The following is a 144,179-nucleotide window of genomic DNA, read 5'->3' as shown; positions in this document are numbered from 1 at the left end:
TTTTGCAGCAGCGCTATAGTGAATACCATTTTAACGCTAGTTAGCACGCGGTGCTATAGTAAATGACCCTCATCGCATTTAAAAAACAATCTATACTTTATGCAAAACAAACTAATAAAGGAAAACTGCAATGAAACAAATGCGGAGACTGCAACTGTTGCAACCTTTTGAAAAATGCTAGCTTCATGGCTGTCATATGGATCCTCTGATTAAATGACCTGCAATAAGCATACATAACTACTCATTGCATTTTTGTTCTAAGAAAGTGATGATGAAAGTAACCATGACAGACAGGCAAGTGGCATTTTTAAAAGGGGAAATAAGCAATAGTTTCTCTTAAATATATATATATTGCCATCAATGAAAATGGGGACTATTTTCAAGTACACACAGCATGAATTCATAGCATTTCACTTACATTCAGTAACTAGTTACAGTGCTATTTGACTGATAACCACTGCATGCAATTAAGATACATTAGGTCCCAGGGTATATACAGGGTTGCTGTTAGGAACCAGGGGCCCCGTACAGCCTACCTGACAGAACCCCATCCCCCACCCCCCTCACATATCAAAACAATATTTTCACTTAGAATACACTAAAATCATTATTAGCAGGTGCTGTGGCCTGTGCAGTGTGAATCAGTGTTTTTTATTTTTTTTATTGTGGCTATTGCTGTGTGCAGGCAGCCTATGTTACGCTATGGGGATGCAGCAGCTGTGCGAACACAGCTTCGGTTCCTCATTTGACAGGCGTATGGAAGCAGGTGTATGGCCCCCGAACATTGAGAGTGTGCATTCGGGGCCACTCACTCACACCTGCACACCTTTTAAATTAGGACCTGTGGCTGCTGCCGCACAAACAAACTGCTCATTTTTTTTTTTCTTTTTTTTTTTTTTAAATGTATAATTTTTTTTACAAAATTATAAATTTTAAAAATTACATTTTTTTTTACATTTATTTTCTTTTTACAATGCTGTGTGTGTGTGTGTGTGTGTGTGGGGGGGGGGGGGGTTGAGTTCTAAATAGACAGACCCCTGACATCTCTCCTTTGAAACAGAGAATGAAATTGATGACCCAGATTCTTCCATTCATTTCTCTGTAGGCTCAGCTACACTGAAGATGAATGAACAGGACACAGAGGCTCCTGTTCATTCATGAACTGAAGCATAGTAAACACAGTTTACTATGTTCAGTTATCAATGGACACAGGACTGATCAGTAACGATCACTCACTTTGTGCATTCAAAAAAGGAAGAGGCCGGTAAATTACATATTTACTGGTTCCCTCCTCCGCTCTCCATCCTGACATATACCCTGCAGAAGAGAAGCTGACAGCGCCGCAGGAAGGTACGGGAGGGGGGCCCGCACAGTGACAGGGGGGCACACAGGGGAATCAGAAGCAAGCAGAACAGAGAGGGGGATCAGTGCAGGGGAAGAAATTACAGGAACAATGCCCTGTGTCTCCCTGCAGCAGCTGAAAACCGGCGGGAGGGAGAGAAACTGTCTTTCAGCTGCTGCAGAGAGCCGCAAAGGGCATCCTCCTGTAATTGCCCCACCGCTCCGCCGCACTGATTCCCCCTGCTGTTTTGGCCCCTCTGTGTGCCCAGGAGGACCGATGGCCTCCCCTATCAGCGGCCCTGGCTATATATAAGGCGAGCTTGTAAAATTGTTTTTTCTCAAACCAAACGAGGCTCACCTAGACAATCCTTGTGACCCCAAGCCATTTTCAGAATTCAAAATGAAATGAATTTTAAAACAAACAGCTGAAGACAACATTGAAATACAATCATATAAACTGTCTTACCCGTGAAAAACTTTTTGAAGTGGTTCTAAAGGCTGAAGGTTTTTTATTTACCTTAATGCATTCTCTGCATTAAGGTAAAAAACCTGCTGAAAGCAGATAACCTACAGTCCCCTTTTACTTACCTTAGCCCGATCTTGATCCAGCGCTGTGTATGAGAGCAGAAGCTTGCACCTCTCTCCCTCCTCATAGGCTCCTGCTGCTGTCAATCAGAGCCAATGAGGAGGGAGCGGGGCGTAGGGCGTAGGGCACAGCGCAATTACTCCCATAACAATTTGCTTGCTATGGTAGGCACTCAGCAGGGGGAGGAGCAGAGAGCAACTGCAGGGGACTTGAGAAGAGGATGAGATGGAGATTCTGCAGAAGGAGATAGCTAGGCACAAGGCACTCTATTTTGTGCCAGGGTCCCTATTATAGGGCCCACTGCAATACAGAATCTTCTCAGGAACTGGGCCTGGAACCACGTGAATACTGGGCTCTGTGAGTATTGCGGAGGCTCCACTAATTGCATTTAAGACTGGACAGCAGTAAATGTATAGTGATTGTTCTGAAGAACTGGTGGAGGATGATATATGTTTACCACAGTGTAGCACCCTCTACTTAGGTAGGTGCTAGAGTTGAGATTTTTGTCAGTGCAGGTAATATTAGGCAGGCCTAGCTGAAAGCCTTTTTGTTTTGATCTGTGGCTGGGAGTGGCTTAGAGTAGGCTGGTGACTCACAGCTTGTTTCATCTTTTCGTTACCTCCCTTCTGCTTTTAGAGGCTTCTAGAAGGAAGGTGGGGAAGAGAGGTGGATCTGTCTGGGGTGTTTATTTATTTATTTCAGGTACTTATATAGCGCCGTCAATTTACGCAGCGCTTTACATATACATTGTACATTCACATCAGTCCCTACCCTCAAGGAGCTTACAATCTAAGGTCCCTAACTCACATTCATACATACTAGGGACAATTTTAGACAGGATCCAATTAACCTACCAGCATGTCTTTGGAGTGTGGGAGGAAACCGGAGTACCCGGAGGAAACCCACGCAGGCACAGGGAGAACATGCAAACTCCAGACAGGTAGTGTCGTAGTTGGGATTCGAACCAGCGACCCTTCTTACTGCTAGGCGAGAGTGCTACCCACTACACCACTGTGCCACCCACAGGTGTTCTGGGCAGGCCTCTTTAAATACCTAGAGTCAGCCCAGCTGGGGAGTTGTTCGGATGAAAGAACTGGAGATGGAGTGTTAGGCTGGCGGGGCCTTGGAGGGAGCCCCCTAGTCTGGGGGGGGGTGACCTTGGGCCAGGGGCTCGGAGCTGTGAAGGAACCCCGCACAACCCAAGGGGTGTCATGAACAGGAGCAGGAGAGGACAGCGGGGAACACTGCCGGGCAAGTCTTCAGGAGGGATCCATTAGGTGTTGGTGAGTGACAGGTACAGTCGGGAGATCTGGGAGAGGCATGCCGGAGCGGACTGGGAGGCAGTCTGAGATGTAGAGCCAGCGGGAGAGACTGTGATGTTACTGGCAGAGAAGTCGGGTGGCTACAGCCAGGAGGGTTGTCAGAGCTTGCACAGGACTGACTGGGATCAGTACTCCATCTTAATACAGCTGGCACTAAAGATTTTCCTTTCACCATTGTTGCTACACCAAGGGGCCTGCAGTCCCTGTCAGCAAATGGCAGTTTCTAAGGTCTGACTGTGTTAGTGCTAGCTGTGCTGCTAGCTGTGCTGCTGCTGCAGGACCTGGGCACATGAAGTCTGTCTCCTTCTGGTCAGGTAGGTCAGTCAGTGTGTGTATGTCAGGTACCAGGTCAGTGTATGTATATCAGGTAGGTCAGTGTATGTAGGTCAGTGTGGGTGAGGTAGGTCAGTGTGGGTCAGGTAGGTCAGTGTGGGTCAAGTAGGTCAGTGTGTGTGGGTCAGTGTATGTAGGTCACTGTGGGTCAGGTAGGTCAGTGTGGGTGGGTCAGTGTATGTAGGTCAGTGTAGGTCAGTGTGGGTCATGTAGGTCAGTGTATGACAGGTAGGTCAGTGCATGTCAGGTAGGTCAGTGCATGTCAGGTAGGTCAGTTTGGGTCAGGTAGGCCAGTGTGGATCAGGTAGGTCAGTGTGGGTGGGTCAGTGTATGTCAGGTAGGGCAGTGTATGTCAGGTAGGTCAGTGTTTGTAGTCAGTGTAAGTCAGGTAGGTCAGTGTGGGTCAGGTAAGTCAGTGTGGGTCAGTGTAGGTCAGGTAGGTCAGTGTATGTCAGGTAGGTCAGTGTATATCAGGTAGATTAGTGTATGTAGGTCGGTGTATGTCAGGTAGGTCAGTGTGGGTCAGGTAGGTCAGTGTATGTCAGGTAGATCAGTGTGTGTCAGGTAGGTCACTGTATGTAGGTGAGTGTATGTCAGGTAGGTCAGTGTGTGTAGGTCAGTGTATGTCAGGTAGGTCAGGTAGGTCAGTGTGTGTAGATCAGTGTATGTAGGTCAGTGTAGGTCAGTGTATGTCAGGTATGTCAGTGTGTGTAGGTCAGTGTATGTCAGGTAGGTCAGTGTATGTAGGTCAGTGTATGTCAGGTAGGTCATTGTATGTCAGGTAGGTCAGTGTGGGTCAGGTAGGTCAGTGTAGGTCAGTGTGGGTCAGTGTATGTCAGGTAGGTCAGTGTAGGTCAGTGTGTGTCAGATAGGTCAGTGTATGTAGGTCAGTGTATGTCAGGTAGGTCTGTGTGTCAGGTAGGTCAGTGTATGTAGGTCAGTATGTTTCAGGTAGGTCAGTGTAGGTAGGTCAGTGTATGTCAGGTAGGTCAGTGTAGGTCAGTGTATGTCAGGTAGGTCAGTGTGTGTAGGTCAGTGTATGTCAGGTAGGCCAGTGTGGGTCAGGTAGGTCAGTGTGTGTAGGTCAGTGTATGTAGGTCAGTGTAGGTCAGTGTATGTCAGGTAGGTCAGTATGTGTAGGTCAGTGTATGTCAGGTAGGTCAGTGTGGGTCAGGTAGGTCAGTGCATGTCAGGTAGGTCAGTGTATGTAGGTCAGTGTATGTCAGGTAGGTCAGTGTGTATCAGGTAGGTCAGTGTATGTAGGTCAGTGTATGTCAGGTAGGTCAGTGTATGTCAGGTAGGTCAGTGTATGTAGGTCAGTGTATGTCAGGTAGGTCAGTGTTTGTCAGGTAGGTCAGTGTATGTAGGTCAGTGTATGTCAGGTAGGTCAGTGTATGTCAGGTAGGTCAGTGTATGTAGGTCAGTGTATGTCAGGTAGGTCAGTGTTTGTCAGGTAGGTCAGTGTATGTAGGTCAGTATGGGTCGGGTAGTTCAGTGTGGGTCAGTGTAGGTCAGTGTGTGTCAGGTAGGTCAGTGTATGTCAGGTAGGTCAGTGTAGGTCAGTGTATGTAGGTCAGTGTAGGTCAGTGTATGTCAGGTAGGTCCGTGTGTGTAGGTCAGTGTATGTCAGGTAGGTCAATGTATGTCAAGTAGGTCAGTGTGGGTCAGGTAGGTCAGTGTATGTAGGTCAGTGTGGGTCAGGTAGGTCAGTGTATGTAGGTCAGTGTATGTCAGGTAGGTCAGTGCATGTCAGGTAGGTCAGTGTATGTAGGTCAGTGTATGTCAGGTAGGTCAGTGCATGTCAGGTAGGTCAGTGTATGTAGGTCAGTGTATGTCAGGTAGGTCAGTGCATGTCAGGTAGGTCAGTGTATGTAGGTCAGTGCATGTCAGGTAGGTCAGTGCATGTCAGGTAGGTCAGTGTATGTAGGTCAGTGTATGTAGGTCAGTGTGGGTCAGGTAGGTCAGTGTGTGTAGGTCAGTGTTTGTCAGGTAGGTCAGTGTATGTAGGTCAGTATATGTCAGGTAGGTAGGTCAGTGTGTGTATGTCAGGTAGGTCAGTGTGTGTGTCAGGTAGGTCAGTGTATGTCAGGTAGGTAGGTCAGTTTAGGTAGGTCACGGAGGTGAATTCTACAAACTTTTTACAACGATTGGATTTGAGGCTGAAATGACAAGTCAGAGTCTAGGATTACACCTAGTACCCTGGCGTGAGGGGAGGCACTGATGGTTGTATTGTTGATTTTGATGGAAAAGTCAGGGAGGGGGCACGGGCGGGGGGGAATATTAATAGCTCAGTTTTAGAGAGATTTAGTTCTGTAGTGCTGGGACAGGACTCACTAGCAGGGTATCTGATGTTATTTTTCTGTGTCTGGAGCCTGGTGAAGTAATATGGCTTCCAGCCCAAAGATGGTGCTAACCCACACAAGAGATGGTACCGCACACTGTTAGCTGCATACAGTTTCCCCATGCGGCCACATGCCAACAAGTGGGTTGATGAGGTTATCCCTGTCATCTCTTCTGTAAACACGTTTACTGTGTTTGACAGCATTGTGCTAAGCAAAAAAGTTCTGATTGGCTTAGACTGCTGACACTGTTGTGCATATAATTATTGAAGAATTAAAAAAAAAAAAACTATTTCGGTACTAAAAACATTTAATGATTTGAATCAGTCTTGTACCTTAAATGTGCTGTGTACAGCCAAAACAGTATCCAGTGCAAACTTAACACACCCTGTATATCATCTGAGATGGAAGCCAATACTTCTAGCCAGAAAAGACCCACTTTCAAATCAATGGAGTAAGTACAGGCTTTTAGGCAAAGATATCCAACCAGGGGTGAATGATCTGTAAAACCTCATGGGGCAAAACAATGTGTTTCCTGTCTATGGCAATATAAGGCTTTTACCAATTGCAGGCAGGGCCGTCTTTAAGGCAGGGAAAAAGGGGCCCTGTCATTAATGTGGGGCCCAAAGCAGCTGCCTTATACTTGCCAACAATCCCAGTTTAAATTCCCTCGTCCCTTGAGGTTTTAGTCCCATGCTGTGTCCTGTTATCTCAGCGTGAAGTTCTGTTTCTGATGCTGTCCAGCTCTGCCCTATTGTTGTGTACAGGTGACTCACCTGCAGACCCTGTGTTTACATGTAAACACTGACATTGATATGTAAATAGCAGCGGCATTCATATGTAGATAGCGGCAGACCGGCAGCATTCATATGTGAAGAGAGGCGGTATTCATATGTATATCATGCCTCCCTGAGGTCATATCCACCATCACCTATACTGAATGCTGCCCACTGGGGAGATAAAGGGGCATGCTTGAAAGTCCTGCCTACAACTGTGGTCATTAAGCCTACTATCAGCCTGTTCTGAAAAAGTAAGAAAATTAGTGTGGGGGGGAGGGTAGTGTGGGGTGAGCAGAGGTAGGCAGAGAAGGAAATACAGTTTGGGGGTGCACAGGTGAGCAAGGAGGGGATGTATAGAGGTAAGGAAGGTGGGTGCAAAGATTAGCAGAGGAGGCAGGTAGAGTTAAAGGGGAGGGGGATTAGAGTGGAGAGGATGGGGGATATTTGGGGTGCAGAGGTTAGCATAGCTTTTAGAATGCAAAGGTGTACTGACAGGGTGGATAAAGATGCAGGTCACAATGGACTGCTCTATGTGCTACAAATGCACAAGAAAATCCGCTTTTTCAAAATCACACGCTGCCAAGGCACATCTCAGCAGATGCGTGAGGGTGTCATTAACAATTTAAGTACGTTCTGTGGTGTCAGGAAAGCGATTTTGCATGCGTTCCTGACACACAAATGTGAACGCAGGCTAAACGTCTCAGTCACATTGATGGCCAGTGTAAATCTTCTCATTACATTGGTGCTTGGTGTAGAATCCTTTCATTCACACTAGTGGCCAGTGTGAATGTCCCCCTTACATTGGTGGTCAGTGTAAATACCTCCTTACATTGGTGGTTACTGTGAATGCTTCTATTACATTAGTGGCCTGTGTTAACCCCTATTACATTGGTGACCAGTGTTAACCCCTATTACATTGGTGGCCAGTGTTAACCCCTATTACATTGGTGGTCAGTGTTGAAACTCCTCTTTATATTGGTAGTTATAATTAAGGCAATAGAAAAGTATTAAATAAATAAAGTCTTTCAATATTGCAGCAGCGCTTTGTGTCCAGCTCACCGGGACACGGTTTCATATATAGTTCATTCTATAAAATTATGGTGAAGATCCTATACTGGCTACTATTGTGTTCTGTGAGAGGAGGTATTTCTTCCACCAAGCGTTACACCACGTGCGGAGAACCCCTAATGAAATTGCACTCACCAGAAATCCAGCAAACATCAGCTTTGAATGGTAGTAGCAGGTCTGCACCAATTTCTAAACGACCACCAGATGTCAGTATTACCCTTGGCAGCTCCAATATAATATGTGGGAGAAATGGAATGTCCACATAGTGTGATATTGCTAAAACACTTTATTTAAAACATCCAAATATCCCTCCATGAGTATGAGCGTACCAGAGAATATTAATAAAAGAGCAAATAAGAAAGTGCACTGTGCCTGTTGCGTCTTCCAACCGGAAATCTATTGGGAGCGTTCGCTGTATGCAGCTACAACCATACGCTTTCTGATTTCTCCCTGGTCTGTGGAGCGCACACGTCACTTCCGGTCATGTCCTGACAAGTTTAATTTTTTTTGAGCTGCCAAGGGTAATACTGACATCTGGTGGTCGTTTAGAAATTGGTGCAGACCTGCTAATACCATTCAAAGCTGATGTTTGCTGGATTTCTGGTGAGTGCAATTTCATTAGGGGTTCTCCGCACGTGGTGTAACGCTTGGTGGAAGAAATACCTCCTCTCACAGAACACAATAGTAGCCACTATAGGATCTTCACCAAAATTTTATAGAATGAACTATATATGAATACGTGTCCCGGTGATCTGGACACAAAGCGCTGCTGCAATATTGAAAGACTTTATTTAATACTTTTCCATTGCCTTTAATTATAATCAACTATTTAAGTAGCTGCTTTTATTGATTATTTGTGCTTCTTATGTACCGTTGGTGATTGAGTACTAGGCGCGGAGTGATGTTTTGATAAGGCGGGCATCTATAACATCTATATTGGTAGTTGGTAAAAAAAAATCAGTATTGCCATTGATCACACCCTCCCCTCCCCCAGCACTGCCACTAATCCCAAGAGTCCTAGGATTCCTAGGAGTTTTCTGTCTATCAATGGTTCCCCTCACCTCCCCAGTCCAAAGTGAGCAGGTAGTGAGGAGATGATGTGCTGTAACCTCTAGCAACAAATCAGTAAGCAGTAATGATGTGCAGTAACCTTTAGCAACCAATCAGTGAGCAGTATTGATGTACAGTAAACGCTAGCAACCAATCAACAAGCATAAATCATGTGATGTAGCCTCTAGCAACCAGTCAGTGAGCGGCAATGATACACTGTAACCTCTGGCAACCAATCGCAATCGCTGCCTGATCTGATTCAGTAAATGGATTTTGAGTCTAGCTGCTATTTATTGTATGTCTCCGAGCAGATGGAGAGCAAAACTGCATTGGGGGAGGGGGGGGGAGACATTTTTTGTCCAGGGTCCAATCAATATTAAAGATGGCCCTGATTGCAGGTCTATTCTTGAGAGGGACTGGTGTGAACTCGAGAAGCAGAAAAACTGTCTTTCTCCAGGGTGCTTTAGTCGTGACTACCTCCAGCGAACAGGTTTTGGACCTGACACCAGCAGTTAACTAAGTGGAGTATCCATTCTAATTAGGGTCAAAAACAGTGTTAAAATCCCAAATAATGAGCACAGGAACATCTGGTTTATCTGAGACAAAATGGATTAAATGTTTTAAAACTTCCATAGAGAAAGGAGGAGGAACACACCAGCCAAAAAACAAAGTGCATCAGCTTCACAAAATAGAAAGTCATATGTGACAATGCATCAGCCATAAGTATATTCGCATCCCAGGGATAGCATGTATAGATTGGGTGAAATTACCAGCAGAAAGTGCAGGGAGAATTTAAAGATCACCATGGTATTAGAGACAGCACTGCTTTTAATCAGATCCACCGAACCCCATACATTCTATTCTATGCTACAATTACAGTTGAGTTCAGTGATCAGGTGGAATAGAGTTTTTTAAGACATTGTAAAAAGTATATCTAGGTGTTGTAAAAAGTGGGTTGTAGTAAATTTCCAATCAACCCACAGAGAAAGAACCAAAGGCCTCCAGACAGACAGTCATCTACAAGGCCAGACATGGAAACCCACAGTGTCAAGAACAGATATGACAAAGAGAGAAAAGTAAAACTTCTATTTAGTGCTTCATTAACTTTAGCCAAACAGCGCATAGCTCCCAACTGTCCCTGATTTGGAGCAATGTCCCTCTGTCCCTCTTTCCTCCTCATGTGTCCCTCATTTTGATCTGACCTATATAATTGTATATAAAATGCACTTTTTATCTTTCAAAAAGTGTTTCCCAGTACTAAACCTTTTATCCAATTTCTAAATTGCTGCATTTGTAAATTCCAAAACCCAATATAAAGGAATAGTAGTGGTTAAAAAAAAAAAAAAAGCACTTGTGGGTTTATCTAATTTTTTTTTGGTATAATTCTCCTTTAAGAGGGCGTGTTTCCTATGCATTTATACTTTTGCTTATAGGTGTCCCTCGTTCCCATCTCAGAAAGTTGGGAGGTATGCAGTGGCTTAACTCGAAGTTGCACACTTGGGCTGTCAAATTTACTCCCTGCAGGAAATTGGTGGAGGAACCAGGAATAGCCTGGAAAGCACCCAGTGAGCAAAAAGAACCATGTGCAAACACACAACTATGTATATCTACTACAGATCTCTAGGGGCTAGGGGGTCAGTTGGTCAATTTATAACAGAATAGTTTGACGACTGAAAACCAGGAAGCTCTCATCACTTTAGACTGGGGAGCTAGTAAACATGCTGTTGCTGGCATAGAAGAATACATACACACTATTAGACTTTCTGCAGATGTTTGTCTTCAGATTTACCAAAACTATATAATATGAGCTCAAACCTTAAGCGTTTCAATTTGTATGCAATCAGGCAGGCCCTTGCACTGCACGGTTTTGGTAAACCTGAAGACAAAAATGTGCAGGAAATCTAATAGTGTGTATGGGGCCTAACATTACTCTAAAATAGATTAGCTGGTGAAGTACTGATTGTGACCAAAAGATGGCAACATAAAACTGATGTATTACTCGTGTTTTGTTTTTTTTCCCATAATCTTTTAGGCATTTTAATTGTGTATAGCACACTCTGCAAGTACTGTACATATAAGCTTTTCCTCTGCAGTTAGTCATTTTGATTTTCAAGCTATTAGTTCAAAGAAAACAGGTAAAGGCTTTTGAATAATTTGTGTATCTCTGCTTTAGGCTTCATGTACACTTGAACTACCTTGACCACGGTCGCGGGAAAACGCATGGCAAACAGGCTCATGCACACTGCAGCTCAAAAAAAGCTGCTTTTACAGGTATTTGAGCTTTTATTTCAGCTTGACAAAGCTTGTACTATTGTGGGCTCTTTTGCACATTTTTATTGAGCTTCTTTGAGCTTTTTTGAGCATAACCATTTTTTTTTCCACAAACCCTCCCTCAGCTCATGTTTTCTATTTTTTTGCGTGTTTTAGAGCTTCTTTGACCTTTTTCATACTTTTTCATGCTCCTTTGCGCCTTTATGCACCTTTTTGGGCACTTAGGCGTCTTTTCTGCTCGAAAGCTCCTCTCAAAAACACAAGTTTGATGGGGGATTGTATCTGCCTGTAAGAGCATATGCCTGTAAACTCCTAAACAAGCTAAAGTGTGCACTTTACATTATACAGCCCCGCACCTTTGGACCCCTTTACATTACACAGCCTCTGTACCTCTGGACCTCTTTACATTACATCACACATCACCCCCTACCCAACCCCACCTGCATATTAGACAGCCGCCCCTGCATATTACACAGCCCCCCTAAGCAGCACAGTGGTGTAGTGGTTAGCACTTTCACCTAGCAGCAATAGGGTCGCTGGTTCAAACACCGACCACGACACCATCTGCCTGGAGTTTGCATGCTCTCCCTGTGCCTGTGTGGGTTTCCTCCGGGTACTCCGGTTTCCTCCCACACTCCAAAGACATGCTGGTAGGTTAATTAGATCCTGTCGAAAAAATTGGCCAAATATGTGTATGTTGTATGTGTATGTGTTTGTAAATGCATCGGGACCCCATGGGGCAAAGGACCGCGCTATACCGCAGATGGACACCGGCGGCAAAAAGCTCCCTGAGGCGATTCAGTTCGCATAGGTAGCGCTATACAAGTCATTCATTCATTCATTCATACATTCGCACCCCCCGCATATTACACAGCCCTTTCCTACCTTACCCCATTCAGAGAGGGAGAAAGAGCAGAGCGGAGCAGGGAGCTGATTGAGAACACGGGAGAGACACACACAGCAGCGCTGATAAGACAGCGGGAGCATCCAGGGTTAATTTTTCATATTAACAAACTGGTGATTGGTTGCTAGGACCCCCAAGCAACCAATCACATTTAAAGTTAACTCCGGAAGCTTCCACTGTCTTATCAGTGCCGCTGTGTGTCTCTCCCATGTTCTCATTCAGCTTTCTGCTCCTTGCCCTGCTCTTACTTATAATGTCCATGGGCCGGGTGGACGTGAATTCATCACATGTACTGTCGGATCGGACATTTAGCAGCGGCGGGCCGGGTGCAGCCCACAGGCCGTAGGTTTCCAACCCCTGGATAGAAGGAGCCACAGTTGCCATAAAGCAGTGGTCTCCAAACTGTGGCCCTTTGCCTGCCTCTATCTGGCACTTGGGGCATTATTTTTATCCACTAATACCAACAATGGGGAATAATTCCTCCCCCCACCACCACAATGACACCAATGAAGGTGCATAGTTCCTCCCAATGACACCAACAATGGGGCCCAATAACACCAACAATGGGGCATAATTCCTCCCAGTGACACCAATGATGGGGCATTGTTTATTCACACTGACATCTGGACATTTTCTAGTCCCAATGCCCAAAGTCTGGCTCCCCTCAAGTCTGAAGGACAGTAAACTGATACTTTGTTTAGAAAGTTTGGAGACTCCTGCTATAAAGGGTCAGTGTTATTTCATCAGGACACTTTTCTAATGTGCTAGACAATCTGAAGAAAATAGTATATGATATCTTTCTATTAACGGGGAGAAAGAAAATGTTGTTTTTTTAGTGTTAAAGAAGTGTTAAACCCTCAGTGTTTTTATTTAGCCTAACACAATGAGCACAAAAAAATTAACACCCAACAAAGTATTGCAACTTTCAGTGTTGCTGGCTTCTGCTCTCTCAGTGCTGTTTCCCTGAACTTTCAGTGTTTACAGGAAAGAGTTAACATTAGACAGTACAACCTGGAGTCAGAATGTTAGTTTGAAGAAAGGAGGGGGTGGAAGAAGGAGCAGGGGAGTGCCTTGCCACCCAAAGCTACATGGCTGTGTGTTTCTATTGATGCACACAGTGTAGAGAGACACAACTCTAGTCCGTGCATGCAAGAGGGACTCCATAGGATGCTGCAGGAGAAAAGAGCCACCCAAAACAGGAAACGTGGAGCAGCAGTCATGGCACCAGCTTAAACAGGAGCATACGGAAGGATCATAAGAAACTGCATACTAGATTTAATATCACTTTAATAAATGAACATGTAATTATAAGGCATTTGCACATTCAGTAGATACTGATTAAAAGTTATGTGCGTTGTCCCATAGTGAAAATGCTTCTGGAATATGTTTTAATAACCTACTGGACCACATGATTGCTTTAGTGCTCACAGGAAAGACTAAAGGGATTCTTCAGCAGCTAGTGGTAAAAATGTCCCTCAGAAACCATCAACAATTTGCTGCTATAAAACTGAAACAAACCCTAAATCCTACATGTGACTTGTATGATAGCAGTGGGGGAATAATCATACAGTTCTGGCTGGTGACTGCAGCTCAGAAACATTGTGACATCACTGTGATTTCATATGAAGGAAAGTTTCCAAACTGGTTTACATCTTGCTTCATTTACATACAGTATAATTCAGTTATTTCATTATACTGCCTTCCTGCTACAAAATAATACACTTAGTATGACCTTGGAAACACGAACAATTCAATATCATTATTAAGGCCTCAAGGGGCTAATGTACAGTATTTAGTTTTAGTTCTAGATGTTCTGTCACATAATAGATTATTCCTTAAAGTGACTGTAAAGGGTTTTTTTTTGGTTTTTTTTTTAAATAACAAACTTATTTATGTCATACTTACCTGCTCTGTGCAAGGGATTTTCACAGAGCGGCCCCAATCCTCCTTTCCTGGCACCTCCTCTTCATCCAGTACCCCAACGGAGAGTCGATTTCCATGGGGGCACACGTGCGGGTGCACTGCCAAGTCCCGCTTCTGCTTCCATTGATACAAAAAGCAGGACTTGGCCCTGCCCCAACTCCATGTCACTGGAGTCATATCTCCCAACTGTCCCTGATTTCAAGGGAATGTCCCTGATTTGGAGCAATGTCCCTCTGTCCCTCATTCCTCCTGATTTGTTCCTCATTTTGGTCTGATCTATATAGATGTATATAAAATGCACTTTTTATCTATCAAAAAGTGTTTCCCAGTGCTAAACCTTTCATCTGATTTCTAAATTGCTGCATTTGTAGATTCCAAAAGCCAATATAAAGGAATAGTATTGGTAAAAAAAGCATTTGTGGGTTTAACCAATCTTCTTTTTTTGTACAATTCTCCTTTAAGGGGGTGTGGCAGGGGGTGTGTCCTATGCCTGCATACTTTTGCTGATAGGTGTCCCTCATTCCCATCTCAAAAAGTTGGGAGGTATGCTGGATTTGATTGACAGCAGCGGGAGCCAATGGCTCCTGCTACTTTAAATCTGTCCAATGAGGACCCGAGACAGCGCCTGGAGCTGTCGGGCTCATACTCGCCACTGGAACAATCAGGTTCAGGTAAGTAAAAGGGAGGCTTGAGAGGGCTGCTGCACTACAGAAGGTTTTTCACCTCAATGCATAGAATGCATAAGGCCCCTTTCACACGGGACGGATCCGTGTTGATCCGCCCCGTGTTTATCCGCTGCTCAGCGGGGATCGCTCCGTTTTCCCCAGCTGAGCAGGCAGATGACAGGGCGGGACCCGCACACTGTGCAGGGACCGCCCTGCCAGATCTCCGCTCTCCCCTATGGGGGTGTTAGGTACCTGGTAGTAGAGCCTGACTTGTAGGAGAAGACCTCTCATACAACGCTGGTTCAGGAGCCACTGGAGTGGGGACAGTGGTCTCCTGAGCACAGTGGGGTAGGAGTGCCTGTTGAGCTGAGTCTCTGATGCTGAAGTGATGAGAGATCCCACAGGGATGGCTGGACTGCAGATCAGGTGAGACTGGAGGCAGCAAACTGGAACACTTGGAGATGCAGAGGTCTCTGGAGCTGAGGCTGAAGGTGCAACAGCAAGGACTAAACAGGAACAAGCAGGGTCAGACGGTCCGGGTCAGCAAGGATATGAGACAGGCAAAAACAGCAGGCAGAGGCAAATCGGTAGGCAGGCAGAGATCGGCAACGGTATCAGGCAGGTAGTAGAAGAATAGTCGGACAGGCCGGGTCGGATTGGAGCAGGACGGATGGTCAGACAAGCCGGGTCAGATAGGTAGCAAGCAATCAGGTTCAAATACAAGAATCACGAAGCTGAGACGAAGCAGCAATGTGCCAGAGGCACAGGGGGACTTTTATGTGCACTTTGGCGCCAAGCCGGCGCTATCGCGAACGCGCGCACGCCCGTACGCGCGCACGTGCACGCGCGCGCACGCACAAGCGCCGCGTACCCGCGCGCGCCCTAGCCCCGCGCCGACGCCCGGGAACAACAGGGATTTGCTGAACAGCGCGTAACGGAGCGCGCCGGCGCATAGGCGTACTCCGACGCCCCGGTTCGGTGCCAATGGTACCCTGACAGGGGGATCGGAGGAACACGGACCGTCTGTCCGTGTTCATCCGATCCGCTCTGCAGACGGATAGAAAAATAGGATTTTCTTCCGTCCGCAGAATCGGACGAGAGCGGAGCCGGACAACATCGGGTGTTAGCGGATGTACATCCGCTGACACCCGCTATCCCATAGGGATGCATGTATGTCCGTATTTCATCCGAAAACGGATGGATGAAATACGGACATACTGTCCGCATGTGTGAAAGGGGCCTTAAGGTGAAAAACCATGAGACTTTACAACTCCTTTAAGTGCTCTATACATGTCAGTGAGTGTGATCAACTCTCTGTCATACAACTACTTCATTAGTTCATTAGGTAAAAGTATGATTAACTTACTGTATCTGATAAATACAGCAACACAGTAAATCACTTTTTGAGGTCTTGTTAAAGTGGAGTTCCACCCACTTTTACAACTCTTCAGCATCCCTCACTAAACTGTGCACTGTAAACGAATTGGATATTTTTACATTTTTTTTCTCAGCACTTACTGGATATCTGCTGTATTCATTTTTCACTTCCTCCTCCCTGGCCGTGGCCCATCGCATCATTTCCTGTTTGCAATGCCTTCTGGGAAGGGGCGGCAGCGTCCTCTGACGCTGCAGTTGCTATGGAAACCTGACCTGAAACCTATTACACTGCTTGTGCTGCACTGAGCATGTGCAAGATCTGCAAGGATGAGATCCAGGAAGAAATACAGTCTGGCTTCAGATGCCCACACTTAAGATGGCCACGGCCTGCTGTAAGTTTATAAAATAACAAACTACTGCTATAAACTAACAAAACAGACCTTAGTTTACAGACTAACTTTACTAGAATACATTAGGCTTGTGTATTATAGGGGTATTTTTATTTAAAAAGTATAATTTCGGCCGGAATACCACTTTAAGCAGAAAGCATGCCCTGCATGTAAAGAGACTGATTTATTAAAATAGTTGAGAATATTCACTCAAAAAAATTATGATTCACTTTAACTATGATGTGCAAAAGAAAGAGACAGAAATTTTCTTTTCACATGATTGGATAATTAAAGTGAATCTTATTTTCTTTTGTGAAGTTTCTCAGTGGCTTTAGGGCTTGCGTCAACAGGCTTTTGTTCACTTCGGATGAGGCTTGTTTTCCAATACAAGACTATAGGAATGCAAAACCTGTTTGAAGCACCTCAAATGGAGGTCAGAAGGAGGTAAACTGCAAGCCAAATGCATCTGTCAAAGAATGTCAAACTGATGCCATTGACACAAAATCAAAATTCTCCAACACAGGCCGTTAGTACATCAGCCTCATGATTAGCAAATGTGGTTGTCATTGCAGACTTGGGTCACAAGGGGTGCCTTTGGGTTCCTCAGTGCCTGGAGAGCAGGGGGTGCCCAGTCATCACCACAGATACCTGCAATTAGATTTGGCTTTTACTGCAGGAAGCTTCCATGACACAGCTCACAGTTTTTTGTACCATCAGCAATTAAAGTGTTTGCTATCTCAATATTTCATATTCCTGATATGTGCCTGCTGTCCTATGTATACTTGTATTAAAAAGTATCCTGTTCTCTTTGTATTGCTTCCTTTGTGTGAAATCCCTGGTGTTCCTGCCAGTCCTTCTGCTCTCCTATTAAAAACTGACCACACTAAGCAGGACAACACATCGTGGTCAGTTCTCTAGCTATACTGGGAACTCAGCCTGCTCTCCTCCAACAATCAGACTTATCCTGACACTTCTTCCCCACATACACACAGATTTTCACTGGGAAGGTCAGTTTTAGGGAATGTGATCACTAAAAAAGGGGAAAAAAGGTATTTATAATGTGTTTCTTTTTCATTTCTATACACAAATGTTTTGCCTTTCATTTCTATTTTAAACTAAATGGGTTGTTTTACAAGGTGATTGTTTACAATCACTTTAATGTTCTAACAGGCAAATGAATTGAGTAATGAATCATCAGGAAAGAGCACAGTGCAATACAGTATCAGGCAGAAATTAGGTAAGGCACCATTCAGGTTGAGAAATTAGACAGACATATAAAGACTGGCAGCAGACATAGGGGTTATTTACTAAATGCAACTCCACTTTGCACTACAAATGCAGTGGAAGTGCAAAGCAATCCGGCTTTGCACTACAAGTGCACTGCAAGTGCACTTGAAAGTGCACTGAAAGTACACTTGGAAGTGCAGTCACTCAGATCTGAGGGGGACATGCAAGGAAAATAAAAAACAGCATTTTAGCTTGTACATGATTGGATGATAAAATCAGCAGAGTTTCCCCTCATTTCAGATAATCCCCTCAGATCTACAGCGACTGCACTTCCAAGTGTACTTTCAGTGCACTTCCAAGTGCACTTGCAGTGCACTTGTAGTGCAAAGCCGGATTGCTTTAGTACATAACCCCCATAGTGTGTTCAACTACTATAGGAGGAGAGATCAAATAGCATATACCTGGAAGCAGAGGACATGCCAAAATCATAACCAGGATAGCAGAGCAAGAATTACAGATTGAGACTAAACAGAAGCAAGAATGCAAGCTTAGTGTCTGGTAGCATCCCAGGCATGACTACAGCACTATTTCATGAAGTTCCATATTTTGGATAACAAATGGCAGCGACACATATAAGAAGACCATGGCTGACCAGATGGGAAATATGTTGGCATGGGGTCCAGCTGGATGAATGGAGAACCAGTGGCATTCCAGGGGGGTAACATGTACATTTAAAAAATATCTATAAAAATTATACAGTATATTTACTTTAATTAACAACCTAGTCATGATTCTGACCTTATTAGAAGGGTGCACTCCAATATAATCATGTATGACCTTCAGTGCTCCACAAGATCACTTGGTATTGCCTATAAAAACATTCCAAATGGCCTTTTTGTGTCTGCGTATTCATACGTAAATAATACGTAAATATATATTTTTTGTATATATATATATATATATATATATATATTTGAACATAACGGAGCCTTTTAATGTATATAATTATTTGCTTGTTTGCTTCCTCCTCAGGTGATTGAAACTTTAAATGAACAGCAATTAGCTGGCCAATTGCAAGCTGCCATGTAGATTGTACTTTCCCAGTGCTCCCATTTCACACCCTGCTTGTCATTTAATGGAAAAAAATATACTGCATATATTCAATCATCCAATACCAGAGGTTCACGTGTAGCTCTCTTGGGCAATCATACCCAGGGGCTGTTTTTCATGAATGAATCTCTGCAGGGACAACGATTATGAATTAACATCTGATCCTACTTGTGACAAACTGGCTATATAATGTATGCATTATGATATGCTCATATCTTTAACCTCTTCAGTAACTTCTTAGAACCATTGAATGAAAACAGGATCACTATTCACTAATGACATTTTCACCTTTGCTAGAAGTCATCTGATAATAAAGATTTGCACATGATTTTATATCAATAATCTTTACATTCTATTCAAAATTAATATTACATAATGATTGGCAGTCCAATAAAACTTCATATATTCACCAGCACACGGGGTAGTTGATACGTATATACATACATACACACATTGCAGTTAATACTTTTGCAGGCTGTTGACCTGATTATATTTCTAATAATAGAGATTAAAAAAAAGATGGAATATAATAGAAAAACGTCCATAAAAAATGTATTGAAAAAATTAAATCATACAAAAGTCTTATCGGCCGATAATTAGTACTGGATATGGTAGTTGTTAGCTCAATGCTTTTCGCGGCCTTATAGCCACTCATCAGGAGCAGAACCGTAGTAATTATCTATAAATAAAAAAGACAATCATGTCTAAATGATCTAGCAAAATCAGAAAAATGAAAAGGCGCTAAAAAGTTGAAAAAAGTTGTAAAAAATATTGTAATATATATAGGGTAGGAAAACCCCCTTTGTTGCAAAAAACTTACAGACTCATCTGCGTATTGGTGGTGTGGTATGAGGATTGCAAACCACCCAAAGACATCCTTTTCGGAAGCTGAGGGGGCTTGTAGGGTGACAACAACCAACACAAACAACATCCAAAGCATGTCAAAATATATGAAGTGACCCTGGTGCATACTTAAAATGGTGACCCCAAAAAGGGACCTCTGTGAAAAAAGTGTATAATAGGAAAAAGGTGTAAAAATATGATCAGTGTAAATGAAGTGTAATGCCCCGTACACACGATCGGACATTGAACGGACATTCCGACAACAAAATCCTAGGATTTTGGCTCAATGTTGGCTCAAACTTGTCTTGCATACACATGGTCACACAAAGTTGTCGGAAAATCCGATCATTCTGAACGCGTGACGTAAAACACGTACGTCGGGACTATAAACGGGGCAGTAGCCAATAGCTTTCATCTCTTTATTTATTCTGAGCATGCGTGGCACTTTGTGCGTCGGATTTGTGTACACATGATCGGAAATTCCGACAACGGATTTTATAGCCTGCTCTCAAACTTTGTGTGTCGGAAAATCCGATGGAAAATGTGTGATGGAACCTACACATGGTCGGAATTTCCGACAACAAGGTCCTATCACACATTTTCCGTCTGAAAATCCGACCGTGTGTACGGGGCATAAGAGTGAAATGTTCAGTGCAGAAAAAGGAAAGAAAGAAAGAAAAGAGAAAGAGAAGACTAAAAGAAAAAAAAGAGAATAGTTTAAAGAAAGGAAAAGAAGTAGGGAAGGAAATAAAAAATAATGAAAGCGAGTCAGAAAATGTTATCACCAAGAAAGGTTGAAAGGCTAGAAAAAGCAAAAAGTGAGGAAACACCGAACTAAAGGTGAATGGTAGGGGTAAGTTTATACCTGTTACTGAATGAATGGGCGCGATGGTCCAATGGTGCATAGTGTACTAAGGTGAGAAAGAAAATAACTTGTTCTGTGTGTGTGACCCAGCTAGGGGTGAGGCCCATAGATTTCATTTACACTGCTCATATTTTTACACATTTTTTCCGTTATACGCTTTTTTTCTCAGAGGTCCTGTCATGGACTGGTGCAACCAGAACTGTGTGGACTGCAGCACAGTGAACCAAACAAGTGTAAAGCGAAAATAAAATAATTTATTATAAGAAAAGTAAATAAACAAAAGTAAACGCACCTCCAATATGACAAACAGTGATTAACCAGCAACCAACCAGTGACATACAATAAATAACTACCTAAACCAAAAATATATACAGGAGTAAGATGCAATTGTAATCATAAACAAGCCAGGGTCATACACGGGAGATCAAGCAGAGAGGGCTGGGAACAAGACAGGACAGGGAGAGGGTAACAGGTGACAGGGGGAACAGGCGGAAGGGATCAGGCTACAGGGCAGGGGTCCAGGAACAGATACAGGGTCACAGGATAACAGGATACAGGATCACAGGCTAGCGAACACAAGTCAGGGCTCAAGGAACAACACCAAGTCAAATGTGTGCAGCATCTGCCAGGTATATATACACCTCCAATCAGTCTTGGGTGATGCCTGATTGCAGGAGATGATGTCAGCTCCAAACTGCAGGGAGACCCCCGCTGGTGGACACCAGTACTGCGACCCATAGATCTGACAGTGCCACCAGCAGGTGAAATCTTTCCAGATAGTACCCCCCTCGAAGCAGCGACCTCCGGACTCTCCAACTAGTCGTAGCTGCAAAAAGTCCATGACATCAAGCCAATCTTTGGTTAAAGGATCATCAGAGGCGGGCTGGAACGCAGGCATTGGATTATCAGGCTGGGCGATGGGCAGAGGCACATCAAACTGGGCAGCGGGCAGAGGCACATTAAGCTGGGCAGCGGGCAGAGGCACATCGAGCTGGGCAGCGGGCAGAGGCACATCAAGCTGGGCAATGGGCAGAAGCACATCAAGCTGTTCAGCGGGCAGAGGCACATCAAGCTGGGCAGCGGACAGAGGCACATCAAGCTGGGCAGAGGCACATCAAGCTGGGCAGTGGGCAGAGGCACATCAAGCTGGGCAGCAGGCAGAGGCACATCAAGCTGAGCAGAGGCACATCAAGCTGGGCAGTGGGCAGAGGCACATCAGACTGGAGGGCAGGCAGAGGCACTGGGACATCAGGTCAGACAGGGGGTACTGGAACATCAGGCCGGACAGGGGGTACTGGACATCAGGCCAGACAGTGGGCAGTGGAACATCAGGCCAGACGATGGGCACTGGAACATCAAGCTGGACATGGAAGGAGCGACCTCCAGACTCTCCAACTAGTCGTAGCTGCAAAAAGTCCATGACATCAAGCCAATCTTTGGTTAAAAGGATCATTAGAGGCAGGCTGGAACGCAGGCATTGGATTATCAGGCTGGGCGACAGGTAGAGGCACATCAAGCTGGGCAGCGGGCAGAGGCACATCAAGCTGGGCAGTGGGCAGAGGCACATAAAGCTAAACAGAGGCATATCAAACTGGGCAGCGGGCAGAGGCACATCAGACTGGAGGGCAGACAGAGGCACAGGAACATCAGGCCGGACAGGGAGTACTGGAACATCAGGCCGGACGGCGGGCACTGGAACATCAGACCGGACGGCGGGCACTGGAACATCAAGTTGGATGATCGGATCATTAGACTGGAGAGCGGGCACTGAAACATCAGGCAAAAACAAAAATTAAAACCGCACTAAAGAATTAAATATATCCAAGACTATAGCTGCACGGATGAAACACCAATATCTGTGTAAAGTAAACCAAATAAAACAAGTAAATGTGCGCTCATAATCTGTGTACAAAGCGGATCATATTAAAGCGATCCAAATCAATACAAGTGCATTAGTGTGCAAAACGGATCGTGTTGAAGCGATCCAAATCAATACAAAATAAATTAAAATAAAATATTTAGAACAAACATCGATCAAAATGCCATCAATGGATGATCTAAAATTAAATGTGTACTGGTGTGCTTAAAACCATATATCTATAAACAGCTTAAAACTTCCCACACTGAATAAGTTATTACATTAACCAGTCCTCAGCAGTGAAAAGAGTGGAGGTAGTCCATAGAATGGATGACAGAAGGAAAAGTTCCATAAGTAAGTATCCGCTTCATGAAAGCAGAGGAAGGTATCCACGATCCATCAGGTCAAAAGCCACACAGATAGATAGAGAGGGAGGGAGTGTACAGACGAAACTCTCACAGAATCCAAAGATATTAGAAGATGGACCCTTACCCTCAATGGTGGACCTCCCTTCTGGCGAGGTCTTACGTGCAAGCAGACTTAGCGCTCTGCGGGGACTTTGGGTAGATGGTATCCAAATCCGCTGATGTGCCCTGCGTCTCCGACCTGGTGTAAACCAACTCGTCCACCTGAGGAGGGGTGATAAGCCCACTGTGGTCCCTGGAAGAGTCTGGTCTTGACAAGTGGTGTATTTTGGTTTTACACCACTTGTCAAGACCAGACTCTTCCAGGGACCACAGTGGGCTTATCACCCCTCCTCAGGTGGACGAGTTGGTTTACGCCAGGTCGGAGGCGCAGGGCACATCAGCGGATTTGCCTAGGACAACACAAAACCAAAATACACCACTTGTCAAGACCAGACTCTTCCAGGGACCACAGTGGGCTTATCACCCCTCCTCAGGTGGACGAGTTGGTTTACGCCAGGTCGGAGACACAGGGCACATCAGCGGATTTGCCTAGGACAACACAAAACCAAAATACACCACTTGTCAAGACCTGACTCTTCCAGGGACCACAGTGGGCTTATCACCCCTCCTCAGGTGGACGAGTTGGTTTACGCCAGGTCGGAGACGCAGGGCACATCAGCGGATTTGGATACCATCTACCCACAGTCCCCGCAGAGGGCTAAGTCTGCTTGCACGTAAGACCTCGCCAGAAGGGAGGTCCACCATTGAGGGTAAGGGTCCATCTTCTAATATCTTTGGATTCTGTGAGAGTTTCGTCTGTACACTCCCTCTCCACCTATCTGTGTGGCTTTTGACCTGATGGATCGTGGATGCCTTCCTCTGCTTTCATGAAGCGGATACTTACTTATGGAACTTTTCCTTATGTCATCCATTCTATGGACTACCTCCACTCTTTTCACTGCTAAGAAGCTTTTTTACATTTGAGGACTGGTTAATGTAATAACTTATTCAGTGTGGGAAGTTTTAAGCTGTTTATAGATATATGGTTTTAAGCACACCAGTACACATTTAATTTTAGATCATCCATTGATGGCATTTTGATCGATGTTTGTTCTAAGTACCGTATCTATCGGCGTATAACATGCACTTTTTTCCCCTTAAAATCAGGGGAAAATCACGGGTGTGTGTTATACGCCGATCCCCTGCGATCCTGAGCTGACGGATCTAAAAAATCGCCGACCGCGATTTGAAAATGGCGCAGCCGGCGCCGAAATACACAGAGCCGGTCCTCGGCTCTTCTCGGCCACTTTCAGCTTCACTCGACGACGCCCGAACCTAGCCGAGTGTACTCGGCTAGGTTCGGATAGCTACAGTCACGCCCATCCCGGGCGGGACTACGAGTGGAGCCGAAAGTGAACGAGAGCCGCCGAGAAGAGCCGAGGACCGGCTCTGTGTATTTCGGCGCCGGTGGCGCCATTTTGAAATCGTGGTCGGCGATTTTGAAGCTCAGGATCACAGGGGATCAAATTGCGAGCTGCAAGGCTGCACTGGGGTAAGGCTGCACTGGGGCAATGCTGCACTGGAATAAGGCTGCAATGGACACTGGGGAAGGCTGCACTGACACGGCTGCACTGAAAAGGCTGCACTGACATGGCTGCACTGACATGGCTGCACTGGGGCAAGGCTACACTGACAAGGCTGCACTGACAAGGCTGCCTTAACATGGCTGCACTGGGGCAAGGCTGCACTGAGAAGGCTGCAATGATGGGCATTTAAATGTAAGTTTTTTCCCTTCAACTTCCCTCCTAAAAGTTTTTTTTTTCCTTAAAATTCCCTCCTAAATTGGGGTGCGTGTTATAAGCCGATGCGTGTTATACACCGATAAGTTATTTTAATTTATTTTGTATTGATTTGGATCGCTTAAACACGATCCGTTTTGCACACTAATGCACTTGTATTGATTTGGATCGCTTTAATACGATCCGCTTTGTACACAGATTATGAGTGCACGTTTTCTTGTTTTAACTGGAACATCAGGCCAGACGGAGGCACATCAGACTGGAGGGCAGGCAGAGGCACAGGAACATCAGGCCGGACAGGGAGTACTGGAACATCAGGCCGGAAGGCGGGCACTGGAACATCAAGCTGGACATCGGGCATCGGATCATTAGACTGGAGAGCAGACACTGGAACATCAGGCTGGACAGCGGGCAATGGAACATTAGGCTGGGCATCAGGAACTGGATCATCAAGCTGGACATCGGGCATCGGATCATCAAACTGGAGAGCAGGCACTGGAACATTAGGCCGGGCATCAGGAACTGGATCATCAAGCCGGGCATCAGACTGGACAGCAGGCACTAGAACATCAGGCTGGGTGGCGGGCATTGGAACATTAGGCTGGGTATCAGGAACGAGATCATCAAGCTAGGTATCGGGCATTGAATCATCAGACTAGATAGTGGGCACTGGAGCAGCAGGCTGGAGAGCAGCAGAGGCAAGCTGGTCATCAGGAACCGATTTAGCAAGCAACGTATCAGCAGGGTGGGTAACGGGCACCGGCTCAACAGGCTGGGTAATAGGCACCAGCCCTGTAGGCTGGGTAACGGCCCCCGGCTCATCAAGCTGGGTGACGGGCACCAGCCCAGAAGGCTGGGTGATGGGCACCAGCTTAACAGGCTGGGTGACGAGCACCGGCTCAACAGGCTGGGTAATGGCTACTGGCTCAAGAGGCTGGGTGACTGGCACTGGCCCAGCAGGCTGGGTAACTGGTACCGGCCCAGCAGGCTAGGTGACGGGCACCAGCTCAACAGGCTGGGTGATGGGTATGGCTCAACAGGCTGGGTGACGGGCACTGGCTCAGCAGGCTGGGTCCCGAGCACCAACCCAACAGACTGGGTAACGGGCACTGGCACATCAGGCTGGGAAACGGGCATCAGCTCAGCAGGCTGGGAAACAGGCACCGGAACATCATGCTGGACCGTGGGCCCCAGAACATCGGGATAGACCGTGGTCACGGAACATCAGGCTGAACTGTGGGCACTGGAACATCAGGCTGGACCGCGGGCACTGGAACATTAGGCTGGACCATGGGCACCAGAACATCAGGCTTGACAGCAAACTCTGGAGCATCAGGCTGGACAGCAGGCAGAGGGTTGGCAGGGTTAGGTGGGTCATCAGGTTCAGGACTTTTAGAGGCTAGGCTAACCCCATTGGCAATCATGAAGGCAGGCTGGTGTGGAAGCAGGCTGGAGCAGATTGGCTGGTGTGGAAGCAGGCTGGAGCAGATCGGCTGGTGTGGAAGCAGGCTGGAGCAAATTGACTGGTGTGGAAGCAGGCTGGAGCAGATTGACTGGCGTGGAAGCAGGCTGGAGCAGATTGGCTGGTGTGGAAGCAGGCTGGAGCAGATCGGCTGGTGTGGAAGCAGGCTGGAGCAAACTGACTGGTGTGGAAGCAGGCTGGAGCAGGTTGATTCGCGTGGAAGCAGGCTGGAGCAGATTGGCTGGTGTGGAGGCAGGATTGGATAATGGCAGGATTGTACGGGTTGGGAAAAACTTCCGTTTCTTTTTGGGTTTAGCTACTGAAGTTTTGTAAGTGACTGTAGGGCTGTAAGAAAAGAAAAAGTAAAAAAGAGGGAGATGTTACTAAGGGGGATCTTTGTGGAGTTGTTGCAGGCAGAAGAGAGAAGGCAGATGGGTTAAAGGCAGGATAGGTGCAGCAAGTGGAAACAGTATACTGATATTTAGTTGGTAGCAGGGTATATTGGGCTGCGACTTTGGTTGCCGTGGGTGATGGAGAAAGAGACCACTGAGCAGGCAGGTCTCTGGCAGCAGGAATGGGCTGTTGCAATCTGACTGAGGCTGAGTGTAATAGATCTGACCATGCCCTTAGTAAAGGTTGAACAAAGTTTGGCTTATTGTCTGTCTAACCAGAGACTGCACTACGTTAATACACTCTACCAACACCTGCTGAGAACATGAGGAATAGTGCTCAAAGAAATAAACCGGGTCATCCTTCAATAACCACACCAAAGATTCAACCTGCTCAAAACTGAGGGGGGGAGAAAAATCATCACTGCCTTTTCGAATACTGGACAAGGCTAGCTCTGCACGCACCTGAATCAAATGCTGAACATCTCCAAATGACATACTGCTCTAATCCACTAGGGAATGAGCCAGTCGGATACATTCTAGTAGCTGGTTACTGGTCCACTCTTTCAATCAATAGATGAGTCAGATGAGTCTGTAAGCTTTATGCAACAAAGTGGGTCTTCCTACTATATATATATATATATATATATATCTAGATATATATATATATATCTAGATATATATATATATATATCTATATATATAAATAGATATCTATTTATATATATAGATATATATACATTGCAATATTTTATAACTTTTTGAGCGTCTTTTCATTTTTCTGATTTTGTTAGATCATTTTGGCATGATTGTCTTTTTTATTTATAGATAATTACTATGGTTCTGCTCCTGATGAGTGGTTATAAAGCCTCGAAACGCATTGAGCTAACATATCCAGTACTAATTATGGGCCGATAAGACTCCCTTATGATTTAATATATGTTTACATTAATTCATTTTTTATAGACATTTTTCTATTAAATTCCATCTTTTTTTACATCTATTATAGAAATCTAATTAGGTCAACAGGCTGCACAGGTATTAACTGCAATGTGTGTATGTATGTATATATGTATCAACTACCCCATGTGCTTGTGAATTTATGAATTTTTATTGGACTGTCAATCATTATGTAATATTAATTTTGAATGGAATGTAAAGATTCTTAATATAAAATAATGTGCAAAAATTTAGATATGAAGTTATATAGCATTGTGAACCAATAAAGTTATGTTTCTATATATCCAACTCATTTATCTGCTCCCGTTCCCGTATGCTTCATATAAAGTCCCACTTCTCACCTCTTCTTAATAATGTTAGTAAAGCTGTTTCTTAACCACTTCCCGCCCAAGGTAACTCATTTGACATCCTGGACTTTGAGTGTGGATATCTGAATGATGCCTGCAGCTACAGACATCATCTAGATATTAACTTTTTCATCTGGCGATTCTGTGCAACGTAAGAACATTCATAGTGGCAGTTCAGCCCTCCCGCCGCCCTCCGGTGCTTCTCCCGGCTCACCGCTGCGATCGGCGAGCTGGAGAATGAACCATGATGTTTCTGGTGACCAGATGGTCCCCAGTCATCTCTATGACCCTCGGAGGCCCGGGCACGACGTTATGATGTCACGACGTCCGGCTGTCAGAAGTAAACAAAACCGAGGACGGAAGGCTGGAAAGTTTATTTTTTTTCTCTCCATAAAGAGGACCTGTCACACACTATTCCTATTGCAAGGGATGTTTACGTTCCTTGTAATAGGAATAAAAGTGATCAAAACATTTTTTTTAACCATTAGGTGTCCACACTATAGCCGAAAGACGGCTACAGCGCGGATTTCAATTGCCGGGAGGACGTCCCTGGACGTCCTCCTGTTTACTTCTGCATGCGCATCGGGGAAATTCTGTGTTGGCCGTGTCCCTTGGACACAGCCAATCACAGATCATGCTAAATGGCCAATCACAGCGGCCATTTAGCACTCGATCTGAGTGTCCAATGAGAGATGATCTCATATGTAAACATATGAGATCATCTCTCATGGCCGGCTCTCTCTCCTCACACAGAGACAGAGTGACACGTACCTTGGAGGTGAGCCTGATGTGCAGAGGGAGACCTCTCGTACGGCTCTGGTTCCAGGATCACTGGAGTGGGAACAGTGACCCTCGGAGCACAGTGGGGTAGGAGAACCTGCAGGGTCCACTTGACTGGAGATGATGTCCGCTTGGCGGAGACAGGAACGGGCTTGATTGCTGCGGATGCAGGAATGTTGAGAAGTAACAGGCAGGTGTGCACAGATTCAGGACTGTAAGCAGGTGCACACGGATGCAGGACTTGTAGGCAGATGCACATGGATGCAGGACTTGTAGGCAGGTGCACGTGGATGCAGGACTGGTAGGCAGATGCACACGGTTGCAGGACTTGTAGGCAGATGCACATGGATGCAGGACTTGTAGGCAGGTGCACGTGGATGCAGGACTGGTAGGCAGATGCACACGGATGCAGGACTTGTAGGCAGATGCACACTGATGCAGGACTGGTAGGCAGATGCAGGGTCAGACAAGCCAGGTCACAGGAGCGGATCAATCAGACAGAAGCAGCAGGCAGAGAATGGTCAAGGTCCAGGCAGCAATCGGCAACTGGAGACAGCAGCGAGGTCAGGAGAAGCCAGGTAACACTGGACCAGATGCAGGTTCAGGATCAGGTACAGGATGAGCTGCAGATCAGACAGCAAGGATGCATTCTGAAGAGGCCCCTTTTAAGGATCACTGGGCGCCAAAGCTGCGTTACTGTGCGTGCGTCTATTCACTGCTGAATGCCTATGGACTGGAACACATCCCAATGGACCCATGCGCCCACGGCCAGTTCAGAGCCATGCGCAGTACGTCCATGACACAGCGTGTGAGGAGGGAGAGCGAACAGCTGCAGCGTGAGTGAAAAAAAATAGAAAATACAGTGCCCACAGTACCTGTCAGTGCCATCTGTCCCCAGTGCCAACTGTCCGGAGTGCCTCCTGTCCCCAGTGCCACCTGTCAGTGCCACCTGTCCCCAGTGCCAGCTGTCAGTGGCATCTGTCCCCAGTGCCATTTGTCATCAGTGCCACATCAGTGTCACGTGTCATCAGTGCCACCTATTAGTGCCATAGGTCATCAGTGCCACGTATTAGTTCCATCTGTCATCAGTGCCACGTATTAGTGCCATCTGTCATCAGTGTCACGTGTCATCAGTGCCACATATTAGTGCCATCTGTCATCGGTGTCATGTGTCATCAGTGCCACGTATCAGTGCCATCTGTCATCAGTGCCACCTGTCAGTGTCACCTTTAATCAGTGTCACGTGTCATCAGTGCCACGTATCAGTGCCATCTGTCATCAGTGTCACGTGTCATCAGTGCCACGTATTAGTGCCATCTGTCATCAGTGCCACGCATTAGTGCCATCTGTCATCAGTGCCACATATTAGGGCCATGTGTCATGGCCTATATTAGTGCCATCTGTCATCAGTGCCACGTGTCAACAGTGCCACATATTAGTGACATCTGCCATCAGTGTCACGTGTCATCAGTGCCACGTATTAGTGCCATCTGTCATCAGTGCCACATCAGTGTCATGTGCCATCAGTGCCACGTATCAGTGCCATCTGTCATCAGTGCCACAACAGTGTCACCTGTCATTGTTCTGGTACTCCAGGGCCTTCAAAAGTGTAATAGGTAGTCAACAAGTTAGATGTGTCATTTATGCTCCTAGAACACCTGATGGTGCTCCCTGCATGTTGGGCCTCTCTAAGTGGCTAGGCTGTGAAAAAGTCCCACACATGTGGTATCGTAATACTCAGGAGGAGTAGCAGAATCTATTTTGGGGTGTCTTTTGTGGTATACACATGCCATGTGAGAGAAATGACCTATTACAATGATTATACATTTTATACATTTTGCAAAGAATTGTGGGAAAAAAATGACAACATCAAAAACCTCACCATGCATCTTACTAAATACCTTGGAATGTCTACTTTCAAAAAAGGGGTCATTTTGGGGGGTTGTACTTTCCTGGCTTGTTCGGGTCGCAAGAAATGAGATAGGCCACCAGTACATCAGGTGTGATCAATTTTTTATGATTTGCACCACAACTTGTAGACTCTCTAACTTTCACAAAGACCAAATAATATCCACTAATTTCGGTTATTTTTACCAAAGATATGTAGCAGTATAAATTGTGGCCAAAATTTATGAAGAAAAATTAATAATTTGCAAAATTTTATCCAAGAAACTAAGAAAAATGTGTTTTTTTCTCAAAATTTTCGGTCTTTTTTCATTTATAGCGCAAAAAATAAAAAACCCAGAGGTGATAAAATACCATCAAAAGAAAACTTTATTTGTATGACAAAAAGGACAAAAAATTATTTTGGGTACAGTATTACATGACTGAGTAATTGTCATTCAAAGTGTGAGAGCACTGAAAGCTGAAAATTGGTCTGGTCACGAGGGGGGTTTAAGTGCCCAGTTGTCACGTGGTTAAAGAGAAAGTGTAAAAAAATAAACGTAAAATAAAGAAAAAAAAGATGTAAAAAGCGTCCCCGTCCCCGCTCGCTCGCGCATAGAAGCGAACACATACATAAGTCACGCCCACATATGTAAACATCGTTCAAATAACACATGTGAGGTATCGCCGCGTGCATTAGAGCAAAAGCAACAATTTTAGCCCAAGACCTCCTCTGTAACTCTAAACATGTAACCTGTAAAAAAATTTAAAGCGTCGCCTATGGAGATTTTTAAGTACCAAAGTTTGGCGCCATTCCATGAGTGTGCGCAATTTTAAAAAGTGACATGTTAGATATCTATTTACTCACCGTAACATCATCTTTCACATTATACAAAAAATTGGGCTAACTTTACTGTTTTTTTTTTTTCAATCATGAAACTGTTTTATTAAAAAAAAACGTGTTTGAAAAAAATACTGTTTGACTTAAAAAGTTGCAAAAACCGCCATTTTATTCCCTAGGGTCTCTGCTAAAAAAACATATATAATGTTTGGAGGTTCTGAGTAATTTTCTAGAAAAAAAACTATGATTTTTACATGTAGGAGCGAAGTGCCAGAATTGGCCCGGATGGGAAGTGGACAATGAGCAGACCTTCCATAGACTTAAAGAATAAATTCACTTTTCATAACATGTTACATGTTACACCCATATTCAGTGTGTAACATGTATGAAAGGACCAGCCCCCCACTCCCCTCCTTTGACAGCTAGTGGGGGGTCTTCTCCCCCCGCTAGCTGTCACAATTTAAAAAAAAAACACAGCCGCGCGGAGCTCAGCCTGCCCAACTGCGTCACTCATTTGCAGTGTTTTGTGAATGGCAAACTACAAGTTCTGACGGCCTTAGAGGCTGTCGGTTTGTATTTCTCAATGAACTACCATGGTACTGTGAGCACTGTGGTAGTTCACTGATTCTTATTGTCAACATGTATGGGCTCGTACGAGGTATGAGCACACAGATACACTGACAGGTGTGCAGGAGTCCTGCATGGCATCAGTGATCTGCTGATGGTGGGTGCAATGCTTTACAGGGTTCTGCAACAAAAGATAGTAAATGCACATTTTTTACCTGCAAAAAAATAGCATTTATTGTTTTTTTGTGAGAAAGTTAAGAAACATTATCTGTTAAAGAGGATCTGAACTCCGTAAACTGTACCCATCGCTATTGTCATCGCTATTGTCTATACTCACTGCAGCTGATCTTTTCACCCATTACTGATTTACCATACCTTTTTCTGCACCATTTCTGTGTTTCATCTTGGTAAATGAACAGGGCTTTCTTGTGCAGCATTTTACAATTTAGAGGAGGGACAGTACAATACAGTTCAATACAATAGGAATAGGAGGGCCCTGCTTATGGAGCTTACAGTCTAAAGGGAGGGGGAGGTGGTACAAAAGGTAATAGCTGCGGGGATGATCTAATGGTGGGTACAGTTCTTAGGTGGGGGTGGGGATGGGGTAGGCTTCCCTGAATAACTGAGTTTTCAGTGAACGCCTAAAGGCAGACCAGGTGTAGGCTGACCAGACATACTGAGGCTGGGAGTTCCAGAGGCGGGTAGAGGCTCTGGAGAAGTCCTGGAGGGGAGCATGGAGGGAGGTAACAAGGGAGCTAGAGAGCAGGAGGTCTTGGGAGGAGTGGAGAGGATGATATCTGCAGATGAGGCTGTTGATGTAGCTGGGGGTGATGCTGTGGACGGCCTTGTATGTTATGGTTAGTATTTTGAATTTTATACGGTGGGGTAGGAGAAGCCAGTGACGGGATTGGCAGAGAGGAACAGTGGTCACGGATTGGTTATTAAGGTGTATTAGTCTAGCAGCAGCATTCATAATAGTCTGAAAGGGGAATGCCCTGTGTAAAGGTAGGCCAGTGAGGAGAGCGTTGCAGTAGTCCAGGCAGGAAATAACCAAGGAGTGAATAAGTTGTTTTGTGGTGTCGTTAGTCAGGAAGGGGTGAATTCTGGAAATGTTGCTGTGGTTAAGGAGGCAAGATTTAGCCAGTGATTGGATGTGGGAGCTAAAGGAGAGGTCAGAGCCCAGGATTACACCCAGCACCTTAGCATGTGTGGAGGGACCAATGGTTGTGCCATTCATCTCAAAGGTAAAGTCATGGGGAGGGGATCTGGGAGGAGGAAATATTACAAGCTCACTTTTAGAAAGATTGAGTTTGAGGAAGTGGTGTGTCATCCATACTGATATGTCACTCAGTAAGTATGTGATACACGAGGAGATTGAAGGAGTGAGTTGAGGAGTGGAGAGATAGATCTGGGTGTCGTCAGCATAGAGGTGGTATTGGAAGCCATGGGAGGTTATCAACTGGCCCAGGGAAGAGATATAAAGACAGAATAGAAGAGGTCCAAAGATGGAGCCTTGGGGTGCCCCAACAAAAAGATGAAAAGGAGTGAAGGAGATGGTGTTGTATGTGACAATGAAAGTGTGCTGAGAAAGGTAGGAGGAGAACCATGAAAGAGAAGAATCACAGAGGCCAGGGGAGTGGAGTTTGTTGAGGAGGAGTGGGTGGTCAACTGTGTCGAAGGCAGCAGAAAGGTCCAAGAGTATGAGTATGGAGTACTGGCCATTGGTTTTAGCATCATTGGCATCAAGAGGATAAAATAAGTCTCATCTTTAGTGTTAATGAAATAAGCCCCATCGTAGTGACAGTGGAAGAATAAAGCCCCAATGTTGGTGTCAGTGGGAGCAAAATAATCCATTGTTTGTATCAGTGAGATTTAAGCCCCATCATTGGTATCAGAGGGATAAAATAAGTCCTATTATTGGTAGCAGTAGGCTAAAGTAAGTCCCATTGTTGGTATCAGTGGGACAACATAAGTCCCATTGCTGGTATCAGTGGAATAACATAAGTCCCATTGTTGCTATCAGTGAGATGAAATACAGTAAGTCCCATTGTTGCTATCAGTGGGATAAATGAGTCTTATTGTGAAATAAGTTCCTTAGTGAAACTTTACTTCTCTCAGACCACATTTTAGATAAGTATATGCCTTACTTGTTTCTTGGTGATTTTTCGCTCAATTTAGTGTCGAAGGAGGAATCCCCCCTGTGTAGCCATTGTGTTCTCCCAGCGGGAGGGCAGGGGGGAGCCTTTCCCACCGGGAGAACACAGTGATTACTGCTAGTGGCTAATATAGCCTCTAGCAATAATTGCATGTAAAATCCAAAAGGCTAATTGTACACAAGTTGATCAACTTGGGTACATTCAGCCATCCTGTACAGGGTTAAATTTCTCGGCCGGTCCCTGCTAAACTGGCTGAGATTCGAACCATCTATGGCTGGCTTTAGAGACTAATGGTTTCTGAGGCACTGGATTTTGTGAGAATTGTATGACTGCAACATGTAGTTTTGTGCCCATTTGTCTGCCATGTAGTAGTTCAGTTGATGATTCTTCTGTAGTTGCATATATAGTCACTCTGCAGACCTGTCATATCTCTGTGGCTTGTCAATAAATATTACACTTTTTAAGAGCAATCACTGGATCAACTTTTCCTCATTTCCCTACTCAGCCAGCGACTGTGGATCGAGCACTCGGGATCTCTGCTTTCTATGTAATGCATGGGTAGTAGCACTGAATTTTTTGTTTATTTTCTGTCATATCTCTACTTTTACAGTACAATGTCCTTGCAATAGAGAGATGTGCAATGTGACTGGAGCCAAGGAAGAGCTTCCTCGCTTTACTAATAAATAATTTACAGGGGGGTTTGCATATGAATGAACTGGACAATCTCAATCTTTTGCAAATCCTAAACTGGCTCATTCATATGCAAATCATGCAGTGATTTACATATGAATATGTTGTGGGAACATTATACAGGGACAGAGCCTTTGTGTTTAGAGTGAGTAGAGTGAAAAAGCGGGACAGTCCCACACAATCTTGGACTGCTGGGATGTATAAATACAATGGAGATTCAGCTAAACTTTTGAGCTGCACATACACAAAACAAGTACTGCTTCAGGTGTGGCTCAACACATTAAAAAAATTATAAATAAGTGCAGCGCTGATATATCATCTTAGAATAAACCAAGACTGAATATTTGTGCAAGGTGTACACTATATGTGAACCCCTTATATGGTAAAAATATGGTAAAAAAAGTAAATATTAACACATCCATTAACACCACACAGCTGTATCTCGTTATGGGGGACACATTACTCTATTTAAACGCAGTGGCCACAGCGGACCAGCACCTCAGATGATGTCTTATTAGACCAAACGCTTCGGGACGGGCTCTGCTGATGCCACTGTGTCATATTTTATACCAAGCGCTTTTTTATCTTCACAAATGTGAGTGTTCCTTTTATACAATAAATACCATTTTTTCTTAAATGGAATCACACTATGTGGCACTTTTTCTTTTTTCCTTATAACTACATCACACGGGAGTGATTATTCATCTGGCTCTCTGTCTCAATCCACCTGGCTCTCCGTCTCAATCCTTTTGGAGGGCTATCCTTTTGGAGTGTCATTGTGAGGGACCATTGTAGTTTATACCCCTAACGGAAGGTTGTGTGTGTTGAGGCCGTTATCCCCTGATGTGTCACAACACAAGTCTGATTGACTCATTATGCCGCGTACACACGGTCGGACTTTTCGTCTACAAAAGTCCAACGGACGCTGACGGACTAAAGCTGGCTGGTAATCCGATCGTGTGTGGGCTTCTCCGGACTTTCAACGGACTTTTTTAGCCTCAAATCCGACGGACTTTAGATTTGAAACATGCTTCAAATCTTTACGTCGTAAGTACGACGGACCCCGAAATCCGCTCGTCTGTGTGCTAGTCCGACAGACAAAAACCCATGCTAGGGCAGCTATTGGCTACTGGCTATGAACTTCCTTATTTTAGTCCGGTGTACGTCATCACGTACGAATCCGTCGGACTTTTGTGTGGTCGTGTGTAGGCAAGTCCGTTCGTAAGAAAGTCTGCCGCAAGTCCGCCGAAGGTACGTCGGAAGTCTGTCGGACAGGCTGTCGGACTTTTGTAGACGAAAAGTCCGACCGTGTGTACGCGGCATTAGGCGTACGCCTGTTTGAGTTCAATCTTTTCAGTAAGCCTTTTACTTATTGGTGGTGGATCGTCTATTGGCAACTTTTCTGCACAACTCCATATTTGAAGTCACAATGATGTTTTACCCATCCATTTATGGACTCTAAATTACTTTTGGATTTTTGCTTCATTGTCATTATGTTCATTTGTTTTATTTTATTAATTTATCTGTGTATAGATTAGAGATATATCACTCTTATGCCGCGTACACACGGTCGGACTTTTCATCTACAAAAGTCCAACGGACGCCGACGGACTAAAGCTGGCTGGTAATCCGATCGTGTGTGGGCTTCTCCGGACTTTCAGCAGACTTTTTCAGCCTCAAATCCGACGGACTTTAGATTTGAAACATGCTTCAAATCTTTACGTCGTAACTACGACGGACCCCGAAATCCGCTCGTCTGTGTGCTAGTCCGATGGACAAAAACCCATGCTAGGGCAGCTATTGGCTACTGGCTATGAACTTCCTTATTTTAGTCCGGTGTACGTCATCACGTACGAATCCGTCGGACTTTTGTGTGGTCGTGTGTAGGCAAGTCCGTTCGTTAGAAAGTCTGCTGCAAGTCCGCCGAAAGTCCGCCGGAAGTCCGCCGGAAGTCTGTCGGACAGGCTGTCGGACTTTTGTAGACGAAAAGTCCGACCGTGTGTACGCGGCATAAGTATTACATTGAGTGCCATGTCCCTTTAAGATTTGTTCTCACCAATTAGCCTTGTATATTGTGTACATTTAACTTGTATGCAATCACATTTATTTCATCCTGAGTTTTTTACCATATAAGGGGTTCACATATAGTGTACACCTTTCACAAATATTCAGTTTTGGTTTATTCTAAGACAGTTAATCAGTGCTGCACTTATTTTGTATCAAGCCCCCTGCAACCATACTATCCCTTTCATGACTAAGCCTATTTTTGAAATTTGGTGTTTACAAGTTAAAATCCATGTTTTTTGCTAGAAAATTACTTAGAACCCCCAAACATTATATATATTTTTTTATCAGAGAATCTAGAGAATAAAATGGCGATTGTTGCAATATTTTTTATCACACGGTATTTGTGCAGCGGTGTTTTAAACGCAAATTTTTGGAAAAGTGACACTTTCATGAATTTTAAAAAATCCAAACAGTAAAGTTACCCCAATTTTTTTGTATAATGTGAAAGATGATGTTACGCCGAGTAAATAGATACCAAACATGTCACCCTTTATAATTGCACGCACTCGTGGAATGGCGATGAACTACGGTACGTTTGAATTTCCATAGGCGACGCTTTAAAAATGTTTTACGGTTACCAGGTTTGAGCTACAGAGGAGGTCTAGGGCTAGAATTATTGCTCTCGCTCTGACGATCGCGGCGATACCTCACATGTGTGGTTTGAACACCGTTTACATATGCGGGCGCGACTTCCGTATGCGTTTTCTTCGCTGCGCGAGCTCGCGGGGACAGGGGCACTTTAAAAATTTTTTTTTTTTTAATTTAATTTATTTATTTTTGTACTTTATAAATTGTGTTTAAAATTTTTTTTTTTTTTTTTTTTTACTTTTATTGCTGTCACAAGCAATGTAAACATCCCTTGTGACAGTAATATGTGGTGACAGGTACTCTTTATGGAGGGATGGGGGGTCTAAAAGACCCCCCATCCCTCCTTTACACTTCAAAGTATTCAGATCGCCGAAAACGGCGATTCTGAATACTGTGTACTTTTTTAAATTCGGCGTCATTGGCAGCCGAGTAAACGGGAAGTGACGTCATGACGTCGCTTCCGTGTTTACAACAAGAAGGCTGGAACGAAGCCGCTCGCAGCTTCGTTCCAGCCCGCCCCCAGCCGCCGAAGGCAGCCGAACGGACACCGGGCCTCCTGATCGCACGGGAGGCCCGGTAACAGCGGCGGGAGGCGGCGGGAGGGGGGGGATGTCCCCTCCCGCTCCTCCGGTATAACAGCCGAGCGGCTTTTAGCCGCATCGGTTGTTATACACGGGTAGCCGATCGCCCGCTGTAAACAACGGTACCGGGATGATGCCTGCAGCTGCGGGCATCATCCCGGTATAACCCCGGAAAGCCGAGTACGCATATCTGCGTACGGTCGGCGGGAAGGGGCTATAGGCAGTGAAGGGCGACCATTCCCCTGACGCTGGATTGTGTCCATCCCGCCCTGCTGGGCTCCGTGGGTATGCTGTGATGATGTTTGCTTGACTTGGTGTCCATCGGATGGTTTTCCATCTGGGGGAGGGTTAATTGTGTGGGGGGGGACCGCACCTGTATAGCCCCTTTGTACAGTCACCCATTGACATACACAGTGTTGTTCATTTTTTATATTATAAATGTCCAGTGTGCATGAGGCCTAAAAGATGCACGGTGATGTAAATGCAATAAAAAGGACCACAATTTGCTTTATCTGAGCTTGAATCCTTTTGGAGGGAGAGAATTACTCTGCTTAGTTATCTGTTTATTACCCAAAGCAAATAATAAAAGAGACTGAGAAATTCAACAGAAGTCACCTGCTCAGTCACAGGGAAAGCAAGGGAAGCTTCTCCTCAGCTCCAGCCTCCAGTCACACTGCAAGCAGAGGGAAGGACTTCCTGCTGCTGGTGAGAAGGAAAGAGGTCTGTACTGTTGGGGCTGAGTAGTGGGAGAGCATGTTTTTTTGGCTCCTTTTCCAGTGACATACATAGGGCAGCCCGTTGATTCCAATGAGCTGCACTACACGCAGCAAAGTAGCTCATGGGACATTTTGGCATGGTGCGAGTTGCACGTTTTCTACTGTGTTTGTCACCTGTTTTTTCATGTGGCAAAATGTGTGTTTGCTTCTGTGTTTGGTGTGCCACTAACAATTAATGACACTGAAAGCGCAACTAGGTAAGTTTAGTTGTATAAATGTGGCCATACACTATACGATCTGATTGTACAATCTTTGTGCAGTCTCCCTTAGATTTACCAAAACTGAATAACAGGAGGACACACCATCTAACCGATCACTCTGTATCCAATCAGGCAGGCCCTTGCACTACATCAGGGCTGTCTTTTGGGCTGCATGCGGCCCCGGGGAGTTTAGCATGCAGCCTGAGCCCATCTGAAGGAATGCTGGGGATGCCAGGCAAATGCGTGAGTGGACAAATGCCAGAGATGCTGTGAGAACTTAGTTGATGGGTGAAGGTGTGCTAATGAGGTCAGCTGGTAAACTCCTCCCTGTGTTTTACTGGTTTATCTGTCTCTGTCTGTATACTAGGGAGTCTCTGATGCTTTCTAAGAAATATAGCAAGGGCTAAGGTAAGGTCTTGTTCTCAAAATCAAAGAGCGCTTGCATTATTCTGCAACCGAGCTACATTAAAGTGGAACTTCACTCTCTCAATCAAAACAACATTGACTATTTTTACTTTCAAAATATTTTATTTTCAAATAATATAGAACAGAGTAACTTTTACAACATAAAACTAGCAAGGTATTGCAGTGGTACAAAGAGTTAGGCGGGTTACAATCCTTGTCGGTATAAAACATTAATCTGATATGGAGAAATGAATACAAACCAAACAACATAATATTTATTTTTCAATTCTCCTACTGGTGGAGATGGTCTTAAAAGGGAACCACCTCCCGGGCTATCGTTTTTCTCCTATGTAGGAGATCCAGAGATTATCCTAAAGGCCCCACTGACCCAGATAGAGAGGGGGGAAGTGGGTCCCACCTCCCCGGGACCCCTGATGGGAGCATACTGTGCCGGGACCCCTCCCACCCTGGGGGAAACCTCTAATTAAGACTTTCTGTCTCTAGAGCGGAACCCTGATAAGGTACCAATCATGTAGGTCAGAAACCCTGAGATAAAAAGGGATAGACCCCCAAGAAGAAGGAAGGAGGAGAGGACAGAGGAAGGAAGAGGGGAGGGGTAGGAGGTAAGGTTCTTGCATCTCAATTTTGGTCCTGGCTTTGGTTGGAGAGAATTTCTGGGGAGATGGCTATACCCATGAATTGAGTCCAAGGTTCCCAGATCATCTCAAATTTATGTTATGCATCGTTGAAGATGCTCGCCACTTTTTCCTGGGGCATAATCCAGAAAAGTTTCCTGATGGCTGCCCTTGTTGAGACTGTGGGTTGCTTCCAAGCCTTAGCCAGTGTTATTTTAGCTCCTAAAAATATAAAGTGGATCAGTTTACGATTGTATTTGGAGAGACTTGGGAAATGTGCATTAAGTAGAGCGAGTTCTGGAGACCTGGGAATCTCGCAACTGGTAACTCTTTTGGTGAGGTTAAATGTCTTTTTCCAGAAAGGCCTGATTCTGGGGCATTCCCACCACACGTGAGTGATTGTGCCTAAAAGTTGGCATTCCCTAAAACATAGGGGTTCGACTGATGGGAACATTTTTGCCAGTCTAGCTGGTGTCATGTACCACCTGGTCATAATTTTTATATTCGCTCCAAAAAGGAAGTATTGATAATTCCTTTGTATGCAGAGGCTAGTGCCGACTGCCAGGTCTCCAGGCTCCACTGGATTTGGAGGTCCTCCTCCCAAGCCAACATGTATGAAGATTTACCAAGGGGTTGGGAGAGTGACGCATAGACGACTGAAATGCCTCCTCTCTGCTCCATGGCCTGACAACACCAGAGTTCGTAGTTGGAGAATTTTGGAGGATTTGGTGGATGAGGTTTTTTTTTTTAGCCGACCATATGCTATGAAATGGTTCATTTGGTTAAACCGAAACTATTCCGATTACGGAAGGTCTAGATTGCTGACGCATTGTGCAAGGGATAGGGGACCTCTAGACATGAAGAGATGACCTATACAGTACAGCCCCTTGTCAAGCCACCACTGGAAGGCCTTTATGTCTAACCCAGGTGGAAATTTTAGGTTATGGAACAGATGTGACAGGGGTTTCATTTCCGAGGAGAGGTTTGGGTTTGATTTTAATTTGTCCCACATCGTGAAGGAGTGTGAGAGTGTAGGGGCCAAGATAGGGAGTCTATTTTTGGGGAGAATCCAGAGTAAAAAATCTAGGGTGTGTTGAGGTACAGCTTGACGTTCTATCTGTATCCAGTCTGGTTTTTCTCTTTTAGAGTAAATCACAGAGAATTGGGCTAGTCTGGAAGCTAGGTAGTATCTATGAAGATGTGGGAGGCCCAGCCCGCCTTTTTTTCGTGAAAGTTAAAGGGTCTGTTGTTTTATCCTGGAACCTGAGCCCCCCCAAATAAATTTTAGAATTTTGCTCTGGAAGGACTGGAGGTGGTCCCTCCTCAGTGGGATGGGGAGGGCTCGGAAATGGTAGAGCAGCCTGGGCATCAGAGTAATCTTAACTGCATTTACTCTTTCAGGATACATTTTGTTTGGACCAGGATTTTATGGCTTGTTTTAGTTTATGGTACATGGGAAGGAAGGTTTTAGTGTAAAGAGATTCAAATTTGGGAGTCAGAGAAATGCCTAGGTATTTGATAGCTGAGTCATTCCAGTCGAATTGAAAATTTAGTTTAAGCAGGGAGACCATCTCGGGGGTGAGAGAGATGTTGAGGGCTTGGGACTTGGAGTAGTTTACTTGGAGGCTAGAGATGTTCGTGAAGGAGGATAATGTCTTGCATAGATTGGGGAGGGATGTAAGGGGAGAGGTGATAAAGAGTATTAGGTCATCAGCGAACAGACCACATTTGTGCTCCTGGGCTCCACAGGTTACCCATTTGATGTCGGGATTCTCTCGAATCGCTATCGCTAGCGTCTCTATGACTATGGAAAATATTAGGGGGTATAAAGGGCAGCCCTGCTCCATGCCTCTAGCAATGTGGATCGGGGAGGAGTGGTACCCTTGTAATCTGATAGAAAAAAGATTTAGAAACAAGGATTTTGGGACTTTAAATGAGGTTCGATGGGGCCATTCATATCCCCACCTCCATCCCGGTTAATTGTATGTAAAAAAAGGGAAAGAAAGACTTTGTCGAGGCACATGGGAGCAACAAAAGAAAATGGTTGAAAATAAATATTATTCATTGGTTCAAATTATCATAAAAAATTTTTATATCAAAATATTTAATGCATTTTGCTTTATATAAATATCTGTATATTTTATTACAATTCAACAGAACCAAGTAATGTACATACATAGACATTCCAACAATAAGTTGGTGCAGATTATAAAATGAGACATAATTATTTGGACAAAAATAGCCATATCAATTATCACAATGGAGTAAAACTGGTATGGAAAACAAATTAAAATTGAAATTAAAATAAAAAATAAATATAGACAAGGAACGGCCATACAAAGTATTACAGAAATGTATACATATCGGTTGATGTTAGCTGTACGCGTTTCAAGGCCTTATAGCCTATCGTCAGGAGAAAAACCTTGGTAATAGTCTATGAATAGAAAAAACAAAATAAAATTGTAAAAATATGAAAAATGAAAAATGAAAATATTCTGAGCTAAATCAGAGAGTGGGAGGATGAACCCAGGACATGGGGGTATCCCCATGGCCTGAGTTATCCCACGCACTTACATGTGTAACCCTGCAGAGGTGGTGCAGGCATGGAACCTCCAAGACCAGCCATATAGGGCCCCAAACGGGAGCTGAGGGGACGCCCTGCCGCCGGCACAGCCAAACATGAACCACGCCCCACGTGGGTATGGGTGTGTGTAGTCATAATGTTGTGGGGGGTAATCACCTTTGTGGAGGACCTCTGTGATAAATGTGACAAAGAGAAAAATATTAAAACAGTGAGGTAAGAAAAGAAACAAAAGGGGTAAAATCAAAAGCAAAGTGCAAAGTGAAATGGAATATGTCAGTGAAATTACCTGATTGTCAGTGTCTGGGATAATTGATAATTGATATGGCTATTTTTGTCCAAATAATTATGTCTCATTTTATAATCTGCACCAACTTATTGTTGGAATGTCTATGTATGTACATTACTTGGTTCTGTTGAATTGTAATAAAATATACAGATATTTATATAAAGCAAAATGCATTAAATATTTTGATGTGAAAAAAATGTTATGATAATTTGAACCAATTAATAATATTTATTTTCAACCATTTTCTTTTATTGCTCCTGTGTGCCTCGACAAAGTCCCGCCATCTTTCTTTCCCTTTTTTTACATACTTGTAATCTGATAATTGCTGTTGGCGTGGAGTATAGAGCTTTTATAATTCCTACAAAGCGATTACCAAACCCTCAGTGATCTAATAGCAAGAATATATACTGCCAGGACACTGAGTCAAACACTTTTTGTATATCCAGAGAGAGCAGCATTCCCTATTGTCTGGTGCCCCCAGGCCAGTTAGACTGTAAGATTGAGACTATGTCTATGGTTCGTCTGGTTTGGTCTGGTCCCTGTCTGCCTGGAATGAATCCCACCTGATCTTTGTGGATATGGGTGCTGATAAAGGAGTTTAGGCTATTTGCAAGGATTTTAGTGAGGATTTTCAAGTCATTGTTTATTAATGAAATTGGCCTGTAATTCCCTGCTTCTTCGGGATTTTTATCTGGTTTCGGGTTAACGGTGATGAAAGCCGTGTTTAGGTCAGGATTGAGGGGAGTGCCGGTTGCTTTTTAATTGAAGAATTTAGTCAGATAGGGGGCTAAGGTCTCTGAGAATGTTTTAAAGCAGGGCACTGATAGCCCGTCAGGTCCTGGAGCCGATCCCCTCCTTAGATTTTTAATGACCTCTAAAGTTTCCTCTACTGAAATTTGGTCCTCCATGATAGTTTTGTGTTTTTCAGAAAGTGTGGGGATGGGGAGGGTGTCAAGGAATTGCAAGATGAAGCTATTGGTGCCCTGCTGGTTGTCGCTATAGAGTTTATTATAGAAGTTCCTGAATGCTGAGAGGATTTTGGTGGGTTCAGAGGTTGTAATCTGGTTATGTGTCCGGATCCTAGGGAGTGCGCTAAACCTCATCCTGGGGGATAGTTTGTTGGCTAGCATTGTGCCTAATTTATCCTTCTAAGAATAAAATTTTGCACTGCTCCATCGTATCAGTTTCTCAGCTCGTGCTGTGAAGGCTAGGTTCAGTTCTAATCTGGCGGTGTCTAGTTGTGAGGTAGTGACTCTGGTCGGGTCCCTTTTATGCTGGGCTATGATTTTGGAACTGGCAACATTGGGTAGGTAGTGTGTGGACATGAGGATGAGATGAATCCTAGCGTAGGATTGATGGGGGCTAGAAAAGAGGGTGTAGCCCCTTTTCGTTGGGTTGGATTTGCGCCATACTTCCGCCATTCCATATGCATGGATCAGTCTAGCAAATTTAAAGCTTGCTCTGGTAGGGTGAGTTAATGTGATTTTGGTTGGGTTGGATTTGTCTAACCCTTGGTCTAACGCTATATTGGAGTCTCCTCAGAGTATAGGAGTCCCCTCCAAGAGAGGATTTAGGGTTGACATCATTGCTTGAAAAAATTTGTGTTGACCCTTATTTGGGGCGTAGTAAGATATAAAGGAGAATAATTGGCCGTCTTTTAACCCTTTAACCAGGATGAATCTCCCTTTCGGGTCTTTGTAATCTGCCTGCCAGGCAAAGTTGCAAGTTTTAGAGAATAGGATTGCTACCCCTTTCGACTTGCTCTCTGCCTTTGCAAGGTAAAACAGGGGGAATTGATGATGCAAGTAGTTGGGGCTGTACCGTTTAGGGAAGTGAGTTTCTTGTATCATAACCACATCTAGTTTGAGGGATTTGTAGCTGTCAAACAACTTTCTCCTTTTGAGGGGAGAATGCAGTCCCTGAGCGTTGTGGGTAGCTATTTTAAGTGTGGGTTAACCATGGAGAAGAGGAGGGAGGTTGCTGTCAAACTCTGCCTCACTTACTGTTAGGAAAGCCAGTCGACGGATTTTCAAACTGATGGGCCTTCTGTGTAAGCACACTGTGCGTTTAGGAGCCTTGTTATGAGCCTGGATGGATATTGAGAGATAATTGATTATTGAGTGTCCCAGATAGTGGGAGGGGTAGGGAGAGAAGAGGGGAGGGTAGAGAGCAAGGTAGAAAAAAGGAGAAAAGAGAGATGAAGAGGCCATAGAGAGTCTCTTCAGTAGTTTTGGACTAGCTCCCTGGGGACAAAACTGCCCCCGGGGTCTATTCCCACAAAATACATCTGCTCGACTAGGGGCAGACAACCTATCCCACAGAGCCTAGGGAGTCTGAGGGGTAGGTGGAGGCATATACTCAGCACCCAGCCCCTTGGCGCCTGTATATAAAAGAAAAAAAAGAAAAAAGAAACACACAAACAAATAACTTTTTAGGAAAATGCAACACAGACAGTTTGCCTTTCTAAATAGGGAATTGTTTCATTCCCCCTTAGAGAAACCTTATGGCAAAGTCCCCTCCCCCCCCCCTAGGAGTGTGGATAATGTTCCACCTTCTTGGCCTAGTCTCTGTTGGAGCAAAAAAACGAGCTCGTAAAAAGAAATGTTCTGGGCGTCTATTGTCAGTGAGACTCTTCTAAGTCAGATCGAAAAAATTAGTATTATTAACTGGTTTTCTATTAGACCATGCTCCCTCAGAGTCTGACCAAACAGTATTCAGGGGAGGATAAGGGTGGACTATAGGAGGAACAGTTACTAACTAAGTAAGGGGAGAGAAAACTTGGGGAAAATTGGAGGAGATATGGCTCCTTTCGGTAGGGAAGGAAGTCCCTGGTGTTTACTCCCTCTTGGAGTAAAGAAAAAGAAGAACAACATTGAAGAGTGCAGGCAACATTTCTGTGCTTCAGGTCGGGTTATTGTCCTTTTTGGGCCAGAACTGATAGTAGGGGTTTCAGGGCCTGTCTTCTCTGGATTGTGGATAGGGACAGGTCGGCAAAAATTTGTATAGGCTGGCCTTGACATGAAATATGTTTCATCGCTCTGGACTGCTTCATTAACTCCTCCTTGACCAGGTAGAAGTGTGGCTTTGCGATGATGTCCCTGGGTGAGCCGTCCTTTCTGGGGGGGCCCAGGGCTTTGTGGACTCTGTACAATTCCAGACAATGCTGCGGTATGTTCGGGATTAGGGATTTAATTATTTCCTGGGTTGCTTGTGATACATCAACAATGGACTTCGGGAGACCTCTGATCCTAAAATTGTATTGTCTGAATCTGTTTTCTAGTTCATCGATTCTGAATAGGGCCAAATCAAGCCTGTCTTGAAGTGTCTGAATGTGATCCGAAGTTTGATTAGTGGTTGTTACTGTCATGTCAAGTTTATGCTCCAAGGCTTCCATCCTGGATCTCAGATTCTGGAAATCTGCCTTTATGTCCCCTGTTATCTTCGCTGCATTGGAGGCTAGACCTCTTCCCAATAATGCTGACAGTTTCATGAGGAGATCATCTGAATGGAGGCCTGCCTCTGGGGATGGGTATGTAGGGAAGGGGCCCCCCTGTTGTGGCGTTAAGGTAGGCCCAGCTGGTGAGAAAGTGAAGTCCCCATAGTGCCTGCTGAGAAGCAATTCAGTGTACGCTGGGGAGGGTGCCATTTGCTGCAGGAGCGTGCTCTGGTTAGCTGGGGTGTATGTTAGAGAAGCTGGGGCTATCACTTGCCTCTGTTCAGCGTGGTTCTCCTTGCCTGAGGTATGCTGCTGGGCCATGGCAGCCATCTTGGTACACCCGGGAAGCAAAGCCTGGTCAAATTGTGGCCCGAGGTCTCTGCGGACTTGGTTTCTACTCATGCGTGGGATTCCCTGCACGATCGGGACTCCGTATCGCCCGCTGTAGCTCCTTAGGGACCAGTCTGTGTTGTGCTGTGAGCACCACTGGGGCTGGGTGTGACGGAGCTCCGGCTTAAGCGGCCATCTTGGAGACTCTGCGCATGCGCACTCCAACATTGAGTATTTTTAATCCTTATGCTGCTAGCATTAGTAAATAGATAGGTAGGTATATTATATTTACTTGTATTAAACCATATTTTTACATTTCTTCAATTACTTTCTGGTTTCTTGCCTAGGGAAATGATGTCATACATCCCAGTAGTCTTCTGGAGGGGTTTTCTCAGTTAAGCAAACCCTCCTGCCTATATGCCTGAACTAAGAGCAGATGGATTTCAGGAAGTAAATGCTACATGAATCATCTGCCCTTACTTAAGATGGCTACGACCAGAAATTCTAGGAGGTGTTTTTCACAGTGATTTCTCAGCAAAATAAAGCATGGACACATGGATGGATGGGCGAGTTTGGTTTGAATATTAATAAAGAATTGAATAACATTTTTGCTTTGCGGTGCTCAGATGCTGTGTAGTTCCGCTTTAAGGCTTGGTTCAAACGAATGCGAATTGGATGCGGGTTTCACCACATCCAATACGCATGTCAGGATATTGTGACTGGCTCTCAATGGGGCTGGTTCACAGGTTCATCTCCTGAGTGGCTCCAGAGTGAATTTCACAAGAGTCCTGTGCGTCTTCTGGTCTGTTTCAGGTCCGAATTCAGCCAAAAATTAGCACCAAAAACGGACCTGAAATGGTGAACAGGGATGCACCGGACCCCTGCTGTGAGCAGCTCCGTGTGGCAGCGTGAACCCAGCCTTAAGGTATATTAGTACATAGGGAAGCTAGATGTTAGAAAAGAAAAAGGTGAACTTAGCCGTTAGTCTTGACCGTTGCACTCTACAATTTACAATTTCCTAATCTATAACAGCAGAGGCTCAGGTTTTGTTTCCCATATCCACTTAAGCCCTGTTCTCTGTTACCAAAATGTACAAAACAGATTACAGCGCACACATACAAAAATGACATTTAAATCATACAAGGCTATTTAAAAACACCTGAACATATTAAAAAAAATGGGGATTTGGTCACACTATATGGTCCTATAGTGCTAAGCCCACTTACTGCGTCAAAGTACCCCATTATCAGTGCCCCGTTGTAATCTATTTTGTACTGTTTGTTGGTTTTATAGCAGCACCATCTTGAATGTAAACGCATTTTTAGGGTATGCCCCCCAAGTATGATTTTGTTACCACAATGTGGCCACACTCTTCATTCCTCTTCTTGTGTATGGCTACAAATGAGGGCACGGCTTAAATTGGGTGTTAAGTAAGGATTTCATTTTGAAAATCTGGAAACGTTAACTTGTACTGGTATAGCGACATTTAATCCCTATATTATATTATATAGCTTATGCTGTATTCCTAAGAACAACTCAAGGAAACGCAAATTATTTGACAAATTTGGAAACTTTATTTTATCCATTTCATCACAGACAAACATTATTGTTTATAGAGACTTTATTCAACTCAAAACCCATCCAAAAACACAATTTGTTAAAATAATGTACAATAGTGTCATGAGAAACAATTAGAGACAATAAGAAGTAACATTTTGTGTGATGGAAGAACCAGATTACATTTTGTACCCGAACATGCATCCTGTGCATCATGCATTACTGACAGTTTTCTATGTTTTCTTCATCATTCAGAACCGTGACATACCATGCGCAAGCTTAGGGGTGGTTACCCCACTCAATGGCCACAAGGGCTTAATAAGAACTGGGATTTTAGGCTGCACTTTATACAGCCTACACATATATAATGAAGCAGGGTTTTCTGTGACCACTGCTGCTCCATAGGATATGGCTTTTTTTACAGCCACCAAGACAAGGGTTCAAAAATATGCTACTTGTAATTAAGACTGGATTGTAAGCCTGCATTATACAATCAATGTGATGTTAAATATCCTTTAATTAAAAAAATAAATGTAATTACATGTTGTATTACTATCCAACCAGTCCTATTTAAGAATCTTAACAATAATATTTTTGTAACTCCTAACAGAGCTGCTGAATTCTGTCTCCCAAAACCTACAATTTTAGACATCTTTACAGTATACAGTTTCTTGAAATATGCAGATTAAATATTGTGGTCCAAAGGTGGTAGTGGCCAACCTGAATGATCCTTGTACGGGGCCAACTTAAGTTAAGAGGAATCTATAAGGAGCAAAGGTGGCCATACTGGCAGTGTCTGTGCTCAGGTTGTTGGTTTTGGAAGTTCTAGGTTTAGATCAGAGGCAGCCCATCCATTAAGGGCGCATGGGCACTGCCCCCCATCCATACGTCCGCCCCCTTTCAGGATGCCGGCGCATGGATTCCAATGCAGGGTGGGTGTTTTTTTGAAGCACCTGATTAGAGCCAGAGGCTCTAATAGGCTTCAAAATAGGGTGGGCTCAGGGCGCATAGAATGCGAACGGAGCCCACCCAGGTGTGTTACAACAGCAAACGAATATTCACTGTTGTAACATTGATCCTCCTCCCAGCCAATCAAGAAGCAGATTTTGAGACCTGTCACCCGATTGGCTGAAAGGACAAGCGATTCTATTGGACGCCTAGCAGGAGGGGAGGAGACACCCGGCCGCCGAGATGAAGGAATGGAGGAGATGCCCGCTGCCGCTGCCCGATCCTACTGCCGATGCCTGATCCCACTGCCAATGCCCGATCTTGATATCGATCGATCCCACTGCAGATGCCCGCTGGCCGATACCCACCACCTGCCACCTAGATGGGGTAAGACAGCGAATGGGCGTGGGGCTGGGGGGTTTTAGGTGCTGCCAGCCGCCGGGGGGTGGTTGTAGGCCCCCCCAAAAGAAACCCACCAGCCGCAACTGGTTTATATTAAAAGAAAAGTAGGTTTTGTTTGTTTTTTTAGAATCATACTTACCCAGGTGGATGCAGCATCTAGCACCTCTAACACTGAGAACCAAGCAATGGAACACCAATGATTGCTCAGTTCTCACAGCTCTGTTCTGCCCCTCCAGTGCTCACCGGAGCCCTGGGCTGTGGAGGGGGCAGGAGTGGCCGGCTCAGCCTCTCAGCGGCTCGCTGAGAGGCTGAGCTGGGTGCCGGTCCAGGCATGTGGTTGGATCTTGACTCCATTGTCGCAATCTTGCCCGAGCCTGGACCGACTCTGTGATGTCAGTCGACAGTGGGCTTCAGCTTGCTGTCTGCTGAAAACGGGTCACAGGAGTGCAGAGCGAACTGCACTCCTGTGATCCATAGGAGAAGTAAAGCCAAACGAGCTTTGGCTGAATTTCTCATTTAAATGCAATAACATTAAAGAAAACCTGACCTTAAAGTGCATCTTTAGATTAAATAAAACTCCTCCTATGCACTGGGTTTGCCCCTGCACTGCAGGGATTAAATGCTCATTTAGGTCTAGGTGACAGGAAAAGCAGTTTTAATTGACCAATCAATATGAAAAAAATTAAAAGAAGTATGGTGTCATTTGATAAATGCTCATTCCCCAGTCTGGGGTGATCCTATGACTGGACAACTATACTATTAAACACTGGCAGAAGAGACCACAAAAAGACAGTCACTGAAAAGGACCACGAAGCTTTGTATTAAATCAATGCTTTATTCAAAAATATCAAACATTTTTAAAATGATGAAAATAGTACAAAATATAACATTGAACCATCACTTTTCCCCCTTGGATAAAACATGACAACGTTGTCAAGTTTAAAACATCCCCATACACATCTCTCACACGTCCATACACAGTCATAGATTGGTTTAGCTCTGGCTCATACAGTATACTCCAGTTGTTGCACTGCATGTGCATACAACTTGAATCACTTGAGCACTGCTGCAGACTAGTCAAACCCGAATGTGTTATTGCGTGGCTTTTTTCAAAATTTTGATATTTTTGAATAAAGTATTGATTTACTACAAAGCTCTGTGGTCATTTTTAGTGACTGTCTTTTTTTGGTCTCTTCTGCAAGTGTTTAATAGTTTACTTGCCCAATCCTCTGATCCCCTGGCAGCTAGCACTCTCCTCTACTCCCCTATGCTCTGGCAGTTCACATGGAGTTCATGGAGGCTGCAGGCACTGGTCTAACTGCTTTTTACAGCTTCCTAGACCTAAGCAAGCATTTAGTATTTAGTCCAAATGTAAGGGAGGATTTTTACTTTCCTTGGAGTTCAGCTGTAACTGGTTAAAACAAACCTTAAAGTGGAAGTCCATGCAAAATCTAAAATCCCTGCATCTATAGACATCAGGGATCTGACACTAACCTCTCTATCAATGTAAAAAAAAGTGAGTATACATACCTTTTTGGAAGCCGATCTGACCCACTCCGACCACATCCCACACTGAGCTGTCAGCCGCGGCTTCTCTGGCGGGTGCAGAGGCGACGAAGTACAACGGAAGACCCATAGTAACTCTATGGGTGACGTCACTTCCCATTAATTTCACAGCTATTGTCATCCGTGTCCTCTGCAGAGCTTTCAGCATTGGAGATTGGATTGGAGCTGTTCGGATCGGCTTCCAATGTATACTTATCTTTTCTTTACAGGGATAGAGAGGTTAGTGTTAGATACCTGGTGTCTATAGATGCAGGGGTTTTTGCATGGGCTTCCACTTTAACAGTGGCTATTTTGTGGTATCTTTTGTCTTCAAAGTGATCCCTGTGTTGTTTTTCGATTCTCCTTGGATTATAGGTTAAACCTGTACATAGGTTCTTGACTTCTGTCCAAGGTGATTCAAAACAACAAAGCACTTCAAAACATTTGTTATCTTAGAAATGTTTTAAACTGGGTCATGTTCACTTTAGCACAACAGATTTTCTTGTAGACTATTGAGAGCATGGTATCTTGGGGTCATTATTTCCATTATAAAAATGTACAACGCACATCCAACCTTCATAGGTATTGCTGTATAATGATCAGTAGAATCTCTACGTATACAGAATTTGTCCCAAATCAACTTCAACTGATCACAGAACAATATGTGTCATAATGTGTATTAGACCCCTTTCACACTGAGGCTCTTGTCAGGCATTTTAGCGCTAAAAATAGCGACTGCAAAGCACCTGAAAAACACTTCTCATGCCTGCCCAGTGTGAAAGCCCGAATGCTTTCACACTGGGGCAGTGCGCTTGCGCGATGGAAAAAAAGTCCTGCAAGTAGCGTCCTTGGGGGGGTGGGAGCGCTGTATACAGCGCTCCTACAATGCCCCTGCCAATTGAAATGAATTGGCAGCACTTCCGAAGTGCCTGAAAAGCGCTTCGGAAGCTCCGGAATGAGGAACCCTTTCTTTGGCCGCTAGCGAGGGTTAACAGCACCCCGCTAGCAGTCGAAAAGCGCAGCTAAAACGACGGTAAAGCGCTGCTAGATTTACCTTTACAGCTAATGGACCTGCCACCCCAGTGTGAAAGGGGTCTTATAGTGTTATTTTCATATAATGAACATTTATACACATAGTTTTATCGCTGGAAAAAAAAATTTGATGAATGATACAAATGGCAGTAGGGTTGATTTACTAAAACTGGGGAGTGCAAAATCTGATGCAGCTGTGCATAGAAACCAATCAGCTTCCAGGTTTTATTATCAAAGCTTAATTGAACAACGGAAGTTAGAAGCTGGTTGGCTACCCTGCACAGTTGCACAAGATTCTGCACTCTCCAGTTTTAGTAAATCTCCCCCAGTGCGTCATCAACACTCGTTAAAATGTTAAAAATTATTTCATTTCAATTCTTCTCTCTATCTAGTTAAAGCCTAAAATATAAAAAGACGTATACTTATTGTTACCTAACCAAATTGCTGACTATCCACAAAAATAAAGTATTGGATGTTATAGTTAATTACATCAAAAATGTATTTGGATCTAATCTGATACAAATCCTAAGAATGAAAAATAAATGTGCATTTAACCTGTTCTGAGAAATACAGGGCGGTCACTGATGAATTCCTAAGAAAACAAGTTGCCTGCTTGTCTTCAGTACTTTTACACTTATTGACCTGAAACAACCATATGGATTAAAAAGCCAGAACTTCTGATCTGCATACTTTTTCCAAGCCAGTGCTTCAAATTATTGAAGCCAAAGTGTCAGCATTGGAGCATTTTTAGAAAGAGATGTCAGCAATACAGTGCAGGTTGCTTTTAAATGGGATAAATACACTTACACTACAATTATACTTTATCAAACACCTCCCTGCTTGATTCTGAAGGGGAACAAATCGAAAACTAAGCCTTAAAACATTTGTATATTTCAATTATAGCACAAACACATGTAGAACATGCCTTCTTTTAAATGTTATTAAAAAGGCCCAAGCATTTCAATAAAAGGGGAGGTTACATATACTGTATTTGCTTGTTCATACTTATACCTTACTGATCTCAATAACGCACGCAGTGACATTTAAAAAAGATTAGTGCTAGGTGTGCACTGCTACTGCTTTTTATTTTAAATTTAATTTCCCCTTATATTTCTGTAAAATATATTTTTTATGCTTTCATTTTTATTTCCAAAATCAGACCTGAATAAAAGTAAATATTTGAGAAAAAAGTTGTTCTTATGTTACAAAAACTTTAAAATTTCATTACTTCTGTATCTTCAATGGATAGAAATATGTGTAATAAAATGACAAAGGAAATCATTTTCAGTAAGTCACAGCAGCCAATAAGAAATCAGCTCTCATTACTTCAGCAACATTTATCAGCCTAAAGGTAAAATATAATGGTTTTGGATCAATTTTATTTTTGATTTTGTTAAATTTATATACAGCAGGGCATACGTGCTTTGCAGCTCTGTTAGTCTGACTGAAATCTCAGACTTATCATGATTATGAAGGTAAAGAGGAATTTCTACTCTGACAACTCATTAGAGTTCTGTAAACAATGGGCTATTATCAGCACAGCTGAAAGGTAATCATGGTACACACTATAAGTTTTTTTTTTTTGTTCAACCCAGCAGGCTGTTGCCCGCTGATGCCGCCCGATATTCGACCCGTGTGTACGGCCCTTTATGTTGTGAAAAGAAGGCCAGAGCTCCAGGTTCTGGCTAGACAGACTACGTAATTGTAACTTAATATTCATGTTTATGTGACCAATAAGGAAAACATTATTTAAAATTTTTTTAGCCCTGGACATAATAAGCAAAAAAAGAAAATGTGTAAAAACCACTATACCTTCCTGTCCTTGATACATGGTCTCTGTGGATTACTGTATGTTACCACTGTTTTCATTGTTATTAAGTATGCCTGGTACCATTTAGGTAAACGTATCAAATACACATACACATGCCTTTAATCATTAATTTAATCATCAAGCACAACTGTGGACACTGTTGTACTGTTGATCTCGCTAGTAATGGAAGCTGAAGTTGCTGGTGCACTCTTATCATTAGTAGGGCCTTTACCACCAACAATTTCTTCTGTGTTTCTTTCTGGTTTTATGAGAATTATATACCCTTTGGGGACATAAATACAACCGAGCAAACCAAAACTAGATGCTAAAATGGCAAAGATTTCAACAGCTACTTTGAATTTCCCTCGTGTGCTAAGGTAAGCTGGAACAAAAGAGATCCAAACAATAAAGAACACTAGCATTCCAAATGTGATAAATTTAGCTTCGTTGAAATTGTCTGGAAGTTTTCGAGCTACGAAGGAAGTTATAAAGCAAAGGATAGCAAGAAAAACATCAAACCCAAACATAGAGCACAGGAATTCAATGGAACCTTCGTTACACTCAAGGATTATCTTAATGTTTTGGGATTCCATATTTTTATAAACCCAAGGTGGCTTCAGGATCAAATAAGCCGTACATATCCCAACTTCGATAATTAAACCAGTTACTGCAACTATTCTTTGATACAGTGGTTTCATGACTATCTGAAAGCTCTTATCAGTCTTATCCCCCTTATCACCCTTATCACCTTTGTCACCCTTATCACCCTTATCGCCCTTTTCGCCCTTACCGCCTTTTTTGCCCTTCTTAGCTTTAGCAGCTCGCTTGGCTAACATCAGAACAATAGTCTTGCCAAGTATACTTGAGAGGCATAATGAAAATCCAATAGCCAGAGTAGTTTGTCGGGCCATACATGACCATGCCACTGGTTTGCCTACAAAAAGGATAGATGTCATAAATGTACATACCAGTGAGAATTGAATTAGAAAACTCAAAGTGCGGTCATTAGCCTTGACTAATGCCGTATCCCTATAAATTGTATAGATAATAGTAAAAGCAATAACCAACGAAGCACCAAACACAGCCAAGAATATCAGAGTGATCCCCAAAGCTTCATCTGTGTTCAGGAACTCCACTTCTTTCAAGACACACTCATTCTTTGGTGCGTTAGACCAGAAGTCTGGAAGGCATGCTATGCATTCTCTTGCATCTATGAAAAAACAGTAATGAAAATGTAATTACTGAAAGCATTTTATGTAGTTATTTTAATCAGTTGAGCTAGGTGATATTTCTATTTTTATATTATAAAAGTATAAGTACTCAGTAATGTGTATTAGTAAGAGTTCTTTAAGTTAGAATAGCTAACTATAGTTTGATTTGACTTAGTGTCTGTCTTTTGAAATCCCCTATGCACCCATGCTCACAATGAGAGTGGGAGAAGCAGCACAAGGAGCCAATCAGCTGAACATGCTGATAGGAGGAGAGAGCAAAATGACAAAGAGATGAGCACATCAGCATGCTGATTCTGCTTTTATTGTCCAGTCACAGGCTGGAGAGGGGACAGCACCTGTAAATGTTACGAAAGAACAGCAGATATTAATCGGGGCTTAGGTCTGGGTTATGTCTCAGAACTAGATAGACAGAAATACAAAACCAACTGACAGGTAAAACAGTTCCAACATATGTTTTTAGTTGTTTGACTGGAGTTCAGTTTTAAAGTGAACCAGTTGCTTTTCCTGTGGAGGACAAACCAACAGATTTACATAAAGGAGAAGTGAAGGCTAAACAATAATGCATTTTTAAATATTGCATCCCCATTGTTTTTATATTCAATGCACACTTTTTCTAGTAAATCACAAGGTGCATACCTTTTTTATAGTTTTTCTATGCAGTTACTTGAACACAAAGCCGGTATGTCCGTCTGTGCAGATGCTGTGTGGGAACACTCTCCCAACCCATGGAAGCCAAAGGGATGGCATCATAGCACTTGGAATACTGTAGCCTTGTTGGCCCTTCACAGACAGACACACAAGCCTGTGCTATGTGGTCATGTAAGCACATAGAAAAACTTTACATACCTTCCATTTAGACGGCTGCAAAGAGAGGAAGCCATGCATTTCATGACTGAAGCTTACGCAGGTTTTAAGACTCCATACCTGCCCCTTGAATGGTCAAGAGCCAGTGTTGTAATATGGGAAGTAAGACACATGTTCCCCATAACGTGAAGTACTGGATATCTCTTCAATTCTGGCAGCTGAACAGAGAAGTGGGGCATTGAAAAGAGGGAATGTAAGTAAAGCTGGGGCTTGGGAGAAAGGCAGTTAAGTGAACCTTTAACTTTGCCCTACATAAGACTAATGGATAAACCTTTTGGAAAGCTCTTTAGAAACCTCCTCCTTTAAAAGGTCAAATGCTATAAAGGTTGCTTCCATTTCTCTATTTTCACAATTGTTATATCAGAATATGTGTTAATATTCATCTCTATATTTGCAATACCTCACACTGAGAGCAGACCATCTAGGGACTGTAAACTACCAACCCTCCATCTTGGATAGTTTTGTCCATTATTATTGCCTGAATGTCCCACCACCCTCTAATGTCTATGGTCACTCTTAAATTAGAACTCCAGGCACACAGTTAAATACACAGCATTCAATACACAATGTATATTTGTTACCAATGTTTTATTTGCCAAAGAATATGTAATTCTATAAAGTTAATCTTGTTATTTACACACATCTGCCACACTACAAAACCAGAAGAAGTAACACACTTGTTCCTCAATTTAGCAACACTGCCTCGTATACAATATCTGCCTCCAGTCTACTACCAGTAAGCAAAATCACCATTGTCCAGTTAGCAGAGAAGTAATTCAGAAAGTATTAAGCCTGAATAAGTTAATAGTAGTGTGATCCTCCTAGAGCTGCAGTGTGGCAAAGGCAGGTAAATTACAAGATTGGTGGTGTACACTAGGGGGCGCTAGAGACCTGAGAACATATGTATCTGTCACTAGATACACACACAATCCACATCAACCGCAGTGGATTATATAATACTGTTTGTGCTAAAATAAAAATATACAAATATATACCAAATACATAATATGTAATAAAAATATACAAATATATAAAATAAAAGTGAAGAGTGATATTAAGATCAAAAAAGTTCTTAGTGCAAGTGTGATAGATGAATTCGTGATATTTGATTGTCCCAATCCATTGAAAAGATCAGAGCAAACAGTTAGTTGAAACCAACATTAAAGCTGACACATAGATCTTCAAAGATGCAACTAATCTTGCGATGATATATAGATTCCGTCACCCAAGAGGAAAAAAACACCTGAAGATAATAGATATCTGCTTACCAGATACCAATGACTCCTTTAACTAAAAAGAGAGTCATTAGCGCTTGTACAGGATTGTGCCTGTTCACATGAAGGCTGGAAGGCTGGATGGTACTTTAGGCATAGATCCCTCCCGTCCCATTCATTCAGGATAGGAAATATGAGAAACACAAAAGGGAATCTCCATAGCGTAAAACCGTTTAATGTATAAAAATAAAGAACAATAAAATAGCCAAATGGCCTCTTACATTGATCGGTGCCTACCCGGCACTGGGACTGCTTGCATGTCAGGGTGAATGGTGTCAAAAACCCTTCGCATCACATCGCACATGCGGCATGCGTTCCACCCCGTGCGTCTAGCTAACCAGATGATCCGGAAGTAGGTGGGACGATTCTGGACATGTGACCACGTACCGTACGTGGTCACATGTCCAGAATCGTCCCACCTACTTCCGGATCATCTGGTTAGCTAGACGCACGGGGTGGAACGCACGCCGCATGTGCGATGTGATGCGAAGGGTTTTTGACACCATTCACCCTGACATGCAAGCAGTCCCAGTGCCGGGTAGGCACCGATCAATGTAAGAGGCCATTTGGCTATTTTATTGTTCTTTATTTTTATACATTAAACGGTTTTACGCTATGGAGATTCCCTTTTGTGTTTCTCATATTTCCTATCCTGAATGAATGGGACGGGAGGGATCTATGCCTAAAGTACCATCCAGCCTTCCAGCCTTCATGTGAACAGGCACAATCCTGTACAAGCGCTAATGACTCTCTTTTTAGTTAAAGGAGTCATTGGTATCTGGTAAGCAGATATCTATTATCTTCAGGTGTTTTTTTCCTCTTGGGTGACGGAATCTATATATCATCGCAAGATTAGTTGCATCTTTGAAGATCTATGTGTCAGCTTTAATGTTGGTTTCAACTAACTGTTTGCTCTGATCTTTTCAATGGATTGGGACAATCAAATATCACGAATTCATCTATCACACTTGCACTAAGAACTTTTTTAATCTTAATATCACTCTTCACTTTTATTTTATATATTTGTATATTTTTATTACATATTATGTATTTGGTATATATTTGTATATTTTTATTTTAGCACAAACAGTATTATATAATTCACTGCGGTTGATGTGGATTGTGTGTGTATCTAGTGACAGATACATATGTTCTCAGGTCTCTAGCGCCCCCTACTGTACACCACTACTTATTTGATTGTTTCATTCAAAATTAGGGGAGCAGCTTGCATTTGTGATTTTTTGTTTGTTTTTTTGTTTTTTGTTTTTTATACACTTATTAATACAATTATTAATTTTTCATATTTACTACTATCACGGGCGCGAAAGTATTGTTTACCAAATTACAAGATTGGCTGGAGAAAATGACAAAATCTTTGTAAAGAAAAAATCCAGAAGTGCATTTGTGAGGTCAGGCACTGATGTTGGCTGAGAAGGCCTGGCTCACAGTCTCCGCTCTAATTCATCCCAAAGGTGTTCTATCAGGTTGAGGCCTGGGCTCTGTGCAGGCCAGTCAAGTTCCTCCACCACAAACTCACTCATCCATGTCTTTATGGACCTTGCTTTGTGCACTGGTGTGCTGTCATTATGGAACAGGAAGGGGCTATCCCCAAATTGTTCCCACAAAGTTGGGAGCATGAAATTGTCCAAAATGTCTTGGTATGCTGATGCTTTATAAGTTACCTTCACTGGAACAAAGGGGCCAAAACAATCCTGGAAAAACAACCCCACACCATAATGTCCCTCCACCTAAATGATTTAGAGGGGTGGCCCAATACTGTTGGCAATAATAGGATTTTTATCTATTCTTTACCTGTAAAATCCTTTTCTTTGAAGTACATCACGGGACACAGAGCCATAGTAGTTACTATGTGGGTTATAGGCCACCTTCAGGTGATGGACACTGGCACACCCTAAGACAGGAAGTCCACTCCCTATATAACCCCTCCCACTATTAGGAGTACCTCGCTTTTTGTAGCAAAGCAATACATGTGTATACTAGAAAGAGGGGAGGGACCTCTGTGTCCCGTGATGTACTTCAAAGAAAAGGATTTTACAGGTAAGCCGTTATAAAAATCTTATTTTATTATCGTACATCACGGGACACAGAGCCATAGTAGTTACTATGTGGGATGTCCCATAGCAATGCCAACTGAGGGGAGGGAGACACAACAGAATTAGGGCAACACGAGACTAGAGGAGTTATACTGCTGCCTGCAGCACACTATGCCCAAAGGCGATATCCTCATGCCTTTTTACATTCACCTGATAAAATCTGGTAAATGTATGGACTGAAGACCAAGTTGAGGCCTTGTCGATTTGAACCATGGAAGCTTGGTGATGCACCCCCATGAAGCACTAACAGCCCTAGTTGGGGTGTGCTTTAATATGAAAAGGTGAAACTTTCCTCCTTAAACCATAAGCTTGAACAATCACTTGTCAAATCCATTTAGAAATAGTAGATTTCGATGCTGCCTGTCCTCATTTAGGACCTTAAGGCAACACAAACAAAACATCAGTTTTTCAAATCTGAACAGTTGTTCTTAAATAGATTTTGACTGCTCTCACCAATTCAAGAGAATGTAGTGACTTTTCTTCCGCAGAACGGGGTTCTGGTAAAAAATGAAGGTAGAACAATATCCTGGTTTGAATGAAAACCTGAGACTACCCTAGGTAGAAAATTAGGATAAGGACACAATGCAACCTTATCCTTGTGAATAATTAAATATGGCTCTTTACAAGAAAGAGCAGCCAACTCTGATACCGTTCTTGCAGAAGATATGGCTACCAGCAAAACTAGTTTCCTTGTCAAAAAGGATCAAGGGAATATGTCATATTGGCTCAAAAGGCTGTTTCTGTAATGCCGACAGGACTAAATTCAAGTCCAAGGGGTTCAGGGGTGACTTAACCAGAGGTTTTACCCCCTGAATAAAGCTACGAACCAAAGAGTGTGAAGCAAGTGGTTGCTGAAAAAAAAATACCAATAAGGCCAAAACTTGGTCCTTGATAGTACTCAAGACCGGCTTTATTTCTAATCCCATCTGTAGAAAGTCAAGGATTCTACCTATGATAAATTTCCTGGGGTGCCAACCCCTGGATTCACACCAGGAGACATATGCCTTCCAGACTCTATAATATATGACTCTGGAGGCTGGGTTCCTTGCATTAACCAGAGTACACTCCACTGAACCTGACAGCCCACACTTCTCCAGAATGTGGGTCTCGATAGCCAAACCGGTAAATTTAGCGTTTGTAAAGTAGGATGGAATACCGGACCTTGCGAGAGAAGGTCTGGCCATGGCAGTAGGGTCCATGGGTCCCCTACCACCATCTTTATGATCTTTGCATACCAAGATTTCCTCGGCCACGCTGGGGGCCACAAGAATCACAAACTTCCCTTCCTGCTTGATCCTGCGAAGAAGTCGTGGATGCAGGCAGAATAGGAGGGAATGCATAAATCAGTGAGAACCGACCCCACGGGAATAGCAAGGCATCTGTTCCGCATGCTAGCAGATCCTTTGTTCTTGGCACAAAGTTGTCGATTGATTTGTTAAACCTGGACGCAAACAGATCTACGTCTGGAATCCCCCATCTTTGACATATTGACATGAAGATATCGGGGTGAAGGAACCATTCTCCCGGGAACAACTGCTGTCGACATAAGTAGTCCGCCTGCCAATTTTCTATTCCTAGAATGAAGACTGCCGATAGGCAAAGTACATTGTTTTCTGCCAAAGATAGGATATGATTCACCTTTCTCTGGGCCGCACAACTTCTTGTGCCCCCTTGGTGATTAATATAGGCCATTGCTGTGGCATTGTCAGATTGAATCCTGGCAGGACAATTCTGTAAACTGAACATTCAGGCCCTCAGGACCAAGTGCTCTGCCTGAATTTCTAGATTGTTAATGGGCAAGGTTGGCATATGTTGTTACCACTTCCCAGGTAACTGAAGGAAGGATTTTATTTTTCTCCTTTGCGGATTTTTGGTTATTAACCATAAACTGAGGCTCCGGTGCACCCAGCCTACAGCACCTGGTATTTCCAGGCGGTCTCCCATCCAGGCACTAACCAGGCCTGACCCTGCTTAGCCTCCAAGATCTGACGAGATCGGGCACTTTCAGGGTAATGGAGTCAGACACATTGGGAATCTAGAGCTTGAACCCTTTGTTCCAAGCAGATAGGATACTGTTTTGCAGCAGTCTCAAATGAATCTGAGCATGGCCTCGAATGAAGCCACCATCTTTCCCAACAACCTCATGCAATGATGAATAGAAGAATTTATCTTGCTTTGACCACCTGAATCAGTTCCTTTTATGGCGCTGATCTTTGCCTGGGGCAAGAATACCCTTTTCTGGATGTATCTATGATCAGACCCAAGTATTTTAGCATTCTTTATGGTTTTAAAGAAGATTTCTTCTAGGTTAAGAATTCGACCTAGTTATTCTAGGTAGTTGAATGTGGTGACCATACTTTGGTCTTAGCGGGCTACCGACTGGTCTATCAAGAACAGATCGTCTAGGTAAACCATAATTGTTATACCTTGGGCCCTTAATCTGGCTAGAAGAGGGGCTAGAACCTTTGTAAACACTCAAGGTGCAGTAGCTAGACCGAAAAGCAGAGCTACACACGGAAAATGAAGATTTTCCACCTTGAAAAGTAGATATTACTAGTGAGCGAGGAAATAGGCACATAGAGGTATGCATCTTTGATGTCGATTGACGCCAGAAGTTCTCCTCCTTGTAGGATGGAGATAACTGATTGTATTCACTCCGTGCGAAAAAAGAGTGGTTATATTCAGGAATTGAATTTAGATTTTTGAGATCCAGAATGTCCATTCGGTTTTGGAAAAAAGGGTTTGAACCAAACCCCAACCTCTGCTCTAACATGGGGACCACCATGATCATTTTTTGCCAAAAGATGGTCCAATGCTTGAGAGAAAGACCTCTTTTTCTCTGGATCCTTAGGAACGTTTGATCTGAGAAAACAAGGAGACGGGAACTCTCGGAACTCCAGTTTGTACCTTGGAGCTATTGAGGAAGTCCCCCATCTGTCTCGACACTCTTCCTGCCAGATCCTTGTGAACTGCAGAAGAATTCCCCCTATTCGAGTGAGCGGGGATGCCTCCTCATAAGTAGGCTTCAGTATTTTGTAGGTTTCCTCCCCCAAGACCTCTTCTGTCCCTGGGGTTGACCCTGAGGATTACCTTTTGAACTTGACGGCGGAGGCCGTCGTGACTGCCTGGCGATTTTAAAATGAAAATACATTTACTCCTTTTCTTAAATGGCAAAGGAGTACCTTTTCCACTAGAATTTCTTTGGATGTATTACCCAAATCTTTCCCAAATAGCTACTGCAAAAGGAAGACTAGCCAGGAGCTTCTTGCATGGTGCTTAGCAAAGGGCGCAAGGCTTGAAGGATAGAATCTCTCATAGCAACTATTGCAAACATAAAGCTGCTAGTAGCTTGCCAGATACTGAGCCTACCGAGCAGGATAACCTTGAACACCTGTTTAAACTGGTCTCTCAACGATTAACCAATTACTATCAGTGTATGCTGAGACACTCAATCTGCCGGAGAAAAAAGTGTTTTGAATTCCAACTTTTTATCTGTTGGATCCCTAAGCATTTTAGCATTGACAAGTCAAACTCTTATTCCTAGAGGATATAGCATTGTTAATTGTTGGTATACCCCACTTTTAGTGAATTTTCTCCACCATAGGATAAAGTGTGAAAAAACATTTTAAGAGGGAAAAAAATGCTTATCTGGGTGATCCACTAAGATACAAAAAAGCTTTTCCAGCAATGAATGGACAGGAAAGGTATGCACAGCTTGAGGGGGCTTTAGCGAACCCAAACACTCAGTTAAGGGTACATAAATGTGGAGCGGACCATTCAGCAAGAAATTGCAACATCATTCTTACAGATTGTGAAAGCTGATCCACCCGCATTTGACACCTCAGAAGAGGAGTCATTAGCCTCACCACAGTCCCCTGATGGAATTCATCTTCTCTTGCCCCTAGTTCCTCAGTTTGAGGGTCTTGGGAAATGGAAGAGAACCTGTCGCATTTTGTCCCACACTGGGATGCGATTAAAGCCACTAACTTTTTTTTTTTTTTTCTTTAATCCTATCATGGCTGAGGAAAAAAATACCTTTTTAGTAACATAAACAGGAGCTGCAGTGTTGAAAACATTTTGCAAACATTTCATGGCCCCGATGCTCACTCTGACCAGCTACCCCCTCTCAGGGGAGGATACCATTGTAGAGATGAGTAGGCTTTTCAGAGCTTGAGGGAGACCCTTTTAGCCCTTTTTGGGGGTGTTTCAACCTCCCTTCTGATCTTAGCCCGATGCGCAAAAGCAGAGGTACTATCAGAAGAAATCGCATTCACTGCTTGAGCAATAGTTCAGCCACTGCCGCTGCTATTAATCAGCCTGATGCAAATAGTAAATGTGTCAAATAGGAAATGCCTGTGTCACCAAATCTCTTTCATGCCCCTCTTAGCTCTTTTGTCCCTCCGACAACTTGCAGTCAGCATAAATGGAGTTTTTACAACACACTCCCTTGCTGGCGTTGGAGGACGCCGATGCCGCGCTAAGCCCCGCCCCCTCCATCGCATCGCACCCCCCTTCCTTCTCTTTTAAATAAAAAAGAGTTTTCCCATGCGAGCGCGGGCCTCCGATCTGCTGGGATCGGCTTGTGTGGGAGGGATGGCGAGGAGGAGACCTGAAAGCCGCTGCCGTGCTAGGGGCGGTGAAAGAAAAAAACGGCATCGCTGATCGTTTTTTAGCTCTCCTATTGTTCAGCCTTGTGAAGAATAGGGAGAGTTCAGCCCCGGTGGGGGGTGTCTGGTGAAGCAAAAATCCCCCCCGAACTTACCGGAGGTCTGCCTGCTAGCCGGAGGAAAAAAGCCTGCTGCTTCTGTGACACAGCGCGATCTCTGAGCAAAGCATGAGAAGGTACGTGCTCCATATGGCCCCCCGTGGTGACACTTAGGCATGACAACATTTTACTTTTTAAAGGAGACATTTCATAAGAAAATTTTTTTTTAATTTCTTAGAAAAACTCCACTTACCTTTTTCCACCGCAGGGTTTTCTGTGGTAAAAACCAACAGACCCAATCTTCACCCTTCACGGCGGGTTTCGTTAACAAACCTTCAGGAACCGGGGACCCTCAGGGAACCCACACTCCTGGTCCTGTAATAGCACCCCGCCAGTAAAACTTTATGGCTCCAAAATACCAAAGTACTGGATCCCGGGGTCCAGCTCTCTAAAAAGAGAAGCATTACAGGCAAAACCTTGTTTCTTCGGACACGCGGCCCGGGTACCATTCAATTCGGCCTAAAAGACACTTTGAATGGATCTGGCTGCATAGCTAGCCCCAGCAAGGATTGCTCCAGTGGAGCTCAGCACAGCACAGCACATCTTCACTCGTGATCAACACCTTAGACACTGCCTAAAAAACGGAGGTACTCCCATTAGTGGGAGGGGTTATATAGGGAGTGGACTTCCTGTCTTAGGGTGTGCCAGTGTCCATCACCTGAAGGTGTCCTATAACCCACATAGTAACTACTATGGCTCTGTGTCCCGTGATGTACGATAAAAAATAGTGTGGATGAGCGAGTTTAGGTGGAGGAACTTGACTGGCCTGCACAGAGCCCTGACCTCAAATAGATAAAACATCTTTGGGATGAATAAGAATGGAGACTGCGATCCAGGCCAACCTCACAAATGCGCTTCTGGAAGAATGGTCAAACATTCCCATAGACACACTCCTAAACCTTGTGGACAGCTTTCCCAGAAGAGTTGAAGCTGTTATAGCTGCAAAGGGTTGGCCACCTCAATATTGAACCCTGCAGACTAAGACTGGGATGCTATTAAAGTTCATGTGCGTGTAAAGGCAGGCTTCCCAATACTTTGGCAATATAATGTATATCCAGTGCATTTTGGGGACTCAGTAGCACCCCCCTTCATCAGAGCTTAAAGTGTAATTTTACCTTTTCACAAAAAATGAAAAGGTGGACTAACAGCTACCACCACCCCCACTCCCTGATCCCTGTTGCACTTACCTCTGAGGGTGATTAGCTTTCACTGCCCATGCAGCCAGTGCAGTGGTCTGGGGATTTATAAGCCTCAGTCTTCTTCCTCTTATTTCCTTAGAGCCCTTGCACACTGGGGCGGTTTGCAGGCGCTATTGCGCTAATAATAGCGCCTGCAAACCGCCCCGAAAGTGCCGCTGCTTTCTTTCCAGTGTGCAAGCCCCGAGGGCTTGCACACTGGAGCGATGCGCTGGCAGGAAAAAAAGTAGGTAAAAAAAGTCCTGCTAGCAGCATCTTCGGAGCAGTGAAGGAGCGGTGTGTATACCGCTCCTTTACCGCTCCTGCCCATTGAAATCAATGGGACGGCGCGGCTATACCGCTGGCAAAGCGCCTCTGCAGAGGCGCTTTGCGGTGGTATTTAACCCTTTCTCGGCCGCTAGCGGGGGGTAAAACCGCCCCGCTAGCGGCCACATACCGACGGTAAAACGCCGCTAATAATAGCGGCGTTTTACCGCCGACGCCACCCCCCGCCCCAGTGTGCAAGGGCTCTTAGAGCCCTTGCACACTGGGGCGGTTTGCAGGCGCTATTGCGCTAATAATAGCACCTGCAAACCGCCCCAAAAGTGCCGCTGCTGTCATCCCAGTGTGCAAGCCCCGAGGGCTTGCACACTGGAGCGATGCGCTGGCAGGACGGTAAAAAAAGTCCTGCCAGCAGAATCTTCGGAGCCCTTGCACACTGGGGCGGTTTGCAGGCGCTATTGCGCTAATAATAGCGCCTGCAAACCGCCCCGAAAGTGCCGCTGCTGTGTATCCAGTGTGCAAGCCCCGAGGGCTTGCACACTGGAGCGATGCGCTGGCAGGACGGTAAAAAAAGTCCTGCCAGCAGCATCTTCGGAGCGGTGAAGGAGCGGTGTGTATACCGCTCCCTTACCGCTCCTGCCCATTGAAATCAATGGGACGGCACGGCTATACCGCCGGCAAAGCGCCTCTGCAGAGGCGCTTTGCGGTGGTATTTAACCCTTTCTCGGCCGCTAGCGGGGGGTAAAACCGCCCCGCTAGCGGCCGCATACCGACGGTAAAACGCCGCTAATAATAGCGGCGTTTTACCGCCGACGCCGCCCCCCGCCCCAGTGTGCAAAGGCTCTTAGGGATGCCAGGACAGATCAGAGCGATTCATGCTTGTCACTAGCCAATCAGAATTGCTTTGATCCATCCCACAATCCCTAAGGAAAGAAGAGAAAAAGACCATTGCTTTCAAATCCCCAGACTACTGCACAAGGACAGTGAAAACTAATCATTTAAGGAGGTAAATGCAATAGGGACCAGAAGGTGAAAAAGGTGATGTGTGTTAGTTCACCTTTTAGTTTTTTGTGAAAAGGTGAACCTACATTTTAAGCTTTAGATGGAATAGGACCCAAAATCTTGGTTTTTTTTAGTTAAAGTATGCAGCTAACATGCATGTTATTAGCTGTTTATTGCAGTTGAATGTCCATGCACAAGCTATATGTCATCTGGACCAGTTTCACGCCTACACAGGAGCATGCTATTTTTACAAGCTCTCATGTTTAGGGTATTGAACAAGGGAGAAAGAGAGGAGGAACAGACAGACTTGGTGCACTAGAAAACAGTAGTACTGGTGCAAAGCTTTTAAACCAGTCCAGTCTTTTAGTTCCCTGAGAATACAGGTTAAGTGCGTTTGTGCACTGATCCACGTCTAATATCTATGGGTACAATAAATGGTAAATATGCCAGCTCAAACTTGGTAAATACCGGTAGTTCCAGCAAAAATTACTGGATTAGTATATGCTCTTTAAAACCCAACTCCAGACAAAAAAGTTTTATTTCCTTTTGATTAAAGTAAGGAACGTTTGGAGCCACTGTCAATTTTTTATTGACATCTCTGTCATGGACACAGACAAACCATTTTAGAGGAAGGGTCAAAACAGAAATAGTAACACTTACCCATTCTATACCTATTCTATGAAGTGGGGCAGTACCCGCACTTCAAGTGTTAATTGCTAGTTTTTGTCTAGGAGAACCAAACAAAGATCTACACTCATTCTTGCACTCCTCCTCTTAACTAAACCCGCTCCCACAGTGTCCATATCCCCACGATCCACCAGTCTAGGGTCCAGGTGTCATTAAGACGTAAGGATGCGGAAGGACAGTCCACCGTTGGATCGTGGGAGAACTCAAAATGAGCATTTAACCTCTGTAGTGCAGGCACAGCCCCACTGCAAGTGATCATTTCAAATCTGCCCAGAGTTGGACTTTAAAGATTATTGTTTGAAATGCTAATTTCCAAACAAAAAGGACAGGGATACATTTTTGCGGAATAGCAAACCTGATTGCATCCCTCCGATTTTTATCATAATAAAGGAAAAACTGTGTTACCTGTTTCATTAGTAATTTCTCCATCCGCACATGGAATGCAGTCAAAGCAGCACACCGGCTCTCCTTGTCTAATACCTTTCCTTGATCCCGGGATACAGCTGATGCTACAAACAGACTGGGGAGCCTAGAGAAATGTGCATAAATAACATCACTGATGTTGGTTGTACATGTATCATTCATCTGTATTATCTTCTAATTTTAGCTAAAAATGCAAACAAAAAAATCTGAACATAGGCCAAAAATTACAGTTAGTATGATGTGTTCCTTGTGTTGTTTCTTCTTGTTTTAGAAGAAATCTTTATCTTTCTATGCTACAGCTCTCATAAATGACACAGGATCTCAGAATGGGGTTGGGTTTTCAGAAGCTGTATCATTCAAAGAATGAATGGCAGATCGGGCAGGAAAGGGCAGACATAGTCAAGCTCTCTAGATGACAGTCTCCTGACAGCCCTTTAACTGCATTAACCCACAACACACCAGACGTGTTTTGGGGGGGCAAGATTTCTCCTAAAACAAGAAGAATCAACATAAAAGACAAATCATACTACCTGTAAGTTATGTCCCTTGTGCTGATTTTCCTGTTTGCATTTTTAGCAAGAGTGCAATGAGCCCCGAGAGGGTAGTAAAGACTTTGTCTTTGACTTCTCAGGTGGAAGGAGGTCTGCTAGCTCTCCTCCTGGTTGGGGAGGGAACACTGGCGTGTTTGGCTGCCGCTTCTCACTCCATCTTACAATTTTTTCTTTTCTTTTCAACTTTTTCACTTTTTCTTAAATTCTGACTTCAAATTCTGAAACTCTGACTACTAGGAATGATTTATAGGATGTTTAGATTCCCTGGATTGAGTTCCCTGATTTATTGGTTCTCTGGGATTGTTTTCCTATAAGTGACTGTTTCACAATTTGCCCCAGCTTGCTGCTGACACACCTCTGAATCTTTCCTGGATTACTGGACCTTTTTCCTTACCCTGCACTAGAACTCTTTTCTTGCACTGCACTGTGAATAACTGGACATTTTTTCCTCTATTGTACCTGGATCTCTCAGTCATGTTGCTCACTTACACTGCACTGCAACTCCTGCAGCTAAAACAAAACTATTTCTTGGATAAAGGCAATTTTATGACCAAAGAGATACATGCATCGTGGCACAGGACAGCGTCTCCTCCCTTCAAGTACCTGTGCTAACTCTATCCCTGCTTGTCAGCACAAGGCTGCAGGACTATCTTGCACTGGCGCCAACCTCAAAAGCCTACTTTCGCTGACATGCCCTGACTCGACTCTGATTCCCATGGATCCTCCAAGAAAGACCAGATCAGCACTCCTGAACACTTGCTCCACTAAAAACAAAGCTTTATTTATATTGGACTTTATTGCAGATGATAAGTTGGACTTTCTGTGCCTGAGTCCTGGCACAAACAGGATAATAGCTTCATTTTCAACCAACTCACCCTTAAAGGTGCGGATTATTTGACCTCCCACATCTCCCTGGCAAAGGTGGAGGTATAATTGTTATTTACAGCTTGCTCCACAGTTTATCCCCTGTGCCTAACTTTCTGTGCCTAACTGAGTCCTGGCACAAACACAATAATGGCTTCATTTTCAACCAACTCACCCTTCCAGGTGCAGATTATTTGACCTCCCACGTCTCTCTGGCAAAGGTGGAGGTATAATTGTTCTTTACAGCTTGCTCCACAGTTTATCCCCTGTTAATGTAATGTCTTTCTCTTCTTTTGAATGCCTTATTCAAGGTCTGTGTTCCCCACTCATCTGTTATTGGTTATTATTATTAATATTGGATATTGATTTGCTTTCATTGTTATGCCTTAGTTTTAAGAGAATCCTTATCTTTGGGGATTTTAATATACACACTATATCTAATTCTTCCAGTTTAGCAAAAGATTTTCTGGCTGCGCTGGGATGATTTGACCTAACTTAATTTGTTTACACCCACAAGCATATCAAAGGACACACCGTGGACCTTATCATTGCTAATGGCTCTTTTGTCTCTGACTGCTCTCCCCTTGACTTAAGACTGGCTGATCACCTAGCTATTGTTTTCAATCTGGAATTAGTTGTTTCTAACACCTGTCTCCATCTGTAAATGATCATATTTGGGCTTCTATTATTCAGCCCAAATTTGCGAATTCCGGTACTTCCTCCCTATCCTGAATCTCCTTCTCTGTCAACCCTGGTTGACAAAACATATGCCCTTAATTATGCGCTTACATCTTCCCTTGACACCTTTGACCCATTAAAAACTTGAAGCATCTAATTTTCCCGTCTGCCTCCTTGGTTATACCGACCAGCCGACATGTCCACTGGCTGGTTGGGGAGCAGAACAAAGCCAAGATCAGCTTTGATCAGCTCTCGGCTATGGTAACCCGGAAGCGATGACCTGACATCACTGCCAGACCCCTCCAGGCTGGTTTTCGGCAACTGCACATCACAAAAATCACTTGGTCAATGTCACCAACGACCTTCTGTTAGTTTTTGTCTCACTAACTATTCTTCCTCTACTGGATCTTAGTTCTGCCTTTAATACTGTAGACCAGTGGTCATCAACCCTGTCCTCAGGGCCCACTAACAGGACAGGTTTTATGTATTACCTTGGGGAGATGCAGACTAGAATGCTGCAATCACTGAGCAGCAAATGATATCACCTATGATGTATTTCAGTTATCTTGCAAACCTGGCCTGTTAGTGGGCTCTGAGGACAGGGTTGATGACCACTGCTGTAGACAACAATCTTTTACTCTCTCATCTTAAAACCAAATTTGGAGTCTCAGAATGGGCTCTACATGGTTTAAGTCATATCTTACTGATCACTGTCACTTTGTTTCTCTCGGGGGATTCCAGTCTGAAGTTGGTCCATTCAATTTAGATGTTCCTCAGGGCTCAATCTTGAGTCCTTTACTTTTTAGCATTTACATCTTTCCATTTGGCCAACTGCTTAAATCACATGGGCTCAATTATCACTTCAATGCTGAGGACACCCAGATATACATCCACACTAAACTGGATTCTACTTTGGCTACTTCTCTCCTATCTAACTGTATTTGTGATATAAAAACTTGGATGAGCCACAAATTCCTTCAATTAAACTGTAACAAGACTAAAGTCATGCTTATTGGCACCCCCCTTCAATTATGTAAGGCCAGTCCTGATAGTCTATCTATAGATGGCACTGTACTTTGCGTCAGTTTAAATTGAAAAATCTAGGGCTGATATTTAATGCTAGTTTAACCTTTGATCCACATGTACAAAATGTTGCCAGGACACCTTTTTTCCACTTGAGAAACATTGTGTTCTTCCGACTTGACTACTGCAATGCTGTACTCGCTGGTTTACCTTAATCCACTATTAAATGACTACAATATGTACAAAATTTTGCACCCAGAATCTGGTACAAGTGACCATATTACCCTTATCCCGGAGTCCTTTCACTGGCTTCCCGTAAACCTTTGCATAGACTTTAAGATCCCCTTGCTCAACTATAAGGCTCTTCATGGCTTGGCACCCCATTATCTATCTGAACTTTTATCAGTGTACACCCCCCCAATCATAACCTCCGCTCCTCAAATTCTGGTCTTCTGTGTGTCCCCTCTACTCACCTACACTCGATGGGAGACAGAACCTTCTCCTGCTATGCCCTAAAACTTTGGAATTTACTTCCAAAGAGCATCAGAGAATCATCTTCTACTCAAATCAAATCTAAAAACCTTTTTCTTTAGCTTTCACGTAATTACCCCTATTTTCTTTTGTTTTATCCTGTGTATTTCTTGTGTTTTTGTTTCTCTTGTCTTTGCAAAGCGCTTTGAGAAGCTACCTTTAAAGGAGCTATATATAATAAAGTTGATTATTATTATTAATATTATTATTATAGTAAATTAACTGATAAAACACAATTCCCCTGACTTTGCACATTTAGTTTGAGGCTATTATAACATTAGCAATATAAATTCTACCATCAGAGGAACAAGATAAATTACCAGAAGGATGAAAATGAATGCAATTCAGAAGACATGGTGTAATTTTTAGTTATTAACATTCTTCTTTAATTTGGGTGCAGACTCCTCTTTACAGTATTACAGAGTGGTTTATTACTATTAATTAACAGCAGGGCCCTCATCTCACTTTTGCTCACATTGCTGAGATTTGCTTATATGTATGCTTATATGTATTTTAATCTTACAAAAATGTAATAAAATTATTTTTTATATATACTGTATGTGTCATATGGTGGGTATTTAAAAGTGAGTTCTGTATATAGATTTTTTACATATTATTCAGCATATCTGCCTGATTTATCTTTCATTAAAGAGTCACATTATACCTTTAACTAAACTCTTTAGTTAGCTGAACAGAGATGATGGAGAGTGGTGGAAAGTAGGGGGTTTGAGTCACTCCTCTAACACATTAAGTTGCATGTGTAAATAGCAGTTTGAGCTATTCAGCTTTCTAAAAAAAAGGCTTTCAACAAAGCAGTTAAAAAAAAAACATACAGTATGTGAAAATTGGATGTACAAGAAGAGGTGTACAAGAAAGTTGAACATTTTGGAGGGCAATTTCCTTTTTATGCTATATGAAAATATGATAAAAATATTAGCAGTTTCTGTGAACTTCCAGTGATGATGTACTATATATAGAAAAAGCATACTAAAATATGTTTCTTGACAATATATTATTTTTAATATTGATAACACCTACCTGGCCATTTGGCGTATTCCAAAATATTGAGCTGTTATCTATTTTGAGCTCATTAGATCCTCCAGAACCTGTGAATTTATAATGTCCTATTTTAACAAATGATAGAGTATTATTATCGCGCCACTGCCAATTTAAAATATCGTAATAGCCATCCACATCTCCTGATTCATCAAACTTGAGGGATTCTTTTGTAAAGACTGTGAATTTGGTGTTCTTCAAATAGTACATAAGCTGTAAAAAAAGCAGAAAAAATGAAAATAAGCCCTATGGAGAGGAAAAACTGCAAATAGTTGTTTTTCCTCAGTTAAACCAACTTTTCTGGTGTAAATCTTAAGGTAAAAATATTTAAATTCACATAGGGGATCCTTTAATATAGTGCTAGAATTGTGTAGTATGTACCAAGCATGCCTCAGAAACTGCTAGTCACGTACAGGGGGTCCCCTAGTTACAAACATCCGACTTACAAACGACTCCTACTTACAAACGGAGGGAGACAACAGGAAGTGAGAGGAAATCTACCCCTAGGAAGGGAAATTCACTTCTGTAAGAGCTATTATGGGGAAAAGGTGCCTCCACTGATGCTTTATCACCAAGGCTTGTTTCCACAACAACCCAAAATTTTCAAAATCCAATTGTCATTGGGACAGAAAGTGAGGTGAAATCTTCTGAACAGGGGCACACACAGCAAAACAAATGTTACAGGGGTGTTAACCCTTCCCTATGCTATCCAAAAAGCTTAAAAATAGTTTTTTTGGCTGGAGCTACACTTAAAAAATGTACCTGTTCCGACTTACAAACAGATTCAACTTAAGAACAAACCTACAGTCCCTAACTTGTTTGTAACCCGGGGACCCCCTGTATGGAGGCTTATTCAGTGAGGTAAGGACAATATGTACAACATCCAATTAAAGCACTATGCTAGACCTCACACAAAGGAAGTAGAATTGATTCCAATTGCCAGCATCTTTCTCCTCTTTAAACTTTTTTTAGCAATATAAAATCATCTAGCATCATCTTTCACTTTTTTTACTGTCACTCTGCCCCTTACTTTCTAGGATGCATCTAGGCTATGGTCTTAAGCTGAATATTTTATTCCTTGAGGACCTCCGAGTATGACCAAAATCACCCTATTCTGAAAAACCTCACAGAAATGCAGCCTTTTTCAAAATGGCAGTTGGCTGGAGTCTGCAAACAAACTCTCTACACATCCCAACTCAAAGCTTTTCCCTCAAGAAACACCCATACAGAATCCCTAAATTTCTGGAGAAAATACTACATCGAACTGAGATTACGGCTTCCCCAAAAAGGGTCATTGTATCTTTTACAGTGATTACCTTAGTCATCACATGACCGCCACTGAACCAACCCATAATGATCACTGGTCCACAGGTAAGTAGATGAAGCAGGAAGGGGGGAAGAATTGGGAAGGTGGAGAGAATAGTGCAATGAAGATAACTGGGGAACTACACGGGGGGGTTTCTCTGGCTCACAAGGGGCAAAATACAGCCATGTGCTAGCAACGGTATTAGTAGAGCAAAGCTTAATTACTGTACAAGTGCAGTAACCCCAGACAACCTATTAAATTTAGATTTACTGAAAAGTGGGTTTAAATTAGTTATTATTGATTACTGCACTCTTTTTTTCCAAGCAAAGCTTTATTAATCTGCAATATGGCTTCTATTTAAGTGAAATATTATGGCTGATGAATCTGTGCAGATGTGTCAAACTTTAGATATCTGGTTACTTTTTAAAGAGATAAAACAATAATGAACAATTCTGCTGGCTGGCCTTAATCATACATATAATTATAATATCAGAGCATAGTTAAAGTATATATTAACCTGTTGGCGTCGAGCGCATGCAGATATGCGGCCTCTCGACAGCCAGGCCTTGGCGCCGAGCGGCCGCATAGTTGCGTGCAATAGCACCAATAGAGCTGTGCCGAAAGTGCGTGCCATGCACGCTCCTGGCACAGTGACCAGAGGCTAATGGAAACCTCCTGATCGCTCCTTGCAATCGGGAATTTTCTGATCATGTGACCGCCATGACAGCCAATCATGGTCATGGTCATTTATGACCACTGATGTCTTCAAAAATGGCTAGAAGAAGAATTTTACACAACTCTGACTTCACTCCCCAAAAAAATCAAATCTACTGAACACTTACCTGCCAAGGCTCAAAATCAAGCAAATTTGCACATTCATTATTAGGAAAGGGCCCTGACCCTTTAACACATATATCTAAATCATGGAGAGCATTAGCAATGGTGTACACAGCTTTATAGACACTGTATGTGATCCGAAGCTCTGACACATCCTTGTATGTGTTATGAATATCAGAAAGTTTCTCTTTTCCAGTGCAGAGCTGTGGAGAAATATTTCTTTTTCGACCTGCAACAATTGCTTCTATAGTGATGTTGGTATAAAAGGCTGCTCTCTGGGTGGGCCAAGTACAGTTAAAGGCCTCTTCCCAGAACTCATAGACTAGGTCATCAGTGCCGGTGCCATGCTCTGGATGTATGTCCAAGAGGAAATCTTCAAAACCTGGTATTTCTGCTTTACGAATTGCAAAGCCAATTGTTCCTCCAAGGAATGAGAAATACTGTGGCTTAGCTACCAGAGCTGATGTAGTCCAGGCCTCACTTGCGATATATGTTTTTCCAGTGATATTAGTTTCTGCTATGGCTTCCATTAATGGACTAAGATCAATGTCTGAAGAAAAGATGACGATGACATTGGCTGTTGATTGACGTATTGCTTTAACAATAAGATCTATTGATTCTTTGCTGTAGATCCGTGGAAGTGTTTCAGAAAAAGCAATACACACACCATTTTTTTCTACCTCTTCTTTGAAAACTTTGATTCCATATTTGCCGTAGTCATCATCTGCTGCTATTGTACCCACCCATGTCCATCCAAAATATGTTACTAGATCAGCGAAGCCTTTGGACTGGGCTAAATCACTGGGTATAGTGCGCAGAAAGGATGGAAATTGAAATTTATCACTGAGCACAGAGCAGGAGGAAGCGTATCCCACCTGTAAAAAAATTGAGAATTCTTAGTTTTGCATTATGCTGTCTTAAGCATGCTTAGTACACATGGGAGCTGGATGCAGACATGCATGTGTGTGTATGAATGCTTGCAGTGCACCAATGGTTTTATAGCACTCCTTACTAAATGGACAAAGACACCTGAGAGCCAATGGCAATGACATGATGTACAAACAATTTTGCTGACACTAAACATTTTTTTTACACGAATGCAATATGTCTAAATATTGGTAAAATGTACCTTCTATCTCTCTTTTCCTTTGTTTCATCTCTTAAATTCAAGCTTTTTTTCTGCTGTTTCAGACTTCCTGTTCTAGGGTGGTTATATTTGTTCTCCATGCCCCCCTTGTGTATGTGAACATAGCCACCCTTTTCTGCTTGCCTACAAGATGGAACTACACATCTACGTGCAGACATATTCAGTTCAATGGGAATTGTAGTACACATAGAGCGGAGCATGTGACCAGAAAAAACGGCACTGCTTGCTCTAGTAGCAGTGAAGGGCATCAGTGGAGAATAGGGAGCATGCACAGGACAAAAAAAGAGGCCTCAAAACAACAGTAATGGCAAAAAGCAAAAAAAAAAAAAAAACACTGCCATTTTATATTTGATATTTTAGAAACATTGATTAAAAGAAAAAGAAATTGTCAATTTAACCTCTAAAACTGCTCTGCAAGTTTCATAGGGCAAGGCTTTGCATACCTTCTCTTTAGTGTAACAAACAAGTGTAACAAATAAGTGAGCCAGCAATACATGAATCCATTTCCAAAATATTTACTAGTGCAGCTCATCAATGCTTGTCAACACATTTCAAGGGTGAACCCTCTTCTTCAGAGCTAATTGAATTAGACTAAGTTTGCCTTTAAATATTCCATCCCTAAAAGGCAGACTTAGGGTGCATGCACCCTGCCTCCAATTATATGCGAGTACCTGCGAGGGTTCCCGCAATTAACTGTGAAAGGCAGTTCCATTAAATGCAATGAGAGGTTGTAGGCTCTCGCAGCTAATCTCACCCACTAGCATGTAATCTCTCAAACAGTGATCACATTCAAGTGATCAGCCCTGGACCCAGGCAATGTGTGTCCAGGGCCAATCACTCACATGTGATAGCTGCATGAACGATTATACAGTATCTCTAAAAGTGAGTACACCCCTCACATTTTTGTAAATATTTTATTATATCTTTTCATGTGACAACACTGAAGAAATTACACTTTGCTACAATGTAAAGTAGTGAGTGTACAGCTTGTATAACAATGTAAATTTGCTGTCCCCTCCAAATAACTAAACACACAGCCATTAACTATTTGCCGACAAGCCTCCGTCGTTATACGGTGGCAGGTTGGCTCCCCTGCGCGAATCGCCGTAGTTGTACAGCGGGGGCTTCAAGGGGTATAGGGGGATGCAATGACCGCCGGCCACCCGCGATCGCTCCTCAGAGAGCCAGATTGGGGATCTGTGTATGTAAGCAGACAGATGCCCCTTCTGACAGGGAAGTAGAAAGAGATCTGCTGTTCCAAGTGATCAGGAACAGGCAATCTCTTTCTACTCCCAGTCAGTACACTGCCCCTATTACAAGTGTTTGGAGCAAAGGTTAAAAGCAATAATCCACATAAATGACAATATTATGCATATAAATGATGAACTGGAACAAGGGATAAGAAAAGATAATAATAGTCCATAATGGTGTGCATAAAGTCGATGATGAGGTATAAAGCCCACATTCACGGCAGCCTTCCAATGGGCATGGAAACCATATTCCCAAAAAGCACTGTAAGAAACAAAGAAAGGAGGCGCCTCTGGGTGCAGACTTAAAAACAATTTTAATAAAAAGAGCAGCAACAGAGATTGCCATTCACGGCTTGCTAACTCAGGAAACGCGTCGCATGTGTGTGATGTCATCGCCCCTTGCCTGGATTGCTGTTTGCCTTCCATGCCTCATTCTGGTACTGCTCCATCATTGCCAGCCGGTGGACACAGTGCATCTGAAAGACCAGTCTGATTACACATCCATGCCTTTTTAACTCAACACAAATGTGAGTGCAATCTCTGTTGCTGCTCTTTTTATTAAAATTGTTTTTAAGTCTGCACCCAGAGGCGCCTCCTTCCTTGGTTTCTTACAGTACACTGCCCCCACAGTTAGAAACACCTCCCTAGGAGACACTTAACTCCTTAATTGCCCCCTAGTGTTAACCTCTTCCCTGCCAGTGACATTTATTCAGTAATCAGTGGCTATTTTTAAGTGTCAAAAGTGTCCGATCTGTCCGCCACAATGTCGCAGTCCCACTAAAAATCGCTGATCACCATCATTACTAGTAAAAAAAAATTATAATAAAAATGCCATAAATATATCACCTATTTTGTAGACGCTATAAATTTTGCGTAAACCAATCAATATACACTTATTGCGACTTTTTTTACCAAAAATATGTAGAATACATATTGGCCTAAACTGATGAAGAATTTTTTTTTTGGGGGATATTTATTATAGCAAAAAGTAAAAAATAATGGGCTTTTTTCAAAAGTGTCGCTCTTTTTTTTGTTTATAGCACAAAAAATAAAATCTGCAGAGGTGATCAAATACCACAAAAAGAAAGCTCTAATTGAAGGGGGGGGGGGGGGTTTGGGTATATAGTTGCACGTCAGCGTAATTTTCAGTTAAAGCCACGCAGTGCCGTATCGCAAAAAATGCCCTGGTCATTAAGGGGGGAAATCTTCCGGTCCCTAAGTGGTTAATGTCTAAACCGCTGGCAACAGAAGTGAGTATACCCCTAAGTGTAAATATCCAAATTGGCCCAATTAGCTATTTTCCTTCCTCGGTGTCATGTGATTCATTAGTGTTACAAGGTCTCAGTTGTGAATGGGGAGCAGGTGTGTTAAATTTGGTGTTATCGCTCTCACTCTCTCATACTGGTCAATTGAAGTTCAACATGGCCCCCCATGGCAAAGAACTCTCTGCGGATCTGAAAAAAAGAAGTGTTGCTCTACATAAAGATGGCCTAGGCTATAAGAAGATTGCCAAGACCCTGAAACTGAGCTGCAGCATGGTGGCCAAGACCATACAGCAGTTTAACAGGACAGGTTTCACTCAGAACAGGCCTCGCCATGGTCGACAAAAGAAGTTGAGTGCATGTGCTCAGCATCATATCCAGAGGTTGTCTTTGGGAAATAGACGTATGAGTGCTGCCAGCATTGCTGCTGAGGTTGAAGGGGTGGGGGGTCAGCCTGTCATTGCTCAGACTATATGCCGCACACTGCACATGGATGCTGCACACTGCATCAAATTGGTCTGCATTGCTGTCATCCCAAAAGGAAGCCTCTTATAAAGATGATGCACAAGAAAGCCTGCAGTTTGCTGAAGAGAAGCAGACTAAGGACATGGATTACTGGAATCATGTCCTGTGGTATGATGGGACCAAGATATACTTATTTAGTTCAGATGGTGTCAAGCGTGTGTCTCGGCAACCAGGTGAGGAGTACAAAGACAAGTGTGTCTTGCCTACAGTCAAGCATGGTGGTGGGAGGGTCATGGTCTGGGGCTGCATGAGTACTGCCGAAACTGGGGAGCTACAGTTCATTGAGGGAACCATGAATGGCAACATGTACTGTGACATACAGAAGCAGAGCATGATCCCCTCCCTTCAGAGACTGGGCCGTAGGGCAGTATTCCAACATGATAACGACCCCAAACACACCTCCAAGACTACCACTGCCTTGCTAAAGAAGCTGAGGGTAAATGTGATGGACTGGCCAAGCATGTCTCCAGACCTAAACCCTATTAAGCATCTGTGGGGCATCCTCAAATGGAAGGTGGAGGCGCGCAAGGTCTCTAACATCCACCAGCTCCATGATGTTGTCATGGAAGAGTGGAAGAGGACTCCAGTGGCAACCTGTGAAGCTCTGGTCAACTCCATGCCCAAGAGGGTTAAGGCAGTGCTGGAAAATAATGGTGGCCACACAAAATATTGACACTTTGGGCCCAATTTTGACATTTTCACTTAGGGGTGTACTCACTTTTGTTCTTTTGTTGCCAGCGATTTAGACATTAATGGCTGTGTTTTGAGTTATTTTGAGGGGACAGCAAATTTACACTGTTATACAAGCTGTACACTCATTACTTTATATTGTAGCAAAGTGTCATTTCTTCATTATTTTCACATGGAAAGGCATAATAACATATTTACATAAAACGTGAGGGGTGTACTCACTTTTGTGAGATACTGTATGTGAGTGGGCATGATTAGTTGAGGGAGCCAGCAGCCTCCCATTGTTTTCAATGGGGCAACCTCTCGCAGCTAATCTCTGGAAACCCCCACTGGGCTTCTCAATTATAATCAGAAGCAGGGTGCATTTGCAAGTGCACCCTTAGTGCAATTCAGGTAGCTCTGAAGAATAGGGTGCGCCCTTCAAACACGTAAGCCTCTATGCACGTTTGAGGCACCAATTACATGCTATTGTACAGGTTCAACCGTTTAATATCTGTGTCCAGTGGTTTGAGCAAGCCTCAGCTTGAACAGATTTAATGTTACACTCACTTTTGCCAAGCACTTTTGTAACTACACTATTTACTTAAAGCTTATTGAGGATTTTACTCAAAGCACCCTCTAGTGTGTGCTACTAGTGGTGAGAGTAGGAAAAACATAGCTGGCTCTGGGTTAGACCTGGGTCAGGGTTACTAGAGGCCAGGGCTGGATGATACATCTTGGCAGCTCTCTGGTTCCTCCCCCCGTTTCTAGAAGATTGGAAAATGTTCTGGAACTAGTGGGTGAAGGCTAGGAGTCATGTCATGAATATAAATGGGCCCTCAGCCAATCCCTAGGAGTGGGCCTGGCAGGGAACTGAGAAAACCCATAAATAGACATGGGCCAATACGAGCAGGGAGGTTGGGTGGAAGATGGAGAAGCAGTGCCAAGGGATGTAGTTGGTGGCCCTTGAGGGACCCCTCACTGAGTGGGGGGGGTTGCCTTGGGCTGGAGCTGGAGCTCAGAAGAACTGGGCTTAGTGTCTACAAGGAAGCAGATGGTTGAGAGAGATGCTGTTCACTCCACAATGTACTAAACTATCCACAAAAGGGATGGAAAGTTCCTAGCCTGTAATTGTCTGTTGCTGAATTAACAAAGTGACTTTTAGTTTCACCAGGAGTGATCAGCAGTTGCTACAGATAGTGAACCAAGTTTGTGCAAACGGAAGGAAGAAAAGGATATTTGTAAATGGGGAGGAGGTTGTTCCTTTGTGCTGTGTTGTGGATGTTTTTCAAGTTGGGCATCCCATATTTCTCTACCCCATCCAAGTTATCACCCCCTAATAAAACAACAAAAATCAAGCCAAGGGCTGTTTTCTGCATTGAGTGAAGGAAATGCTGTGTGACTGGCTGTGCAGCAGTGGTGAACCCTAACTTCAACAACTCCTACGGGGGCAGTGCTACATACACATTGCCAGTGCACTTTCTATTTGTTTTATAGTATTGCTCAATGGTTTCCCAGGCTGGAGAAAGGCTGTGGATATTATGTTGTATTGAAAATTTTCGTTTTGTATTCTTTCAACACTGGAGCAATGGTAACTGTTCCTCCTTACAACTTTTATTATTAGCTGAGTTTTTGCAGGTTGGGATGTCTTTGTATTGATTCCATACATGCCATTGGCCCTTGATTTACTCTCCCTTTCTACATGGTTGTTTTTCATTTTAGCAAACATTATAGTTATACAGCTGTACTTATGTGTGTTTTCTGTTTTTTTGCTACGTGTGTTTAAATCTCTGCTATATCTGTAAATAACTGTCTGTAGAACCAGTTATTTTAATACAGTAAAATCTAATCACTCTCTTTTCTGTATCTACAAACTATGCCTGCCCTTTCTGCCCCACTCCACCATTCATAGAAGCCATTACTACAGCTTCTATGAATGGGGGATGATCGGAGGAGGATTTTGGCAAAATGAGGACACAGCAGCACAAGAGACACATCTCACTGAAGGTAAGTAATGACCCTTGTGCTGGTTTTTTATCTTTTTGTTTTAGATAAACTTAAAGTGATACTAAAGTCTCGTTTTTTTTTTTCTATGAAAATAATAAACATGTTATACTTACCTGCTCTGTGTGGTGGTTTTGCAAAGAGCAGCCCATATCCTCCTCCTCTCGGGGCCCCTGCCGGCGCTCCTGGGCTCTCCCTCCTGCCAAGTGCCCTTACAGCAAGCAGCTTGCTATGGGGGCACCCGACCCGATCCGTTGCTCTGTGTGTCCATTCAGACACATAGATGTGGCCCGCCTCTCCTTATTGGCTCACAGACTTTGATTGACAGCAGCAGAAGCCAATGGCACCTCCCTATCTCAGCCAATCAGGGGGGAGAGTACACGGACTTCGTGGCTCTCATGCAAATCACTGGATCGAGAGGGAGCTCAGGTAAGTATTAGGGGGGCCAAGGGAGGCTGCTGCACAATGAATAGTTCAGGAGGAGGCACTGTACTAACTATCCAATGTTAGTACAGCGATCTCCCCTGCTGTTCTATTGTGTTCTCACAGGGGACAACCCCCACACTAGAACACTCCAGTCAGCGCTCTCAGCCATATGCTAAGTGCGCCAAAAGGGAGCCAATCAGCAGACCTTTTTTCAGGTCATGTCCCTTCGAAGGAAGCCGGATGAATGGCCAGATTCTGTCAGACCGACTCCAATACACAAAGGCTGAATTCCGCCTGACATTTGGCCTGTGTGTACTAGGCTTAAGGCTTTAGGTAATTTGATTTTAATCCCCTAAACCCTGGTTCACACCAATGAGATCCAAATCACACTCATCGGGCGGATTTATAAGCGCGCTGAAGTATTGAGATTTCAAAGCCGTACTAGTGTGAACCAGGGCTAAATAACAGGTAGAGCCCCTCTGTTTATAATTCAGCTGGCCCTTTAGTCATACACGTTAAATGCCCTGTCATCAATAAGCTCCAACACAGTAAGCAATACAAATATTGAAGTATCTTGGATTGGAGGGCCCTCCTAATCCTTTCGTATCAAATTGTATTGTAACTGTAGTGTTATCCTTTGTTCTGTAAAGTGCTGTGCAAAATGTTGGTGTTATATAAATCCTGTATAGTAGTAATAATAATAATACACTGCTCAAAAAAATTAAAGGAGCACATTTTAAGGAGTATAGCATCAAGTAAAGTAAACTCCTGGGATATTGATCTAGTCAGTTAAGTAGCAGAGGGTTTTGGTAATCAGCTTCAGCTGCTTTGGTGTTAATGAAATGAACAACAGGTCGATTAGATGGGCAACAATGAGATGACCTCCAAAACAGTAATGATTTTACAGGTGGAGGCTACTGAAAATTTTTTCCCCTACTCATCTTTTCTGACTGTTTTTCAATAGTTTTGCATTTGGCTAGGGTTAGTGTCACTTCTGGTAGCATGAGGCGATACCTGGACCTTATAGAGGTTGCACAGGCAGTCAAACTCCTCCAGGATGGCACATCAATACCTGCTATTGCCAGAAGGTTTGCTGTGTCTCCCAGCACAGTCTCAAGAGCATGGAGGAGATTCCAGGAGACAGGCAGTTACACTAGGAGAGCTAGACAAGGTTCTTAACCCATCAGCAGGACCGGTATCTGCTCCTTTGTGCAAGGAGGAACAGGATGAGCACTGCCAGAGCCCTACAAAATGACCTCCAGCAGGCCACTGGTGTGAATGTCTCTGACCAAACAATCAGAAACAGACTTCATGAGGGTGGCCTGAGGGCCCAACGTCTTCTAGTAGGCCCCGTGCTCACTGCCTGGAACCATGGAGCTCGATTGGCATTTGCCATTGAACACCAGAATTGGCAGGTCTGTCACTGGCACCCTGTGCTTTTCATAGATGAGAGCAGGTTCACCCTGACCATATGTGACAGATGTGAAAGGGTCTGGAGAAGCTGTGGAGAACATTATGCTGCCTGTATCATCATTCAGCATCACCAGTTTGGTGGTGTGTCTAGGCAGGGCTGGTGCAAGGATTTTTGACACCCTAGGGAAAACCTAATTTTGCTGAACCCCTGGCTCCACCCTTTTTGCCCTGCCCATGTATACCCCACCTTTTTAATGAAGTGCCCATCAAATGCAGCCTTACCAGCTCCCATCAATGCAGCCTCACCAGCGCCCATCAAATGCAGCCTACCAGTGCCCATCACGTTTGCTTGCTTCCATTCATTCAGGAGTCAGGACACAGACACAGTCCTCCGCCCCCGCTGCGCCTCTGACACTATGTGCGAACGGAGCGGTGGCTGCCTGCTGATGCTGAGACTAAGTTGCTTGCTGCAGAGAGAAGAGAGAAACACCAGTGGCCGGGCACCCTAGACAGCAGTATGCCCTAGGTGGCTGCCTAGTTTGCCTAGTGGTAGCACCGGCCCTGGGTCTAGGGAGGCATATTCATGGAGGGACGCACAGACCTCTACAGACTAGACAATGGCACCCTGACTGACATTATTTATCGGGATGAAATCCTTGGACCCATTGTCAGACCCTACGCTGGTGCAATGGATCATGGGTTCCTCCTGGTGCACGACAATGCCTGGCCTCATGTGGCGAGAGTATGCAGACAGTTCCTGGAGGATGAAGGAATTGATACCATTGACGGGCCCTCACGCTCGCCTGACCTAAATCCAATAGAACACCTCTGGGACATTATGTTTCGGTCCATCCGACGCCGCCAAGTTGCACCTCAGTCTTTTCAGGAGCTCGGTGATGCCCTGGTCCACATATAGGAGGAAATACCCCAGGACATCATCCATCGTCTCATTAGGAGCATGCACTGACGTTGTCAGGCATGCGTACATGCATGTGGTGGCCATACAAACTACTGAGTACCATTTTGAGTTGCTGAAAGAAAATTTCAGCATAATGAACCAGCCTTTGAATTCTAGTCTTTGAATTCAGCCCTCTGTAGGTTGATAATTTTCATTTCCATCAAACAATGTGGCATCCTTTTGTTCCTAACACATTACCCAGTCCATATCAGTATACCGTGCCTTGCAAAAGTATTCACCCCCTTGGCTTTTTACCTATTTTGTTACATTACAGCCTTTAGTTCAATGTTTTTTTAATCTGAATTACATGTGATGGATAAGAACACAATAGTCTAAGTTGGTGAAGTAAAATTAGAAAAATATATACATAAAAATATTTTTCAGAAATACAAAACTGATAATTGGCATGTGCGTATGTATTCACCCCCTTTGTTATGAAGCCCATAAAAGGTTCTGGTGCAACCAATTACCTTCAGAAGTCACATAATTAGTGAATCTAAGTGTCACATGATCTGTCATTACATATACACACTTTTTTGAAAGGCCCCAGAGGCTGCAACACCTAAGCAAGAGGCACCACTAACCAAACACTGCCATGAAGACCAAGGAACTCTCCAAACAAGTAAGGGACAATGTTGTTGAGAAGTACAAGTCAGGGTTAGGTTATAAAAAAATCCAAATCTTTGATGATCCCTAGGAGCACCATCACATCTATCATAACCAAATGGAAAGAACATGGCACAACAGCAAACCTGCCCAGAGACGGCCGCACACCAAAACTCATGGACCGGGCAAAGAGGGCATTAATCAGAGAGGCAGCACAGAGACCTAAGGTAACCCTGGAGGAGCTGCAGAGTTCCACGGCAGAGACTGGAGTATCTGTACATAGGACGACAATAAGCCGAACGCTCCATAGAGTTGGGCTTTATGGCAGAGTGGCCAGAAGAAAGCCATTACTTTCAGAAAAACACAAAATGGCACATTCTGAATTTGCGAAAATGCATGTGGGAGACTCCCAATATGTATGGAGGAAGGTGCTCTGGTCTCATGAGACTAAAATTGAACTTTTTGGCCATCAAAGGAAATGCTATGTCTCACGCAAACTCAACACATCACATCACCCAAAGAACACCATCCTCACAGTGAAACATGGTGGTGGCAGCATCATGCTGTGGGGATGTTTTTCAGCAGTCGGGGCTGGGAAACTGGTCAGAGTTGAGGAAAAGATGGATGGTGCTAAATACAGGGATATTCTTGAGCAAAACCTGTACCACTCTGTGTGTGATTTGAGCCTAGGACGGAGGTTCACCTTCCAGCAGGACAATGACCCCAAACACACTGCTAAAGCAACACTTGAGTGGTTTAAGGGGAAACATGTAAATGTGCTGGAATGGCCTAGTCAAAGCCCAGAACTCAATCCAATAGAAAATCTGTGGTCAGACTTAAAGATTGCTGTTCACAAGCGCAAACCATGCAACTTGAAGAAGCTGGAGCAGTTTTGCAAGGAGGAATGGGACAAAAATCCCAGTGGTATGATGTGGCAAGCTCATAGAGACTTATCCAAAGCGACTTGGAGCTGTGATAGCCGCAAAAGGTGGATCTACAACGTATTGACTTTAGGGGGGTGAATAGTTATGCACATTGACTTTTTCTGTTATTTTGTCCTATTTGTTGTTTGCTTCACAATAAAAAAAAAACATCTTCAAAGTTGTGGGCATATTCTGTAAATTATATGATGCAAATTCTCAAACAATCCATGTTAATTCCAGGTTGTGAGGCAACAAAACACGAAAAATGCCAAGGGGAGTGAATACTTTTGCAAGGCACTGTTGATATCCAGCATGATATTTTTCCCATTGAGAGCTGATGTGTTTTTAAAGTGTTCCTTTAAAGGGTAACTCCACTTTTGTTTGGGAAAAAAAATATCAAATAAAGAAAAAATAATATAGCGTATACAATTGTGACACAATTCATATTGTAATTGAATGTTATTAAAAATTAACTTTCCTGTAATTTTCTGAAAATGCAATGCACTATGGCTACCTAGAGGTTTATTATACACAGAATGTGTAAAGAATGCCCCCCAGAAACAGAATTTCCTGCTTGTGTGATTGGTTCACTGATTTTCCCAGTGAAGTCTGTACTAAGATAAAAGTCATATTTCAGGCATCCCCTGCAACAAAAAATTCATTTTTGGTGAGATACTCCCAATAGGAAATCCCATCTAAAGGGATGCATGCCCAGCAGCTTTCCTCATTACAGCCCTGCAAGTGCACAGCTGATTGATAATTATGAAACCACGCCATTAGACTTACTTCCCAACATGGATACAGACAAACACACAGGGATTTCTTCAGAATAACAAAAGGTAGGAATCTGCAACAAAGTTGGGTAAAATTACTGTAATGTACCGTATATACTCGAGTATAAGTCGAATTTTTCAGCACATTTTTTTGTGCTGAAAGTGCCCCCCTCGACTTATACTTGAGTCAAGCACTTTTCTGCAGCAAAAAATTTCATTTTCCGAACCGATTTTGGGGCCCCGTATCTCAGGGCCACTTAGTGCTAGGAACCCCAAATTTGGTGTGCAAACCCAGTGGAACTGGTACCACAACATATCCAAAGATGAAGTTCCTAGCACTAAGTGGCCCCGAGATACGGGGCCCCAAAATCGGTTCAGAAAATGTCATTCTCTGCTGCAGAAAAGTGCTTGACATTTTCTGAACTGATTTTTGGGGCACTGTATCTCGGGGCCACTTGGTGCTAGAAACCCCAGCTTTGGAAATTTTATGGTTCTAGTTCCACTGGGTTTGCACACCAAATTTGGGGTTCCTAGCACTAAGTGGCCCCCAGATACGGGGCCCCAAATTCGGTCAACTGTGTCCATCTGCAGCAATGTCATTTCAGGACCCTTTGGGTTCAGAGACCCCAAATTTTGGCTGCAGCTAGGGGGCATCTAGGAACCCTTAACTACCGAGTTTGAAGTTCAGGGGACCTATGGCTGCAAATGGGCACAGTGAGGCATGCAAATGGGCACAGTGATGCTGCAAATGGGCATTGTTGACCCTCTTTTCCACTTACAGTAGCTGTGCATTTCTCACCCTCGTCTTATACTCGGGTCAATACGTTTTTCCCATTTTTTTTGTAGTAAATTAGGGCCTCGACTTATACTCGGAACGACTTATACTCGAGTATATACGGTACATAGATTACCCAGAGGCAGGGGCAGATCCAGAGTCTAGTCTTGGGAGGGGGACTTGCCAGAAAATACTTTTTTTGCGGGCAATTTATCAGGGAAATGGCTGGTGTTAGCGCTTTCATTATCACTGCACCATGGTGGTTATGGTGTCAGGATGATTGAAGCGCATTATTTCTATTATTACATTGTAATATAAATTGAAATGGTTCAACTCACCATAGTGCAGAATCAGTGGGAGCCCCGAGTGTGTCACTTTCCACGTCGACCTGCCTTCAGATGCGAATTGTCACTTGCCACATGTTGTGTTGTGAGGCGCTCACTCACCTGCCAACCCCTCTGCCTGGCCAGCCCGCTTGTTAACCCGCCCGCACACTCGCCCGCCCAGTCACTCATCCACTGACTTGCCTGCCCGCTTACTCGCTGGCCCATCACTAATTTCTCGGGGGGGGGGGGGGGGGGGGCAATTGCCCAATTGTCCCTCCCTGGATCTGCCCCTGCCCAGAGGGGAATCTTTTTTTCTCAACAAAAGTGGAATTACGCTTTAATTTTTTTGAGCAGTGTATAATAGCTGTGTTGTAGCAGCTGCTCTGAGTCAGAGAATTGTAGGAGTTACAAATCAATTTCTTGGCACTTTATAAATACTGTATAAAAACAATAATAATATTAATCTGGAGGCCCACACAGCCATGGATTACACTTGCTTAGGCTAGGTTCACACTGTTGCAGGGGATTGTGGGTGCGGGACAGTGTGTAAATCGCACCTACCCGCAATCACCCGCAGCCAAAATGCCCTGTTTCTTTGCATACGCGTGGGTCTGCCATTCATTCCTAACGGCACCCCCATGCATCTGAAAACGCGGCATGTTTTTGGGTGCAGGAAATCACAGGTGCAAAAACGGCATGTGGATTCCCTGCAGTTGCGTTTAGAAAAGTGCAGGAACCTTTATCTTGTGTTTCCCGTAGGTACAGCAGCCTTTTCAATTAAATAGGCTGCTGTGCCTGTGCAAACGTGAGCTGCAGCAAATGCATAGGTGTGAACGTAGCGTTAGTCCTACTTGGTAATGTAGCAAGTTTAGCAGGTATTTGTGACCAAGTAGATTTTCCATCAGCTGCTCAGCCTCAACCAGTCTACTTCTGAAAGAAAAACTAACTGCAGACTACGTGTCCTGTTTTTGTCTCTCGGTGCTTTACGGAGGCAAAAAAAAGTGTCAGTTAAAAATTATCACTTCTGTATTAGCATTTTAGAGGTAAACACATATCTGCAAAGCTACCAGCATTAGATCATAAAGACAATAACCATGTTACCTGTGGGAAATAGTACAACCCCAGTATTCTGGCTGTAGCAATGGATAACGCAGACCCTCCTGCTCCAATCACAGCAGCCAGGGGAGCTCCGGCACTGCACCTAAAGTTTGGATGGGTTTCATTCTGCCCAGTTAGGAATGTTAAAGTTGCTTCCACTGATTTGGATATAGTAAAACATGTGTCAAATATCTGGTACCCCAGGGTTATTTTTGGTAGGATGTCCTGGCGCTTATTAATTTCATTAATCGCAAACATCATGGCTCGAGTCCATCGCAGAGCCCGGAAGTTGAAGCTGCCAAAGGAGAAAGAAAAAAGTTCACTTTAGGTGTGATCAGTACAGAAGTGCAAAGAGCAGAGGTGATATGTAACACCTATAGCAACATACAAGGTATCATTTAATTGACTTTAGCAAACTGTATGAGGTTTTAGACAAATAAACACAAAATTATTGTGCTGTGCCCAAGTAATAAATATAAAAAATCTAATAAAAAGTAATAAATTGGAAGTCACCTCATAAATTATATACATGCAATGTTAAATCAATAACAATGTTAAATTAATTGACCCCCAAGTTTAATGGAAAGTCAGAAAGTGCTTCCTCAGGGCCCCTAAGGAAGTCATTCAGATGAAACTCATACAGTACATGTAGGGCAGGTTCCCTATGTTGTCATCATGCTTGGACATGTTTGTGCTATGGAAGTGCCTGGTTGGTGGCACCCAAGCGTGAATCCATTGTTTTGTGGGAATTTTGACATTGGTAATGGTTAAGCAAATTTCTGTTGTGTGAAACGCGTCTACCTTGACCACTGCAGGTGTCCTCTGGTGTCATTTTGGATATTTTTATATTCCAATAAACTTTACTTGGAGCCCACGTGAGGTGCAGCCGTTTCTTATTTTTACAATTTACCACAGAGGCGAGCCGGGGCTAGCACTCTGGTGTGTGTTCCAGTGGGTATATCAGTTACACATGGAGTGGTGGGTTGTTTTCATTTGGAATTTTGACATGCCAACACTTTTTCTTCCTATGTGTACAGTGGGGACGGAAAGTATTCAGACCCCCTTAAATTTTTCACTCTTTGTTATATTGCAGCCATTTGCTAAAATCATTTAAGTTCATTTTTTTCCTCATTAATGTACATACAGCACCCCATTTTGACAGAAAAACACAGAATTGTTGACATTTTTGCAGATTTATTAAAAAAGAAAAACTGAAATACCACATGGTCCTAAGTATTCAGACCCTTTGCTGTGACACTCATATATTTAACTCAGGTGCTGTCCATTTCTTCTGATCATCTTTAAGATGGTTCTACACCTTCATTTGAGTCCAGCTGTGTTTGATTATACTGATTGGACTTGTTTAGGAAAGCCACACACCTGTCTATATGAGACCTTACAGCTCACAGTGCATGTCAGAGCAAATGAGAATCATGAGGTCAAAGGAACTGCCTGAAGAGCTCAGAGACAGAATTGTGGCAAGGCACAGATCTGACCAAGGTTACAAAAACATTTCTGCTGCACTTAAGATTCCTAAGAGCACAGTGGCCTCCATAATCCTTAAATGGAAGGCATTTGGGACGACCAGAGCCCTTCCTAGAGCTGGCTGTCTGGCCAAACTGAGCTATCAGGGGAGAAGAGCCTTGGTAAGAGAGGTAAAGAAGAACCCAAAGATCACTGTGGCTGAGCTCCAGAAATGCAGTGGAGAAAGTTGTAGAAAGTCAACCATCACTGCAGCCCTCCACCAGCCGGGGCTTTATGGCAGAGTGGCCCGACAGAAGCCTCTCCTCAGTGCAAGACACATGAAAGCCCGCATGGAGTTTGCTAAAAAAACACCTGAAGGACTCCAAGATGGTGATAAACAAGATTATCTGGTCTAATGAGACCAAGATAGAACTTTTTGGCCTTAATTCTAAGCGGTATGTGTGGAGAAAACCAGGCACTGCTCATCACCTGTCCAATACAATCCCAACAGTGAAGCATGGTGGTGGCAGCAACAAGCTGTGGGGGGTGTTTTTCAGCTGCAAGGATAGGACAACTGGTTGCAATCGAGGGAAAAATGGATGCAGCCAAGTACAGGGATATCCGGGACGAAAACCTTCTCCAGAGTGCTCAGGACCTCAGACTGGGCCGAAGGTTTACCTTCCAACAAGACAATGATCCTAAGCACACAGCTAAAATAACGAAGGAGTGGTTTCACAACTCCGTGACTGTTCTTGAATGGCCCAGCCAGAGCCCTGACTTAAACCCAATTGAGCATCTCTGGAGAGACCTAAAAATGGCTGTCCACCAATGTTTACCATTCAACCTGACAGAACTGGAGAGGATCTGCAAGGAGGAATGGCAGAGGATCCCCAAATCCAGGTGTGAAAAACTTGTTGCATCTTTCCCAAAAAGACTCATGGCTGTATTAGATCAAAAGGGTGCTTCTACTAAATACTGAGCAAAGGGTCTGAATACTTAGGACCATGTGATATTTCAGTTTTTCTTTTTTAATAAATCTGCAAAAATGTCAATAATTTTGTGTTTTTTTGTCAATATGGGGTGCTGTGTGTACATTAATGAGGAAAAAAAATGAACTTAAATGATTTTAGCAAATGGCTGCAATATAACAAACAGTGAAAAAATTAAGGGGGTCTGAATACTTTCCATCCTCACTGTATGTAACCTTTTATTTTTTTAATACATTTTTTTAAGTGGCAGCTCACTATTGTTAGTCTATTTTTCTATGCATATAGGATTTCCATTTTAATGTATCAATCTGTGATCAGGATTCACATATGAGGACAGAATGTCTGGAATGGATTATACAAAAGCACTTTCAGACCTTTCATTATTTTGGGGGTTGATTGTGACAGTGAGCTGCTCTCATATGGAATTAATCACTGGGTGTTTTTGATTTCCACTTTATCAGCACAATGGTGGCAGGAAGATCTTCATTTGCATTTTGGGTGTTTAATCATGACCTTATAGATGTTTTATGGACTATACTTTATGATGGATATTTTCTATATTTTTAGTATGATATTCACATATTTATACCTGCACAGATTTAAGTAGACACTCATTTGCTATTGATTTAACATTGCATCATATTTTTAACTTATTTGACCTTAGTCTTTTTATTCTAGCAAACAATTTGCGACATTAAGGGTTGCTTAATAATTTAAAATCAGTGACTTCTAGCACCTCATGCACACTGCAGCTCAAATAAGCTGCTTCTTCCAGCATTTGAGCTTTTTTTTTCTCACACTATAGGTGTTTGCAGGAGTTTAGTGGCACGGGAGGTTACAGGCAAAAAAGAGTGACATCGATTTCGCATTTTTTCCTTCTAGTGATAACACTGATTCTGACTGAGAATTAGTTTCTTTCAGGGCCAACATTGACAGAGGGGTTTTTCTTTCCAGTGATATCACCAAAGCAAGGGCATTTTTTTCCTTTCAGTGACTCCACCAAAGTAGAGGAACTTTTTCCTTCCAGGTATTTCCCCACATTAAATAACATTGATCCACACATCAATCAATCCGCCTGGTCTACTACTTCATGTTTAGATTGAGTACAGATTGATTGAGGTTCAGTTTGATAAGATGCTTTGGAGGCAAGAGGAGAGATATGGAGGCTAACAGATCCCTGATCTTTCCAAAAAGAGAACCTATCATGGCCCTTGCTATCACAAGGGATGCTGTTCTTCTCTTGTAATAGCATACGAAGTTGATAAAAATTTGTAAATAAATAAAAGTAGTATTAAAAAAGTACATTTAAATAAAATAGATAGTAAAATAAAAAAAAATAAATGCCCCGATCTCCCATACTCATGTGCAAATGTGAACGCGCACATCAGTCCCGCACTTATATATAAACTGTGATCATACCACATATTTGAGTTATCACCACAGACATCAGAGCAAGAGAAATAATTCTAGCTCTAGACCTTCTGTGTAACTCTAAACTGGTGACCTGTAAAGGCTGTTAAAGCATGCCCTATGGATAATTCAATGTACCGTAGTTTGGCGTGCGCAATTTTAATGCATGACATGTTTGGTAATTATTTACTCGACATAATATCATATTTTATATTTTACCAGAAACTTGGGCATTATATTGTTTTTGTGTACATTAAAATTCACAAAGTGTACTTTTTCCAAAAATTTGGATTTGAAAAACAGTTGCGCAAATACCATGTTAAGGGGTTCTCTGTAATTTTCTAGCAAAATATGCAATTTTCTGCATGTATGAGAGAAAATTCTGAATTGGCCCAGTGGGCAAGTAGTTAACCACTTGCCTACTGGGCACTTTCAACCCCTTCCTACCCAGGCCAATTTTCAGCTTTCAGCGCTGTCACACTTTAAATGACAATCGCATGATGACAGTGTCCAGCTTTTACTGCTTCAGCCAATCAGGGCTTGCAATGCACTGTTCAGCGCCGCAATGCATTGTGATCGGTTCGGGGGGCCGAACAAACAGTCGTAGGACTCGTTTGTTCGGCTGTTCGCCGAACGACTGAACAACCGCGCATGGGCAACCTCGTGCTTCAAAGCCTGCAAAAAGGACCCAAGAATAAGTGGTATAAAGGAGAAGGATGAGTGCTGGTTGGCAACCCTCCTTGACCACCGTTATGAGGGGAAGGTCTCAGAACTCATCCCCGCAAAGAGTGTAGAAGATAAAATCTCTTGAGGACACGTTAAAGAAGATTTTATTGAACATTTTTCCTGACTCCAGTAGGTTACAGTGTTGTGGAAAACATAGTTTTGCGTCTTCTGTTGGTCAAGAGAGGAGCTTTGGAGAAGGCGTCCACCTAAGTGAGGCATTTTGGAATTTTTTTAGTCCTCGCCACCCAGGGCTGTCAGCTTCCACATCCCATTGGCAGCATCTGCATCACATGGTGGATGATTAGCTCTGGGCCAAAACAGAGATGGAGAGCTTTCCAGCTGACGATCCACTGACTTACTGGGTCATAAGACTAGACCACTGGCCAGAACTTGCCCAGTATGCTATTGAGTTGTTGGGCTGCCCTGCATCCAGCGTGCTTTCAGAACGGGCATTCAGTGCTGCAGGATGTTTTGTTACTGATCATAGAACGCGTCTGTCCACAGACTCCGTGGACCGTTTGACTTTTATAAAAATTAATCAGTCCTGGATTACCAGCTATGAAGCCCCTGATGCCGATGTCGTTACTTCTATCCAAAGTCACACCAGAATGTATCCAAAAAATGTCTAATCTTGTTCCCAGTGCACTACAGTGCCTTGCAAAAGTATTCACCCCCTAGGCATTTTTCGTGTTTGTTGCCTCACAACCTGGAATTAACATGGATTGTTTGAGGATTTTAAATTTATAGAACATGCCCACAATTTTGAAGATTTTTTTTTATTGTGAAGCAAACAACAAATAGGACAAAATAACAGAAAAAGTCAATGTGCATAACTATTCACCCCCCTAAAGTCAATACCTTGTAGAGCCACCTTTTGTGGCTATCACAGCTCCAAGTCGCTTTGGATAAGTCTCTATGAGCTGGCCACATCTTACCACTGGGATTTTTGTCCCATTTCTCCTTGCAAAACTGCTCCAGCTGCTTCAAGTTGGATGGTTTGTGCTTGTGAACAGCAATCTTTAAGTCTCACAGATTTTCTATTGGATTGAGGTCTGGGCTTTGACTAGGCCATTGCAACATATTTACATGTTTCCCCTTACACCACTCAAGTGTTGCTTTAGCAGTGTGTTTGGGGTCATTGCCCTGCTGGAAGGTGAACCTCCGTCCTAGCCTCAAATCACGCACAGAGTGGTACAGGTTTTGCTCAAGAATATCCCTGTATTTAGCACCATCCATCTTTCCCTCAACTCTGACCAGTTTCCCAGTCCCGACTGCTGAAAAACATCCCCACAGCATGATGCTGCCATCACCACGTTTCACTGTGGGGATGGTGTTCTTTGGGTGATGTGATGTGTTGAGTTTGCGCCAGACATAGCATTTTCTTTGATGGCCAAAAAGTTAAATTTTAGTCTCATCAGACCAGAGAACCTTCCTCTATACATTTTTGGAGTCTCCCACATGCCTTTTTGCAAACTCAAAATGTGCCATTTTGTTTTTTGCTGAAAGTAATGGCTTTCTTCTGGCCACTCTGCCATAAAGCCCAACTCTATGGAGCGTACGGCTTATTGTCGTCCTATGTACAGATACTCCAGTCTCTGCTGTGAAACTCTGCAGCTCCTCCAGGATTACATTAGGTCTCTGTGCTGCCTCTCTGATTAATGCCCTCCTTGATTAGTGCTACATCTCTGATTAATGCCCTCCTTGCCCGGTCCGTGAGTTTTGGTGTGCGGCCATCTCTTGGCAAGTTTACTGTTGTGCCGTGTTCTTTCCATTTGGTTATGATAGATTTGATGGTGCTCCTAGGGATCATCAAATATTTGGATATTTTTTTATAACCTAACCCTGACTTGTACTTCTTAACAACATTGTCACTTACTTGTTTGGAGAGTTCCTTGGTCTTCATGGCAGTGTTTGGTTAGTGGTGCCTCTTGCTTAGGTGTTGCAGCCTCTGGGGCCTTTCAAAAAGGTGTGTATATGTAACGACAGATCATGTGACACTTAGATTGCACAAAGGTGGACATCATTTCACTAATTATGTGACTTCTGAAGGTTATTGATTGCACCAGAGCTTTTTATGGGCTGCATAACAAAGGGGTGAATACATACGCACATGCCAATTATCAGTTTTTAATTTCTGAAAAGTAGTTTTATGTATAGATTTTTCTCATTTTACTTCACCAACTTAGACTATTGTGTTCTGATCTATCACATATAATTCAGATTAAAAAAAACATTGAAATAAAGGCTGTAATGTAACAAAATAGGTAAAAAAGCCAAGGGGGTGAATACTTTTGCAAGGCACTGTGGCCTCATCATACACACTGGCTCCCCAGCTGTTGCTGAGAAAAAGCAGTTTGCAGGGAAAATGTCATTTTTTTGGCTTTATAAATGCAATTATTGTAGACATGGGACAGATCTGCTACTTTACAGGTAGACTAAGGGGACCCCCAATGCACTATATTGGAAGGATTTTTTTATTTTTATGCTTTCACTTTAAAAATCAAAAAATCACTGCTCATTTAAAAATGATGTTTTTGACAAACTTTTTTAACTGATACCCCCAGGGCAGGACCTGGACCTCTATAACCATTGTATGCCCAATTATTTGCATATAAGCCTTCAAAATGGGCACTTTTGATATTTGACGTTCGGGTCCCATTGACTTTAACGGGGTTCATTATTTGGGTCTGATCTTTCACGGTGTTCAAAAGTTCTGGTGCGAACTGAACAGGGGTCCATTCGGCCCATCCCTACTTAACACAACACAACACTACCACTTTCATGTAAACAGCACTGTGTGGTGCAATTGTAATATTTGTGGCAGGCATTGAAGGCTGGGTATTGAGGCTGAATAAATGCTGCATATACACGGGGTATTGACGCATGTCTACGCATAGCCCTACATGTATCAGTTGTTTGTGGTAAAGCCTATCTAAAGCCAAAACTTGTTTGCCATACTACCCTACCAGACAGTGTAAGTCCTTTTTTCCCCTCTCATGTGAACATGTAAAACAGAATATTCTTGACTTGTGTTGACATACCAGATTTTCCTTTATTTTGAGTACTTTTGAGTACTTGTTGTCATGAACCTTGGAATACTGAAGTATTTCTCCTCTGATTCATAATGCTGGGACTAATAATGTTAGGAGACGCTGATGTAAATTCCAGCCACCTGTCTGTCTGTTGCCTGCTAGAATGTGTATTGTACATAAATCTAGTATGGGATCTAAGAGTCATTAGATCCCCATTGTTGTTTGTGTTAATTAACTCTGCTGTTTTGATCATGTTGATTGGGTTTTCTGAGCTACAATACGGCCAGTCTGGCCTAAAGGTCATGTCTGAGTCATCTAGGCTGTTTAAAGGGATTAGTTAATTAGCTCATGGTAATTAAGGTTTCTGGTCACAGGTGTATGTTCAGAGTAATATGAGCAAGAGGTATACACCTCCTCTTTTATTGTATAAAAGAGCCTGTATTCCTTTCAATAAAAGAGATTCCTGGTTGAACTTACATACAGCCTGCCTGGTGTTTGTTCTGAGCTACACAACTGGATTAGAACGGCACATAGCTGTAGTTCTAGTCCCGGAGCATCGGATGACTGAACCATCAGATGTTGCGATCTGCAATCTGATGCTATAGCCGCAGAGGAGTGTCGGGAGAGTGGAACCGAGCGAGCAGGGGCTCGTTACACTTGTGTAGTGAGACATTGTTTTTTTTATAACCACCTCTATACCAGCATGTTCCATTCTCTTTATTACCAGACCATTTTCAGCTTTCAGTGCTGTTGTAGTTTGACTGATAATTGCTGTGTCATGCAGCACTGTACCCAATGTTATATTGTATTTTTGAGACTGATAGAGCTTTCTTTTGGTTGTAATTAAAAACCACTGGGTTTCTTTATTCCTTACTATACAAAGGAAAGAGGCAGAATAATTGAAAAAAGGTCCCCTTACATTTTTTGATAAACCACATAAAATAAATAACCTCTCTTCATAAATTTAAACTAAAATGTATTCTGCTACATTTCTTTGATAAAAAAGCAAACAAATAAATATATATTTTTTAGTCTGGGTTAAAGTTATAGGGTCTACTGCGCTTTCTCAGTGTCTCACAGTCTCCTGGGGCCTGTGATGTGTCCCAGGAGGTTGAGAGTAGGGATGGGCGAACGGATCAGCCCGGGCCAAACTTTGGTTGTTCAGATGTTCTGTGAACACCGAACAATATGCGGTGTTTAGGGAAAATTCGGAACACCGTTAAACTCTATGGGACATTAACATGAAAAATCAAAAGTGTTCATTTTAAAGGCTTATCTGCAAGTTATTGTCATAAAAAGTGTTTGGGGCCCTGCCCCAGGGGACATGTATATGTAAAGGGGTGGCCCCGCCCCCCTCTGATGCCCCGGGAAAGCCATGAGGAAGTCCCCGTGCGTCAAAGGGGGCGGGGTCACCCGGGTACGTCACCATGTGGCCCCGCCCTCAGTTATAAAAGAACTGTCACCTGCGAGGACGCGTCATACAGCGGGTGCCTCCCTTGGAGGCGGATTGGTGGAGGCCTGCAGGTTTTATTTTTTCAATTTTTTTGGTCCGTCAGCGGAGCAAGAGAAGAAGATGAATGCACTTCGAGGGACATTTTTATTTTTTATTTTTTTAATAAAGGACTTGTCCCAAAGTGTGTCTTGTGGTTTTTTAAAATTTTGACACTTTTTTTGTGAAATGGTACGGGTACAATGTACCCGTTACCATTTCAAACAGGGTATGGGCTGGGATCTGGGGGTCCCCTTGTTAAAGGGGGCTTCCAGATTCTGATAAGCCCCCCGCCTGCAGACCCCCACAACCACCGGGCAAGGGTGGGGATGAGGCCCTTGTCTCCATCAACATGGGGACAAGGTGTTTTGGGGGGCTACCCCAAAGCACCCTCCCCATGTTGAGGGCATGTGGCCTGGTACGGTTCAGGAGGGGGGGGCGCTCTCTCATCCCCCCCTTTTTCCTGCGGTCTGCCAGGTTGTGTGCTCAGGTAAGGGTCTGGTATGGATTTTTGGGCGACCCCCACGCCATTTTTTTTTATTTTGGCGCGGGGTTTCCCTTAAAATCCATACGGACCTGAAGAGTCTGGTATGGAATTTGGGGGGACCCCCACACAATTTTTTTTTTAAAAAAGGGCCATTACCAAATGGCCTGGTAATGGAATGTGGGGGATCCCATGCCATTTTTTTCAATGACTTTTATCTGTATAGCCGGGACCCGACAATTCATTATAGCCACTAGTACTTTTAAATTACTTTTTTTCCTTTAGAAATGTCATTTTGTGCAGGGACTGTTCTAAACACGGGAAAAATGTGCCACTTTACAGGCATACTATAGACACCCCCCAGGTACAAAATTTAAAGGAATATTTCACTTTTATTGTTTTACTTTAAGCATTATTAAAATCACTGCTCCCGAAAAAACGGCAGTTTTTAAAACTTTTTTTTTGCATTGATACATGTCCCCTGGGGGCAGGACCCAGGTCCCCAAACACTTTTTATGACAATACCATGCATATAAGCCTTTAAAATTAGCACTTTTGATTTCTCCCATAGACAATTCATTATAGCCGCGAGTACTTTTAAATAACTTTTTTTCCTTTAGAAAAGTCATTTTATGCAGGGACTGTTCTAAACATGGGAAAAATGCGCCACTTTACAGGCATACTATAGACACCCCCCATGTACGAAATTTAAAGGAATATTTCACTTTTATTGTTTCACTTTAAGCATTATTAAAATCACTGCTCCCGAAAAAATGGCAGTTTTTAAAACTTTTTTTGCATCGATACATGTCCCCTGAGGCAGGACCCGGGTCCCAAAACACTTTTTATGACAATAACTTGCATATAAGCCTTTAAAATGAGCACTTTTGATTATTCATGTCGTGTCCCATAGACTTTAACGGTGTTCGTGTGTTCTGCCGAATTTTTTGCCTGTTCAGTATGTTCTGGTGCGAACCGAACCAGGGGGTTTTTGGCCCATCCCTAGTTGAGAGCATGGGGTCGAACTTCCACTCCCTAAAAGGAAAAACAACCTACAATGAGGAAAGAGGAGAGGGGAGGAGGATAAGGAGAACTTATCTTGCTTTATGTGTATGTAGCACCCTCTAGTGTGCTTGAAGAATAGTACATATTTTGTGAGAGTAGGTACATTTCCAGACTTGGCTGGCAGCCAAGCTTGGGTGTGTTTTGTCCTGGGTTGGGAGTGGCTCAACTTAGTGCTGGGTGACTCACATGTAGCATCACCAGGACCTCCCACTTCTTTCCAGAATGTTCTGGTGTTTTCTAGAAAGAGAGGTGGAGAGGGGAGGTGGAGCTGCCCTGGGTGTTCTGAGGAGTCCTGACCATCTGGATTGGCAGGGGGCAGGCCTCCTTAAATACTCAGGTTCATCCCAGCTGGGGGAGGAGTTGATCGGGTGGAAGATGGAGATGGAGTGTTAGGCTGTCGGGGCCTTTGAGGAAGCTTCCCAGTCTGGAGGGGGGGTGTCAGGGCTGGTCTCAGCACTTCCTTCTCAAAGCTGGGTGCTCAGCTATCGCCTAATTGCCAGCTCCTATCTCTCCACAGTGGCTCACCTGTTGATGATATCCTGCTGTCAGTCCTGCCTACTTAAGCCGTCCAGTCCAAATGATCTCTGCCTTCGCCTTGGTCACATCTCTAGAGACGCTCTCCTGTGTTCCTGTTAAACACTTACTTGGCTGACATTCCCTCTGGCTCCAGATTCTGCTTGCTGTTCTACTACGCTCATGTCTGGCTCCCTGACGTTTTGGCTTGTCTGACTATCTGTTCTGGTTCCTGACAACGTTTACTACTGTTTTGACTACGTTTACTCTGTTTACCTTTTTTTATTATTAATAAACAAGTGTGATTTAACTGTACTTCTGTATCAGTCTGATTCATGGTTTCCGACAGTAGGTAAAGGCCATGAATTCATAAGATGCAGTCAATCCACTTGTTGGTAATATTTTTTCCAGATTGGATGAGCAGGATCACCGCATGGATCAGTTTGCCATGGCATTACAAACACTCCTGAGTCACACGGCTCACCTGGAATCTCCCACTGTGGCTGCTCCGGTATAACCTGTGTTGCAGGCCATCCCTGCTTCTACTCCAGACTCTGTGCAGGCACCCGCCTCGAATATTACCTCTATAAGAGGCATGCCTGGTTCCGCTCCGCTTCCCCAGCAATTGGGGGGTGATGCAGTCCAATGTAGAGGGTTTCTCAACCAGGTTGAGATTTACTTTGAGATGCTGCCCCAGGCGTTTCCCACGGACAGAAGCAAAGTAGGTTTTGTGATATCTTTGTTTTCTGAGAGAGCCTTGGCCTGGGCAAACCTTCTATGAGAGATGCAAAAACCTGTTGTCTTGAGTTACCCTGAGTTTGTGGCCTCCTTTAAAAGGGTATTTGATGCATGCTCCGTTTCTGCTGCCAAGTACCTCGTGTCCATCAAACAGAGTACGAGAACTGTTGCCGATCACGCCATTGAATTCCGTACTCTGGCAGCAGAGGTTGCTTGGAACTATGAGGCCCTCATGGCTGCTTTTTCTCATGGTCTCTCAGATACCATTAAGGATGAAATAGCAGCCTGAGATATACCCACTGAGCTGGAGAAGTTGATCACATTTGCCATCCTCATTGACTCCAGACTCAGAGAAAGACTCCCTTTTAAGAAGCGCTTGCGGAAGCCTCTTGTACATTTGTCTCCGAGCTTTGCAGTCCCACCCTTGCCTCCCTCACCTCCCATGCCTCCTGGTACAGAGTCGGTCTGTGAAGATGAACCCATGCACTTGGGCTTCACGCGTCTCTCTGTGGATGAGAGAACCCTTAGGAGGAGGGAGAGATTGTGCCTTTATTGTGGCCAGGCAGGTCACTTTTTGAAGTCTTGTCCTACCCGCATGGAATGCCCGAACCTTGAGGTCCTGTCACGGACAGACCTTAGGTGGGGTGGTTTCATCCCCAGTTATCCAGAAGGATAAGCCCCATGAGCCCCTGGTTTCAGTTACCCTTTCTTGAGCTGAGTCATCCATCGAGATACAGGCTCTAATTGACTCTAGGGCTGCAGGCCTGTTTGTTGATCCTGCCTTTGTATTGAAACACTCGATTCTGCTGCAGCTGCGTGACACTCCACTTGCCATTGAGGCTCTTGACGGGAGACCTCTACAGCCTGCCCATGTGGCTCATGAGACTGTTCCACTGTCCATGGCCGCAGCGGCTCTTCACCATGAGATAATCCAATTCCAAGTTATTTCCTCACCTAAGTTTCCGCTGGTTATTGGTTATCCTTGGTTACAGAGGCACAACCCCTCTTTGGATTGGCTCCGTGCTGAGGTTCTCCCCTGGTCGTCAAAATGCAGTAAGACATGCTTCCAGAAGGTAGCCAAGGTCCTGTGCACCTCTTCACTCCCTGCCGGAGGAATACCGCAATTTTAGCGACGTCTTTGACAAAGGTCAAGCTGGTAGTTTGCCTCCACAATGGTCGTATGATTGCGCAATTGACCTTCAACCTGGTGCCATACCCCCTCGGTATTTACCTTTTGTCGGTCTTGAAGGATAAGGCCATGGAGGAGTATGTTTCAGATGCACTTTCTCGAGGTTTCATCCGCAAATCCTCTTCTTTGTGAAGAAGAAGAGTGGTGAACTGAGACCTTGTATTGATTATAGGGGTCTCAATCGTTTCACAATTAAGAATGCCTACCTGATTCCGTTGATTATGGAGTTATTTGACCGCCTCAAGGGAGCAACAATTTTCACTAAGCTTGATTTGAGAGGGGCATACAATCTTGTGAGGATTAATGAGGGCGACGAGTGGAAAACTGCGTTTAAAACCAGAACAGACCATTATGAGTACCTCATAATGCCTTTTGGCCTTTGTAAAGCCCCGGCAGTTTTCCAGGAATTTATTAACGATGTCCTCCGAGATTTGTTGCAGTAATGTGTAGTGGTTTATTTTGACGATATCCTCATATTCCCTGGAGAGCCACCACACAGATGTCTGTCGTGCACTTCAGAAACTAAGAGAGAACAATCTCTATTGTAAATTGAAGAAGTGCGAATTCCATGGTGAACAGGTTAAATTCCTGGGTTATGTCATTTCCACTGCTGGTTTTTCGATGGACCCAGAGAAACTTTCAGCAGTCATACAGTGGCCCCGACCCCTGGGTTTATGTCCTCTTCAGCGTTTTTTTGGCTTTTCCAACTATTATCGGAATTTTTTCCGTAACTTCTCGTCTCTAGTCAAGCCCCTGACTGATATGATCAGAAAGGACGGTAACCCACAGAGTTGGTCTTTGGAGTCCATTAAGGTCTTTGAGAGTCTCAAGGCTGCCTTTGTTTCTGCTCCTGTGTTGGCCCATCCTGATCTTGCGTTACCCTTTATCCTTGAGGTTGATTCTTTTGAGACTGGAGTTGGTGCCCTTCTGTCTCAACGTCCTACCTCTGAGAGCACTATGCATCCTTGTGGCTACTTTTCCAAGTAATTGTCACCTGCGGAGTGCAATTACGAGATTGGTGACAGAGAGCTGTTAGTGATCATTTTAGCCCTGAAAGAATGGAGACATCTTCTCAAAGGTACCACTGTGCCGTTCTCATTCTTACTGACCATAAGAATCTCACATTCTTGTCTGAGGCTAAATGCCTCTCTCCCAGAAGGGCGCAATTGGCTCTTTTCTTGTCTAGTTTCAATTACATTGTCTCATTCTTACCCGGTACTAAGAATGTAAGGGCTGATGCTTTGTCATAACAAATTTCCTCCACTTTCAAGATGGAGTCAGTTCCGGTTCCTGTGATTCCTCCTGATCGTATTCTGGCTACAGTTTGCACCAGTCTCACTTCTCCTTTGGGTGACAAAATTCTTGCTGCTCAGGTCCATGCTCCTCCTGAGAAATCTTGTGACCGCTGCTTTGTCCCAGAGAGTCTCCGTACTGCCGTGCTCCAGACTTACCATTCTCCCAAGGTTGCTGGCCACCCTGGGAAGAATCAACTCTTTTGGGCCATTTCCCAACAATTCTGGTGGCCTAGTCTACGTGGTGATGTAACCGCCTTTGTAACTGCCTGGTCCATGTGTGCTCAGAGTAAGACTCCATGACACCTTCCAGTGGGCCTCCTACAACCCATACCCAATGGAGAAAGGCCCTGGACCCACCTGTCTATGGATTTCATTGTGGAGTTACCCAACTCCCAGGGCAACACAGTTATCCTTATGGTGGTTGACGGTTCTCGAAAAGGTCCCATTGTATTCCACTTAAGAAGTTGCCCACTTCTAAGGAACTGGCTTCCATTTTTGCTTGTGAGATCTTTCACTTACATGGGCTACCCAAGGTGATTGTCTCGGACAGGGGTAGTCAGTTTGTGTCCTGATTCTGGCGAGCCTTTTGTGCACAGTTAGGAATTCAGCTTGCTTTCTCCTCTGTGTATCACCCGCAGTCTAATGGGGCCGCAGAACGAGCCAAGCAGTCCTTGGAGCAATTCCTACATTGCTATATTTCTGACCATCATAACAACTGGTCAGACCTCTTATCTTGAGCCTTGAATTCTGCCTCCCGATTGTCCCTGTTTATGGCGAACTATGGTTTCCAACCTTCCATGTTGCCTGACTCATTTGTTCCCCAGAGTATTCCTGTGTTAAAGGAGTATCTCCGTGGTCTTTGTTCCACTTAGGCACAAGTCCAGGAGGCTTTGCGACATGCTAATGATAGGTATAGACTCCATGCTGACCGCAGGCCTTCCTACCAGGTTGGGGACAGGGTCTGGCTGTCATCTCGCAACGCAACCTCCGACTTCGTGCTCCCTCTCTGAAGTTCGCACCTCAGTTTATTGGGCCTTTCCGTATTCTTCGCAGGATTAACCAAGTGGCTTACACATTAGACCTTCCTTCTAATACGCGTATCTCGAATGTATTTCTACTGAAACATAATCACACACATAGGTTGGACTTGATGGACTTGTGTCTTTTTCCAACCTCACCTACTATGTAACTATGTAACTATGTCTCCTTATTAAAACCTTTGGGCTGCAACCGCTTTACCACCTCTGTGCCTCTTCCTCACCCTGTACAGGTTGAGAACCATGAGGAGTATGAAGTACAGTCCATTGTTGACTCCCGTAGGTTCCTTTGGCACACACAGTACCCGGTGCATTGGAAAGGGTATGGTCTGGAGGAACGCTCTTGGGTTTCGTCCTCGTACGTAAATGCCCCTATCCTTCTCCGTGATTTCCATAGACGTTTTCCCCTCAAGCCTGGTGGTCCTCCGAGGGGGAGGGGTCATTGAGGAGGGGGTACTGTCAGGGCTGGGCTCAGCACTTCCTTCTCAAATCTGGCCACTCAGCTGTTGGCTAATTGCCAGCTCCTATCTCTCCACAGTGACTCACCTGTTGGTGATATCCTGCTGTCAGTCCTGCCTACTTAAGCCGTCCAGTCCAGATGATCCCTGCCTTCGCCTTGGTCACATCTATAGAGAAGCTCTCCTGTGTTCCTGGTAAAGACTTGCTTGGCTGACATTCCTTCTGGCTCGAGATCCTGCTTGCTGTTCTACTACGCTCATCTCTGGCTCCCTGACGTTTTGGCTTGTCTGACTATCTGTTCCGGTTCCTGAACTCTGGCTATGTTTTGACTACATTTACTCTGTTTATCTTTTTTATTATTATTAAACAAGTGTGATTTAACTGTACTTCTGTCTCAGTCTGATTCATGGTTTCTGAAAGGGGGTGATCTTGGGCCTGGGCTCGGGTGTGGACGGGACCCTCTTACAACCAGAGGTGTCCTGAGCAGGAGGCACAGGAGGAGCAAGAGAGGACAGTGGGAGAACACTGCTGGGCAAGTGTCCAGGAGTTCCACAGAGGCAGCCACGAGGGCTTGTGAGTGTTCACACAGTCGGGAAGACTGGGAGATGGAGCAGTCTGTGATGGGCGCAGAGCCAGTCTGGAGGATTGTGGTGACATGGACAGTGGAAAGGGGCAGCTGCAGCCAGGAGGGCTTGCAGTGCCTGAAGAGGTGGTACTGGGAGCAGTAGTCACAAGTACAGCTAGCACTGGGACTTTCTATATTTTTGCTACACTATAGGGGCCCATGGTCCCTGCCTGCAAAGGGCATCCGCTTTAGGCCTGGCTGAGCCAGTGTCAGGCCTACCAATCAGTGCTAGCTGGTCCGGGAAGTGCAAGCAAGTGATGTGCTTGAGGTGTTGAGGAGAGATAGTCTGCAAGCAAGTGAATTACTGGAGAGAGAGAGAGAGGAGATTGTATATACTGTGAATGTATATAGTTGGTCCCAACATTGACTGTCAATTATCTGGACATCTCATAGTTTTCCTACCCCTATCCTAGTTAAATTCCCCTCGATAAAATACAAAAAAACAAGTGCAAGGACTGTTTCATGTCTCTGGATGCTTGAAATTGTGTGCCTTGCTGGACAGGGTGACAGACGGACCACTATACTCAGCAGCCCCTACGAGGGTACCGCTACATGTATTTGATATAGCCATTGTATATATGCCTTCTCACAGCCAGCTCACAGTTAAATATTTATTAAAACTGTTTGATGTTTGGAGGATTTAGTTGCTTATATAGTGCAATATGATGTATGGCCAGGCCAGTACATATGTAGCCCAAAATCCTATTTACAGTGATTCTTGTGTGCTGAAAATTGACCCTCCTTCTGCGCCAGCAAGGAACAGAATACCAGTTTAACTTCTACAAGATGGTCAGAGGTAATTTCTTTTTTATGTATCTCCTTTTTTACTTTTCTATTAGCTATACATTAGGCAAGTGTTGATTCATTTCTTAACATCAAAGCATAGGTTGAGAAGTTTTCATAGTCTCAGAAGAATGTCTGATGAAAGAAAGCATCTCCCAGCAGCATAATATAAAAAAGCAGATGCAGCCCTCTTTTAAAGGGGGTTATGAGAAATGGCCCTCCCCAAACAGGATATTGCGGTACATCTGTAGGTAGATAGGAGAGCTAGAACCTTTGCTAAGTGGAAGAAAGTGATAATAAAGTTGATAGTGCCTTCACCCAGGACAGGGCCTCTGTGAACAGAGAGGATTCTCTTCCTTGAAAATCAACCAGTAATCTAATCAAATAATTGGGAGCAGAAGAGCTAATGAAATCAGCAATTAACATTAAACATAAGTATATACTGTAGGTGAGCACCGGTATGGAAATAATACAAGCTTTATATAAGAAAAGATTCATAATAGTTTGTGCATCCAATGTACAAACAGTTATTCTTAACAAAGAGCCCAACAAGAGTCCTGGTGGAATTATGCACATTTACCCAGGTATATAAAGTTATTAATAAAGATACCTCCAAATGAATGTTGCAGCAAAGTTCAGTAGCAGGAACCCCTGAGCCCCGGTTCACACAGGGGCGGCACGACTTGCAGGTCGCCTCACCGAGGCGACCTGCACAGGACTTCCACGGAGACTTGCAAAACAACTTCTGTATAGAAGTCGTTATGCAAGTCGCCTGAAGTCGCCCCAGAAATGCTACAGGAACCTTTATCTAAGTCGGAGCGACTTGCGTCGCTCCTATTAGAACGGTTCCGTAGTACAGAACGGGAGGCGACTTGTCAGGCGGCTAGGTCGCCTGACAAGTCGCCCCTGTGTGAACCGGCACTGAGGATGATCATAATGTGGCATCCTTCTTTGTGTCAGAGACAAGAATTCAAGATCAGCAGTGATGGGGAGATCCTCCAACCATTGTCCAACCAGCCCGGAACACAGCTGCTCACTAGGAGAAACTGTGGGGTGGTACTGGACCTTAGAGTTACCATTCTATTCTGTTTCTTAGTTCTTAGTATTTTCTAATCTGTCATGCAACCAACCCGCTAACTATCAGAATTAGGCTTCAGGATGCCTCACCAGGCTCTAGCCTATGCTGATTATTGAGCCCTAAACTAAAACTAGTTATAGAATCCCAGACCAGAAGGGACAGAGTTAACTAAAATAACAATAGCTGTATAAAAAATTATATTCTAATAAACAGGTTCACCTACTAACATACTTAAAGGTGACCACTACACATATACAGTAGCACAGACCTAGATATCTTGCACTGTGGAGACAGATGTACTTCTGTGATAACTCCAAACTTTTTCAGATAGGAACGAGGAATACCTATTAGCAAAATATGTAGGCATAGGACACCCCCACCACATCCCCTTAAAGGAGAATTAAACAAAAAAAAAGATTACTTAAATCCAAAAGTGTTTTTTTTTAACACTACTATTCCTTTATACTGTACTGCCTTTTAAAAATTTACAAAGGCAGCCATTTAGAAATTGGATGAATGGTTTAGCACTGGGAAACACTTTTTGAAAGACAAAAAGTGCATTTTATATACAACTATATACATCAGAAAAAACTGAGGGACAAATGAGGAAGAAAGAGGGACAGAGGGACATTGTTCCAAATCAGGGACAGTGCCTCGAAATCAGGGACATTTGAGAGCTATGCTTCTGTCAACAGTCTATATATATATATACCCAGATGCTATGGGCAACAATAGTGAACTATTAAAAATAAGAGCACTTGCCTATTAATCCCTTCTGGCCTGGATTCAGCAGCAGCTATTTCATAAGCAAGACATGTGGTCTCAGACATTCTCTCTCTCCACTTCCTATTTCTGGGGTTTTCAACCCAACAACCCATAAACAGGAAGTGCATACATAATATATATCAGCAGCCAGGCATTTACAAATACAGACAGTAGAGAGCAGCTGATCCCTACACAGAAAATAAGCAATTTTGAAATTGTTAACGCCAGCCGAACAAAGCAAATCACCTGGCACACAGAGTTTACCTGATGCACAGGCACGTGTGAACACGCTGGCTCATGATGTCAGCAAGTATTTCTCCTACTGGTCCAATTACACCTCAATCAGTGGCGGAATTACCGGGGTCGCAACAGTCGCACTTGCGACGGGACCCGGCATTCCACCACTGTCGGGGGGCCCAGCGGGGTTGCTATTCACGGCTCTGAGCGGAGATCGTGTCTGTCCTCTCTGGCAGGGGATGAGGGAGTTCACACAGCTGATCTTACGGCTCCCCCTTCTCCCCCTCCCTCTCCTGTGTGCTCCGCGGCAGTCAAGTGTGAAGCTACGGAGCTCACATTTCCCGCGGAACACACAGGAGAGGGGAGGAGGGGGGAGAAGGGGGAGCCGTAAGATCAGCTGTGCCTGTGTGTCCTCCCTCATCCCCTGCCAGAGAGCACGGCCGTCTTTAACACGGCAAACAGGGCATCTGCCCCGGGCCTTGTCTTTGCTGCCCTGTTTGCCCCAAACTGTCCGCAAATTGGGGCCCCGATGATGGCACCGCAGAGTGCACCGGGGACACGGGCAGCAGAGCTGTATTAGCGAGCAGAGAGGGGGTGGGGCCAGGAGCTCCACTGACATGCTCATGCGCCCTATGCAGCCTGTGTACTCTGACCATCTCCTGTAGTATGTCCGCCGTCTCCTGTAGTATGTCCGCCTTCTTCTGTAGTATGTCCGCCTTCTCCTGTAGTATGTCCGCCTTCTCCTGTAGTATGTCCGCCGTCTCTGACCATCTCCTGTAGTATGTCCGCAGTCTCCTGTATTATGTCTATAGTCTCCTGTAGTATGTCCGCCGTCTCCTTTAGTATGTCCACCATCTCCTGTAGTAAGTCCGCTGTCTCCTGTAGTAAGTCCGCTGTCTCCTGTAGTAAGTCCGCTGTCTCCTGTAGTAAGTCCGCAGTCTCCTGTAGTAAGTCCACCGTCTCCTGTAGTATGTCCGCTGTCTCCTGTAGTATGTCCGCCGTCTCCTGTAGTATGTCCGTCGTCTCCTGTAGTATGTCCACCGTCTCCTTTAGTATGTCCACCGTCTCCTGTAGTATGTCCGCCGTCTCCTTAAGTATGTCCGCCGTCTCCTTTAGTAAGTCCGCCGTCTCCTGTAGTATGTCCGCAGTCTCCTGTATTATGTCTATAGTCTCCTGTAGTATGTCCGCCGTCTCCTTTAGTATGTCCGCCGTCTCCTCTAGTAAGGCCGCTGTCTCCTGTAGTAAGTCCGCCGTCTCCTGTAGTATGTCCACCATCTCCTGTAGTAAGTCCACCGTCTCCTGTAGTAAGTCCGCCGTCTCCTCTAGTAAGTCCGCCGTCTCCTGTAGTATGTCTGCCGTCTCCTGTAGTAAGTCCGCTGTCTCCTGTAGTATGTCCGCCATTTCCTGTAGTATGTCTGCAGTCTGACCGTCTCCTGCAGTATGTCTGCAGTCTCTGACCATCTCCTGTAGTATGTCTGCAGTCTCTGACCATCTGCTGTAGTATGTCTGCAGTCTCTGACGTCTCCTGTAGTATGTCTGCAGTCTCTGACTGTCTCCTGTATTATGTCTGCAGTCTCTGACCATCTCCTGTATTATGTCTGCAGTCTCTGACCATCTGCTGTAGTATGTCTGCAGTCTCTGACGTCTCCTGTAGTATGTCTGCAGTCTCTGACTGTCTCCTGCAGTATGTGTATTAATGTGCTGCTTTTCTTGCTCAATTATTTGGGATTTCTCAATGAGTGGTAATGATGTGCAATAACCTGTAGCAACCAATCAGTGAACAATAGTGATTTGCTGTAATCTCTAGCAACCAGTTAGCAGTAATGATGTGCTGTGACCTTCTTTCAACCAATCAATAAGCAGAAATTATGTGTTGTAACCTCTAGCAACCAGTCAGTGAGCGGTAATGATAGGCTGTGACCTCTGGCAACCAATTGCAATCACTGGGTGATCTGCTGCAGTACTGATTTTGAGTGTACCTGCTATTTTTTTTGTATGCCTCAGAATGGAGGGCCCAAGAAAATGTTTGCCCGGACCAATCAATATTAAAGACGGCACTGCCAGAGAGGACGGACGGGCAAATAGAATGTTAATGCCGATGTCTCTGTGCTACCCTTTCCATGACAGACACCGATCTCCGCTCAGAGCCGTGCTGTCCTGAGAAGACAGACGGCACTGATGGAAATTAATAGCATTCACTGAAGAGCACTGATAGAAGGCACTGATGGGCACTGATAAAAGGCACTAATGGGCACTGATAGAAGGCACTGATGAGCACTGATAGGAGGCATTGACGGGCACTGATAGGAGGTACTGATGGGCACTGATAGAAGGCACTGATAGAAGGCACTGATGAGCACTGATAGAAGGCACTGATGGGCACTGATAGAAGGCACTGATGGGCACTGATAGAAGGCACTTATGAGCACTGATAGAAGGCACTGATTGGCACTGATAGAAGGCACTGATGAGCACTGATAGAAGGCACTGATGGGCACTGATAGGAGGCATTTATGGGCACTGATAGGAGGCACTAATGGGCACTGATAGGAGGAATGTATGGGCATTGATGAGCACTGATGGGAGGCACTGATGGGTACTGATAGAAGGCACTAACGGGCACTGATAGAAGGCACTAATGGGGACTGATAGGAGGCACTGATAAAAGGCACTGATGGGCACTGATAGAAGGCACTGATAGGAGGCACTAATGGTCAATGATAGAAGGGACTGATGGACACTGATAGAAGGCACTGATGGGCACTGATAGGAGGCACTAATGGGCACTGATAGGAGGCATTTATGGGCACTGATAGGAGGCACCGATGGGCACTGATAGGAGGCACTAATGTGCACTGATAGGCTGCACTGATAGCTGGCATTGATGGGCACTGATAGGTGGTACTGATGGGCACTGAGGAACACTGATAGGCAGAACTCAGGCAGTATTGATGGGCTTTGATGGGCAGAATTGAAGAGTACTGATAGGTGGCACTGATGGACGCTGTTAGGCGGCATTGATGAGCACTGATAGGCAGCATTGATGGGCACTGATAGATGGCACTGATGATTGAGGCACTGATTATCAGTGTAAACAATTTACTGACATTCTTGACAGTTAATGGCAGTCCTTTTTATAACATAGACACAGCGTGGGAGGAAAGGGCTGCGGATAACCGGCAAGTCTGTTTACATGTGATCAGCTGATCACATGGTAAAAGGCCGCTGTGATTGCGCTGGATGCACGTCCCAGGAGTCATGCGGGAAGCACAGTTTTGGGAGGATGTCCATGGACACCCCCCCAAAATTGGAAGCCCGGGGCTCGGATGGAAGGGGGGCCCATCATGGTTTCTTGCAAGGGGGCCCTGAAGGTTCTAGTTACGCCTCTTACCTCAATATACTAGTTCAGCACCACACTCGGTTTTTTCATTTATCTGAAAAAAGCACGAGAGATGTCATGGCAGTGCTGCTAATGATAACTTTAATGTTAGCAAAGGATGTGGAGGTAGAAGCTCATAGAAGAACCAGATGTGTCATTATTGGACAATCCCAGATTCAGAGTCCAATGTGGAACTTAGTGCTTCACTGCAAATGGATGTGCAGGTCTATGGATGGATATGAACAAACGTCTGAGAGATTTCCTTGTATTGCATGGCCCTTAACAAGTGACACATTTTAGATTTCCAAATGATCAAAGCAATAAGAGCATTTACCTTCAAAAAGCATTAGAAAACTGAACTGTCCAATGGAGGAATTTTAGGAAGACAATGGCTCATGTATCATGTGCAGAAAGCAAATATGCTGCCTACTGTTTTTGCTGCAAACTCTTTCTACCAAGGTTTGTTGTATCCTTGCTGTGCTCTACTTGAACGATTGATTGGAGGAACCTAGGTGGAATTTTGGTTAACCATTAAAAGGGTTAGAACATTCTATAAATGAAAAAAACTGGAGACAAGAGACATATTAAAGAGAAAAATTGAGGACATAATTGCGGAATGAATTGAAGCTAAAACTCTGCCCTGGCACAATGGCTTAAAAAAAGGTTAATTACATTGATTAGAATCCTGGCAATACAAAATTTAGACAGGAAAGTCATGTCAACTTTTCCCATCGAACAAGTGATTTTGATGCAGTATTTAAAGAGCAAGTAGTTATGAATTATGAAACACACAATCATAACCTTGGCAACAGAATATAAAATTATATTATCCAGCTATTTCCTCAACAAATCAGGCAAAAAATTATGGCAGAATTAAATACAGCAAAATACTACTTTGTAAAACATCACTGTAGTCCTGATACAAGTCATACTGAAAAAACAACACTAATGATAAGGTTTGTTACAGTGAAGGGAAGTACTGAAAGTGGACCTGCCATTGTAAATGGTAAAGAACACTTCTTGAGCTTTTACTTTTTGAAACATATTGATATTAATAATTTGAGAGGGTATTGCTACAGTACTATAGTAATGGGGATAACATGAAAGGCAAAATCAGTGGAGTACAGGCACGTGTGTGGTAAGTGAAAACTCTGACTTTACTTGTACTTTGCAGACCCCATTCCTTAAATCTTGTAGTTAGCATTGGTGTTTTGGCCTATGTGGAAGCTGTGGAATTTTTATTATCATCCAGACTATCTATGTATTTTTTTGGCTACTATTTATCGCTGGCAAAATCTTAAAACCCAGCTGGTGATCTCACAGCAATACCTCACACTGAAATAATTAGGTACCACTCACTGGGAAAGTTGCATTGATGCTGTAAAAAGCTTTATAGATTCAAACTGAAACAATAGATGATGTCATTACTGCAGTTATGGTGATTCCAGGTTTGGCAGTTGTTTCTCACTCTAAAACAGTTTCAGAAGCAAGGGGTATCCAGAACAACATGTACTACTTCAATTTTCTATAGGTGGCTTAGTGTTGGTTGTAATTTGATGTTTTTTTTTCAAATAAATGTAATGGGTAAAAAGCTCCAAGTAGTTGAATTAGGTGTTTCTAATGCCGCGTACACATGACCAGACATACTTTGCCCGGCGGACTTTTCGACGGCCTTTACAACAGACTTTCCAAATGAACGGACTTGCCTACACACGATCAACCAAAGTCCGACGGATTCGTATGTGATGACGTACGACCAGACTAAAACAAGGAAGTTCATAGCCAGTAGCCAATAGCTGCCCTAGCGTCGGTTTTTGTCCGTCGGACTAGCATACAGACGAGCGGACTTTTCGACCGGACTCGAGTCCGTCGGATAGATTTGAAACATGTTTCAAATCTAAGTCCGTCAAACTTTTGAGAAAACAAAGTCCGCTGGAGCCCACACACAATCGAATTGTCCGACGAAATCCGGTACGCCGGACCAAGTATGCCGTAAAGTCCGATCGTGTGTACGCGGCATGTGGCGATTTAACAGCCAGACACTCCACCCAAGTAGAGAGAGTAGCAGTGACTGGTCTGTATTACAGGATGCTCCTGCACAGAGTATCTGTGGGAATTTCCCGGAGGAGAAAGCCATATACATCAGGATATCTCTCCAGGTTCCAGTTGCCGGGACATCTTTCCAGCGGATCCTAGATCCAACAAGCCTTATATGACCCCCCTGAGTAAGGGCGGTCCCTGGATTTCTGGTAAGCCTCTTGTCTCTCCATGGTGACGGGTTTCACGTGGTCAAGCCTAATTTTTATGTTTCACACTTCATGAATGACTCACTTTACTAAATTCACATTGCACCAGGATCTTATTTTATGAATCCTAGTCACTTATCATGTATAAATATATGTTTTTTGTGCACCTCTGTTGCATTGGACTTTTATTTAAATCAACTGTTGTTGTGTCCTGTATTGATTTATTTCATGATTAATGGCATATCATTTGCACTTTTGCACTTTAATATTTAGTTGTGGTACATGAACAATTGTATCAACTATTATAATTATTATTTATTTATAGCGCTGCACTTTTTGTTATTTATTTTCTGTTGTGCCTACTATCAGCTGCTATATGATATTGTTGTGTCACCATAGCGTCAATATTTTTTACTTTTTATTTTGATTTAACAGCTGGAAAAAACAAAATTGTCCAATTCAGCAGGGGACAGAGCGAACCCTGCACAGAAACTAGTGCAAGCATTGAAAAATGATGACAACTTTCCACTGCTGCAGGATGGATAAATACACCACCGAAAAAAAAAAAAAAAATTCCTATATGATGCCAAAGATGAACAGATAAAGGACCCAAAACAGCTTTTTAAAGTGGAGTTTTTTTTACCAAGTCCTAGACAGTGCAATACAATCTGTTGAGAACCACTCTTTGCAACTCAGAGAACACAATAATATATTTGGGATTTTGTACGACATCCCACAAGATCAACATGAGAAAATGCTTTTACCAGGCAAACACTGTGGCATTGATGCAACTGACTTATACAAGGTGAAATTACTTGCTAGATACTGTATGTAAAGAATTCTGACTGCTAAAATCAGAATTCTGACTGTAATGCCGCGTACACACAATCAGATTTCCGACGGGAAATGTTGCACGTGAGCTTGTTGGCGGAAAGTCAGACCGTGTGTATGCTCCAACTGACATTTGTTGGCTAGCAGGTTCTCAAATTTTCCGCCAACAAATGTTTGTTGTCGAACTTTCCGATCGTGTGTACACAAGTCAGTCGGACAAAAGTCCACGCATGCTCGGAATCAATTACGAGCCAGAAGCGCTCGGTCTTCTAAAATTTGCGTTCGTAATGGAGATATCACGTACGTCTTGTTGGCCAACATTTGTGTGACCGTGTGTATGCAAGACAAGTTGGAGCCAACATCCTTTGAACAAAAATCCACGGTTTCGTTGTCGGAAAGTCCGATCGTATGTACGGGGCTTTAGCCCAGGTTCACACTGAGCTGCGGGAAGGAAGCCGTGTGAAGTTCAGCTGAACTCGCACGATTTCACTCCTGCATGTCAGTCCCGATTTCAACGCAATTTCACAGACATCTGTGCGGGTTTCTGCACAGATGTCAATGGAAATCGCAACCCAAAATCGCAAAAAGTAGTACTTTTTGAAATCGGTGAGGCGTTGCACAGATTAGGACGGTGCAATTGCCGCCGTTTTGACATGCGGTTTGACATGTCAAATCGCATGTCAAATCGCGCCAGTGTGAACCAGGGCTTAATCTCAGAATTCTGACTTTGAAACTCAAAATTGTGAAAAATGTTTAGGATGGCCCCAGGGCTCTTCCATAATGAAGAGATGTGCCTGGGATTAACAATTTGCATGACTATAAAGTTAGCTGAAGTGGGTGCCATTTCACACTTTGCCTCAGAGAATTAATCTAGATGTTGCAGTTTGCTTGCCAAAAAGCAAGGTGTGCACTGATAAAACTGAGCTTATATCAGAAGAAACAATACTCCTTTTTTAAGTTTTTGTTCAAATTTTCCGGTTTAAAATTATTGGTTATTTCCAAGGATCCACTGTTGCAATAAATTTACATAAGTATATGTACCTGTGTTTTTACACATATTTTCAGATGAAGTTATCACAGTGCATTAAATGGCTGGAGATGTAGAATTGTAAGGAATTTTGGATGTGGCCAGAGAAAGTCATTTTTAAGACTGTAATTGAGAAGAGATAAATAAATACATAAATATATTGCAAGTTAGGAAGTGGCAAATATAACCCATCATAACTTCCATATGGTGAAAGCAATGGAGACCGGTACATTCACACCAAGCAAAATGGCTTATCCATACTGATGAGCAAACATGCTTGCGTTCCATTGGTGGACATGTTGGTGAACACAGCCTCAAATTGCAAAGTTTAATGCAAATGCAACGTGATTAAAGTCACCTTGCTATGCAGGAAGACAGATCTCTGTGTTTCCCCAGGCAGCCCATCCTCCATACAGTTAGAACACACCTGCAGAGAACACATTTATCCCCTTGATTGCCTAAACTGAGGAAGAAATTTGTTTATCTATATATTTTTTGGGGCATATTTATTATAGCAAAAAGTAAAAAATATTGCTTTTTTTTTTCAAAATTGTCGTTTTTTTTTTTTGTTGTTCATAGCGCAAAAAATAAAAACCGCAGAGGTGATATACCACCAAAATAAAGCTCTATTTATGGGAAAAAGGACATCAATTTTGTTTGGGTACAGCGTTGCACGACCGCGCAATTCTCAGTTAAAGCGTCGCAGTGCCGTTTCACAAAAAATGGCTTGGTAATTAAGGGGGAAAATCTTCCGGTCCTTAAGTGGTTAATCGACACTCTCCATTTTCATGGTTATTGGCAAATAATTGTCAAAGGGTGTGAGCAGTAAACATGTGCACTGTCGAAAAATTTGTTCATTTTCGTTTAATTTGTTTGTTTTTGTGGTTTTTTTGGATTTTTTGGGGTCAGTCGCTATCATCGAAATTCGTCAATTCGAAAATTCGTAAATTCATAAGTTCGAACGTTCAGAAATTCAAAAATTCAGAAATTGGAAAATCCAAAAATTGGAAAATCCGAAAATAGGAAAGAAAATTTAAAAATTCAAAAGAACGAAAATTCGAAATGATAACTAACTAACTAATAATAACTAACTATTAAATTATATGTATTGGAATTTCCTTTCAAATTTGGCTGTTAATCAATGTAACGAATACAAATTTATCCAGAGTTACGAATTATCCGAAATAGCGAATGCTGCATCTAAACAAAAGGAACAGAATTAATTAATAATAATAATAAAAACGTTTTTTATTATTATTGTTATTTATTGTTATTAATTTGTTTGTTTAGATACGGCATTTGTTATTTTGGATAATTCGTAACTTTGGATAAATTTGTATTCGTTACGTTCTCTAACAGTCAAATTTGAAAGAAAATTTCAATACCTAAAATGTAATAGTTAGTAATAGTTAAGGTATTATTAGTTAGTTATTATTTCCGATTTTCAGGTTTTCGAATTTTTGGATTATCGTTCTTATTTTTGGATTTTCGTTCTTATTTTCGGATATTCGGATTTTCGAATTTCTAAATTTCAGAAATTTTGGATTTTCAGATTTTCGAATTTTGAATTTCTGAATTTTCGAATTTCCATATTTTCGAATATTCAAATTTACGAATTTATGAATTTTCGAATATTTAAATTGATGAATTTATGAATGTTCGAATATTCAAATTTACGAATATTCTGAGAAATTCGTTAAACAGGTTTTCGTTAATTTGAATATTTGGATATCGCCGATATTTTCGAATTAACAAATTAGTCGAAATTAGTTAGAAAAAAAAATTCTCCCTCTTAATACGTGCCTGGGTTGTATGTTGTTTTTGTCGTTTTTGTTGTTTGTATCCAAAAGTATTAAAAAAATTATTTGATTAAAAAAAAAATTCGGAACAAAACTAATTTCACATGTCTAGTGACCAGCTGAGCTCATGTGCCAGTGCAAAAAAATATTGTATACATACTGTTTGGCAGGGAGCAGCTCGAATTTATTTAACCGCTTGCCGATCAGACGCCGTCATTATACTGCAGCAGGTCGGCACAATCCCGTGAACCATCGTAGCTATGCGTCGGCGGGATAGCAGACTGCACAGCGTGGGTGCCAATGCTCATGACTGGCGGTCGCGATGACCGCCGGCCAAGAGCGATTGCGGGCACAAGAGGCATGACAGGGACGCGTGTGTGTTCTATGTGGAGAGGAGAGACAGATCGTAAAATAAAAACTGCAAAGATGATCAAAACCACAGAGATGATGAAATACCACCAAAAAGAAAGTTCTGGGAAAAAAAGGACGTCAATTTTGTTTGTGTACAGCGTTACACGACCGCACAATTGTCAGTTAAATTCCGCAGTGCCGCAGTGGCAAAAAATGGCCTGGTCATTGAGCAGCCAATTCTTCCGGGGCTGAAGTGGTTAAATAACTTAACCACTATGCTTGGGAAATGCCGTAATCTTACCGTGAAGTGGTGAATCTGTAGAGTGTACTAAAGCATATTGTACAAAATGTGTGACCACTAAAGGGTAAAGTCAAATATTAAAAATGTACAATTCCTTTACATAACATGCTTGAGGGATGCCTTAAAGTGATTTTAAAGGCAGAAGTTTTTTTTTTACCTTAATGCATTCAATGCATTAAGGTAAAAAACATTCTGGGAGCAGCTCTCCTTCCAGCCTTATGCTTATTTGAGCCCGTCTCGACCCAGCAATCGTCATGAGAGCAGCGGCTCTCCTGGGTCTCTATCTCCTCATTGGCTCAAACAGCAGTGGGAGCCGTTGGCTCATGCTGCTGCCAATTACAGCCAGTGAGCCAATGAGTAGAGAACGGGGGGCCGGGCACAGCCATGTTCTGAGTATGAATGGACAATGTCCATTCACAGGAGCACGGCTCGGGAACAAGCCTGCTCGAGTGCCCCATACAGCAAGAGGCTTGCTATTGGGGGGCACTTGGTAGAGTGGAGGAGCCAGGACTGCTGGCGGGGGACCCAAAAGAAGAGGATCAGGGCAAAACCATTGCACAGAGCAGGTAAGAATGATATGTTTGCTATTTAAGAAAAATAATTACAACCTTTACAATCAATTTATCCTGCCTGTGAAAGTGGTGAATCTGTAGGGTATACTAAAGCCTATTGTAAAAAATATGCGGCCACTAAAGGTTATATAAAGTCAAACATTAAACACATACAATTCCTTTAAATAGCATGTTTGGGAATGCCGTAAACTTGTCTGTGAAGTGACACATCTATAGGATGTGCTAAAGCGAAAGTGACATTGAAAAAGAGAAAAATGCCATTTGCCACTAAATAACATTTCCTGGCCAGCTTCTGCGATTATCGAGTAAAGAAAGGACAATGGGAACTAATCATTGCCAGGTGGAACATGTACCTAGGCAAAAAAAAAAAAATCAAATACCATACGGCGTGGACCAGCTTTTTTAATAAGGCTTAAAGTAAAGCATAAAAATGAACATTTCCTATAAATACCATACTTGGGGATACCTTAAATCTGTCTGTAAGGTGGGGCACCTGTACTATGTAATAAAGCAAAATTGACATTTACAAGAAAAAAATACAATTTAAATCGCCTTTAAAAAACATTTCCAAGCTGCTTCCTTCTGTTTGTTAATTACGGTAAATAGCCAAGATTTCCCTCAATATCTATACGAGATCATTATCCTAAATGAGTATCTGATATGGATTGTAATTATTTTTTGTGTGTGTTCCTCTATATTTGTTTTGATGTTGAATTTCTTGGATAGCTTGTGCAAACCTATTTACTACATGTACAACAGGTAATTCCAATTATTTAATTTTATTTTTTGAAAACATCATTAAAGTGTTACTAAACCCCCCAAGTACACACAGATTACAAATCTTCTTTTTACATTAAAATACTACCACTATATACCTTTTTAGATGATCTGTATACCACGATTACATAAAAAACGGCACAGTTTCTCCATTGCTGAGAGTTCGGGAAGGAGATTTCCACTGCAGCCTATATACACGCCCACATGTGTGATGTCTATATTATGTGACCTGGCTATCTCTGAGAACAAGTAACTGCTCTCTCCAGCATAAAAGACACAACAGAGCATGTGCAGGTTGGCTACTCTGCCTGTGTGAGCTGGCTTTCCCCAGCTAGACAGTGCAGAAGGGGGAGGATCTGTGCATAGGGATAAAACAGCCTATTTGCACAATGCAGAGGATTAACCGCTTAAACAGGAAGTAAACCCCGATGGGTTTACTTCCTCTTTTACTCCCCGTAAGGCCTGCAAATTAAAAGCATAATGGGCTAGTATGCATCGCATACTAGCCCATTATATGACACTTACCTGCAAACGAAGCCTGTGCTGCCCCCTGTGCAGGCCGCATCCATCTTCACCCCTCTTCCTTCTGGGGCCATGGACTCCAGCTCTGTGACTGGCCAGAGCCGTGTGACGTCACTCCCACGGATGCGCGCGTGAACCGTCAGTCACGGCACACGCTGGGGGGAAGAAATGGCACTGTGGTCCAATTCTTCACAGCGCATGCGCCGATGACGACATTGGCGCACTACAAGTGAAATATCTCCTTAACAGCGCACGTTTAGGAGATATTTCCACTACCTATAGGTAAGCCTTAATATAGGCTTACCTATAGGTAAAAGTCACACAAAAAGGTTTACAACCCCTTTAAGTTCCACAGTGGGTATAACAAGCATGCTATGCTGCATATACAGACTGATTTTACTACTGTGGGTTTAGTAACACTTTAAGGTGGGCAGCACAATGGCTAGCAGCACTAGGATCGTTGGTTCAAATCCAAATCATGACACTACCTGCACAGAGTTTGTATGTTCTTGGTGTGCCTGTGTGGGTTTCCTCCAGTTTCTTCCGACACTCCAAAGACATGCTGGTAGGTTAATTGGATCCTGTCTAAAATGGCCTTAGTACATGAATGTGAGTTAGGGATCTAAGATTGTAAGCTCTTTTAGGGCAAGGGCTTATGTGAATGTACAATATATTTGTAAAGTGCTGCATAAATTGATGGTGTTATATAAGTACCTGTAATAAAGAAGGTTTCTGGGGTTTAAAAATGCTTTTGTTTTTTTTTTCTATAGTCCTCTGCCTGTTTACTGTCTGCCCAGTGGTCAAATGTTACATATAAAGGATGGATTCAGGTTTAGGTACAATTTTTAAACAGCATACTGCTCTGGTGATACAGCAAATGTAAGTACCCATTTTTTTTCAATCCTGGTTCACTTGTAATATACCCTAGTTTAACCCTTTCTCAGCAAGAGCCGGTTTTGCATTTTCACACACGTTAAAGTGTTAATTTTGAAGGATAGTTAAACCCCCCTACACATTATGTATTTTATAAAAACAGGGACCCTTAAAAATAAAATGGTGGTAGTTGCAATTTTTTGGGTCATGTCATATTTTAGCACGTTTATCAAATGCTTCTGTTCAGTAAAAAAATATGCAAAAGTTCATTTTTGTGCAGACGAACACACATATATTGGCCATTTACGTGGCAAAATATAAAAGATGAGGATGTCAAGTAAATAGATACCAAACATGTTCAGTCTTAAAATTACACGTGCCTGTGAAATGGCAACAAACTTCAGTACCCAAAATTGTACAAAGGCAATGCTGTAAAAGCCCTTACAAGGTCATCAGCTTGGGGTTAATTGTGAATGATGGCCTTAGAATTTATTGCTCTCACTCCACTGTGTGGGGCAATACAGAAGATGTGTTCCATAATGTGCATAATGTGTGTTTTCATAGCTAGGCACCCTTGACGCATGTACTTATGTATGTATGTGCTTGTACATGGGGGAGGGGGGCTTTAAACTTTTTTTGTTTTTATATATTACTTACATTTTTTTAAAGCTAAGTTCACCTTTTGTAAAAGAAAATAATAAATGCACATGGTTTTGCAGGTAGAAAAATGTGCATTTATTATTTTTTTAAACTGCAGCCTGTAAAGCTTTTTACCCGCAGTCAGTAGATTACTGGTACAATCTCAGGCTCCTGCAGACACTTCATACCTCCTGTATGGGCAGACAGTTAATTGCAAGAAGAATCAATGAACTGCAAAAGTGCCCACCAGTGCCTTTGTAGTTCATTGAGAACTACAAGCCATCAGCTGTGGTAGCAGACAGAACTCGTAGTTCATTCATTCACAGATCTGTGGAAATGAACAACGAGGCTGTGTGGATGGATTCATGGGGGATTGGGGGGAGGTGCAGGGACTGGAGCACAGCAACATGTTACATGTTACACCCAGAAAGAAGGACTGTGTTTTTATGGTAGAGATGTCATTGTTTGCAGAATTTCTCAGGTGTAGAATATGTTTCCCGAAAACGTAAAGTGTTTGTTAACCCATATATAAAAAACACTGCCAGCCCCTCTATTACAGCTAGGCATACCACACTGTATATGTCTTTTATAAAAATGAGGTATGTAAATACCTTTTTAGAGCGATCTTCAGGGCTGGCAGTGACCATTTTTATAATTTTTTATTTTTACTAATAGTGGCGGGGGGGGGGGGCGGAGATAGATAGATACAGAACACGGAGCTGACAGGCAGGGAGGGAGGGGGTGAGGGGGAGAGAAGAGAGCAGAACAGGGCTGCGGATATAGAAGGGACGTACGCTAACCACAGTGGTCAGGGCTCAGCAGCCCTGATTATAGTGATCAGAGCAGAGAGGGGGATACAGGAAGTGGCAGGATCAGCCAGTTTTTTTTACAGTTTAATCTGCTTTAAGGGACCAGGATCTCTATTTTTTATTTTATGGGTTAACAAACACTTTAAATACCTTCTCCACATTACCTTTCCTCTATTCTAGAATGTGTATCCTGATACTCTGATCAGCCGGTTGTCTCATGAAGATATTGAAATGTTAATTAGATTATATGACTATATGAATTTGCATATTGCATTATATTATTATATGTATTTGATTGTTTATCAGCTAAAAAAAATAATTTTGCTCAAGTTATGTGTGTACAAATGAATCAGTCTCAGCATTGCACTAAGTTGTCTCTTTATGATGGCAGATCTTTGATCACAGGGTGAATCTAGCCTTTATGCTAGCTAAGGTGAAGTGTGAAATAGCATCTCCTCCAGCTAACATTATAGCCATTCAAATTGCTAACTCCATTAAGCCCTTCATTATAGGGTAAGTTCACCTTTGTTCACTTTTTTTTTCTAAATTCCAGCTCCCCTATGTACCAATAGATCATTCATGTAATTTTTTTGCAAAAATATCAAAGCTTTCCATTAAATCTACATACACGTACTTTACTTGTCTTCAGCCATGTTTCCAGACGTATCCATTTGTAATGTCTTACTTCCTGGTCAGACTGTAGGTCATGACACAGGAAGGGGTTGACCAGCTGACCTCATTAGCACACACCCTGCATCATCCACCCTCCTACTCCCAGCTAAACGTTTTTTAAATGAAATGCAATCAATCAGTGATCACCCTTCTCACTAAATACACAATCAGTTTGCATAGTGTATAGCCATCTTTAGACAAGTACATAGGAAGGAGTGGACAGAAACGCTGTCAAACTCCATTCAGATCTCTGCATAGCGGGAACTTGCATTCCCACATGCGTTTTTTTGGCGGGGGTGGGCGAGGCATTTTGGAGCATTTTCAGTCATCACACATAGGGCAGACCGTCCACCTGAATGGGCTTCCCTACACACAGCAATCGAGAAAGAAAGAGGCTTCCATCACACACAGCAATCGTCCCAAAGAAGTTTCAGAACTGTTTTATAGAGCGGAGCTTGGTGCGTTTTTTACTGTGATTTTTGGTGCAGCACATTTCTGAAATGCAAGGAAACGCACAGATGTGAATGGAGCCTTGTTGTTCTTGTGTTACTGCACCAATTTCACACCCCATTCACATCTAACATAGTGGGAGCCAGGGGCGTTGCTAGCTCTAGAAAAGATCTGGGGCTAGAGCCCATAGCAGCGAAGTAAAGAAAGTCATATGCTTGGGTGGGCATATACATGTATAGGATATACGTGTGTGTATGTATATATGTATATATATATAAATATATATATATATATATATATATATATATATATATATATATATATATATTTATATATATATATATTTATATATATATATATATATATATATATATATATAAAAATATCATTACATATCTAAGTGCGGATTCCCCCTTACATCAGGGTCCCCCGAGAGCCCCCCCAACTTACATCAGGGTCCCCAGAGCCCCCTCTTACATCAGGGTCCCTAGAGAGCCTCCCTACTTACATCAGGGTCCCCAGAGCTCCCCTTACATCAGGGTCCCCAGAGAGTCCTTGGGCTCAGGAGTTGGCTACACAGAGAATGCAGGGCTCAGCTGTGCCCATCTATGCAGCCTCACCAGTGCCCAGCAATGCAGTCTCACCAGTGCCCAGCAATGCAGCCTCACCTGTGCCCAGCAATGTAGCCTCACCAGTGCCCAGCAATGCAGCCTCACCAGTGCCCAGCAATGCAGCCCCCACTGTAGTGTCCACTGTCCCCTGCACCCCACCCCACTGCACCGCCCCCATCCAGCCCTGTGATAATATCTGCGGGCCGGGTGCCCGCATTCAGTGGTGGCGGGCCAGGTGCTGACCCCTGCCCTAGAGACTCAGGGCTATGGGCCCCAGATTCGGGGCTATAGCCTCAATAGCCACCCCCTAGCGACGCCTCTGGTGGGAGCGCACATTTTGTGGCTCGTTTTTCCTGTGACACACAAAGGGCAGCCTGTTGATTTCAATTGGCTGCACTACATGTGGCTTATGAGACATTTTGCCGTTTTGTGGGTTGAGTGTTTTTTACTGTGCATTTTGCAGCATTTGCCCCTTGTTTTTTCACATGACAAAATGTGTGTTTGCTTCTGTGTTTGGTGTGCCGTTAACAATTAATGGCACTGAAAGCACAACTAGTAATTTTAGGTGTATAAACATGGCCATACACTATACAATCTGATTGTACAATCAACTTTAGATTTACCAAATTTATATAATAGGAGGAAACACCTATCTAGCCAATCACTCTGTATCCAATCAGGCAGGCCCTTACACTACATCGTTAATGGTAGATCTAAAGGAGATTGTACAATTAGATTGTATAATATATGGTGAACTTTACAGAACCCAGGAGACCCCTCTCCTGTTTTCAATACTACAGCTCTATCCACATAGACTGTTATCTCATCTCTCATCTCCTGCACACTTCAAAATGCCAAATGAAAGATCTATGCAAGAATAAACTTAAAGGCTAAGTTCACCTTTGTTCACCTTTTTGTTTTTAAATTCCAGCTCCCCTATGTACCAATAGAGCATTAATGTACTTCTTTTGCAAAAATATCAAAGATTTCCATTGATTCTACAGACACTTACTTCACTGTCCTCATGGATGTTTGTACAATCAGATTGTATAGAGTATGGCCATGTTTATACACCTAAAATTACTAGTTGCGCTTTCAGTGCCATTAATTGTTATTGGCACACCAAACACAGAAGCAAACACACATTTTGCCATGTGAAAAAACGAGTGGCAAATGCTGCAAAACGCACAGTAAAAAACATGCAACCCACAAAACGCCAACATGTCCCATAAGCCACATATAGCACAGCCCATTTAAATCAACGGGCTGCCCTATGCGTGTCACAGGAAAAACGAGCCACAAAAGGTTCACTCCCACTATGCTAGATGTGAATGGGGCCTGAAAGTGAAATTGGCGCTTTAACACAAGAACAACGAGGCTCCATTCACATCTGTGCATTTCCTTGCATTTCAGAAATGAGCTGCATCAAAAATCACAGTAAAAAACACACCAAGCTCCACGCTAAAAAAATGTTCTGAAACTTCTTTGGGGTGATTGCTGTGTGTAGGGCAGCCATTTCAGGTGGATGAGCTTCCCTATGTGTGATGAGTGAAAATGCTCCAAAATGCACCGACCCCCCGCTAAAAACCTAAAAAAAACGCATTTGTGGGAATGCGAATTCCCGCTATGCAGGGATGTGAATGGGGCTTGACAGCTGAGTGTTTCTGTCCACTCCCTCCTATGTACTTGTATAAAGATGACCATAGACTGTGCAATTGGATTGTATATTGTGTATTTAGTGAGAAGAGTGATCACTGATTGATTGCATTTCATTTAAAAAATGTGCACCTAGGAATGGGTGATAGGTGGGAGGGTGGATGATGCAGGGTGTGTGCTAATGAGGTCAGCTGGTCAACTCCTTCCTGTGTCATGACCTATAGTCTGATCAGAAAGTTAGACATTACAAATGGATACATCTAGAAACATGGAGGGGGACAAGTAAAGTACGTGTCTGTAGATTTAAGATTGTAGATTGGAAAGCGTTGATATTTTTTCAAAAAAAGTACATGAATGCTACATTGGTACATAGGGGAGCTGGAATTTAGAAGAAACAAAAAGTGAACAAAGGTGAACTTACCTTTTAACTTTTATTCATATGACAATGATCTGCCATGATTAAACATACAACTTTGAGCAATAATGGATTCTTGAAAATAATCAAAATTTTTGCAGGTAATTTCTCTTCTAACAAAAACTTGACTAAGAAATGTTGACTATTCAGATGTAAGGTAAATTAGTAGGCACTCTTCTTTCCTTTTGGCAAGTAAATGAACTGTAATATTTAGATTTTGATAAACTTCAGGGACACGAACAGCAAATAAAAAAAAAAATGTCTGCTTGAGCTGCTAACATCACATTCAAGACCCTTTTCTGCTCTATCCAAAATGAAAAAAAAAAAAAGAAGGGTTTAGATACACTTCAGGAGCAGCAATGCCACTACCAGTAAAAATGAGCAAGAGTACCTTCACTGCCCTCAAAAAAGTGTGCAGTAAGGTAGTCAAAGAATGCCATTTTCCATTACAGGCATCTTGGACAGGTGTTAGCATCATGACAACTGACCTTTGAAAGTATTTAAAAGATAAACATGGCAGAATTGACAGGTACCCATTCCCACTTCCGCTCGCATCGCAGTTCTCCTTTCCCTGACCATTCAGCAGCCGCAGCGTGACTCGTGTATGCGCAGTGCACACCTGGATGTGAAGGTGCAAGCTGTCATAGCCGGGTGCCCAAAGTTAAAATGCCGGCTCTGGGGAGAGGAGAGGGAGAGAAGCGAGGGTTCGGGTGACCACATCGATGGATTACGGGACAGGTGAGAGTGTGTTTATTAAAAGTCACACTTTTTGTAGCTGCTGACTTTTATTAAACACAAAAAGGACTGGAGCTCCACTTTAACACTTTCCAATAACAAAGCTCACCTTAAAGAGGGTTGAGATGACCCTTCTCTTGATTTGGGACTGCAGCAGGCTGATATCCAATTCAATCTTCTTGTACTTGTGCATAGGCCAATCCCTGCCTCACCTGCCTTACCTGCACCATGCTGCAAACATCTTGTGCACCCCTCCCATGACACACAAAAGACAAAAGGGTCCAGGCAAAGAGCAAAGGTTTATTCCTTACATTCTCTAGTGGGGAGCCTTTAACCCTTTCGCTGCCAGAGACATTTTTTTTTGGGGGGGGGGTGCACTCATATTAAAATAAAAATGTTTTTTGTTAAAATATAAAAGATGTATGGAAGGATCTGCACACTGACCGGTCTGGTCAGTGTCAGCACTCCGCTCAACTGGGCTTCAGTACAGACGAATGGGGTATGAGCTATTTGTCTGTACTACTGAAGGGGGCAGCAGGTAGGCATTCTGCACAGCATGTTTAGGCTGCCATCCCCCCCCCACCAGACTGAATAAGGTGCCGTCTGGGGCAAAAGTCTTAGGTTGCCTCATTGAGACATATGATTAAGGCTGCATTCACACCTGAACGTTTCAAAGTCACATGTTTTTACCGCGATTTTGCCAAGTTTTTGTAGAGGTCACCAATGTAAGAGCAGAAAAACGCCTGAAATTGGACGAAAGAAGCTCATGTTCTTTTTTGAGATTATGGCGTATTTCAGGCGTTTTGCTTCAGGTGACAAAACGCTCAGAAGTGAACAGGTGCCATTGAAATAAATGGGATTTTGCTTGTTGGGCGTTTTTCAGGCGTTTTTTTTTGGCGTTCTAGCGTTTATGAGCTGAAAATGCCCAGGTGTGAATGCAGCGTAAAAGTAAATGCTAATGAAATTAAGCTGTTTTTCTGGGGCTAACAATGTTAACTGGAGGGGGACACCATTTCATACTTCGCCTCAGGCAGCAAAAAGGCTAGGATCATTCCTGTATAAACTGAAACAGGAAGATATCAATCTTGATGGTAGGCCCTGACCAAAGGCAGTATTGGATTTCTCAGAATGCTGGAAGACACAATGTAATAGGATAGTGTGTCCATTCTGCTGACAGGGTGCTTGGGCTCTTTCTTAAGCCTTTTGCATCTGTTTTATTAATTTATTTTCCAGGAAATATAGCTTCATCACTGCAATAGACATCTAATGGGTCCTAATAGAAGGCATCAGGAGTGGAAATTATGTGGCCAGAAGGATATAGCTAATGGTAAGGCTGCCTTTCTGGCACAGTTTTCAGAGAGCTTGATCTGGGAAGGGACACTTTATTACCATATAACACTTCCTGATTATGCATATTATATGCAAAATGCATTGAGGCTAGTGGAGCGACACTGACGTCACATCCTGCCCCTGACCTGCACCACAATCGAGGCTTGGACCACACACCCCGGCTTCCTAGTACGGAGCGGCAAATGAGTGCTGGATTGTTGGATAGACTTAGCGCTGGCCTAACGGCACCCCTAAATATGAGTGCATACATATTTTATGTTTTAAAGTCTACTACATTTTTGGAATATTTCACAATGATGGCCATTTATTTTGCATGAGTACATGAGAGGAGGAATATCGCTGTATCTGCTGGGGTATCTTCAGAATAACCCATACAGAGATTTGAAAGATCCATGTACTAATCAGGCTCTTATTTTACCGTGATTTGGTGAGTGTAAGTTTTGGAAGGTGGTGGCGTATCACGGGTGATTGGGTGAATCATCACTAGATGATCCACTACTGGCACAGAGAAACTTCTTTTAAGCACTGTTATTGGGACTATAGAACACAATTTGTTTACAAGCAGGTGTAACAGTGGTGTTGGACTATTTAACCATTTCCCGCCCGCGCTATAGCCGAATGACCGCTGCAGCTGGGAGGCCGTCGTATGACATCCTCCCGTGCTCGAGTGTGGTCTGCGCACCCCCTGCAGGGCACGCGCGGCACGATCTGTGATAAGTCAAAGAGTCTCAGCTGATCACAGATCGGAGTAAGGGGTCGATCCCGACCCTTTACCACGTGATCAGCTTTAAGCCAATGACAGCTGATTATGTGATGTAAACAGAGCTGGTAATCAGCTATTTTTTCTCCTGACGCTGATAGCGTCAGGAGAAAAAAAACAGCCGATCACCGGCGGCTGTCAGAGGGACATTGGTCCCGATCGAGGAGAGCAGCTGCTGCCTCATCTGTGCCCACCTGTGCCACCTGTCAGTGCCACCTACCAGTGCCCACCAGTGCCACCTACCAGTGCCCACCAGTGCCATCTATCAGTGCCCACAGTGCCACCTATCAATGCCACCTATCAGTGCCTCATCACCAGTGTTGCCTATCAGTGTTACCTACCAGTGCCCATCAGTGCCACCTATCAGTGCAATCTATCAGTGCTACCTATCAATGCCCATCAGTGCCACCCATCAGGGCCCATCAGTGCCGCCTATCAGTGCCCATCAGTGCAGCCCATCAGTGCAGCCTATCAGTGCCCATCAGTGCAGCCTCATCAGTGCATATCAATGAAGGAGAAAAATTACTTGTTTGCAAAATTTTTTAACAACTATTACATTTTTCAAAATGTTCCTTTTTTTTTTTGTTTGTTTAGCAAAAAATAAAAACCCCAATAGTGATTAAATACCACCAAAAGAAAGCTCTATTTGTGTCAAAAAAATGCAAAAAATTTAATTTGGCTACAGTGTTGCATGACCGCGCAATTTTCATTCAAAGTGCGAACGCTGAAAATTGGACTGGGCAGGAGGGGGGTTTAAGTGCCCAGTAAGCAAGTGGTTAAAAATTCGCTGTACATTGATTGTTTGTTGTATATTTTGTTGATTGGAGCACAAAATATTTGCATATAGGTTGGCGCAGTTATCTATATATATGTTGTTTGGTGACCAGAACTGGACGGAATACTCCAGATGCGGCCGAACCAGAGTTTTTTTTAAATGGCAGGATTATCGTTTTATCTCTGGAGTAAATCCCCTTTTAATGCATGCCAATATTCTGCTAGCTTTGCTTGTTGCAGCTTGGCATTGCATGCTATTGCTCAGTCTTCTATTAGGACCCCCAGATCCTTCTCCATTCTGGAATTCCCCAGGGGTCCTCCCCCTAGTGAGTAACTTGCATTTATATTTTTAACCCCCAAGTGCAATTTACCTTACATTTTTCAATGTTAAACCTCATTTGTCAACTAGTTGCCCACCCCATTAATTTATTCAGGTCCTCTTGTATGGTTTCTATATCCTGCTGTGATGCTATTGCCCTACTTATTTTTGTGTCATCAGCAAACACTGAGATTGAGTTATTTATCCCATCCTTTATATCATTTATAAATAAATAAAAAATAGTTGGTTCCTGGACAGAGTCTTGGGGTACCCCACTAACCACTCTAGACCATTCTGAGTACACGTTATTTATCACCACCCTTTGGACACGCCCCTGTAGCCAATTTTTTATCCAAGAACAAACCCTATGGTCCATACCCACAGACCTCAGTTTGTAGATTAAACGTTTGTAGGGGACTGTATCAAGAGCTTTTACAAAATCCAGATACACCACATCAACTGGCGTACCTTTGTCCATATGGCAACTTTCTCATAGAATGTTAACAGGTTGGTTTGGCAAGAACGACTTTTTGTAAACCCATGCTGATTACTACTAATGATACTGTTTTCATCAGCAAATTCTTGGATTTGGTCCTTTATCATCCCCTCAAATAGTTAGTTTACAAACTACTGATGTTAGACTGACATTAACCATAAGCATATACACGCACCCCATTATGGAAATAATATGAGCTTTACATATTAAAATATTAATACAAAATTGTACATACAGTACGTCGAATGTACAAGCAGGTAATATCAGCAAATGGTCCAACAGAGGGGTTTTGGTGGAATTGTGCACATTTACCCAGATATATATAGCTATTAATAAAAGATACCCCCCAAATGAATGTAGCAGCAAAGTCCATTTGTAGGGGCCCCTGTGGATGATTGTCATATGTCTTGATGCCGAAGACCTGAAGACAAGATCAGGAATGATGGGGAGATCCTCTAACTGTTGTCCAACTGGCTTGGAACGCAGCTTCTCACCAGCAAAAACCGTGGTATAATACTGGCACTCAGAGCCAGCCTATTTACTCTGCTTCTTAGTCCCTAGTAGCTTCTAATCTGTAATGCAGCCAAAGAGCTAACTACCAGAAGTGGCCACAGGGTCTATCTAGCCTATGTTTGTTACTGAGCCCTAAGCTAAAACTAGATATAGAATCCTAGACCAGAAGGGACAGGGTTAACTGAAAAAGCAGGAGCTACATATAAACTCTATTGTAATAAACAGGTTCACCTACTAACAAACAGCAAGTTGACCACTACAAATGCACAGTAGGGTTGATTTACTAAAATTGGAGAGTGCAAAATCTGATGCAGCTGTGCATGGTAGCCAATCAGCTTTTACCTTCAGCGTGCTCAATTAAAGGGGTTGTAAACCCTCATTTTTTTTTTTTATTTTTTAAGTAACAAACATGTCATACTTACCTCCACTGTGCAGTTCGTTTTGCACAGAGTGGCCCCAAACCTCCTCTTCTGGGGTCCCGCAGCGCTGGTGGCTCCTCCCCGTATCGAGTGTCCACATAGGAGAAGTGCTCTCCTTGGTGGACACTCATGCGAGTGCGCTTCTGAGTCCCGCATCTGTGTCCATTCACACAGAATGCAGGACTCGGCCCTGCCCCCCTGCGCTGCTATCAATCTATCCAATCGAGACACAAGACACCAGCTACAGATGGTGTGCTTGTTCCCAGACAGAGGATGACAGTGTCCAGGTAAGTAAAGGGGGGGGCTCGGGGGGGGGGGTGCAGCACCAAATAAAACTTTTTCACCTTAATGCATAAAACGCAGGATACTAAAGCAGCTTGGCACTAGAGCAGGAGATGGTAGCAGAGCAGCAGGCAGAGCAAGTCCAGGAAGCAGGTCAAGGTCGGTAACATCAGGGCCGTGCAGTACAAAATCAGCAGACAAAGACAAGTCCAGTAAACAGGCTGAGGTCCGAGAGATGAGATGAGCAGGGTAAATGCAGGAGCAAAGGTAAAGTCTAGGAGAAAGCTGGGTCATACACAGGTAAGCAGGTTTAAAAGATCTGGTCTCAGGAATACAGGTACAAGCTGAAGACCATTCAGCAACTGCTCATGGTGACAGACCAGTTTAAAAAGACCACTAGACACCAAGTACGTACACTAAATCGTATGCGTATGTGCGTGCACGAATGTGAGCACGATGGACTGAAATAGTACTATTGCCTCTTTGCCTAGATGTATTAGCATATAAGCACGTGCACAAACAAAAGCATAAGCCCACACTGTTTTTCTGGTACTAGGAATATAGTTTACCTTACATTCTGTAACAAATAAAGATCAGCACAATTGCAGACAGGTATTACAAGTCAACCATATGTCCTATCTAGATATAAAGAGTCCTTCCTAAGCCACTAGCCAGTGGGGCTACAAACAGTGTTCTGGCAGTGAGGCCCTAGATCAAAGCAAAACAAAGTGCAGTAAATTCAGGCCAAGATGCCTTTCACCACAGTTACACTCCTTGGTCTCAGGTGGTCCCTTAAATGCCGGGCAAGAGGTCACACCACTTTCACAGCACTCCCATTTCAAGCCAGGATTGTTGAATTAAAGCATTTCTTCCTTTCCAGAGCTCTGAATGCCATTGTTTTGTTGCTCTGCCGTATATTTTTCTGCCATTGTAGCTCTTGGCAGTCAGTCTCTTGCTCGGGGTCCCACAGCTCTGTAGAACCACACAGTTCTCTGTCATCCACGGCTCTCCGCTCAAAGCAGTACGGTTCATGTACTGAACAGTACACACAGCAACACCTCCTGACCAGCACCACTAATTCAATTAGTAGCTCAATCTCTTTCATGCAGGCGGGGGTATAAGTCTGCTGTCTCTCTGGGTCCCTGCTCAGTAACACTCAGCACAGCCGCTTGACACAGCTTAGTCCCTGGATGGCCACAGAACTTGGCTCCGCACAGCTGTCAATGATCTAGGGGGAAAACAAATGTTCCTGACTTTACCCTTGGTTAAAAAATGTGTCCCCGAATTCTATCCTACCTTGCTAATAACATCCCCAGCCTGGAAAGCTTCAAGTAATCCAGGAGAACGGGTATGTCTGGTTCCAGGAGTGTCCAAGATTATTGCTGAAGTCACATGCTGATATTACGTGGTCTCCCTAGTATATCCTCTATCGGCTTGTGCAGACTTTGTGGGAGGTAAGAATATGGATTATTTTCTGCCTTGCCCTTGCTTGTGATGGTGACCTGCAGTGAACACCTGGGCCTGCACTCAGGTGTTATGAAACCATACCCCTTTAAGCCCTCTCGCTGTTAGCACAATTGGCCACATGCAACATTTGTTGTGGGGCAATTTGCATGTCACTATTATTCTCACCCCTGCTCCATCCCCGATTCACCCCAATAAAAGTGGGCATGATCAGTGGGGTGTCCCGGGATTTAATCTGGCCATCTTACTGTACAGCTCCCTGCAACTCGCACACAGCATTCCCCTGCAGTCCAACAGCCTGCAAGTCTCTCTGTTTTGCACATTCCCACCTCTACCTCTCACCACACTGCTCAGTCCTTTTCCATCAGCTCTATGTAGCAGCAGTAGCCCTCCTGGCTATCTCCCAAGAATTCCCAGCTATTCCCTCGAGCTTTGAATTTCCTCCCCCATCCCCTATCGGGTCCAGTGCGAGAGGTCACTTTCTGGCTGCCTAAGCATCCAATCCAAGTCCACCTCTCTTGCCTCTGCTTCTCCCAGCCAAACTTGCCAATCCCACAGCAGGACATATCCAGATTTGTGCAGTATTACAGCATGAACTTTGGCCAAAGTGCAGGAGCTTTCCTATGCAGGGTGACTGGTTTTATATGCTCCTTCCTCTGTAATTTTCTGCAGACATTCGGTAGTGGATGGGCCTGATAGATCCTCATACCTCCCAACTTTCTGAGATGGGAACGGGGGACACCTATAAGTAAAAGTACGAATGCATAGGAAACACCCCCTGCCACACCATCTTAAAGGAGAATTATACCAAAAAAAATTAGATAAACCCACAAGTGCTTTTTTTTACCACTACTATTCCTTTATATTGGCTTTTGGAATTTACAAATGCAGCAATTTAGAAATTGGATGAAAGGTTTAGTACTGGGAAACACTTTTTGAAATATAAAAAGTGCATTTTATATACAATTATATTGATCAGACCAAAATGTGGGACAAATGAGGAGGAAAGAGGGACAGAGGGACATTGTTCCAAATCAGGGACAGTCCTTCCAAATCAGGGACAGTTGGGAGCTATGAATCCTCAGCACAGATCTGCTCTCTGCACAGGCTATGTGCAGCATGGTAATGATGTGATTGCTATTTTTACAAGGTAATATCTGGGCTTTCAAGGTCATTTGGTTCATTCTAACAAAGTGTATAAAAAGTGCAAAGTTGTTTTGCCCATAGTTGAGCTTTAATTCCATTATCACTGTTGCTTTGCCTAAATTGTAACTTAGTACATGTTTGCTTTAACCCGGAGAACAAAAGCATTGCAAAAATCCAACACTAATGCATTCTAATTAAATATACTGTAAATATACAGTTTTACAACTTCTACCAAGTATGGCTACATGCACATGGGCACATTTGTCCATGCAGAATATAGACACGGCATATTTCTGTTGTCCCAGGTATCGTAGAGCTACATACAGTTGCCCATAGCCATGAATGGATGAAAGCGGCTGTACGCAGGTATTTGCGTAAAGTAGTGGACGCACACAGACATAATGTACTAAATGCACTTTAAGCGCAGTTGGTGCATTACTTTTGATCTCATGCACTACTTTTTGCAAATAGCTGTGTAAAGCCTCCGTCACCCATTCTTGACTATGAGCAACTGTAAGTAGCTCTAGGATACCCGGGACACCAGAAATACACTTAAGGGTTGATATACCAAAACTGGAGAGCACAAAATCTGGTGCAGCTGTGCATGGTAATTAATCAGGTGCTAACTTCAGCTTGTTCAATTAGGATGTGACAAGAAAACCTGAAACCTGATTGGTTTCTATGCAGAGCTACACCAGATTTAGCACTTTCCTGTTTTAGTAAATCGACTGCAGTATCTTTACAATGCATGGGCAAATGCACCCACCAGCATGTAGTCTAAGTAAAAAATGAAGGAATATATTGCAATTTGATTGTTTTATTAAAAGATCAATGTGAATATCTAAGGGAGCTAGGGAGGAGGTGGAATCCTTATGGGTAGAGCCCCAAAGGCATGAAGCTAAGGGGAAAATAATACTGGGAGTATGCTATAGGCCCCCTAACCTGAGGGAGACAAATCTCCTATCACAATTTGGATTAGCAGCAAGGATGGGAAGTGTTATCATAATGGGGAATTTTAACTATCCAGACATAGACTGGGTGGAGGGAACTGCGCATTCATCTAAGGCTCGCCAGTTCCTAAATGTCTTGCAGGACAATTTTATGGGTCAGATGGTAGATGCACCAACTAGAAATAAAGCATTACTGGATCTACTGATTACCAACACTACAGACCTGATCACGGATGTGGAAATACGGGGCAATTTAGGTAACAGCGATCACAGGTCAATTGGCTTCAGTATAAATCACACAAGTAGGAAACATAAGGGGAATACAAAGACACTGAATTTCAAAAGAGCCAACTTCCCTAAACTACGAACCTTGCATAAATTGGGATAAGATATTAGGAACAAAGAACACGGAGGAGAGATGGGTTTGCTTTAAGAGCATATTAAATAAGGGCATTAGCCAATGCATCCCATTGGGTAATAAATTTAAAAGAGCGAACAAAAGTCCTGGAGGGCTTAACTCCAATGTAAAAATACATATAAAAGCAAAGGAGAAGGCCTTAAAAAAATTCAAGGTTGAGGGATCATCATCAGCATTCAGACTTTATAAAGAATGCAACAAGAAATGTAAGGGTGCAATAAGGACGGCTAAGATAGAACATAAAAGACACATAGCGGAGGAGAGCAAAAAAAATCCCAAGAAATTCTTTAAGTATGTTAACAGTAAAAAAGGGAGGACAGACCATATTGGCCCCATAAAGAATGAGGAAGGACATCTGGTTACAAAGGATGGGGAGATGGCGAAGGTATTGAATTTCTTCTTCTCCTCAGTCTTCACAAGGGAATCAGGGGGCTCCAGTAACCCAAACTGCAGTGTTAATCCTCATGACACATCAAAAGAAGCACCTCCATGGTTAACAGAGGACAGAATTAAAATTAGACTTGGGAAACTTAGCAATAATAAATCACCGGGACCAGGTGGCTTGCACCCGAGGGTACTTAGGGAACTCAGTCAAGTAATTGCCAGACCATTGTTCCTAATTTTTACTGACAGTCTACTGACTGGAATGGTACCAGCTGATTGGAGAAAAGCCAATGTAGCACCAATATTTAAAAAGGGCATAAAATACATTCCTGGGAATTACAGACCAGTTAGCCTAACATCAATAGTATGTAAACTCTTGGAGGGGATGATAAGGGACAACTACATGACAAATGAGGTTCAATGTAGAAAAATGGAAAATAATGCATTTGGGTGGCAAAAATGTGAATGCAATCTATACACTGGGGGGAGAACCTCTGGGGGAATCTAGGATGGAAAAGGACCTGGGGTACTAGTAGATGATAGGCTCAGCAATGGCATGCAATGCCAAGCTGCTGCTAACAAAGCAAACAGAACATTGGCATGCATTAAAAAGGGGATCAACTCCAGAGATAAAACGATAATTCTCCCGCTCTACAAGACTCTGGTCCGGCCTCACCTAGAGTATGCTGTCCAGTTCTGGGCACCAGTCCTCAGGAAGGATGTGCTGGAAATGCAGCGAGTACAAAGAAGGGCAACAAAGCTAATAAATGGTCTGGGGGATATTAGTTATGAGGAAAGGTTGCGAGCACTGAACTTATTCTCTATGGAGAACAGACGCTTGAGAGGGGATATGATTTCAATATACAAATACTATACTGGTGACCCCACAATAGGAATAAAACTTTTTCACTGAAGGGAGTTTAACAAGACTCGTGGCCACTCATTAAAATTAGAAGAAAAGAGGTTTAATCTTAAACTACGTAGAGGGTTCTTTATTGTAAGAGCGGCAAGGATGTGGAATTCCCTTCCACAGGCGGTGGTTTCAGCGGGGGGCATCGATAGCTTCAAGAAACTATTAGATAAGCACCTGAACGACCGCAACATACAGGGATATACAATGTAATACTGACATATAATCACACACATAGGTTGGACTTGATGGACTTGTGTCTTTTTTCAACCTCACCTACTATGTAACTATGTAATGTCATACAGTTCAAGCACAGCTGTTAAGCTGAGATGATACAGAGGGATTCTTATAAACAAGGATGAGGGAAGTAGCTCATCTCACTGTAATTGAGGGTTGCACACCTTAATTATAAATTGCAGCTAGCAGGCCTAAATCTCAACTGAATATCACAGCTGCCGTAACTCCGTATGTCAATGTAGATGAAATAAAATAATATGATAACATTTACCATAAAGTTATTGTAACTTGCTGATCTTTCAATTCCAGTAAGGTGCACACATAAAGATTAAAATACCTATTATATTATCCGCATTTGCTAAATGGGAATACAGGGCTTCTTTTAATAAACAATGCAAAAAACTGTGATGGCCAGTAGCACATCGCAACAAATGTTTTTGCAGCTTCCAAGAATAGAAAACTCAAAAGAATCATTATTTGTATGTTCAACACACACTACAATCCAAATTGTGACCTTTACCATACACATTGAGCATCAGTGTGGGATTTGTTCAGGGTTCACATTTGCAATGTGCACATACATCTCCATACTCATGTGACCTTCAATGCAGGTGTAGTACCATTATGAATGATCTTTGTTCTTGTTTATTTCATTTTGTGGATCAGGCTCAATATCTTTCTCGACAAACTGCTCAGTGTCCTACATCTAAGCTATACATTTTGGCAATGCAGTTGTGATAAGTACACACATTAATCTCAGCTTCTCAAAGCCTAATTTTCAGTCACTTGAACTAGTTGACTTCCAGAACCTGCTCTTTGCAACACCTCAGCAAAGACTAATCACAGGAGTCCCTGTCGGCTCTGTGATTCTTGTTTGAAACTTTGGAAATTTCCTTGTAAGATACAGTTGGTCAAGTTTCAGAGTATACTGTATATATATATAGGTATGTAAAACAGGTCCAGTCAATCATTTTAATTATAAAACAATGTGACAATTACATACACATTATAGGACCCTACAGAAAAATCTAGATTTAATAAAACTGAGATTAGGGAAAAGAGGTAAGCATGTGCTTACTTCAAGGAGTGGATTGGGGTGCTTTAAAAAACAAGATATTCTCTGAAAAGATTTAGTTGTTTGAAGAAGGCACAGGTTCATTTCTTCGAAGAACTGTGCCTTCCCACAATGAGAAACCCTTCACAATATTACTTTCGTATGTAATGCCTGGACAACAAACCTATTATTTTTATCTAAAAAGTATAAGCCAAATGCTATTGTAACCAATGTATTATTATACTCACATACTGTATTGCCCTCCTTTGATATTGGGTTTGATAGTAGAGTTACACAGTCATTGGCATTAATGTAATAGTGGCATTACTATTATAACTGTGTACCTATGCTTTTTTTGTGACAGTAGCAAACAGTATATAGCATGATACATGGTATATTACTGGTACAAAAGATCTGATGTGCTTAAAAGTAAATGTGGTTTCTCGTTAAAAGGGAAATCATAAAAAACCCAAAAGTATGATGTAGAGATAGTTGAAAACTACTCATCCAAGCTGGAGCAAGGAGGAATGATGAAGTAAGAAATTCACTTATCCATCGCAATTCAACAGGCCAAACTGATTAAACCACAAAACACATGAGTATACAGTATGTTATCCCTGTTCTCTACACAGCCTTACAAAATAGACCTACTGGTACATGAGCGATACAAAACCTGACTAAGATATTTCACTTATGATATTCTAATTCTACAGTGATTGAAGATAACGTAATTTTCAGGCTAAAGATGTATAGCCCCAAATACAATACTGTAAAGTCATATACAATACCAAAATGCCATACTATATTGGACAGAAGAATGGCTAGAGTTAAATTGGTGCTATTTATTAATCTCTTAAAAAAAAAAGTTATAGCTATAACTTTCTTACGTCTTCTTTCATCGAGATCAGAAAAAATAGACTCACCCCTCACACTTTGGAGACTTGGGCTCCTCCATATCTGTGTCATTGGTCAGTATGGTCCTTTGGTGAAAAGGAAACAGTCCTCCAATGATCAGCTTATGGTTTGTAGATTCTACAAAACCATGTAGATCAAACTTCCCTATCAATCTGCACTCCTGAGCCTGCACATGGTCTACAAATTGGTCCTGTAGGCAGATGGCCAAGGCGAAAAGTAAGCAGAACATCTTGCTGTCCTTTAGAATGAACATTTTGTTGGTTGTGGTGATGACAAGCACAAATAGAGCCAATGTCAGAGATGATCAATTTAGGTCCAGTAGCTAGCCTAGTAATAGAGGCTTGTTTTCAGTTATTGACCTGTGAAGGCGTAGGATAATCCAGGGGAGGTTGGCAGATGCTGAATCACACATAACATGGTGCATTTGTCAGTCAGGTAAGGAAAGCTTTGCTGTCAGCAACTAGTGAATCTGCTACCTTACCTGTAATAATATTAAATAGACCTGCTAGTATCCCTAGGGAACTCTACTGCTGTCATGAGTGGAGGTGGTTCATGCACAAGACATGAAAAGGAAATCTTAGGCAATCAGTTAACCTGCAGCTTAAAGATATATGATCCAGCTCGCTGTACTTGATGCTGAGACTTGTAGTTCCTCTACAGCTGATAGGCAAATGTCCCTAGAATATATACTGCATATTCCACAATAGAAATAATGTTTTATATCTGCTTCTCAGTATTTATCTCTAGTCTTTAAAAAGGTGGTATTAAATACAAAAGTAATTTTAATTATAACCTTTTTATGATACAAAGTAATATTATTTTTCTTTAATCGGACTGATAATTTTAAAGTTACATTTTTTTGTATGAAAGTACTTAGTTACATAGTCTGGTTGAAAAAAGACAAAAGTCCATCCAGATCAACCAATAGAAGGGAAAAAAAAAAAAAAAAAATATATATATATATATATATATATATATATATATATATATATATATATAATCCTATATCCAAAGTTGATCCACAGAAAGGCAAAAAACCAGAGCAAGGCATGATCCAATTTGCTCCAGCAGAGGAAATTCCTGCCTGATCCCCCAAGAGGCAATTGGGTGTTCCCTCGATCAAATTTACCCATAAATATTAGTATCCAGCTATATTATGTGTATCTAGAAAGAATCCAGGCCTTTCTATAAAACAATCTGCTGAGCTGGCCAGAGTCAGCTCTTGACAGGGTCTAGTCCACATTTTCAGAGCTCTTACTGTGAAGAAGCCTTTACGTATTTGGAGATTAAATCTCTTTTCCTCCAGACATAAAGAGTGCCCCCTTGTCCTCTGTGATGACCTTAAACTGAAAAACTCACCACCAAGTTCACTATATAAACCCTTTATGTATTTGTATATGTTGATCATATCCCCCTTAATTTCTTCTTCTCAAGAGGGAATAGATTCAGTCCTCTAATCTTTCCTCATAGCTGAGCTCCTCCTTGTCTCTTATCAGTTTGATTGCCCTTCTCTGCACTTTCTCCAGTTCCCCCATATCCTTTTTGAGAACTGGTGCCCAAAACTGAAACTGCATATTCCAGATGAGGTCTTTGTAATGATTTGTACAGGGGTAAAATGATATCTCTCTCTGAAGTCCATACCTCTCTTAATATATGAAAGGATTTTGCTCGCTTTGGAAACTGCAGCTTGGCATTGCACACTATTCAGCTTATGATCTACCAGAACTTGGGAAGTTTTATTATTTTAGTTTTAAAAAGAATGTGCATGTGTGTGAACTTTGTGCAAAAGTTTATCTGTGACTGAACATATATTTGACCGTTCTTGACTGTGTGTTCTCCCTCATCTTATCTACAGTGTGCCTGATTTACCATATACAAATAGGCTGTTCACTTTGCAAGGGTAGTTGCACTTCGCAAGGGATTTTGCCCAGAGCTTAGTGAATGTGGTGAAATTTAATTTTGCAAAGAATACCCAATCACATGCATAAAAATAAAAAAAATAGCATTTTTCTGGCACATGATTAGATGATGGAAGTCAGCAGACCTTTACCTCATTTTAGTCTTTAGTAAATCAACCCCAATGTTTTTATCTTTCCATTGCTCAGGAACAGCACAGTTTTCCCTGTGAACGGCGCTATTTGTGTATGTGTTGCATACAGACAGATAGATGCAAAATGTATGTAACTAAAACAGTATATAAGTATCTAATAAATAACGCTTTTTGCTACCACTGTAAATAAAAAAAGTAAAAATCTAAAATTTTAATATGGTAAGAACACCCAGATCCATCCAAACACTACTCCAACATTGAGTTACATTTAACTGTAACCTTACTTTTATTCAGTATGGTTTTCTGATATTAGAGCTGTTCTGCAAAAGTGGTAATGATAGGTTGATGACAGTATTTTTTTGGAATGAGAATAAGTGGAGGAATTAAGTCAGATGCAGCAAGAAGCCATTAGAGGAAACTCTCAGGTTCCCCTTACTAAACTACTTAGACAGATTGCTAAAAAAAAAAAATCTACTTTTCTTCACTTATTCAAATATTTAGCCTTACTTCATGATAATGATCTAAAGCACAGTAGCAAATTCACCATGGAATGGCTGAAAAAGAAGAAAGAGTGGGTTCTGGACTACCCTAGTCAAAGCGCTGATTTAAAATTGTGTAGAGGTATTTTGAAATTAATCCAAAAAGTGTACAAGTACACAGCACATACGGCACTCCTAGGAGAAGTGCAAAGTCCCTTGGTCCATTGGAACTTTCATCTGTATCTGTAGAACATCAACAGGGTGGATGGCTGAACAGGAGAAGGGCCCGAGACTGGAACCTCTACAGATCTGGGTAGGATCACCTCAATATAGAAGAAAACAAATAGCAGGGCGCTGAAGTCAGTATCAAATAAAAAAACACTTTATCAAAATAAACATAACACACAGGGGGCGTGGCTAACCGCCGAGCTGAATGGAAGCTTAATCTCACAGCTCCTGCACTGAACGGAGAATCGGACCCCACATCACTGCCTCAGACCCCAAAAAATGCAATCCTCGGACCCCCACAACCTGGGGACCCAGACTGAAACCTCTAGAAAGAGAAAAGAATACAGAATACCTACGAAAATCACGGATTTCCTCATCTTCCCTCAGGGAGATAAAATCCAAGATGGCGCCCGCGGCACCGTTTAGCACACAGAGGATTCCTACACTGACCTGCCTGATGCTGACGAATCCTCCATCTCAGCCCTGCACAACTCCTCTGGCTCCTCGCTATCCTCCAGACCCTCATCCACCTCCAGCAGCCCCGCCAAAGCAAGGATGCGCCTGGATACAGCGGATCAACCACAGAAGGTAAGGCCTGCTTTAGAAAACCTCCTCACACATCCACCTGCATCTTCCCCCATAGCGACCTTCCCTACTACTAATCAACCAGTCATAGACACTATGATGCATGAGATGCTGATGTCACTTCACAGCTCCCTCCAGTCTGACATTTCCTCAATGTTTACAGCATTTAAAACAGAAATGCCGCACACAGGGCAGAGAGTGGGGATTATTGAAAGGCAGATGAGCGCCATGACAGAGACAGTTAATGATCTAGTAGACGCACATGACCATACCAGAGGAGAACACCGTTGGGTACGTGCCAAAATGGCGGATCTCGAAGATCGCTCATGGCGTCAAAATGTTAAGATAAGAGGAATCCCTGAAACCATTCTACCAGCAGATTTAAACTCCTACGCTAGGAAGTTGATCTCAACACTCCTCCCAGATCTCCCACCGATCATCGATCATATCCACCGTCTTCCAAAACCTCCTCATTTACCTGCAGAAGTACCTCGTGACACTCTGATGCGCATCCACTTCTATCACACCAAGGATATGCTCCTCACACAATCCAGATGCCTGGGACAGCTCCCACATTCTTATGCAAAGCTGCAACTCTTTGCTGACATCTCCCAATACACCCGTCAACAGAGACGTTAACTGCGAACAATAACAAAACCCCTCAATAATCACAAAATCCCATACCAATGGGGTTTCCCAACCAAGCTGATGGTTGCCAGAAATGGAGTACGCCACAACATCCATACCGCAGAAGAGGGCATACAATTGCTCAAAACAAGTATTATTTCTGATGGTGACCTTCCAACCGCGGTGACCCACAAACCAAACTCACAATCCTTCAACTCCAGTCATTCGCCTCACCACAACAAATGACTTCCAAATCAGTGATGCTGTCAACCTAATCTCAGACAAGCACTCCGATTCAGTGCCTGCTCGTTGCAGTTAGTTTACGAACTTTACCCTCATCCTCATCCAGCAGTCCCTAACACACTGCTGCCACCTGTTTTCCTCTACCCTCTTGTTTATCACTAACTACCCTACTGTTTCTCTCCCTTCCTTCCTTAGCCACGAGATCTCAAGTACATCGCATCCGGGACTTATAGCAGACCTCAACCTCCTCGAGCAACTCACCCATCTATGTAACTGTAAGTAGTACCTTACTCAGCTACCTATACACACCACTTTCAAAATGCCTAAATTTATGTCACTGAACGTAAAAGGCCTAAATCACCCTGCCAAACGGACATCTCTGTGGTGAACTGCACGGGATTCTCTCTGCGATGTCCTGTGGATCCAGGAAACGCACTTTAAAACCAATGCTGAGCCTCCGTGCTCCAACAAAAATGTTTCAAATATCTTTAGAGCCTCAGGTCCTGACAAAAAAAACGGAGTCATGATAGCCGTCAGAAATACATGCTCATTCACCCTACACGACAGCCTTCAGGATGTTGCTGGCAGATATCTGGCTTTGAATTGCACATTAAATAACGACAAATACACCATCGTGTCAGTATATGCCCCCAACAGGAAACAAATCCACTTTATGTCCAAGTTGATGAAGAAAATAAATCGCTTTAAACAAAGTCATCTTATCATCTGTGGTGATTTTAACATAGTGCCTGACAACTCCATCGACTCTTCCTCCCACTCTACCAGATTTAAATCTCCTATGGAACCGTTTATCCGATCCCAGGACCTATTTGATGTGTGGAGATGCCATCACACCAGCGAAAGGGACTATTCCTATTTCTCCCCTAGACACAATTCTTACACTCGGATTGACTACTTTCTAGTAGATAAATGAACTTTGCCCAAAATCTCCTCCACGGAGATATCGACCATCACATGGTCAGACCAGGCCCCGGTTACA

The 144,179-nt window shown here is 43.2% G+C and overlaps 1 protein-coding gene across 1 annotated transcript; it reads right to left on the bottom strand.

Annotated features, from left to right (window-relative positions):
• Nucleotides 1–53,845: 53,845 nt before the first annotated feature.
• Nucleotides 53,846–139,220, bottom strand: LOC141141456 (vomeronasal type-2 receptor 1-like). Its single transcript, XM_073629084.1, has 6 exons — nucleotides 138,976–139,220; nucleotides 88,537–88,828; nucleotides 74,384–75,253; nucleotides 72,218–72,448; nucleotides 67,515–67,638; nucleotides 53,846–54,924 (listed from the first exon to the last, which is right to left on the bottom strand). The coding sequence occupies exons 1-6, from the start codon at nucleotides 139,218–139,220 to the stop codon at nucleotides 53,846–53,848; spliced, it is 2,841 nt and encodes a 946-aa protein (XP_073485185.1).
• Between the last annotated feature and the right edge of the window lie 4,959 nt (nucleotides 139,221–144,179).

Source organism: Aquarana catesbeiana, linkage group LG04 (genome assembly GCF_042186555.1).
Source record: "Aquarana catesbeiana isolate 2022-GZ linkage group LG04, ASM4218655v1, whole genome shotgun sequence".
NCBI classification, from domain to species: Eukaryota; Metazoa; Chordata; class Amphibia; order Anura; family Ranidae; genus Aquarana; species Aquarana catesbeiana.
This window is presented reverse-complemented; position numbering and strand designations above follow the sequence as displayed.

Coding starts and splice junctions, on each gene's coding strand:
- LOC141141456 (XM_073629084.1), bottom strand. CDS start 139,220: ATGTTCATTCTAAAGGACAGCAAGATGTTCTGCTTACTTTTCGCCTTG. Junction 88,829..138,975: donor AAGTCTCCAAAGTGTGAGGG/GTGAGTCTATTT, acceptor CTCCTTTGGCAG/CTTCAACTTCCGGGCTCTGC. Junction 72,449..74,383: donor TTGATTTTGAGCCTTGGCAG/GTAAGTGTTCAG, acceptor CTTTTTTTACAG/CTTATGTACTATTTGAAGAA.